The following is a 144179-nucleotide window of genomic DNA, read 5'->3' on the forward strand; positions in this document are numbered from 1 at the left end:
CTTAGAGCAGATGGGGGAAGGGAGGACAGTGGAAATTTCTGCACATTCTGCTGCAAAAAATCGCATCGGTTACTTCATTTTCTGAGCTTCCTTATTCATGAGCATGCTGGCTGTTGCTGCAGCGGCTGTTCAGAGATGACGAGGTTTTGCTGATGGTGCCGGAGTGTCAAAGCAGTTGATAGACATCACAGGCAGTCAGGTTAGAGTTATCACTTCACAGTTCTGCACAACTTCTTGGTGTTTATTGGTGTTATTAACTTGCAATGTTAAACTAAGAACATATCATTCCATTTAAATGCAAAAGTGGTACTTAATAAAGACAGGGCTAAAATCTCTTTTCATGGCAATGTTAAATAAGTGTTGACTAGGCAACACATATTTTTCATTACTTGTACCTAAAGCAGGAGCTTGAGAATTTTATATGCCATAAATGGTGCACACTGCAACACCCGATCATAAGATTTTTAAAAAAGGTAATTTAAACATCAGTTTATCAAACTTGCAGAACAATGTGAAATCAGGGAGTTCTTTATGGTGCCTGATACAAAAAGAATCAGTGGTAACTCCTTTGCCATGCTCCAATAATTAATATTATTTTGAAAAAAAGAAAAAATTGCCCCCCTCAGCACAGACAGGGATTTAAACCTAACTAAGTGGCAGGTTACACCCCAGAAAGACCACAAATTCCCAGGTTCAAACACACTTACTACCATTGTGTCCCTGAGCAGGACACTTAACCCTGAGTGTCTCCATCAGGGACTGTCCCTGCGATACTGATTGTAAGACACTTTATCTGAAGTCTCTTTCTAAAATTCAGTCTTGGTGCAAAATTACAGCCACTTTTACCTTTCCCAGGATGTGCACATTCGGTGTGTGTGTGTGCACTGCACTGCTTAAGTTTGTGGCCTGAACTCCCCTTCAGATTGTGTTAGAGAATAGTGGAAACTTTGATTGGCATCTCATTAATAAAGGATATGTATGGCAATGTTAAATTGCATAGTGCAATCGCAGAGTGCAGAGCTCTGTTAGGAAAAGGTCCTTTTTCTAAAACCATATTTTATCTAAAATTTTTGTAAATTTCCCACATGTGGGACTAATAAAGGATCTTATCTAAAATGTTCTGATGCATTGTTTATGTGATAGATATCTCACAAACAGTGATGTAAGACTGTGTCTAAATCTATGCACCCTCCATCCCCTCTTCACTCTTTCATTATTGTTCCTAGAGGTCACATATGCAGACCTTGTGTTGGGGGCCACTGAGGTGCCATTGAGCAAAGTACCGTCCCCACACACTGCTACCCAGGCACCTTTCATGGCTGCCCATTACTCACCAAGGGTAATGGATTAAATGCATTTCATGTTGTGTTTCTTTATGGTGCCTGATACAAAACGAATCAGTGGTAACTCCTTTGCCATGCTCCAATAATTAATATTATTTAAAAAAAAAAAAAAAAAAATTGCCCCCTCAACACAGACAGGGATTAAAGCCTAACTAAGGGGGTGGTAAAAGCATGGCAGGTTACATCCCAGAAAGACCACAAATTCCCAGGTTCAAACACACTTACTACCATTGTGTCCCTGAGCAGGACACTTAACCCTGAGTGTCTCCATCAGGGACTGTCCCTGCGATAATGATTGTAAGACACTTTGGGTAAGGGTGTCTGATAAATGTCATTAATGTAAATGTAAATGTAAACTAGTCACTTCTACTTTCTAGTAAGACATAACAACACTATAGACATCACTATATGTTCACCAACATGTGAAAGATACTAGCAGAGGTGGAAAAAGTACTGGACAATATTTTTTTTGTAAAAGTATATTTACTTTGCTTAAATATTACTCAAGTAAATATAAAGTACCCATCTAAAAAGTAAAGGTAAAAAATTACTCGATTTAGAATTTACTTTGTGTGAAAGTGACTTAGGGTACCCAAGGGTAATGGGTTAAATTCATCTCATGTTGTGTTTCATAAGCACTTCAGTTTCTCTAATGATTATTACATTTACATTTAAGGCATTTATCAGACACTCTTATCCTGATAGACTTACAATCAGTAGTTACAGGGACAGTCCCCCCCTGGAGCAACTTAGGGTTAAGTGTCTTGCTCAGGGACACAATGGTAGTAAGTGGGATTTGAACCTGGGTCTTCTGGTTCATAGGCGAGTGTGTTATCCACTTATCCACTAGGCTACTACCACCCTTTATAATGATTAAATTGTTAATGAGTCCCTGACTCTTATTAATCAACAGTTTTCTGACAGGAGTGCCTCAGTCAATAAGGTTGAGTTCATCTGATATCCAGATGAGGCCTGTGAAGAGAATGGTCTGGAAAGGGGTGTTTTATCTATAGACAAATGAAGATATTAAAAACAGAGGTCAAGGACAAGTAAGCCATGGAGACTAACCAAACCCAACCTCTATCATGCTATCCAAAATGCTCTCAACATTGGCCTGTGGGAAGAGTTATATTAGACATGTACACTTCATATACACTTCATAAACCAATGTTCTCATTAAGGCATCATTAAGATGACGTACAGTACAGTATGCACTTGTAAAGGACAAGTTGGGTTAAAGCAGGAAAGAATCAGTTGAGACTATACAATCAGTCTTCTTGATGGGTCAAATACACTTTTTGAAAAAACAGCACAATCAGCACCATCAGGAGTCTCAAAGGTTGTTGGCTTGAAGGTCACACCATGTGCCACATTCATACAGGCAGTTTAATTGATCGTGTTTCCTGAATGATGCTCTTCGCTAATGGTCATTATGCCAAACAAGCTGCAGAGGACAGATTTGACTGCCTCATTTAAAATGCTTAAAATCTTGGATGGTAGGGACGCTAATGACTAATTTGTGAAGTGGGCCATCAGCGGAACGACCAAGCAGGAGTAGCAGTCTATTGCAGGATCAGAGCTGTAGTGTTTATCGCCCTCTAAAGGCCCTTCAAGAAATGGCATGAAACCGCTCAGGGCTTATGTAAGAGCATGAGTTGTTGGGGAAGAATACAGTCAAAAGGCTGAGTTGTCGTCGTTTTTTTTTTTTAAAGAGTAGGGGTTGCATAACTGTAAGGCATCGTGTATTTGTTTGGATAAAAGAAATAGAGAGCATGACCTAGAGGGAGAAAAGCACCAGGTCAGAGGCATGACTAAGGCAGTGCCATTATATAAGCATGGTTGCACTAGAAACCTGACAATAGAATCTCCAAACAAATATGTTGCAGAGGTAATCATCAGGTTGAGACCACCATACTCAAAGTGAACAAAGAACGGCAGCAGCATAGACACATACAGTGGATGCGCTGACAATAACATAATGTTAAACATAATAAAAGCTAGCAATAAAGACCAATATCAGTAAAATAAACACTAATAAATCAATAATAGAAGTAGGTGTCTAAGAGCGGCAGAGAGAGAGAGAAAAATGAAGAGGGCTTGTCTAGCCATTCTCTTGGCTGAACATCCCAGCTTGCATCTCTGAGAGCAATCTGCAGTTCTCTCCCCACCAAAAAAGCCTAACAATTCCTTTATAAATAATATTTATTGGTTGCATACAATCAGTAGTCACAGGGACAGTCCCCCTAGAGACACTTTTGTCTTGTTCAGGGACACAATGGTTGGAAGTAGGGTTTGAACTTGTGACTTTGTGGTTATCTAGTTCATCTGAGTGTGTTTCCTTCTTGGCTACTTCTGTCCAAGGCCACTACTTGATAAGATATGATCAGCAACAGCATTAAAACTAAAACTATTTAATATTATTAATAGATATTAATATACAGTCGTTTGAGAAAATTTGGACACCCCATTAAATAATCAGCTCTTTATTAGGAAATGTTCACATATCAATGTCCAATCATGTTTTTATGTATGTTTGGAAAAGAAAGTGACTTAATTACAATTAAACAACAAAAATTAAACATTTTTTACACATCAAAAAAAAAGATATGAACAAAAAATTGTATTTTAATGGAGGAAAAAGTTAGGACACCTACCCCCTTATAACTAGTGTTGCCCCCTTTGGCTACCATTGTGTCCCTGAGCACAACTTAAGCACAACTTAACCCTAAGTTGCTCCAGGAGGACTGTCCCTGTAACTACTGATTGTAAGTCGCTCTGGATAAGGGCGTCTGATAAATGCTGTAAATGTAAATGTAAATGTTTCACATGTTCTTCAAGCACCCTCTGATACACAGTAGAATTCATAATGGATTCTATGATGATGAGCTGGCCAGGTCCTGCTGTAGCAAAGCATCCCCAGACCAAGATACTGCCACTTCCATGCTTCAATTTTTCGGATGGTGGAATGGCTGATGTCAAATTCTTTTGAGATCTTTTTAAATCCTTTACCAGACTCATAAGCAGCCACAATCTTCTTTCTGAGGGCATCAGACAGCTCTTTAGATCTCACCATGGTACTCACTTCAACAGTCAGGAGCACACCAAACTAATCTGAGGTTTAACCAGGGCAATGCTCCTTTACAAGGGGGAACCTATGATGTACTGATAAGCTGTATGTGACTTTAACCATTTTAAGTGGGATAATATGTGAGGGTGTCCTAATTTATTCCTCACCAGAAATTGCATTCTTTTTAAATTACATTTCACAGAAAGTTTTTAAAAGGCTTTTCTTAATTTTTCATTGTTTAGTTATATTATTTGCATCCCTAAATATCATTAAAATTGATATTAAATATCCATATGTCCAAATATATTTAAAATATACAGGCTTTCATGGGATTTCCTCATTTTCTCACATGACTGTATATTAAGTAGGTTCCCCCTATGCTGCTAGAAACAGGCATGTATGTGATCTACTTAGGATTCTGTAGATGGAAGACTTCTGAGGACATTTTATCCACCAGACCAAGAGCTGGGTAATTTGGAAGCCAAGTCAACAACTTGACATGTCGCGAGGCTCCTCAGAGATATCTTGTTTTGTAGTGTGGCATTGTGCATTGCCATTCTGAAAGAGATGTTCATACACACCACACACACACACACACACACACACACATACACACAAGCCGTGTTGTTTGGAGATGCTCTGACATCAAAATCCTGCTGTTGTCACTGTCACTCAGATCTTTTTTTCAGACACATTGACTTCAAGCTATTTCTTTTCTTGCTGTCCAATACATCACAGCCCTTGACAGTTGCCACTGCATCAAAATAATATGTGTAATTAATTTTACCTGTCAGTAATGATTGGTGTATAGGTATTACACTAAAATGTGACAAAAAAAATGTGACTTCTTCAGTCCATTTTAATAAATTCACAGTTTGAGATAAAGTAATACATTAAACATGATCATAAATTGACATAGTATTTCTACAAACTTTCGTGATATTTCAATTACATTTCAATAATGTCAAGCAGAGGGCGCCATTGCTCTTTGAAAGCTGACAAATTGACTGGCATCATACAAATGTTTTTTAAATAATGCATTATTTATCAGTTAATACATTTTATTGTAGTTAATAAATGTACTCACATTTACCTGTTTTTACCTGTCTTCATCCACATAATACATCTGTTAGTAAAGTGGTTTTTACTTTTACATTTGAGGCATTTGGCAGATGTCCTTGTCAGGATTGCCTGCAGCTGGGCTCCACACCGGAACCCAATCCTGACGCCCCATAAATGCCGGAAGTTTCCGCCCGTTCGGGGTCGCTGGCATTTTCGTGAACTTTAGTTGGTAACACTGTTCGTAATTTGAGTTCTGGCAATCGCCACACGCCTACGGGTTAGTTTCAGTTCCTTATTTAAGTTAAATCGTTTTCGGCCACCGCGCCATTGTTTCTTTGTATTTGTTTGTTTATGAATAATAATAAAACCCCCTTCCCAGTATGTCAGACCTCTGCGCTTCCTTCCCCCGTAAGTCCGTAGACGTGACAGAATGCCAGCGACCCACCCAAAAGCGCAGAGGTGGAAAGCAGAGGAGAAGAAACGCCGCGAAAGACGCAGCCCGGCGCGGCGAACGCGGACGCCAGGGGAGAGACGCGCCGCCCGTTCTGGTGGAGCGTTTTCTCCCCGAGAAGCTGTGGTACGCGGCGCCGCGTGATGACGTCACCCCCGGGAAACTCCGCGAAACCCGGAAGCGACAACGTCGGCGGGTGAGTGGGCGGAGCGAGGACGTTGGCGTCGGCAGCAGCGAGGAAGTGACGTGGGCAGCGAGCGCAGTAGATGCGACCCCCACGATCTTCGGCATGTCGAGCCAAGAACTCTGCGCTCTGCTGGCCAGGCTCCCCGTGGACTGGGACGACACGGACGACGACGAGAGCACGGGAGACGAGAGTTGGGCTCCGCCCATCGCACCAGTCTGCGATCGTCGCAAGGTCCGTGGGGACCCACGTCACTTCCAGGGGGGTGAGAAGCGGCAACAACAACGGCGGCGTTCCTCCAGCGAGGAGGTGGGCAGCCTCCAGCCCGAATGGCCAGAGTACTGCCCATGGGAGCTTATCGCGCCATGGGTCCAGGATGTCCGCAGGGTGGACGACCCTCGGAGTCACCGGTGGGAGGACACGGATGACGAAAGCGATGATGACGTGGATTTTCGGTGGGCGGTCGTTGCCGGGATGGCTCCGCCCAGCGTGCGCGTCCGAGATCATCGCGGCGTCCGTGATTACCCATGTGACTTCCGGGGGTACGAGGTGGACACGGACGACGACCAGGGTGACGCCGTTTGGGCAGTCGGTGCCGGGATGGCTCCGCCCATCGCGCCCATCCAGGATCGTCACGAGGTCCGTGGAAACCCACGTCCCTCCCAGCAGTGTGAGGAAAGCTGGTGGAAGAGGGCGACGGGAGGTCGCCAGCCAGCAACTGCGCTGCCGGGACTGCCTCGCAGGGAATCCTCCATTCCTGCTCCAGTCGCCGACCCGCCTTCCCTCTGCCCGGACGTTCCCCAGCGAAATGGCAGCGCAGCACCAGCGCCCACACCTGCTGGAGAAGACGTCCACCCCCCTCCACACCACACACCTACCACCATCTCCAGCGACGTGCCCAGCCCCGTGTGGGACAGCCCAATTGTCCCGGGACCCTTCAGTGGGGCAGCAGACACTGATAAGACCACCACCATCCTATCGTGTCTGCTTGGGTCAGCATGGGGCTGGAGCGCAGCCCTCTGGCAGCAGGGAGAGACAGACAGCAGTTTTCGGGACTTCCAGCAGAGACTGAGGGCGGAGTTTGATCGGCCAGAGCTTGAGCCAGGGATCGAACTCTGCCCCTCCACCACATCCAGCGCCAGTCAGGATCCGGGGCAAGAAGACCAAGCACTGGCGGGCGACGAGAAGGTCGCGCCTCCCGAGATCCTGGCTGTGCCCCCTGAGGAGGTCCCGGAGTGCTCAGAGAGGGAACTAGACGACCCTCTCTTCTGTCTGTCTCTGTCTGTGTGTGTGTGCGTGGCATATGTGTCCGTATGTCGCCCCCACTTCCCCTCTTTGTGTCCACCAGATGGTGACCCAGCAGCAGAGCCGAACCCCAGGGAGGGAGTTCCCAACCTGACTGCACCGGTCCAAGGCGAGGTGGACGAGCCCCAAGGTACCCCTAAGTCCAGCCGGGGGGGGTGCTCCCCCAAAGAATTTTTTGGGGGGGTGCAGTTCGGGTTGGGGACTCCTCCTGAGGGGAGGGGAGGTGGGGAAGCGATGGAGCTGGGTCCTCCGGTAGCCAGTGAGGAGGGCGGGCCAGGCATGGGCCTGCGTCTGCCTCCAGAGGGGTGGAGCGCCATAGAGCCCCCGGGTAGGCATGAGGACCCAGCTGGGACAGACAGGAAGAGGGCCTGCTTGTCCCAACGGACGCAGAAGGGGCTAGCCGGATGGTCTGGCAATGCCCCCCCTTGGCACCAGGGCCGTGCAGCGAGAGGGGCTGCATAGTCCCAGAAGGCACCAGCCTGGGGTGCCTGGAACAGTCGCCGGAGGCTCTGGGACAATCTCCCTGCGCGGTGCAGGGGGTGACACAAGACGTGTCAGAGGGGACATGTGGAGACAGGGCCCACACGTACCCAGATGGATCGGCCCTGATTATTGTGTGCAGGTACAGGAGTCCGGGGCCGCCATGCGGGACCACGCCGGGGAGCCAGGCCGAGGGTCCGGGGCCGCCATGCGGGACCACGCCGGGGAGCCAGGCCGAGGGTCCGGGGCCGCCAAGCGGGACCACGCCGGGGAGCCAGGCCGAGGGTCCGGGGCCGCCAAGCGGGACCACGCCGGGGAGCCAGCCCGAGGGACCGGGGCCGCCACGCCTGACCACGCCGGGGAGCCAGCCCGAGGGACCGGGGCCGCCACGCCTGACCACGCCGGGGAGCCAGCCCGAGGGCACCGGGGCCGCCACGCCTGACCACGCCGGGGAGCCAGCCCGAGGCACCGGGGCCAGCCACGCCTGACCACGCCGGGGAGCCAGCCCGAGGGACCGGGGGCCGCCACGCCTGACCACGCCGGGGAGCCAGCCCGAGGGGACCGGGGCCGCCACGCCTGACCACGCCGGGGAGCCAGCCCGAGGGAACGGGGCCGCCACGCCTGACCACGCCGGGGAGCCAGCCCGAGGGACCGGGGCCGCCACGCCTGACCACGCCGGGGAGCCAGCCCGAGGGACCGGGTCCTCCAAGGGGAGGATACAGCAGGGCAGGAGCCCTGTGGTTGCCGCCGTCCACCCCGCCGCCTCCACTGATGGTACTGTTGGGGCTCCGAGGACGTAGCCCTTGGAGGGGGGGCTCTGTCAGGATTGCCTGCAGCTGGGCTCCACACCGGAACCCAATCCTGACGCCCCATAAATGCCGGAAGTTTCCGCCCGTTCGGGGTCGCTGGCATTTTCGTGAACTTTAGTTGGTAACACTGTTCGTAATTTGAGTTCTGGCAATCGCCACACGCCTACGGGTTAGTTTCAGTTCCTTATTTAAGTTAAATCGTTTTCGGCCACCGCGCCATTGTTTCTTTGTATTTGTTTGTTTATGAATAATAATAAAACCCCCTTCCCAGTATGTCAGACCTCTGCGCTTCCTTCCCCCGTAAGTCCGTAGTCGTGACAGTCCTTATCCTGAGCGAATGTGCTTTCATGTTACATCACTGAAGTTATCAGTTCTGGTTCACTAGGACCCCCAACTATGAATACTTTTATTTTACTAACTCTGTAGTTTTTCTTACCTAAGTCAGACCATAAGAAAGTTACAAGTTAGTCCAAGTATTCCCTAAAAAGGGATAAAAAATATGATCTGGATGATCTCATCTGACATTTAGATTTGACTGTTTCAGTTTATGTTGTTAATGTATATCATGCAAGTACAGAAACACTTGCCCAAACACACACAGATCAAGACGCCTTCAGTGCGTATTGAAAGTGCGTTGAATGGAGATAACCCAGTGTGTTTTGTTGGCTCAGATTAAAATGGGTAAGTCCTTGTGGATCACTGGCGGTTTATCAGAACTACATGCCATCCACTCTGGATGACTGCATCGTCACAGTGATCAAGCGTGAGGGCAGGCCATGTCCAGGCCATGACCTACTTCTTTTGTGTCCTTGCTTTACCGACCTCTACAAAGGCCTTTGTTTTTCACTCATCTTTCATTTCTTCCACTGAATTCACCCTATAATGAACACCCAGTGGCACATTGCTGCAGGGGCCAAACATAAGTGCCAGCACACTCAACCAAACAACAAGAGGATGCCAGTGGATTAGCAGATGTTCGTCCTGATGACACGCATTCCACAGGACTCGGTGAAGTCATTAATCCAAGTGCAGTGTTGCTCAAGGTTCCAGGGAAAGATTAGAAAGCTTTGTGATGAAATTGATGTAATGAGGTGTAAAGTCTTTGCATACTGTAACTGCAAGTATGTTTTTTCAAATTGTATTTTTGAAGGCATCAGGAGATTAGTATGTGTTTATAATCCAATGTATTTTCCGACAACCAAACCAAAGACCCCCACCCAACCCCCAACTGTGCAGTAATAGGGTCAAATCTCCAAACAGTACACATGTGAGCATAGAACAAGTCAACAACATAGCAGCAGATATGTACACATAATATAAACAAGTGATTTAAAATATTGGCAGCTGCAAATACGTAATTTTCTAAGCAGCTTTGTCAATATTTTAGGATTGTAACATCCTCAAAATAACAGTGAGGCTACAATGAGTTTTTGATCTTATATGGATTTACACATTTTATTGAGAAAATTACAAAAGCTTGTGGATAAATGAATAATGTAAATGAATTATTTAAAATATGAAAATCAAATAAAAGCCCATCTTGTACTAAATCTATTTGTAATTCAATGCATTATAAAATATCCCCAAGCAGAGCTCACTCTCACTATCACTCCACTATCAACACTAGTGTCGGGGGTGTCCATCCCACATCAAGTGTGTGAGGCAGGGACTCATCCTGGGTGGGGTGCCAGCCCACCACAGGGCACATTTGTCACCTGGTGTGCATGCTTCTGGATGGGTGTATAAAACTGGAGCACCCCGTGGAAACCAATGTCAACACAGTGAGAGAACGCAGACTCCATACAAATATCCTGATTCAAACCCACAACCTCTGAGTGGTGAGGCCATTGTGCAACCCACGGTTCCACTTTTGCCCAAGCTTGTCTATTTGTATATTTTTGTAAAAGTGTTCCCAACTATATATTTTTTAAAAAATGTTGACGTCCCTGCAGAAACAATTAATTTAATTTACAATGGTAATTTAACTTGGGCAAATGCAGGCTGGCTGAAATATTTATTTATGAGTACTGTCGACTATTGCAAATCCATGTAACTTGCAAACCTAGAAACTAATTCTTAATGTTATCTGCTTCAATGGCATCATGTTACAGTGACAACACATCACATGGTCTTTTCTACAGAGTTACCATTTTTGCTATATTATGCCAAATTATGTTATGGTGTCATTATAATAATGGTAAAATAAAACCGCTAAAGGAATGATTACTACTAAAAACAGATGACAAGCAGCAACTGATGTTGATTGTCTTTTCCTGGAGTATGATTTTGAGCTGCTACATGAGATGCTCATTAACATGGTGAATGATAAGAAAGTGTTCAGAATAAACCTTCAGTACTGTTAGAAACCATCCCAGTTGTGATTTAAGGTGGTGGAGAGAAACCAAGAGTGTGAAATGCTAAAATCACAGCAAAAGCTTGCTGCTTTGGAGAGACTGTCTCATTTGCAATTTTTTTGTTAATGACGTGTTGATTACATGTGTTACCTCATGTGTTACTTCATAGTCCTGCATATTCAGTTTTGATCTATACTATCAAACATGCAAGACACATAAATGAGTAGGTGCCTCCATACTTGGTAGTGGTGTATAGTTTGTTGCCAATGGGACTTAAGATGATGCTGCTATCCAGAGTGACTCTGTATCACTGTGATACAGTGAGATTGTCCCCGTGAAAAAAGTTTATGTGCCTTGGTAAGGGACACAGCGTTTGAATCTGCAATGTTTTTGTTCATTTTGTTCATCTTTTGTATCACAGCTAGTAACCCAGTTGGCTGATATCATCCTCCTTGTACACTGTACTCAGCAGCCATAGCCACAGATCACTTGGGAGCTGTTGCACAGTGATACTTTTTCAGGAAATGAAGTAAATTGTTCCCTTAGAGATTAATTGGATTGTCACTGGGACAGTGACAAGCTTCAGTTTTAAAGTACCATAATGCAACACACAGGACTGAATAAAATAAGCAACCACAGCAATGTCTTCCATTTCACTTACTAGAGTTCAGTCCACAGTGGTTTGATGAAATTTGGTTGTGCTCATCTTCTAATCAGGACTTATCGTGTTCAAGAAGGGTGTTGTTGTTGTTGTTGGGTTTTTTTTTTTTCAGATCTGTATCTTGGTGCTATATAGTCCTTGATGTCCACTAGAGGGTCCAATACTGCTGAGTATTATGTTGAGGATCATAAATAAACACCTTATGCTTTTTGAAAATAAATTTAATTGCTGGAGGTCCCTTTACCTCCAGGGACCTCATTTTTGGGAAACGTTCAGTCCAGTTTTTGCAGACATCTTAAAAACTATCGCCCAGTCCTGGCAACTGTACAATCTCCAGCAAACAAATCTGTAATAAATTAATGAAAACGAGTGGGTAATAAACCTTGCGAGTTGGCGCAGTCGGCGGCGACGTAGAGTCGGTGGCGCAGCACCAACATATGGCGTTACCGGATCTGGCCAATGGGAAGGCGCTTCTGACAGGTAGCTCGCCGACGTCACCCGGCCGAGTGGGTGGGTGGGGCTGGCGAGCTGCGGAGCGCAATCCCGGCGTCTCTGTCTCCGCGGAATGCCTCCGGTGTGAGGGGCACCGGCGATGGGGAACTGGGACCCCGGCGCACCGGGGTGGTCACGCCGACCGCTGAGGAGCGATCGTCGGGGACGCTAGCGGGGAAGAGCTCGCCCGAGGGACGGATTTATCCGCAGATATTAGCCGACGTGTAGGCGATTACCAGCTGCACCGGGATTAGGGGCCAGATTAGGGCGCGGGTTTGATGAAGAGCGGCACCGCGGACGGGTCCTTTCGGGCGGCGCGCGGAATATACTCCACGCCCAGGAAAAAAATCGCGTCACACTTGCTCTCCATGGCGATAAATTGCGCCTCGCCCGGATCCGGTCACGGCGACCCGCGGGTTGCCCGCGGCCAGCTCCTGTAAACCGGCCCTACCCCCCCTTTCTGTCCGCCGGGAGGCGATGTCCGCTTTCCGCTACGCGATTTCAGCACCACCCCAGTCGGACAGCGACCGCATGGAGCAAACGCCGGAGCCTCCGGAGCCCGACGGCGGGCCCGGCGGGCTGGGGGTGGCGCTGGAGGAGGAGCTGGCCATGCTCGCCGGGCAGCGGGAGGAGGACGCGGGCCCATCCGCGGCGGAGAGCGGCGTCGGCGGCCAGGAGGCGGACCTGCTCTCGCTGTTTCGGCAGAAGGAGAAGGACCTGGTTCTCGCCGCTAAACTCGGAAAGGCGCTGCTGGAGCGAAACCAAGACCTCACCAAGCAATACGAAAAAATGAACAAAGACCTTAATGAAAAGTTAGAGGTGAGGTTTACTTATCTTATTATATATTATATATGTTTCTTGTTCATAGTTTATCATGCAACCTGGCAATTAAAATACATGAATATCTCAAGGCACAGAAAGCACTCTTAAATAATATAATGTGTTGTTATATATGTAGAATTCGGATAATGTCTTTACAAACAGTAACACAAAAGCATGTTCACCACAAACTGTGAACATTGATCTCTAGCTCTAGTCTACTCTACAACAAAACTTTCACTTCAAGCCAGTGCCCAACATGAGCGTGGACTCACTCCACTTCAAACAAAGCCTCCTGGATTAAAAGAGCTATTATTGCACTGCAATTAACACAATTTGACTGCCGTTCCGTTTTATGAATTTATCCTGTATAATAGGATCAATTTATAAACCTTGCTGTGATATTGTATCATAGTACCATAGTCTAGTATGACACCTACATGTTCATGGATCTGCAAATCTGAGTGTATGTGTGTGTGTGTGTGTGTGTGTGTGTGGGTGTACAGTTTTTATTTGATTGATATCCTTCACCCTACTGTAGCCCTAAACTAATTGATATAATTGTTGTAAACAACACTCCTTCAGTTCATATCTGAAAGCTACTTCCTGAAATTACCCAGTTTGCCCGAGGCCGGTATCTTGTTCATTTTTATTTTAGATTTTTTTATATCCTAGTTAATAAACAACAGCACGTGCTGTGCACCAGAACAAAGACTAATCTGCCCGATCTGTCCCATGGCCTACTGTACTCTGGCCACATCTGTCGCCGGCCCCTGTCTCACACCGAGGATCAAGCTTTCGGAGTATCCGGCGCCTCAGTCACCCAAAACGCCCATATGCCTTGTAATTCTGTTAGCACAGCGGTCTATAAGCGGAGCTGATGCACTCAGGACCAGACTGATTCCTGGCCACGATCCAGGCGGCTCTCACGCGTCAACTAGGGCTTGGCAGGAATTCGAGCCTGTATTAGATTCACATATTAAACGAACAAAATACTCAGCTATTGGCAAAGAAATTAGCCTGTAAACGCTTTTCAATTTCAATAGATCAAGGGTCAGGTTTCCGGATGTTTCTATTACGTAGAACGGCATTGTTTTAGAGTTTTTGGCAGATTTCAGTAGAGGTCGTCTGTCTGAAGACTACCTGCACTGTCCCCAACAGCACCTGGAGCAGGAGAAGCACGAGCTGCGTCGGCGGCTGGAGAGGCGCGAGGGCGAGTGGGAGGGCCGCGTGGCCGAGCTGGAGACGGATGTGCAGCAGCTGCAGGGAGAGCTGGAGAGGCACCAGGTGCAGCTGCGCGAGGCCGACCGCGACAAGAGCCGCGCCGTCTCCGAGCTCTCCGAACAGAACCAGCGCCTGCTGGAGCAGCTCAGCAGGGTGAGTGGCCACATAAATTAAGTTCAAAGGTCCATCCATGAATAGAAGGATAAAGGCCCCAGAGGTGCCTTTTTAACAACATGCATTGGTTCGGATTGTCATAAAACGTGTAACCAATTAGAATGTCTAAAAATATTGAAGTGGATATCTAAATATCTTATTTTCTGTTCATTTTGAAAACATGTTACTTATTTCATTCTGTCTTTACTATGCTCATGTTTTATGAGACTGCAAAAGAAAATTCAATATCAAATTCATGAGAGAAGTGATTAAATATGCAGGGAAGAATTTTTTACAGCCTGTCTTTAATCTGTCTTTTAATTTAAATGGCTAGACGTTGGCTCTGCGTCTGTCATGAAAAAGCGCTGGTCATTTCCAGACATTTCTGTGCTGCTGTGATTAAGACAAGGGGCCATTATTTTGATGAAGCTTGGACATAAACCTGCATATCCATTTTTTTTTTTACAAATCTGATGGTGCTCCCAAATGTTTGGCCTTTATTGTACATGACACAGCAAGGCTTCTAGCTCAAGATCAGATGGCTGCAGAATGCTGACCACAGTGGCCGGAGCCGTTGGTGACACAGTTGGGTGAGAGAGGCTGTAGGCGCTCTATTTATGTAAAGGTCAGCAGCGTTGACACAATTCAATTATGAATAGCGAAGGATTGACTGTTCCTCTGCAATGGGACACACACACACACACTTACACACACACACACACACAAACACAACTGATACAATTACCAGCATCCTCAAAATCAACAAAAACATCAAAGAACGTTTAACGATGATTCAACATCACCCTGAGTGTGACATTACTTTCGCCAATAGCCGTCATACCCATGCGGTGGATTTACATGTGGAAGACCACACCATCGCTATCATTTAATCTAGTTTTGTTGATTCTGCTCAGTTTGCCTGGTTTCTTATCACTCATCAGACAAAGAAAAACATGACAAACCATGTTGGAAAAATGAATTACATTTCACAGCAAAAAAAGTTGCATTTCTCAATAATTGACACAATTTACTGAAAAAAAATCAATGAACTTATTAGTCAACCAGTCTATCAGCTAAGAAGCCAATCAAATCACTAAACCCAATTGCAGCAGTCAAGGTTTGAAAGGTGGCATTCATGCCCTCCATTTAATGGGATTTTGATTTTGATATGCATCACAATCACAGCCCATTCAATTACATTCATATTTACTCACTGGTGAGTATTACTGGAAGCATCACCTAAATCTATCAGCAGAACATTGTAAAGTAAAGTTTTTGCAGTTTCAATGGTTTTGCTATATGAATGTAGAGCCACATTTTGCTATATGGTAATCTCTAGCCATGGTGGAACAGATTTTTCTAATTCTGGTGAATGCGCATTCATTTTGGGACCAATTGGTCAGAGTGCAAGCTTGTATGAATGTACAAGGTTCTGTTTTCACGGCTCTTTAGGCAGTAGGGGTAGAACGGTTTAACAAGAACATTCTTTGCAAGGCAGTTTATGGGTGAAGGTTTTGGTTTGGTTTGTTAAGAAAAGTGTCATTTCCAGTGTCCTCTTGGTATCTTCTCTGCAGGAACATTGTGTTACATTAAGAAATTTGATAATGAGTGAAGTCAACATTTATTTAGTTACTGTCTGTTCTTCCATTATCAGGTTCTTCTGCAAAATTATACATTTGTCTTGTGTTAGTCATGAAAAAATCCTAATCCCCATGTACATCATATGTTAAAGCGGCAAACAGACCAGTTTAGTTGTTTTTTTACTTATTTGTGAAAAATGTACTTAATTAATATATAAGTATCATAGCTAGTATTCAAATAGTTTGAGTATTTAAATAACAGTCCTGAAGTGTCCTGATTAGAAAAATAAAAGGTTTTATTTAAGGTTTTGTGAGAAGTAGTTGTGGCTCAGTTTGCTGTGTAGAGGCTTTGGTTGGCTGTGTTTGGTGAGAATTTGATGGGTGAAGCGGTGAAGGCTCAGCTGCAGAGAGGTCAGCGCACACTGTCTTTACCTTCCCCCAGAGAGGACATCTTTTCATAGCTTTCATAGAGCAGCTTCAGGCTCCGACACAATCACTGGCTGCATCTGGAGCCCCTCTTTCATGTATACAGCTCATGACACAAAGCACAGAACTGCGGGTATCAAAGATGAGACGGCATGTCTGGAGCAGATGAGTGATCATGTTAGCCCTGAGCTGAGAGGCATGATGTTTGTAGTGCTGGAACAGGTTTCATCAATAAAATGTTACCACCACTAACATTACAAATGACACATGATAATAAATGTAGTACATTTGATTGATTTTCAGGCATCAGCATCCTTTGTCTGTTACACCGGGCCTGTGTTGGCCTCCAAGTCTAAAGCTATTGCCATCGATAGGGAATTTTTTTTCTTATTATGTTCACATTTGCCCATTCATTTAGGACTGGTAGTAGCCTGCTGGGTAACACACTTGCCTATGAACCAGAAGACCACAAATTCACAGGTTAAAATCCCCACTTACTACCATTGTGTCCCTGAGTAAGACACTTAACCCTGAGTGTCTCCAGGGGGACTGTCCCTGTCATTACTGATTGTAAGTTGCTTTGGATAAGGGCGTCTTATAAATGCTGGATGTTGTAAACTTACTGATGTTGGATGTGAAGGCCTCTGTGGCTATCGACGAAGTCAGAAACCAATCAGAACCGGCATGCTTTTGCACTGAACTGAGAGGCAGGCCACAAGCCTAGTTCCATCCAGCATCATCTTTATGCTTACTCCACTTCTCCTGAGGTCACATGGTCTTGGTTCCTGACTTACAAAGTTTCATTGCTAGCTCAAAATCGAGTTCTGTCACACCTGCACCTATGGGTTCCAAATTATGAAGGCCCGGCACAAGTGCAACTGAAAATCGGTATATGTGGATTTTTGTAAACTCTGCAGTAATAATACTTTTAGTTGACTGTTGCGAGGGATGTAACAGTACCTTTGCCCATACGGTGAACATTCTACATACTGTATACATACTTCAGTAAGATCATTATAGTAAATAAACCCATAGATGCACTGAAACTGCCTATCCGATTCCTGAACAGGCCGGAACTGTATGTGCAGTTCACCTCCTTTGCATAACACATTTTGGCCTGGTGATCAAATGCTGTCTTTGATGCATGATTGCAGGCATTGATTTAAATCCCATGATGCAGTGCTGCAGGGGAGCCAGGGCGCCTGTTTTAATAAGGGGGATGGGGTCAGTGCGAGTGCGACAATTCTCTTGGTAGCTCAGCTGTGATTTCCTCCTTAATCCTACAAAAAACAAGCAAACATCTTTAAGATGTAGCTAAAGATGCTACAGCCACCCCACCCCATCCAGAGAAGAGCTATTTTAATCTGCACTCCTTCTCTCAGCGCTTCTGTTCTGGCCCATTAAGATGGAAATAGGTCTCAGTGTGTGTGTGTGTGTATGTCTTCTGTTTTCCCCCATATACTCTCTTACTTCTAAATTGGATCCATTGGAAATCCACTGGATTTGTGCATGAATCTTAGGAATTCCGGATGGAAACCTTAGGAGGTGCAACAGGTTGCAAAAAGGGAAGATGAAAGCAAATGATCCGCCTGCTCAAATCACAGTCCGCCTCCACACTTGTGATCAGCCAATTAAAATGAAGCACACAAGCCAAGGAGGGGCAGAAATAAGACATAATCTGATTGAGGCTAGTGTCCTGAGAAGAGAGATTGCAGGCTCAGATAGCGCTGACATGGCAAAGTGTCTAACCTCGTTTTTAAAGAGCGATTTATACAACTCATTTCAATTAGAGACTAAAAGAAAAAGAATGTCTGCAATAACGATAAGTGCTGGTGAACATACGTCAAACTGGCCGTCTGTTCCCTCACACAGGAAGTGATGTAAAGTGGCCCGTACCAGAACACACGGGAGGGATTAGGCTCTAGTCCATAATAAATGCATTTGCGCACAGACATTTTCAGACAGTGTTCCCACCCATGGGCTATTTCCCTCTCGCACAGGCACCTGAATATATGAAGATATATTTACTAATGCGTTGAATATCCAGTGTTGATGTGATAGTTTATTAATTTACTGCAGGACGCCAGAGAGACACACTCTTGCTTTACTACACACATCATTATTTGTGTGTCTGTGTAAAGGTGTCACACACACTCTACAATTGTGGTGGCATGTCTGCAATGAGCTGGGCTGGGGGGGGTCAATAAAGCAAATCCCCCCCGTACCTAATCTGATCAGAGTGAGTCAGCAGGGAGGAACATTTCTCTAATTACATTACTAGAGAGAGAGAGACAGGGAGAGAGACATTGAGATTTAATCATTTTTTATTGAAGCACAGCAATGTAAGAAAACAAATGAACATGACCTAGTAAAAAAATGCCAAAACTCTTGATAGTTTTAAAATGCAAATATGTCTTCAGACATTATTTGTGATTGTACTTTCCACACGTATTTATATTCATAAAACTCAACCTCACCCAGTGGTGGGGTTTACCGGTGTGATGCTATCAGTTGCCTTGCCTGCAGCCAATATTGTATTCCATGTTTTAATTTTGTTCATGTTGTGTGGAAGATTAATGGATGGTTCTGTTCATTAAAAGCTTCAGTGGTGCTGCACAGTATCAGAAACTGGGTAGAGCAGCTGCTTTCCACAATCCACATTCAACTTCTGGGAGGCACCAACTTGGACTTTATTTCAATAAGTTCAACATACCTCCAGGACCATGGTTTGACACAAAAACAACACAAACTTACATATCATGTTTAATTTACATTTGTGGCATATATCAGATGCCCTTATCCAGAGTGGCTTAGGGACAAAATGGTCGTAAGTGAGGTTTTAACCTGTGACTTTGAGGTCTTCTGGTTCATAGGCGAGTGTGATACCCACTAGTCTACTACCACCCAGCATGAGAGGGAATTTTATCTATTAGCCATGTTTAGTAATGAATTTGACTGCCTTTTGGTGCTGTACATTTTGTACATGCTGTACACTTCAATTTAGAGATGATTGTTATGGTCATGGTGTCATCTGAGGGCAGACAAGTCTAGGTGCAGAGCCCAAATGTCCTAGACCTTTTTGAAATTTTAGTCTAAGAATAGCCTTAATCTAGAAACAGGGAACTGTGTTTACAGTTATTAGCGACAGAAAAACAAGCCTGAAATTACATTAAATATAACGATATTTTTGTGTCCAAAACCCAACTGGAATGTCCTTGAACCTGGGACTACATTTATATAATAATTAAAGGAGCCCCTGCATAATGCATTACCAATATTACAGATCATATGCAGCCATTAACTAATCATTTCTAGGCAGTATTATTGGGTCTGTGATGATGGATTACGTTTTAATTTGACCGTCTTTCATAACTATTGCTGCTGAGCCGACAGGGCCATCGTATGCAAGTGTGATGACTAAGGGATAACACAGACCACACCCACCTCGCTACCACCACCAATCTACATTCCCTCCAGTTGCTATGTCAACACAAGTGTCATGTTCACTTCTGTGTGTTGCCATGGGAATGCATTTGCCACTGTACCAACCGGATCCCGGGTTGTCCAACACACCCCTGATGACAGCGGCGGTGCCTGGCATGAGGGGGGCATCAGAGGCTTGTGCAGGGCCAGTTCTACGCTGGGGCAAGAGGAGGCAACGCTTCCAATGTGTTCATATTACTCATGTAGTGTGAGCAGTCAGGTCGTATCGGAGCATATAATGTGTGCACAAAAAATTGCGAGCTTTCTCCGAGTTTACCCCACAACAGGAAATAACCAGGAAAACCGCACAGTGTAAATGAGCGGGAGGATTAGAGGAAGCAGCAAATCTCTGTCTTAAAAATCTTAGCTACTGGTGAGTTAATTAAGAACTAAAAAATACATCTACATATATTTGTTCAGTCAATGGGGACTAATCCATTGTTTTTCTCACAGTTTCAGTCTCATAGAGAATTGTTTCTTTCTCGATCCCACATGCACCACCGTTAGCCTGTCTGGAGGACCCAGACACAAAGTCAAAGTAAATTCACTTTCCGGCCCAGCAGCTCACAAAGGGAAAGTTAATGTTGTGAAATGCATCCTTTTTTCAAACATACCAACACTTTTTTAGGCAATATTGGCAATAGTAAGAAGTGTTATTGTTGGGTTTCAATTTGTTCTATGTAGGCCCTGGGGGATTGCCATCTCATCATGGTCAGGGGGTTTGTGAGAACCTAAGACCAGCCTTCAGGTGGGACACCCAAGTTGGACAGGTCTTAGGGTCCAGGCCTGGTCTTGGACAGGCCTGATAAAGTGCAATCCAGTTACATGACAAAAACAGTTATCCAGACAGCACATCCCACCTTCCTCTGTTGCCACCATTCACATATCTGTCTGTCCCCTCATATATGCCTGTCTAGAACCGGCCCTGGGCTTGTGTCTGGCCATGAGTTTGTTGTCTGGTGTCTGAATGCATTAGCATTATAGATTAGAATCCTGTATAACACAGACATATCTTTTATCATGTCAAATTAACGACAAGATGAAGATCACACCCTCATAAATCAAAAAAGGTGTTTTTTCCTTTCATGTTCTGCCATGAAAAAACTGTGATCCTTTATATGTATGCATCTGCAAAAACTGTATGTAGCACAGATAATCTCAAAACACCCCCATACAGTGTTTGACATGCAGGGAGATTTAGGTATTATTTCTAGCAATAAAGGCTGCATGCCTTTCTCAGGTTTCAAAATGAAGCGCTAAGTGCAAAAATGCTCTGGACACATTTACACAAACATCTCTATGCTGTAGAACAAACCTAAAGTCTCAAACCTATGAAATTAAACACATGAAATAAAACAAAGCAAAACCATTTAGTGCTTTAGCGAACCTTTGCTGTGATGACAGCATTTCACACACTTGTCTTCTCTCAACCACCTCAAAAGAGACCCCGGTGATGTCAGGAACGTCAGACAGGGAAGGATGGACGCAACACAGGACTCTCAAACAGGGGGGTTTAATAACGTAACAGGGTACAGGTGACCCTTACACAGACACTGGGCAATAAACGCAGGTAAAAGACAAATGACCAAATGAGGACGCCAAGGATACAATTATACCAATAAGAATAAATGAACACAATTGGGGTAATCAAGAACATAAGACAAGGCAAATATGAAAGCCCAGTCAGGAGTACCAGGAAATGTCCGGATCGTGACAGGTGATGGCTTTGCTTTTAACAGACTTGAAAGACTTCCTATGATGAGCACTTGCAAGCACCTCATAAAACTGGTTATGATGACAATATTGACCATAATGTGCAGAGAATCTAATGAAAAATCAGATTAATTAAGTAATATGTTCTTCTATTAGGGGCAGTGGTGGCCTAGTGGTTAAGGATCAGAAGGTAAACAGAAGGTTGCTGTTCGAATCCTGAGCCGCCAAGGTGCCACTGAGGTGGCACTGAGCAAAGCACCGTCCCCACACACTGCTCCCCGGGCGCCTGTCATGGCTGCCCACTGTTCACCAAGGGTGATGGTTAAAAGCAGAGGACACATTTTGTTGTGTCACCGTGTGCTGTGCTGCAGTGCATCACAATGACAATCACGTCACTTTCACTATCACTATCACTATTATTTGTTTTCTTTGTTACCTTCATAAAAATAGCCTCTGTTATAGTCTCCATAGCCCAGGGTTCCTACAGTCATTAAAAACCTGGAAAAGTCATGGAATTTTAAAAGACAATTTTCCAGGCCTTGAAAAGTTTTGAAATGTGAATTAATTAATTAATTAATTAATTAAACCATTCATTAAAAGTTATGGAAAAGTAATTGAAATTTAATTGTTACATGATTATATAACGAAGAACAAAGTTCCCATAAGACCACATGAGAATTTTTTTCTGCATTTACAAGTACAGCTTTAAAACTTTAGAGAACGGCTGGTCATGGGAATTTTTTTCTAAAAACGTGTAAGAACACCGATAGCCTCCGTATTGAAGGTGTGTTCAAATTTTGTGCCTAATTTGATGCTCTCCAAAGGGAGTCCAGCAAGTTCACAGCAGCTTTTGGTAAACATATAGCACACTTGACACAGTAGTGCCACTGGTAGCAGGACATCCTGTTCTGCAGGTGTGTCCCAGGTGCAGCTCTTTCACACCACGGGTCCTGTAACCATGGCGAGAAGGGCGTTTGTGAATGTAAAGCACTTCAGTGATGAATGGGTCACGTAGGTGTGACATGAAGGGAAATCTGACGTATTGATTACAGTAGCTGTATTTATAATGCCCTGACAGAATCTTTAAGGGTTTTATTTTCTATATTTTATGGGTTTATATTTTAATGTTTTTTTTGCAATTTTTATTAATTAGCTTTGTTCCATGGAGGTAAATGTCTGGGTCTGTGCTCTCTTTGAGCAGACAAATATTGGTTTTTATTGGTTGGTTGTGGATGTGTGTGGTGCAGTTGTGTGAATACAGACCCTGTTTATGTGTTTTTTTTTAAGGTGTGTTTGCATAAGGAGCCCATCTGTGATCGGTGTCATGGTGACAAAGATTAGAGTGTGCTGCTCTGATTCTGAGATCTGGCGACCTATCGAGGAAGTGTTTGTGGGGAGAGAAGAGTGATCTGTAGGGATTTTCTTAGCTGCAGCTCTGCGTTCTACTTTTTACCTTCACCTATCTTCATCCCCTCCAATAACACAGAAACACACACACTTCATAACCACTGGGGCTCTGTAGCCGGCTTGGTCTGGCTAACAGGACACTTTTCTAGAACATTGTAATCCATTTCTGAAAGAATGTTTGCTGTGCATTGAGACCATTAAGTAAATATTTATTTATTGATTTTACTCATGTAACTTCTTCCACACAATGCAGCTATGGAATATGCTGCTTGATCATTACCTATGTTGTTAGTGATGTTGTAATAAAGCCCTTGTGTGTCTTCCAGGATGGGTTTATAGATGAAAGTTTTCACAGCACATCACTTTTTCCACATTTTGATATGTTACAGCTTTATTCCAACAGACAACACCCCCTTATGACAATGCAAAAAAGTTTACTTTTTTAAAAAAAAAATTAAAAAGCTGGGAAATTACATGTACATAAGTATTCACAGCATTTGCCATGAAGCTCAAAATTTAGCTCAGGAAGTGGAAGAAGACTCTTCCTAGAGCGGGCCACCTAAATCAGGGGAGAAGTGCCTTAGTCAGGAAGGTGACCAAGAACCAAGAAGGTCCTCTGTGGACAAAGGAGAACCTTCTAGAAGGACAACCATCTCTGCATCAATCCACCAATCAGGCTTGTATGGTAGAGTGGTAAGACGGAAGACTCCGTAAAAGGCACAAGACAGCCTGCCTTTAGTAAATTTGCCAAAATCTCAAGTAAACTTCATGCTGTCACTAAAGGGTGTTGTGTGTAGATATCTGAGGAAAAAATGCCTTTACCCCATCTTGGAATAAGGCTGTAACATAACGAAATGTGGAAAAGGTGAATCGCTGTGAATACTTTCCGGATGCACTGTAAGCGGTATACTGCCCCCTGTGGGTAGAGTGTCGTGCTGCAGCCCCTGGCCAGATGGAGCAGTCCAGCCTCATCTTTCCTGCAGGGCTGGGAAACCAGCACCCAGGCCCTCCAGAAATAGGGCCTGACAGTCCTGCTGTCAGCATTTCAAACACTGAGCTGTGATAATTAGCCTCAAGCGTGTTGCTGTTAGTTCATGTCTGTTTGTTATCGCACCCTTGGCAGGAGGGGAGATGGGCTGAAGCAGAGGGTGTAGGTGGCTTTCTCAGAAGGGATCGCAGATTTTGACATGATTCTGGTTTTGCCGGTGTTCGGTGTGAATGTAAATTAGGGGCGACGTCGCATCACTCGGAATTTTCTCTCTGTGGGAAAGGCTGCAGGTGGGTAGAGTGTGCGGATTTCCTCACAGTGCTAATATCTTTCTTTGGGCCTCATGTCGACCATCAGCGTGTTTAGTTAGGCGGTAGCTTGTTCTGTTAGCATCTAATAGGATCAGCAGCCTCTGACGGGAGTATTATGGCCAAGCGTGATCAGTGTGATGTAAGTCTGTGCTTGTGGGTTGGTGTAAACATGTCTGTGTAAGTGTGTGTGTGTGTGTGTGTGTGTGTGTGTGAGTGTGTGTATAAAAAGGCCGGGTGCCACGGAGCCCTCCATATCGCTTGAAAATGAGGAACTGGTGACTCACAACCCGGTTCTGGAAAGCAGCAGGCTTTGGTTTTTGTTTCATTATCTCTTCCTGATTCACGCTGCAGCGCAATGAGTCAGATCTGTAAAGCTAAAGGTTTTTTTTAACTGGGCCCTTCCAGTGCACGGCTTTACACCTCTCCGCACGTCTGTCCCAAAAGACTGAGACCAAGTACGCGACCTTAAAATACCAGATTATGTCAGCAATGAGCATTGAGTTTTGAGTTATGCACATATTCTTGACAGACGAGAGCCAAGTCCTTTTTGAACGTGGACGATTAGTAATATTGTAATATTTCAGTAATATTGTAGAAGAGTTAGTGCTATTATGCTGAATATTTTCTTTGGGGTGAATTTGCCTTTGGTATGAGGTTGCACAGGATTCTGGGGAGCCTGCACTAAATTAGTTAGAATTCGACAAATTTCTAACAATTCCAAAAAATATATGCAAACACAAAGGTGTTGAAATACCCCAGTCTCAACATTATTCACACGTTTTGACACGCCTACTTTCATGAGATGATCATTCACATGAGTGAAGGAAATGTGCTCAACACAGGAGGAGGACTGTGTCTGGTTTAAGGTGGTTGAGAGAATCCGAAGGTGTGAAATGCTGCAGTCACAGCGCACATTCACATGATTCACTTGAAATGATTCATCAGTTTTGTTGTGAAACTGCCTTTAATGGAAAAAAAGACCCATAGATGAGTAGCTGTATCCAGACTTTTCAACTAGTTGTGTATTATTAAATTAAATTGTTATTATTAAATTGTTTTTATCAACCAAAGCCAACTTTGTCCTTTTTTAATGACAAAGCAGTGTCGGAGCTAACAAGATAAAAAAGTATTACAGTACTATAACAATATGGTCCTAATTTTTAACATAAACCTCTGTAATTAAACTATTTTATAAGTGTTTTAACACTTCCATTGCATAATAAAAAAAATCTGAAGCTTTTGCTTCTGACATTGTCACTTCCATGGCCTGAAGGGGAAAGGAAGCGCAGGCGAAGGACTTTGAGGGATTTATTTAAACAAAAAATTGCACGAGGGCCAAAAACAGAAAGAAAGAAAATAAGAACAAAAACAAAACCGCAGGCGTGTGGCGATTGCCATGAAACCGAAAATACACACAAAAGGTAAGGCTCAGAGTCCACGTCAATGTGCGTCAGAGTGCCACGTTTTCCTGTGGCTTCTCTTTACTTTACTTTACTTTACTTTGCAGACGCTTTTATCCAAAGCGACTTACAAGATGAAGACACCAGCAATTCTCGTTCGGTTTCTATTGAATTTTGAGTTTACAAAACTAAGAGCCCTGATAAGGCTGAACTTGTCAAAAAAAGACCACGCTCGGAAATTGTTGAGTGATAGATGAATTTATTTTTTTTGTGCAGTGTGTGTGCATGTGCGTATGTTAGTGTTAGACTCTTCTGAAATACTTTTTGAACAAGTGGGCTTTCAACTTGCTTCTTAAAGGTGGTGGTAGTCTTGGCTAATCGAATGGAGCAGGCAAGTGGTTCCAACAGCCAGGGACAACAAAGAAGAATAGAGTTGATTGGGATCGGAGACCCCGTGAAGAGGGACTTTTCAGTCTCATTTCATTTGCAGATCTGAAAGGTCGTGCACGAGTGTAGCTAACTAATAGTGTGTTGATATAAGAGGGTGCACTTCCATTTACTGACCTGTAGGCGAGCATGAAGGATTTGAACTAGCTACCGGGAGCCAGTGGGGAGAGGTGCGAAGAGGCGTGACATGGGTGTGTTTTGGCTGGTTGAAGATGAGACAGGCTGCCACATTTTGGATCATCTGGAGTGGTTTTATGGTGACTGCAGAGGCTCCAGCCAGGAGAAAGTTACAATAGTTGAGTTTAGAGATGAACATTGCCTGGACGAGGAGCTGCGTAGCTCGTTGTGCCTAATCTTGCGAATGTTGTAGAGAGTGAACCTGCAGGATCTGGAGATCGCTGCAACGTGATTGTTCAGACTCAGTTTGTCGTCAATCCAAACTCCAAGGCCTTTTCCAGACGCCGTGGGTGTTAACAGTAGCGAGCCAATTTGAATTGAGAGGTTTTGCTGAGGGGAGTTGTTGCCCGGAAAGGTCAGAATCTCAGTTTTGGGTAGGTTCAGTTGGAGGTGTTGCTCAGACATCCATGCCAATATGTCCGAGAGACAGACTGAGATTCTCTTCTGTATATAACAGGGCCTAATCGTTCCCACTCAACGAGCTTCAGCTGAGAACAATCCATTCAACATTTAACCTCTATCCTTTGATATTGGAAAACATTATTGTTGGAGGAAACAACTCAAAATATTGCAGTATTGACCCAACCCCCCAATGATTAACACCATTCCTGAAATTATTTATGCAACCGCATTGAAACCATTAACATGATTGAACATTAACATTATTGCCAGCTAGCTTGTCACTTATAATACCCATATTGATGTTTTCATCCGTGCATATTTCATGTTCACCAGTATAAAAAAAATTGAATTGAGTAAGGAAGCGGACTCGTAATCAGAAGTTTGCGGGTTCAAATTCCAAACTGCCAAGGTGCCAATGAAGTCCCCATGAGCAAGATACCGTCCTCACACACTGCTCCCTGTGTGCCTGTCATGGCTGCCCACTACTCTCCAAGGGTGATGGGTTACAAGCAAAGGACACATCTCATTATGTCACCGTGTGCTGTGCTGCAGAGTTTTACAAAGACATTCACTTCACTTTTGCTTCAATTCATCATGTATAAATCTAAAGTTCTAATACTTTACACCTTGTGTCTATGTGTCTCTAATCACCCGTTAGTAGTCACCTGACGATGAACCGGAGCGATGTAGTTGGATTCTGATGGGGAGTCTGCAATCTGTGTCTCTGTCCTCAGGCTTCAGAGGTAGAGAGGCAACTGTCCACTCAGGTTCACGCGCTTCGGGACGACTTCCGAGAGAAGAGTGTCTCCACCAACCAGCACATGACACGCTTGGAGAGCCTGCAAGCAGAGGTGAGGCATGATGGGAAATGTCTATTATTTGCATCATCTAGTAAAATGGAGTTGGAGTGGCTATTGTAAGTTTGAATACAATCGTGTTTAAAAGTTCTAAGCAGAAAATTAGCCATACCAATGTTATGCATTGGGTGGTTATTTCTTAGCACTAATCTTTTGTACCCTACTCTTTCTCTTGTTGGGAGCAGCAAGGGGTAGAAGTAAGTGCCGACGTGTTGCCAACTTGTCTGCATGCTTCTTGCTAATGCCAGGTTTGCACAGGCCCTCTACTTTAGTCTGAAGAATTCCTCTACATGTTGTCGTTTAACTTCCTTTCAATCAGAAATTCTTATACATGTATTAATTTAATTTATACTGAATGACTTACAATCAGTAGGGGGCAGTGGTGGCCTAGCAGTTAAGGAAGCAGCCCCTGCAATCAGAAGGTTGCTGGTTTGAATCCCGATTCGCCAAGGTGCTACTGAGGTGCCACTGAGCAAAGCACCGTCCCCACACACTTCTCCCCTACCCACTGCTCACTGCCCACTGCTCATTAAGGGTGATGGTTAAAAGCAGAGGACACATTTCGTTGTGTCACCGTGTGCTGTGCTGCAGTGTATCACAATGACAAACACTTCACTTTCACTTCAGTAGTTGGAGACACTCAGGGTTAAGTGTCTTGCTCTTCGACACAATGGTAGTAAGTGGTGGTCCTCTGGTTCATAGTCGAGCATGTTACCCACTAGGTTACTACCACTACTACCTTCTTGTAATTAAGCATCTTAATATTCCTGCATCCTGTATTGGCATGAGTCTCTTTACATAAAGAAAGCAAACAAATCAAAGTACAGGAACATCACAAGAGTTAATCCATGGTGATTTAAGAGTAGTCTGGTCATTTAATACAAGTAGAATCTGTGACACACTTAGAACACATTGGGACAAGCAAGTAGACTCTGTGCAGACCCTGTGCAGGCAGTGCCATCCGTGACCAATCCTCCACTCTCTCTCTGTTTTATGGGGCGGGGCATGACACTCTGCTTGCATTATGCATGGCAGTGCCAGTGTAAGGTCTGTGCTGTCTCAGTGCAGCATGCGTCCATGAAATATACAGGACCCACCCCGGCGTTGCCAGTGTGCAACTGCATGTGTGACAGTGTGGTGGTTGAGGACAGCAATGAAAATGCGAATTTTCTAGTATTCATGAGCAGAAAGTAGTGGGGAACATAAAACACATTTAGATTTTACTTTCTTGTAGTGATCCAAAAAAAAAAAGATTTTTATTTTATCATTTTTGCTTTCATTGTGAATTGGGAGGTGAATTATCTAGATTAGCCCCATGAGTAGTGGGGCCTGCAGTGATATGTTGTCAGCTTGACAACTCGTGGCAGCCGAGCTGATTTGCACAATCAATAGGCTACTGCATGCTGCCATTGAGGCTATGTGTGATTACAGAGGAGCCATCCCACATCCACGCTGTAGGAAAGTGCTGTGGCAGAGAGAAAAGGGCTTGGGGGCTAAAATTAGCAGGAATGCCGCAATGTCTGGGTGTTCCTAAAATCCGCAGTCATGTTATCTCACAAAATCCTTTAGCATTTTCACATGAAATGCATGTGAGCTGAACTGTTTTTGAAGAAGAAACAAAAATGACAGTACTACTAATACTACTACTGATAATAATAATAATTTACATGACATATCACACCATAAAGACCATATCTATGAACTGGTCTGGGAAAATGAATTAATAGAGGATAATATGAATAATAACATAAATAAATATCTGTAATGGACATTGCCATTGTTGCCTTTTCATGATGCACAAACTGACTGGAGAAGCAAACATCAGCTGTTGTTGAACCAAATTCTCAAATGATGTTCAAAAATGTAATAGATACTTATTTACATATTTTTATAATCCTATAAATTGTATGTTTCTTATTTAGATTTATTAATAGGATACACATTTTATTTCTGTAATAAGCCATTTAAGCTGTAAAGTGTCAAATGTGCTATATAAATAATATTATTATAGGTTTATATATTCTCTCGGTCAAATTCTCAAAAAATCCAGATCACTAATGAAAGTATACAAAGAGATCCCTGGTACAGCAATTACATTATAACAATAGTTCTTGTTCTCCATGATCTTGAAAAAACAAAATAGTTTAAATGAATTATTCATATGAAATGAGCTAAGATGAGTATTTGAGTTGATTTGTCTGATAATAAAACAGGGAAACTATAGTGTCTACAACTCCCTGAGGGTTGTGCACTAATATAATATGCAATTTAATATGGACCCCTATAATATGGACATATAAAAGTCATTTTTTGACTTAAGTATTGCATTTGTCTATGATGCATATAACCAATAATCAATAAAATAAATTAAAACTGTTCAAAGGATATGTTACATAGAGAGATTCACAACAATAATTTTCATATGTTGTTTCCTCAAAATAATGTAATTTCCTCTAATATTGAAAATTAAGCTAAATAGCCAGTTCAGGTTTAGCACTTTGCTGATTTAATTAGTCAGGTTAGAGATTAGAGATGTATAGGATTTCTGAGTGCTGTAGAGAAGATAACAAATAAACAGAAGACGCCACAGCAGTGGGGAAAGTGGCAGACTTCCTCTGAAGTAGGTTAGCAAATGTGGGTCAGAACATGAGGGAAGGAGAGTTGCTGATGTTTGTTTAATGGAGAAAACTCTTCAGTGGGTGTCTGAGGTAGTGAGGAACACCGTGACAGCTCTTTTAAATGCCAGCATGAGCAGCACAGGCACCCAGCAATCCTGAAATGGGTTTAGAAAGGTCCCGCTGAGACTGGAAATATCCGAAATGATCAACAATGCATTCCTTCCCCTGAGGGCGTCAGGCAGCTGCCCACGCACACCCTTGGCAACCCACATTCCTCCAGCCGGGGGAGTGTGGTAAGCTGGAATAAGCTGGAGAGTGCAAGGTCAGGGCACCAACCCAAAATCTGGTGGGGAATTTCCACTCACCTGCGAGCTTGGAAACTTCCAGGCCTCCCAACCACAACTGTCGCCAGCACTGTTTCCATGGCAACGCACAACTGCGAGGCCACCGTGGCTAATGGCTTGTTTCTGGGGTGGCGGTAGATAAAGATGCTGTCGGAGCGGAAGAGGGAGCTGGAGCGGCGAGTCAGCGCCATGATGGAGGAGACCGAGCAGCTGCAGAACACGGTGGAGGACCTGCGAGAGAGAACCTTGCTTCTGGAGCGGCAGTGCCATGAAAAGGACCTGCAGGTGAGCAGCAGGAAAAAATCACGCACATTTACTGTGGCCCGGCTATGTACTTCCTCCGGCCACTTTATTAGAAACACCTGTTGCGTGTGCCTGTGGTGTAAAGGCAGTTGGATATTTTGGGTCGAGTAAAACCAGTAACACACCTTCTACCATGTCTGCATCACCTCTGTGAACCAACTCCCCTCCGCACAATTCTCATCTGACCATGGATCCCAGGATGGGGTTACAGTCTGTAATTTATATCCTTAAATCATACCTGTTAGTGGGGGTGAATTTAAGATTGTGGATGTGTATGCATACAAGTCATTGTGTATATGAGGTGGCAGTGTGTGCATATCAAGTAAATATATATACGATTCTTATGGATTTCATACCCTGAAAAATATCATTCATAAAAACCTATTTTCATCTGTGAGCTAAAATAGACTGCACAGCTATAGCAAGTCTTTATTCTGCCAAAGCACAGAACCTGTTACTCTGAGAGTCTCTTTATTTTATTTGTCTTGAATGGTCTCTCAGAAATGTAAAAATAATAATAAAAATAATAAACTGGATAGTCAGACATGGGCAGTTAGGTTTCTCTCTTCTAGAAGGTTTATCCTTGTCTGCCGTCCTGTGTGCTTCACTCTAATTGTAAGTACTTGTTAATGACTTATCCAGATATTTAACATGCTAGGCAAGCTCACGACAAGGTCCTCAAGTGAACCAGAGTCACACATCACATTTTCCTCCAGTCAGGGATTTCTGACCTACATTCAAATAGCCACATTTGGTATTTGTATAAAAATATGTACATTTATATTTTATGGTATTCATTAGTTGTAAAGTAACACCTTTTTTTTTTTTTTTTACTGGTACCCTCAGTTCGCCATCACTAAGCTGCTTACTAGCACAAACAACATCTGCTGGGATCGGAAGTGCTTTTGTTTAGCTGAGTAAAAACATTCATGTGCGTAACACCAGTTCCATCAGGGGAGAATGAAAGTGATGTACTGATGAAATCACTTCTCCTGAGCAGAATTTGAGGAATGAGGGAGGCTTATGTTTAACATTTTCTAGATTGCACCCCTCCACAGCGGCCTCGGAATTTGCTCAATTTTATAACCTTACACACACTTACGGTAAAAGGTATAAACCAGCTCCACCCCCATGTGGCACAGTTAATCTTGTCTTGCACCAGAGGAACAGAGTCAGCGAAATGAATAAAAAGAAACCTGAACTGGTCTTAAAGTATAATATTTTAGGTCTTAAAGATACATTGGTAGAGTGTGGTCTGTTTTTAACCTTGGCCAAGGCTGGCCACAAAGACTTTTAAATCCCATTAAGAGTCTGTGCATTGTTCCTAAATTACTGTCCATAAGCATTTTCCCACCAACCTGGCGCAATCTGTCCAAAAGAATGCGGCAAAATATCAGTTATATGCTGCTGTGCATGTAGTGTGGTAGTACATAATGTGTGTGTGTGTGTGTGTGTGTGTGTGTTATTGTCTCCTCAGCTGCGGCAGAGCCAGTTGGAGCTGCAGGAAGTGCGTCTGTCTCACCGGCAGCTGAGCGCTCGCCTGGAGGAGCTGACGGAGGAGAGGAGCCTGAGCCTCAGCCCACAGTCGGCCAGCCTGCTGACGGAGATAGAGCAGAGCATGGAGCAGGAGGAGCAGGAGCAGGAGAGAGAACAGGTGGGCACGCGCACGTTATACGTACGCGTGTAACTATCACGGAGCAACATCACAGGCCTACAACTAAAAATAAGACGGAAGGAGTATTTCTCTAGAATTTGTGGTCTGGATAAAAAAAAAAAGTAATTTGGTGGTAGATGGCATTATATTATAACAATTTTTAAAATTTTGACATGAAAAAGTTATTATTATGATTATTATGATTCCTCTCTGTGTCCACAGCTGCGTCTCCAGTTATGGGAGGCCTACTGTCAAGTGCGCTCAATCTGCTCCCAGCTCAGAGGAAATGACATCACCGACTCCGCCCTGTCCACAGACTCCTCTATGGATGAGTCCTCGGAGACGTCATCTGCCAAGGATGTGCCCACAGGCAGCCTGCACGCCAGTTTGTTGGAGCTACGCAGGCTGACGCAGAACCTGCTGGACGGCAACGAGTCCACGGTAACCATCCACAGCGCACCGGCCGTATATTTGTGCCTGTACAAGGCCTGTATTGTCATTCATAGTGCCTGGTTGTCATCGCATTTGGTGTACTCCACTCTGCGTATGTGTGTAGGGCTCTCGGCGCAGCGATGAAGAGGCTCTGGAGGATCAGGTACGTAAGCTGGGCGAGGATCTGAGAGCGCTGAGGGATCTGTATGAGTTGGAGCAGGAGCAGGCCCGCAGGAGCCAGGAGGAGGTGCTACAGCTACATAACCAGGTAAAGTCATCCTGGTAAAAATTTCCTGAGTGTCTCACACCTGAGACACTCACATCACCTTTACAGTCATGCCCAATTTTCATTAACCTGCTTAATGTGCTTCATTTTGAAATTACTAACTGAGATTTAAAAATTGGGTGGTAGTAGCCTAGTGGTTAAGACACTGTACCAGAAGACCCAGGTACAAATCCCATTAATACCATTGTGTCCCTGAGCAGGACACTTATGCTAAATTGCTACTGATTGTAACTACTGATGGTAAGTCGCTTTGGATAAGGGCATCTGATAAATGCTGTAAATGTAAAATGTAAATTGGATACGTTCCTGAGAGACTTCACAAAGAAACATTTTGGCAAGTTGATTTTTTTTCACAATTAATCCATTTGCATACACATTATGAAACTGTTAAGAAAATGATATTTTTAAGTTTCATTAAGAAATTGAATCAGAAATGTTGTCTTTATAATGATAATTATATTGCATAAGCAAGAGTACCTGGGGGGATTACCTTGACAGTGTCTTTGCAGCAATGGGCTGAAAGTGCTCCAAGTTTCCTGTATCTAAGTCTCTCATTGGTTTAAAGGAAAAAAAAAACACTCTATATGTTGTTGTGTAGCCTTCTCTACCATTATTTATGTGATTGTTTCATCTTGTACAAGATTAAAACCAATAATTAATTTTTCTAACCATTAAATTATGACTGGATGGATTTGCATTATCCTTTTGGAATGGGAGTGCACAACAGATCTAATGCTTAGATCGACATTCTGAAGATCTGGAGCCCCAGGAAAACAGTGTGGAAAAAATGCTCTGACATAGGGGATTGGTACAAGGCACAGGGATGGAACCATTCTGTCTTTAAAGGCTTGTATTTAACCAGGCTGCCTTCGCTATTGCTGTTGATATTTTTTATCCATTACCATGTTATATTCGAATAAACATCTTTTATTCTCGTTTGCTTTTAATTTGAACAAAACTGCCATTTTGCTTTAGCAGATATGAAAACCTCAGTGAAAGACAGTTATTCATTTTACGGGTACAATATTTTAGAAAAGCAGCATGTCACTCTTGAGCAGTCATTGCAGTGGTTCACCCCGTGCCTCCTGTACCTTCCCTTCCCTTGTGGCTTTGATAACTGGCAAGCTTTCTCTCCCTCGATCACATCACTGTCTCTTTCACACACAGCTAAGCGTTGTCTGCACTCCTTTATCTGAGAGTCCTTGAGTGTTTTTAGGAGTTTCTTTCTACAGATTCTGACAGTGTGTACTGCTGTCTCTACACAGTTCGTTCTGTTTTACAAAGTCTGTCGTGTTGATGTATATCTAAAAAGGTCACTGAGCTGGTCACAAACATTGTCCGTGCTACCTCAGATACTGTAGAACAGTGATAAACATAAGTTCCTTCACATTTAAATAAACGGCACACAAACTTTCACATATTATCTTATCAACATATTAATCTTGCACCTAATTATCTTGTAGTCAAAACCCAGCCCTCAGGGTCCCCTCAGCTCATCTACGTTCCAACTGATGGCACTTTAGACTTATTTAACCTGGGCATGTCTCTCCTACCATCCTGCAGGTGGCGCTGCTGACAGTGGAAGCCCGTTCCTGGCGGGAAGAGTGTGACCACTTACAGGCTATGGCCGAGGTGCATGAGCCCAGCGAACAACTGCAAAGTGCGATTCGAGACCGGGACGAAGCTATTTCCAAGTATGAAGCTATTTCCAAGTACTGCCTTCTGAGTGCCTTCTGGTAGTGTCACAGAGATAAAGTCCCATTTACACTAGGGGTAGAGCTGAAAACAAATACAGTATAAATATTTGTTTAATTAAGTCTAAAGAGCTTGTTTTTCAAAAAAATGGCAGCGTTTAACAGAAATTCATTGTTAAGACATCACCCATCTACAGTCCCAGATGTAGTCCCTGATGTAATCCCTCTTCAGTTAACCTGTGTCTGACATATGTGCTTGTGTCTTGCAGGAAGAAAGCTGTGGAGATGGAACTGGCCAAGTGCAAGATTGACATCATGTCACTGAACAGCCAGCTGCTGGACGCCATTCAGCAGAAACTCAACCTTTCCCAGCAGCTGGAGGCCTGGCAGGTGGGTTGGCATGAGTTTCACACTGCTGTTGTACACACAAATCTATACAGGTTGCAGCACAGGTTCTATACAGGTAAACATATTGCATATGCATGCAAACACGCATCCAAAGAAATAAATGCAAAATCAAATTGTGCTGCATGAGCTCTATTCAGACTGACCTTTCATATATATATGAAAATATTTTCAAATATACTAGAAAAACTAGTTGTTAGCACTCATTCCATCCACCTTTGATTACACATGAAGTCAATGATAATGAAAACAGAGCCGTGCTGAACCAATTTTATGATTGGAAAAGATGCAGCTCAAGTCAGTTAGGTTTAATGACAGAGCAAATCAAAACTTATTTTTTAAGCAAACGATCAAAGTTACCACACACACACACACACACACACACACACACACACACATATATATATATATATATATATATATATATCAATCAATGTCAACTGATATGAAAAAAAAACATTTTTTTTTTCCATATTGTCCACTCCTACTAGGAGTGAGTCATATTTTACTGGTGCTGTATAAGGTGTAGCACATAGGGAATGTTCGCAAATGTCACCTTCACTCCATCATCCACACTAGACGCTAAACACTAGAATTAAAGCATTGATAATCTGTCTGTACATTTGTTTTAGTAGTGGCCATGAAAATGTGTACAAAACTTGTGTATTTGAGAAGAAAAAAAGTCAAATCCATCATGTAAAATCAAATGTAAATGTGAAATCATCCATCATGAGGATGTAGTGTGCATGAGAGCTGTGGGTCCATTTTAAACTACATTAGCCAAAAATTTCTTAAATGTTCATCTTGTTGCCAGAAATAATCAGCAGGAGGGTACCCTTCAGATACAGACAACTATCAAGCAATCCTTGTTTATATTGTATGTGACATTAGTGAAACTTTCCCACTAGGCCCCAGGTACAGCACTGATTTGGGACTGTTTTATACATGATATTAGACACTGTATATATGTCAGGTACAGACTACCATTCAGTTTACCTTGTTTTCCATGAAAAAAAGTTTAATAAAAAATAATAGACCATGAATAACAAACACACATTTGCTGATTTAACTAATTTAACTTTTTTAACCATTGCAGCTATTTTCAAATATACTAAGATCATTGCAAATGGGTTTAGCAATCAGTGACCAACTTAATAGTCAGTGATGTAGATACATTAGAAAACATTCCATTGGAAATAATTGTTGCTGATAATGGGTCTCTACATTTATGCAGATATTCTGTTCATTAACAGCCATTTATAGCTACCACAGTCAGTCACAACAAGATCAATATTTAATCAAAAAACAACCCATAAATTACCATAAACCTTTGAAAGGTAGTGTACATATATTGTATATTCAGATATAACTGTAAATGGACTCAAAGCTGAGCTGTGTATTCGGAGATTCCCTCCTCTGCCTTCCTCTCCCTTCTAATTATTTCAAACCTTACAGTACGTCCTTGTCTCTATGGCTGTGACTCTGTCTGTGTGTTTGGCTTGTGTGATTGTTTAGTTAATAAGATTGTCTAACACATGTGTGGTATGGGTGGTAGTAGGCTAGTGAGAAACACACCAGAAGACCAGAAGGTCCCAGGTTCAAACCCCACTTACTACCATTGTGTCCCTGAGCAAGACACTTAACCCTGAGTGTCTCCTGGGGGACTGTCCCTGTAACTACTGATTGAAAAGGGCGTCTGCTAAAAGTTTTAAATCTACAACGTGTTAGACAATCTTTGTTTAAATTATTAATGTGTATGATTTTTCTGTTGTTGTCTATATAGTGCCGAGATAAAGGATTTACCCTGATTCATGCATTCTTTGCACTTGTCTCTGCACTCCGAACAACCTTATGATATGACAGTTTGACTTTGTCTCAGCACTGTGTTTGTATGAGGTGTGTGTAAACTACTCCAGTTTTCCTCTCCTTGTGTAACTACCAGCTCTTCCCTTTCTCTCTCCCTGCCTGCAGTTTGCCTCCTCAGGGCTCTTTACTGTGTGGCTCTTGTGGTTTCTGATCTAGTGGCCTTTCTCAGCTTCCGTACCATCCTCTCTCCCTTGTGGTACTCCCTTCCTGCCTTCGAGGTGAGCCTAGGTGTGCCATCTCAGCCCACTCTGGTGCCCACTCATGCCATCTGGAATCATTGTACAAGTATTAGCCTGCCATTCAAAGCCATGGCATGCAGGTGCCGTGGAGATGTGCCCACCCATTAAACCATTTCAAGTCATTCCAGACTAGTGGTTCTCAGCATACCATTAGAAGGAGTCCACTGGAATATGTACTCCTGTTTAAGAACCACAGTTCTAGACCATTCCTCATCACAGGATTTAAAATGACTTCCATTGTCCTTCACTCTTCCGATGCATATTATTTATTATTCACTTTACTGGCTACATCTGACACTATTCTCATTACCCCTCTGCCAGGATGATATGCACAGAGTGATTGACCAACAGTTGATGGACAAGCACCAAGATGAGTGGAGGTCTCCCTATTCCTTCTCAGGAGCCAACGGGAGTTCTCGCCGCTCCTCAGGACCATCGTCCCGGAGAGCAGACCGCCTATCCGACAGAGATAAGAGGCTCTTCTCGTTCTTCAAAAAGAACTGAGTCAGAGCTGAGGGTTGAGAATGTTTAAGAGAAAGGTGTGCGCATAAAATACGAGTGAATGGAGGAATACACTGAGTGTACTGAGACAGTGTACACTGAGAGAAAAGCTGAGCACCATGCTGCACTTTATCTGTCCCAAACCACTAAATCTGTCCATCAAGTCATTTCAAACAGGGGTCGAGGAGAAGAAAGAAAACAGTGGAACTGGCAGAAATTTCCCAGATGCTTGTTGTCCACTGCTTTTAGCGTAGCCATAGTTTCAGATCTGAGTGTAGGAGTGCAAAGCCCTGGCCTCACGGCAAAAGGTTCAGGTTGTGGATGTAGCTGTTTTCAGGTTGTGGATGTAACTCATCCACAACCATCCTCATATGCTCTGCCCTGTTACAGCCAGTGGTGTCAGACACCCTTCATGACTTTATTCAGTTCTTCAGTGGAACTCTCTGAGGCCTTTCAGCCAACTCACCACATCAGAATTTGTTAAAGTTGATAAATGAACATAGGTACACCACCAGTGAAACATTTCAAGACACCTGCCCATTAGGGGTCTTTCTGTCTGCTCCGTTTACATTGTAGAACAGAAGAAATTATGAAATTGTGAACGAATTTATGATGACCTGAAATCCTTCACTCGAGTTAATGAGCATCACATGGATCAGGTTATGATGATGACAGTAGTGTGTAAAGAGATCATGAATGTAACAATCACTGATTTATCTGTTTCATGAAACATACTTTAATTCCTTCTGTTAAGAAAAAAAAAACACTTTCTTGAATTAGATTCTTAGATTCTAGAACATAGTCTCCATGGAGTTTTCGTGTCGTCGGTGGTATCTCCAAAAAACGACAGCGCCTACATCTTACAAGAATTCCTTTGAATGTTGAAATCATTGTTCGAATGTTATTGTTATATACTTGGCCTCAGCTGTTCCTCTGAGACATAAGAATAAATGTTATGAACAGGTGAGATTACGAGATTATGTCAGGTCTATAAAACAAACTTTGCTTTTGCTATTATCAATATTTCAGTGGCTAACCACTGAGGTTTATGGCACAGGGATTGTAAAACAAAAATTTTTGCTGATGAACACATTTATGAGCTGCATAGGTTTTGACTAGTTGAATAGCCCGACAATTCAGGTACAGCCATGGGATTGGTTTGGGCAGCGTAGGGTACTGTGCCTGTTTTGGGGTTCGTTAATTAATGATCTACTGCCATTCCCCCAACGTCTGACCCTGTGGAGAAAGATTTTACTTCCAGCCTATGACAGTAAAGGAGGTACTTCAGATGTTGCCTGTGAGCTTCCAGTGATTGGAGGATGTCTCCCGCACTTCAGTATTTTAGTGTTTAGACCAAACTTACGAGTCTGAAACTCTACACCTCCAGGCGTGTGAGACAATGAGCAGTAAGGTTCTAAGACCTCCCTGTGCAAGTGTGTGGGTGTGTGTGTGTGTGTGTGTGTGTGTGTGTGTGTGTGTGTCATCGCTGGTGCTGTTGAACACACAAGAGTAAAAGCTATGCAGAAGTTCCTCTCCTTGTTTTAAACAAAAATATTGGACGCTGTTGGTGTGGATCAACCCAAAGAGTGACTTTTTATATTTGAAGAGACACAAATAGGTTTGGATGAAATTGATATATTTATAAATGTGCAACTTTTTGGATGAAAAAGAGAAATTTTATAGAATGCCTGTCTGTTAATGTCCTTCTGTTTGTGTATACATTGTTTACAGGGAACGTGTGTACTGGAGAGATGAGAACAGGGAGAGGGGTTTGTCTCGTTAACGTTTTGTCTACTCTGTTCATGGCCAAGAAATTAAATAAGGTTTTGGCAGATTAATTTTGAATACATGATTGGTGACTGATGCATGACATTTTAATATTAGATAAAAAAAAAAAACTAAAATGATTGTTTAGACCACAATATTGATGCATTGAAATGAATTAGGTTACAGCACCGTTGTGAAGACATAATTGGAATCTGAGTATGCACCTTAATCAGTGATCCACCAAAAATGGAATATCAATAGAGGGGAAATTTTCATATTGGAGATTTTTATTATATCGATTGTCTGGCCAACCAGACTCTAGTTAAATGTTTGCATCACAACTGAAATAGTACATTTCAAAGTCAAATCAAATTATATGGAATGTTTTTCATGCTTTAATTTACCATTCAAATGTTGTTTTTGAAATATTTCAGTGCTCTGAATGTAACACCCGTGTCTGAAGCACCATTCTATGTTAAATGTCCATAAATTTCACCCATTACACAATTGATTTGACTCACTGTGTGTATGTTTTGTGTGTGCATATTTATGTGTCTGTGCACTTTGTGTTCTCTGCTTAAGTCAAGCTGTGGAGACTTGAAAAGCAAACATGGTCTTTCCAGGTGTGTAAATGTAAGACTGTAGATACCCTGCAGTCTTAAGACACCAGTGAAACGGCAGATGCTTCCTTCATCTTAACCAATACACCTTTGATTGTGCTCAGTGTGCTGTGTTGTGTTAGAAAAAATCTGAAAGCATTATGAGCAGAAGAAGTGAGCAGTGATAATACCTGATTAAAATACACTTAAGTTCAACTAAGCAAATATTACAGTAAGATGCAGATTATGGAAATGAATGAGGGCTTGCACAAGCAAATGTGTACGGATACTGCATATATGTATTTATATGGAACACTAAATACTGTAATCATACACATTCTTGTTTCAAATGGACTGTATATATGCAGTATGAAAGACTTTTTGTATTATGTTTTATTCATGTAATATAAAAAAGACTAAACAAATACTGTTATAGGTATATGGGTTTATATTGGGGAAAAAATGACCTATTTTTTGGTAAAATGCACAGTTATAGATGGTAATGTGGGAATTTTGTATGAGGGGAGATCCCAAAGAGAAGAATTTTGGATCATGCGAGGGCCACTGCAAAATAATAATAAAAAAGACAAAACCAAACAGGCCTCAGGTGTTATTACTGGGTCCTGTCTTTCAACCAGGTAAGACATGTATGGCGGATCTTCAAGAGAACTGGATTCATCAGTGACGCTGCATCCACTTGGCTCTTGGCGGTGGTTCATTTCAGGCACATTTTAAAAAATGCAGCATCTAAGATTTTGTCCCCTGAAAAGTTGAAACTCTATTAAATGGTGTGGTATATCACCAGAAAGCTGTTCACCTCCCCCTGTCTGCACTCGGACATAATATAAAGACACATAAATATTAGTCAGTTTTCACATAGGATCAGTAAAGGGAGAATGTATTCATGGTGGTCAATGACCAAGCAGCTGGGTGAATTATCTGGTGTTTTCTGTTTAATTCGCTTACCTGTTAGTAACCAGAGGCGGTACCTACAACATGACAGAATAAAATCCCAGGGAACCATATTTCTTCTTTGTCCTTTCAGACAGGACAGACACCTCCAAGGAGTTTGCATGCTCTTCCCCTGTTGGACTGGTTTCCTCCAGCCATCCAAAGTCATGTACACTTGGTTAATTGGAGACTCAGAATATGTGTAAGTGAGTGGTGTATGTTTGTGTGTGCACCCTGACCTGGGCGAGTCCCCGTTCAGTGTCCAGAGATGTGCTTTGAGACCCTAAGTAGGACTGCTGGTTACTGTCATGGCCAAAAGTTTTGAGAATGATACAAATACTGGTTTTCACAAAGTTCACTGCTTCCGTTTTTTTTGGCAAATTGCATATACTCCAGATTGTGATGAAGAGTGATCAGATGAATTTAATCCCAAAAACCCATTTCCACTGCGTTTCAGCCCTGCCAAAAAAGGACTTGCCGAGATCATTTCAGAGATACTCTCATTAACAGAAGTTAAAGAGTGTTGATGAGCACAACACTGGAGATCATTCTGTCAGGCTGGTTGAGTTAAAATAGCAGACTGGATGCTTTAAAACGAGGATGATGCTTGTAGTCATTGTTTTTACTCTGTTAACCATGGTTACCAGCAAGGTTAACATGTGCAGTCATCATTACGTTGCATAAAAAGGGCTTCACAGGCAAGGATATTGCTGCTACTAAGATTGCACCTAAATTAACCATTGGATCATTTATCTGTTCTGGTTTAAATTCCTCTGATCCACTGATTCATCTGATCACTGTAAGATATTATAGACCATAAAGGAATTTTCTGATGTAGGTATAATTCGTCAGTCGCAAGTTTTATTATTAAAATCAATCTTGCACATAAAAAAACTTATATACAGACAATTTCATAACAGTGTAAAATTTATATGGTCATTGTGATGAGCTCAAAAAATATTTAAGGTATTTCACCCAGTTCTAAGTAACGGTTACCGTAATATTTTTTTTGTTCAGTCTCTCTGTGCTGATAATATAGCAGCAGAATATAAATTGTGTGCGTGTATGTGTGTGCACTGATGGAGAACTGGGAGCTGAAGTGTGAGCAGTGCTGGTGACAGACTGGTGACCAGGATCTGAGGTGGCAATGGTGATGATTTTCTGACATCTGTTGCCTGACAGAAACTCAGAACCTCAGTCTCAGTCCAAACCCAAACATAAACCCAGTGACCTCCCTTGGGGATATTTCCATGGCAATAACATAGGTTGGAAAGCACTTCCATGGCAATGATATTTTCTATCTAATAGATGGCAATATCACAAAAATTTAACTGAATAAAATAAAAACAACAAGCCTGCAGTGAACGTTCACAAGCAAACCACTAGCATGATTTTAGCTGAGGGTGGAGCTCAGTCTCTTCGCCATGGTAACTAGCAGGCCTGCTCCTTTCTGTCACCAGAAGATCGACGAGAGGAGCGCCTTGGCAACAACAAAAAAAAAAAACCTCTCATTGATAAGTATTACATTAATAACCATCATCCACACTTTCGTTTAAAAAAAAAAAAAAAAAAAAAAAAAAAAATTCTGTAACCAGCTGCAAAAAAAATTGTTACTTGGTCAAAATTATATTTAAAAAAAATATTATTTTTTTTTATTGGTGGTCTTGAATCTTGGAGTGCAATTGAATCATGATGTGTTTTCAACTCTGAGTACTGTGATAGCACCCGTTATTAAATATATTAAATATAACAAAGTGGCCTGAATTTCAAATAAAGTCTACTAACATCTGTACAAGGTCCAAACGGGACCTACTCCTTGTTCCATAATTCATAGTTTCTTTATTAAATCGACCCCCCATCCCATGTTAACAGTCCTGCTTGGAATATGCTCCACTAGCAGCATTTCTTCTTCCGCCTGCTTTTGGTCAGTTTGACCACGTCATTCTGTTGTTGCTGCTGTTGCTTGGCTATTGTCTCCTTTTTGGCTCGGAGTACCAACTCTGTGATGCAGTTAAACATCTGGGGTGGAAAGGGAAAAACAGGCGTTAGAACCAAGGGTCCAGATCAGGCTGAAGCTGGGTGTTGGCTGCTACGATGTGGCATCACACATCAGTACCCCACCATTTACACCAGCTTGTGTAGAATTAGTCATAGAATTATGCATTAGCACCAAGTAACAGCACCTACAAACTAAATCCCACTACACTAGTGTAATAATAAAATCATGGTTTATGGGCCGTTTCTGTGCCGGGCTCCACTCATTAGGAAAATACCCACGATGCCCTGCTCGTGGCATTGTAGGGATATTACCTCCTCCACATTGACGTTTTCCTTTGCGCTGGTTTCAAAAAGGCTGATGCCCATCTGCTCTGCAAACTTCTGAGCGTCGTTTGTCTCGACGACTTTAGAGTTGGGATTGTCGTTTTTATTACCCACTGGGAATAATAACAAAAGAAGAAGTATTTGCTGATCATGTCTGTTTTCTTCAAAGGAGTACAAGAACACTATGACACTTCTTACCTAATATTCGACAGACGTCATCACAATTCTGGTTTATCTCATGTAACCATCTCTTCACATTTACAAAGGATTCAGCACTAGTGACGTCATATACTACTATTACTCCATGTGTTCCTCTGTAGTACCTGCAGAACAGGGGGGACAGTAGAACACTTTATGCAGCTCAAATAATAATGGATTGTAATGTTTAGTCTCTAATAATAAAAAAAATGCCAAATGACATATGACATAAGCAATAGAAACAGGATACATAATTTTTTTATTTAATTACAAATGAACAGAATTCCTACAGAAATTCTACTTTTTGCCATATCATGACTGCCCACAAGGTGGCGGACAAAATTAACAGAGTACCACAACAGGCATAACATCACATTACAGGAAGACTATACCCTTCACCCCCATGTTAAAGTGCTGGAAACCACTCAGAGACCCAGAACTGTCCTAGATCTCTGTAACCAATCATTTTTAGCATAATTTACACTCTGCACAGAAAAAGTATGTACCAGTCGGAGCGAAAGACTATTTACTAAAAATACTTTAAAGAAGCAAAAAAAAAAAAACAACAACATTTTTTATGACTATATCTACTTTAACAATACAGAGCATGCATATACGGTCAGTGTACAGGAAATAAATTGGTAGGAAGAGCGAGTCGAGCAGCTAGGAAGAAGAGAAAACAAAAGCAACAGACTATGTGGCATAAATAGAATAGAAACTATTCCAGAGACAGAGTGTATAAAATCTGTCATAACCTCTACCTATGTCTGTCGGAGCATGAGAAATAAGATTCAATTGATATTCCCAGAACAGGATAAGGATAGGAATAGGATGGCCTTTCCCTGCTTTTCATTATGATACTGTACCAACAGCTTAAGATCATTGATAATTTTATAGTGAAAATTATCTGGCCAGCTCGAATGAATGCACTCTCCATCATTAGTGCTAAACGAAAATGTTCAGCCGCACACAGTAGAGTATCAGACATACTGATGCTTGTATTACAAAAGTCCCTGAAACAAAAGACTCCACTCGCCGAAAAAGAAGAGAAATATACAGCGCTGAAGAGTTCTGCAAAACAAAGTTTACAATAGATGCTCAATGTGCTGGGTAAAAGAGAGAAAACGAATGAATGAATAAGAGAATGAGAGAAAGAAAGAATGCAAGCTCATCCCTGCGCTCCTGACCGCTGCACCACAGTGGTGGTTGTCGAGCCAAAGCCAAAAACACAAAGAACCCCTTTGACAGCACAGCTGAGGGGACACAGTGTTGGCCCAGCCTGTCACAGCACCCCATAAGTGATTTATAAAGGGAGCGAGAAGGGTGCCAGACACACACACACACACACACACACACAAATTCACATTCACATAATGTCACGAACTTCAGTGAAAACATTCAGTTTCGTCAACACAGCCTGGCTACTGACATCTAACGTCAGCATTTCAGGTTGATGCCTAATATAAACCCCAGATCAGAACAAATTTAAATAGATTTCACATGTTCATTCACCAAAGCGTTGCCCTTAAATACTGAAACCGTCTTTAATTGCACGTCTTCACACCGGAGCACCGTAACCATGTTCTGTTCGCATAGGCGAAGCGCGGCAGACCACATGTGCGGCTTCGGCTGAAGACTGTCGACATGCAGCCCTGGTGCTTCACACAGCTGCCGGCACCATGACAGCGGCAAAATCCTTACTGGACCTCAAGATTAAATCTCAACCTGTGCCTGCTGTCACTTTCTTGCTACAGTCAATGCAAGTGCTATGCAAACTCAGGATACCAGATGGTAGCTTAAAAAAAAAAAAACACATTTACTTTGGTGATGTGTAGCCTCATCTTTTAATTTATCTGAGGTATAGACTAGGGTGGAACCCAGATACAAGTGAACACTAACACTACATATTAAATCATGACAATAAAGAAGAGAAGCAAACATCTTTAAGCCTTTATTCATATGTTTAGGAAAACGAAGCCAATGATCATCTCTCAAGGTGTTTCACTCTCTTCCACTGAGCCAGACGCACTATTTTTATTATTAGTAGTATTAAACTAAAAATGCAAATTTAATACAATTGATTAAAGCCATTGACCTATGGCATGGTTACATAAATTGTGTGAAAAAAATTATATTTAAAGAATAAATTACCAGAAACATTACAAGAACAAATGGTACAACATTTAAGTCAAGTATATTATGCTTTGCCCTCAGCATGTCAGACTGTGAGGATTTTTTATTGAAAGTAACTTCATCTTTTGGCCCATCACCACCATCTCATCATTAGAATCAAAGCACTGAAGAGACTGTGCAAGTAAATTCAAATAATTTAAAAGTAAGTTACTGCAAAAGGTTTATAACTTAAAAAAGGAGCTACTAGAAATAAAAAGTGCACATGAACAGTGCACATGAACAGAAGGGCAAAAGGCCAAAGCCTCCGCTGTAGATATTAGCTGCACAAAAGTAATAGTATATTTAATTATACTCTACACCATGTAGGCCGTATGACATTGTCTACTGTTACTCACGTGGACGTGATGGTGCGGAAGCGCTCCTGTCCTGCTGTGTCCCATATCTGCAGCTTCACCTTCTCCCCGTTAATTTCCACCGTCCGGATCTTAAAGTCCACACCGATAGTAGTGATGTAGCTACCTGTGTTCATATAACAGGCCCATATATATATATATATAAAAATAATAATAATACATTTTATTTATACTTTTACATTCTCAAAGTGCATACAAAATATAAAATAACATTTGGACAGGAGACAGCATTTACTAACCTGAGGGGAATACAACATTAGTAGTGATTTTACAACATTAGTAATCAGTCAACATTTGCTGACCTTTCAGTTAGAAAATGAGCTCGTACCTGAAAAGGTGTTGTCAGCAAACCTCAAAAGCAGGCTGCTCTTGCCCACCCCTGCAGCAGAACACAGAGAGAAGAAGATGAGAGAATGAGACGGCACGGCGTAGTCGTATCTGCTATCGGGCGATATCCGCGTCGCCGTGTTGTCTTTCATTGGCTGTTAGGCCCAACACACAGGCGTGTAGTTAAAAGGTGTTCAGACGTCCTCTCAGACGTCAGATCCTGCAGAATTTCCAGGAAACATGGAAAAATAACGGAGAACTAGGTCGAAAACGGTCCCGTAGAAGTGGACAATGTCACCGAGGTGACTATACCACCATGATTCGTTTTTACGATACAGAAAGCTCAACTGTTATCAATTCTATGTGGCCTCTCAGTTTTTCTCTCCTACTTCCACTATACCTGTCGCAAAGTCTATCAAGTCTACACTACCTGCCATGCATCATAATCGCAATATTTCTCGTGAAAATACTTTGGAAAGCGCGGCACACAGATAAATCCTGTACCATCTGCTGGACCTCAAAAAATATTTCAGATAAAATAAACAAGAATAATAACAACAACTCTGATTATAATAAAACTGAGAACAAAGCCGGTACTGAGAAGGAGTCAGTCTGACTGGAAGCAGCATTCCGGATCTATATTCTAATTCTTCGCCCCTAGAATAAACACAGACGGTAGTGTCGCAGCAGGCCGCTCTGCATTGTGGGCAGCCAGCTGCAGGGCAGTGCCAGGGCGGGCGTGGCTTTAATCCCTGCCAGCTGCCGCCACAGAGAACCTTCTTCTCTCACATCTTAACTGGTTTGTGTGGCAGCCGTGTAGTCCTTTCATAAACGATCATCAGTTTTACGACGTTGGCGAACACACGCCGAGCACTAATGCAACCAAGATGTGAACTGCGTTCCTTCAGGTCACGTAATGACTCATAATAGCGGCCCTGCTGCTCCATTAGCACCCTTGTTAAAAGTTTAAAACATGCAGCATCACTGGGAAAGTTGCAATAATAATACTTCTAATGCAATAATTACAATTACAGGGAACCATTCACCTTCCCAGAAATACATCATCTAGAACACACAGCAGCGACATATACGTGGTCAATAGGGGTGTTAGAATATATCATGATATATTGCTGTATCGATATTTTCTGTGGTGATATTGCATCAATATGGGGAAATGAAATATTTTAATATATAAAATATATAAATTTACAAAATTATGTTCTGAGATGTTCTTGGTGTTTTGGCTGTACACAGCATCTTGTATTTAAGTTCTACATTCTCAGCGATGAACAATATCACAATATATCATGATATAATCGTATCATGAACCATGCATCGTGATACGTATCGTATGGTGAGATCCTTGCCAATACACACCCCTAGTGGGCAAGATATTTTTAGACGTTGCTTAATCAAATTTTTTAAACAATCAATTTTCATGTGGAAGACAGTAAAATGTGATGCATTATGAGCTTTATTTCTAAATACAATGCTCAAAGCATTCTATTGTGGAGCTGGAAATGACTTTAATTGAACATCTGCATAAATGTAGCAACAATTAATCCTGAGTTGCAATGGATAGCTGTGTTCATTAACCAAAGTCTGTTCATTTAAATAATTCACTTATAATTGCTAAAGATTTTTTAATAGTCTTAGTACAGATAAAGTCAGAGTGGCAGCACAGGTGGAGGACTGCAAAACAAGGACATTTCTAACTGAAGCTCTGTGTAAGAACATCTCAACGCTGGTTAAAATGATGGAAGGTTCTGTGGTTACCTGGGGTTCTAGCAACAACAACCACAGACGTCTACAACCCACAAAGTGACCCAGCACGGCCTTCCACATGGAAACGACGCTCAGCACAGCAAACTCTCAAACGTACATCTATATGATAATTCAAAACGACTTCCTGTCTAGGGCATCGTGGGTCGTACTTTTCCAACAAGCACCACAACGAGCCAAGAGCCACAGAAGAAAGGAGAACAGATGACAGAATCTGAAGCTTCTGAAGATTTCTACAAGCGGCACGGCGTTAGGCCGCCATCAGTCGGGACTCGTAACGTACGGACCAGGTGAGGTTACTGTGTCCATCAGGAGAAACTGCCCGGTCTGCCCCGGTCTCGTGTACATTACAACTTTACGCAGAACAAGTGGCATCATGGTTGCTTCCCTCCCACCATAAATTCAGCGATACACACAACACGGTGGCATGGCACCACTGGCATCCACATTGTAAAATTACACACATGATGATAAGGAATTTCGATGATGGTGGAACTGACAAAAAAAAAAAAAAACGACTTATTTGTCTTTGTAGAATGAGAACAATAATCATGACAATGCTGTTGATGTAGAAAGCTTTTTAAAAAATAAGATCATGAATTGCTCAATCTTTACAAAACAATGGGAAACATAAAGAACGTGTACGGACAATGCATCACTAGAACCATCACAATATATTGCCACATGGGTTTATTGCCCCTGCCACTCCTTCCTATCTACTCAACGTGGACAGCAAATTAAACTCGTTTTAAATCATCAGAGGCCACATATCACCCACTGGTTCCGTGAAGCTTTAAATCCAATGACAGTCCTGACCTCAACACCTTCACAAGCAAAGTTTTTCCCACCAGGCTCTGGAAACCAGAGCAAGCAAGACACAAGAAGGACCTGATCACAAGATCAAAGCATTTTAAGCAACGTGCCCCCTGACCTGTATGCTGTACACACTTGACCTCTGACCTTTAACAGGGGTCGATATTTGGGGGAAAAACGAAATTCCCAGTTGCAGTACAGGGGCCTTCCCGGCTCACGTTCCCGGTTCCCCGTCGGCGAGGGGGCAGAGCGCGCACCGCCGAGCCCGGTTCCTGCCGCGCGTCCGCGGCATCGGCTTACCGCTGTCACCGATGATGAGCAGCTTGAAGAGGTAGTCGTAGTCCCTGGCCATGCCGCACCCACGCCTTCCGCGACTCGGTCCGAGCCCCCGGGTCCGGAGCCAAGAGAAAAGATCCCCCGGCGACGAGGTCGAGGCACCTCTACAGACCGTGCGACGGCTTCCCCGAAAGCCAAGAGGCTGTATCTCCGGGGCGGTTGGCGGCGTCAGCAGTTCTCTCGGTCGGCAGCGAGCAGCCGGAAACTCGGCTTCCTTCTCCGGTAGTAACTGCACCCCGCTCTCGGGGTTGCCAGATACCGCGGAATAATAAAGCGAGGAACAAATGCGCAATGATTCGGCTGGATGTTGTATGGTGGTGAAGGAATGAGCTTTTTTTTTTTAAATGTTTGTATGAAAAAGTATCGCACATAAAACAAAAAAAACGAAAACAAACAGGAGGAACGGACATTATCCTGGACAAATGGTCCGATCTACGGTTAAGCGTAGATCAGCTTCTCCAGTGGCAGTAGGACATATAGTTGTCTCAACCACATGTCCTTACTTGGTGAATTTGCAGTCGACCATAATAATAAAATACTTTTAGTATACTTTTTTAGTAAGAAAAAACTAAATACAAAGCAGATGTCACCATTGGAATTTGCCTCATCATAACCATTTAGAGAACCTGTTTATTTTTGAATGATTTGTCCATTCATATAATATAAAACGTCCACTGCTGTGTTTGCTGGAAATTATGATTATGAATGGAATTTAAGCATAAATATAGAGACATGTCATCAAGTAGTTTTATTTTCTAATGGAATGCAGTGTTCACTAAGTAAAGTCACTTGAAATTGTTATTTATTATTAGAAAACCATTTAGTGGGTAAGAGAGGCAATAAGTGGCCTTCCTTATACAAATTGAGTATCTGATGAATCAGCAAATAGTTGGTACTACCAGCAACATATAAAGTGAAGTGATTGTCACATGTGATACAGCACAGCACACGGTGCACACAGTGAAATTTGTCCTCTGCATTTAACCTATCACCCTGAGTGAGCAGGCTTTGCTCAGTGGCACCTTGGTGGATCGGAATTCGAACCGCCAACCTTCTGATTACGGGGCCGCTTCCGCTAGGCCACCACTGCCCCACATGTCAGATATGAAAAAAATATTGTAATTATTTATACATCACTGTTTATCTCAACCCTACAGCTGACTTGAAATGTACATTTACTCACTCATTTATATATTAAACCATGTGATCTCATTAATATGTAGATTTAATATTTATATAATACACTCACTACATACATTTCCCTAAATTTCATGTATAAATCTAATACCATAAATTTTGTGTACATTATGTCGTGAATCATATACTATTTGCAGTAGAAGGGGAATCCATTTTGTTCTATTGGCTCCCTTACTGCTTGATTACTTGACAATACAGCCGAATCCAACCTAAGCAATACTAATTTCATTACAAGTCGCTTATTTCAAGATGACCTGGCAACAACGTCTGCGCTGTACGACTCGGACCGACTGCGCAGGCGCGCAGAGCACGTTTGAATTTCTAGTAAAAACCCGAGGCGAGGTTTTGTGCGGGCGCCGCGCACAACCTACATAAGTGATCTCTGCAGTCACGAAGGATCAAAGTTCATTCGGGCTGCCGAGAAGCAGGCCCAGTCAGGCGTTCCTACTGCAAAGACGGACAGAGGCCCACCTCGACAATGCAGCACCTTTACTGTTACACTACAGCTCTTAAATATTATCAGGAGTGTTGAAAGTGGCACTTAAAGACATAATAAATAAATAAACACACTAAACTCTGTGAAAACAATTAAAGCAGGGTTTTTTAATTTAATTGTACTCTTTGTATACAACCGCATTTCAAAGATGTAAAACTGGTAGGTCAGGCAACATCCCAATTTTAAAAGGGAGCTCTGCCATTAACACACACTGAAGAAAGGAAGAAAAATAATGAAACAATTTGAAAGAACTATCAGAATCTGATTAAACTTAATAATACAGACACATTTCTTGGCACAAATCTTCTGATGAAATGTTTCTGATGCTCTGAAGCATTCTAAATTCTCCTGGAGGGCAAATAACATGCTTTCAAAGATCTAGCAGTGTTAGCAGAGAGAGAGGGGAAAAAAACAAATTCACTGATCAAATGTATTATCATCTGATATTTTAAGCCACACTGACATCTGGGAATTGAATCTGGAGCAAGAACAGCACATGTGTGTGGAGATGTGTGTGTGCACAGTATGTGTGTTTGTAAGTCTTCTATATGCACCTCTCAGTGGGTGACTTAACAAGAATGTGCCATTCCCAGCGCAGACAATTCTGAATCAGGCTGAAAATCACGTGAGGATGGTGTCATCAATCTCTTCGCTGGAGTCTGGAAGGCCAGAGATCTTCTTGAGGGATCTACGGTGGCATTCTGATAGCAGGTCATTGCTGGCAGAATCCAAAATGGCACTCATGCTCTGTAAGGAAAAGTGAGCAAGTACAGTGTACATTCAACAAAATTTTATGGTTGAATTCAAGTTACACAGATATAAGTTGTTACAATTTTTGTCAGTTGTTGTAATTGTTTCATAATAGTTAAGTTATTTTATAGTCTATTTTTAATGATCTATGCCATCTGCATGTGAAATGGGAAGTAACCTTTCCCCTTACGAGGACATAGGGGGTCAAATTCCAGATCAGACGATTTGAACTTCTGATCAGCCCTCCTTATCCATATGGCCATTTCTAGCCACTGCATAGCCAGGCAGGGGAACTCATATTAAATGTTAAATAATCTCACAAAGTGACATTTTCATGTCAGGGGACCTTTAATATCAAAATGTGAATTTCAGGTGACCGACCTGCATCAACTCCTCTCCCTGTCGCAGTCGCAGCAGGCTGACTATGGTGTGTTCGCTCTGGGTTCTGACTGTGGTATTCTTGTCCTTGGTGTTGTCCAGCAGGGCCTTGAGAAGGGGCTTCTGAAGGCCAGGTTCCAAGGATGGTGTTTTCGCCTCCCTGAACACCCACCAGAGCACCTGCTCAGCCACCAGCCGGATGTCACTGGACTGGTTCTGGAGACACTGGGAGAGGAGCAAGAGGTAAGTGAACATCATTGAAACACTAACACGTTCTCTTCAGCAATTACCGAGGATTTTCATCGGACCTAGCTGCCATGATGAGACATGACTTCTACAGTGATATAATGGGGCCATAAGCTGCATCCCTCTAATTTTCAATAGTGTAGCTTTTCCACTGGTATGGAAAGTTAATTCCATTTTCATGCTGTAACATAGATAAATGAATGAAGGACTGCATGACCGAACCAAAAGCTGAAATTAAAATTAGCAGGGAAACTAGCTGGGAACCAATGAACCAGATGTATGTGTGACATCACACTGGTGGCTGTGGCTCAGCATTTTTAACCACTGTGCTGCCACCAGGGAAGTGAAGACGCTGAGTCTTCTGGGAAAAAAATTTAAACACTGATTTCGAGGCTGAGTTTCCTGTTCACACCAGAAAGTCACATCAACCAAAATCCATTAGAAGGCTAACCTTGATGAACTGCGTGATAATGCGTGGGGAGACTGCTTCAGACCCTCCTGTCCTCAGCTGGTGTCTCATGAGGAAACCCATGGCTCTGATCCCACTGCATGCTATGGGGATCTGTAGGAGAGCAGAGCAGACAGAGAAAGAGGGGTAGAATTTGTGAAAATCTGGCTGGAAAGTGTGACACGCAGTAGAGCTGCGTGTATGAGAGTGTGTGGATGTGAAAAAGAGTGTGAGCACTCCACACTTACTCTGTCTGCGGTGGCGCTGGACAGAATGGACTCCAACACGGTGGCGTTGTACTCCTCCACACACAGCTGCTCGGGGGCCGACTTCACTGCTATCGCCAGAGCCAGGCTTCGACCGTGACGGACCATCCAGTCCACCCCCGATATGTCCGCTTCACAGAGGGAGAGGGGGAGGGAACCAAGACAAAACAAGACAAAACAGCTGATGAGAAACAGGTCACTGATCAGCAAAATAAATGTGTTTTTATTGATATTAATTCAGGGTTAATATTTAATAACTTAATATACAGTTGTAATATTGCATGCCCCAGTCAATAAATAATTACAATAAAAAAGGCCATGACTGATTAAAAGCACAGCCACACATACACACTTTCATGAATCATCTGACAGGCCAGGGGGAAAATGATAAATTATATGATATAATTCCTATATAATTAATTCCTTATAATTATATTCCGCAGGAACACAGAGGCAGCAAAAGGATTTATGAGAGAAATTGAAATTGTGACTTTGTGGGGGGTCAGTTGAGGTGAGAGCTGAATTTGTTGACTACAAAGTCACAACCAGATGAACAGTTGCTTCAGATAAACTACGCTAATAAACTAATAAAGTTAATAGCTTTCACTTTCCTTCTGAATATGATTAAATTCATAAAAATAAAATAACAAATCAATTAAAGGTGCTGCTGCAAATTTGAGAAGCTCACCCAGCACATGTTGAAGCATTACATTCCTTAATTCCTCTTCAGACAGGAAGGCACACAGCTCCCCAATACAACCTGCAGAAGACATGCGTGTGGCGTCCTGCATAGATGTGCACACACACACACACACACACACACACACACAGTGCGTGACTATATGAATTGAAACTTCTTCAAAGCCACATCCTGTAGAAATGAATACGTGTTAAAGCTGAGTAGGTTGCAACAATAAAATGAAAGAAACATCAGCCAATGACCACAATCACCAAAAAAGGGATAATTAACAGCTCAACCCTGTAACCCTTCCCACTCTTACCTCATCATGGCCAAGCATACTGAGCAGGGTCGTGGTGATATTTTTACGGATCAATGGGTCGACCTTAGAACCTGCTCCCTGGATGACAAACCTCAGGGCCTGCAGCATGGTTTCCCTGAGGACACACACACACACGTGACCCACACAGAGGACAACCGTTTCTACAGTCAAATGAAGGAGAAATGTATGCAGAACTAGTACTATTTAAGACATACCATTACATCCTAAAATCAGAAAAGTTAAGAGATAATTAATACAAAACATTATCAAGAAAAAAAATATATATATACATACATACATACATACATACACAGAGATATTTAACATCCAGCGTGTGGGTACCTGACACCAGAGTCCTCAGCGTTGCGGATGGCAGTGAGCTGCTCGGTGAAGAGCGGGTCCACCTTGCTGTGGATGGAGACCAGCTTGCCCAGAGCCTCAGCTGCCCGCAGTCGGACCGCCCTGCTTGAGTCCTGCAGTGCCTTCAGGAACGTGGTTTGCAGCTGTGGCAGGAAGGGCTTCAGGGCGATGCCCACCTGGGGCAAGTGAGAAAGATAGAAAAGTCCATGTTAAGTTTTATTGGAATGTTAAGGAACATTTTATTTAATTTATTTAAAACAAATTAAAATAAACCTTAGCCAACAGAAGAGTGAGTGTTTCCAGCAGAGCGGTTTTGACAGACGCAGCGAATCGGTCACCAAGGATACGGATGAGGGGTCCAGTGATGTTGATGACTGACAACTTAAGGGCCTCAGGAGAGGTCAGTTTTATGACTCCACCCAGAGTACGAGCCGCCTCCTCCTTCTGCTCTGGACTACCGGTCAACACCCCTTCCCTCAGCACAGGCAGTATACATGTCACACCCTAACAGAGAGAATGGAAATATACTCAAATGTGACTGATGACATATTTAAACATAACTCACATACGCGTTTTGTGAAATTGCAAAACGCATTTCTGTAAACTGAAATGTAAATATTAGTGGTGGGCCGTTATCGGCGTAAACGTGCTGCGTTAACATGAGACTCTTATCGGGTGATAAAAAAAAAAAAAAAAAAAAAATAGCGCCGTTAATCTATTCACAAAGTTGGGTTGGGAGCTGGGTCTATACTATGCAAGCTATTGTGCCGGAGTTAAATGGTTACACTAGATTTATAAGTATATTTCTTCTTTCTTGTGTCTTATTTTCTTATTTTCTAAAGACTTTTATTTTGTTTTTGAGACCCGGTTCAGGTCTCTTGGTCACATGGCGTGAGTTGTGAGAGGTGCTTGGTTTGTGTGCAAAAAGTTATTTCTTTCATTTTAATTTATGTACATATTAGGAATATTTTGCATGTGTGTTATTTTGTGATTTTTTTTTATGTTCTTTTAATACTGTATATTGTAGAGAGAGGTGCAGAAAGACGCGATGTGTGACGCGATGTTCTGACGCGACCTGGCTTTTTGTACAGGAATGCAGTATTGTAAATTGTGAATGCTTTATGTTAATGTTCATTTCTCTTGGACACATGGCATGAGTTGTGAGAGAGAGGTGCAGAAAGGCGCTATGTTCTGCTGCGACCTTGCTTTTTGTACAGAATACACTTTGCAAAGAAAATCTCTTGGGTGTCAGCTCATCATTTGTGGTTCAAGAAACGAAATCAAATCCATCATGACTTTCACCTTGATATTTTAGCGCGGCTGTATACCTAGCCGAATTGCACTGTAGGCGGCGAGAACGAGTCCTCGAACTGTGAAATTACCACATTAATCTAGATTAATGTAAAAACAAGATTAATCTAGATTATTATATTGTATTTATATTAGCAGATCCTTGGAATGGAGAAGATTCAAATACTTGTTTTTATAATTGGCCTACATTTAATGTACTTCTCTTTTACCTTCTTGGGCAGGCAGAAGCCAGGGAGGTGTTCACCTTTGACCTCTGCAGCAGCTGAGCGAATATCCCTGTGCAGGTCATCTATGAGGGCCAGCTGGCTGGCAGCATCCAGTTTCTGTACACAGGGGACAATTACATTTTTTTCATGTTTTTTCATTCTGGGAAAAATCCAATGAGAGAAAATTCTATATGGCTGAAGAGAACACTGCTAAGAGAACAATAATACCATGGACCTTTTATTGGGGGGAAAAAGAAAACCAGAAGAATAACTTGTGCACCCTGCTGTTATAAAAAGCATCACAAATTAAAGTCATTATTAGACAGCCATGTATGGCACATAATCAGCACTTAATTCCAAATGCTGGCATATTGCTGGTAGAAGCTCACCTTGGTCATAGAGCTGATTGTGTCCCAGCTCTGGTGGAGCACCTCAGGGTTGGGGTCGTTGAGAAGGTGCATAAGGCCAGACAGCAGGGTGCGTGTGTGAGTGCTGTGGTCCAGGCGGGTGCGGGCAAAGTATGCATTGAGCATGGTGACCGATGCCAGCCTGAGGCCGGCATCTGCACCCCGCGTGGCCTCAAGCAGGTCTTCAATGATGATGCGCTGGCCGACCTCATCCTCGACCGACAAGATAACCGTTTGACAGCTGCTCAGCTCCTTCAAGGCAAAATAGAGAAGAATATAGAAGTCTTTTTCATAACCAGTAATCAGGGTTTATGTTCAGATTCCCTTTAGTATACGTTTGGTTTATTTTTTTATCATGAAAAAATCTATTTGGGCCTTTCACTAGTTAATATGCCACTCCAACAACACCTAAGGTTTACCTGCTGCCCCTCTTCCGTGCCCAACTTGTTTTTGAGTGAAGACAACAGAGCGGGCAGGATGACTCCCAGGTGACGTGTCAGAGCATCTCCCGCCACAACCGAGAGGAAGGCCAGCACACGCGTGTTTACTGGAGGAGCAGTCAGCTGGAATGAGGTAAAGAATTCATTACATCAAATAAATCCCTTTTCAAATAAAAATAAAAAAAACTCACCACCCACTTTTTTGATTGGTGGAATACATTCTATATTGTTTACAAAAAAAAAAAAGGTAGAGGAGTGTTTAGTTTACCTTGGGAACCAGGTAGGGCAGGACAGAACGACTCTTCACTGCCATGACCTGCCTTAGACCGTCCAGAGCAAACTCAGCTGTATCCTCATCCTCCTGCAGATGAGATCCCAAAGGGATTTTAAAAATGATTTTTGCACAAGAATGCGAAATTGAGTACGGAGTATTCAAATAAAACTACAGCTGTATGATGTGGGTTAGGTTGTTTGCTTCAGAATGACATAAGTAACATCACTGTAGCATTTCAATGAAGAAGATTAAACTGGCTGATGTTGAACTAGTTAAGTGATTAAATGGACCTCAGAACCAATGCCTTGAGCTGGGTTATGGAAAGAAGCAGGGAAAGCGGCTCACCAGCTGTTTGAGCAGTGCGGGAAGGATGTCGTCCAGTGCCTGATGGCCGATGGTAGCGTGCAATTGTTCAAAGGTTTTGGCAGCCGCCTCCCGCACTTCTTCCAGGGGGTCACACAACGCCTTCCTCACAGTGGGTACAAGTGACTCGGAGAAAACCAGCACCTGTGCGTAGGGTTGCAGGGAATAACTGGGTGTGAAATGTTGCGGTTAATCCAAAAACCTCCTCAAACTTGCAAAAATAAATAAATAAAAGAAACAATCTGCCAGAACCAAAGACTAGAATAGCGCGATCTGTAAGGACAACGTGAAACACACAAAAACACCCCAAATAAATCAATGAACACTAGCGCGATCTGCTAAAATTCGCTTCCCATTTGTTTAAAAAAAAAAAAAAAAAAAAAAACTTCTCTTAATTCATAAATTCAAACGTAGCGTGTTTGCATAGGTCCTAAAACAGTAACTCCCATAAAGCATTTGTTTGCAGATCACTAAATTTAGCATCTCATTTTAATAAGTGGGGTGATGTACGCATGAGTGGAATATTGGTATCCTCTCTGGATTGCCACATGAACATGCTCACCTTCAGGTACTTCAACTTGAACTGATTTATGAACTATTAAAGCATTTTCTTTTTCGTTGTCACTGCATTTAAGTATTTTGGCAGCAACAAATGAGCAGCGCTACCTATAGATGTGTACAGAGACTATTTTTATTTTATTCACAAAAGTTATTTCATGTTTGTGTGATTTACAGTTCACGTTAGATAATCGAGATATCATGAAAATCAGGATTATTTCCCTGACTAATCGTACAATCAAAATTTCTAATCGTTGCAACCCTACCTGTGTGTACACAACCACACCAACACCATAAGACCATTGTACTGCTTGCACTTTAAAAACAAATGTCATTAATATTACTCATATTACATATTCATTAGTGATTGAAGGTGAACTTTTAAAATGTGTTTCAGAGCCAGGAGATTATTCACTACTGCTGAGAATTTAAATATATTGTAGGCAATATCCTCAATGCGGCATCATTTTTCTATAATGCGGTCATAACAGTGGTATTTTCCGAGGTGATCCTCTCAATGACACAGAATCACAGACTTATTGCTATGCCTTACATTACAGAACTTTATTGAGTTGACAAATAACATATATTTGGAATAACTGGTTTTTCTAACTCACCGCATCTTTGCTGGTGGACTTCATGATCTCGCTCAGGCCGATACACACACCCTGTCTCTCATCACTCTTCTCAGAGCGAAGCCCCTCCTCCAGGATGGGGATGATTTCTGGAAGGATCTTCTCTCCAAGTTTTCGCACAAGGTCTCCCAAGGTACGGGCAGCAATCTGAAATTAAAAAAAAAGTAGCATGCATGAGTATCTGTTTGTGCTTGTGTACGCTTGTGTAGATGGGTGATTGTGTTTACCGTTCTCTTGTCTGGGCAGGTGGAAGCCAAGAATCCCAGCAGCAAGCTGAAAAGGGTGGGCAGAATCTCCCGTAGGGTACGTGGTGTGTTGGTCACCACGATCTTCCACACATGGAGGGATGCCTGCCGCACCACCAGCTGTGTGTCTGAGCGACCCATATACAGGCCAGAGAGAACCCGGTTACGCCGCTCTGCTCCCAGGGCATGGATGATTGCCTACAGGCCACAGAATAACATCAGCCTCATGTCAATTAAGTGAATAAAATATATTGTAAAGTATATAAAGATATACTTTAAAAGTTCTATAACTGCAAATGATGTTTGTATTTTAATATGGTGTAATATGACGGGGTGAATACTTTGTTGGATTGGGCGGTGCCAAAGTTGTCGTCATCAGATGCTGTCTCCGTGGTCATTTTTCCAGTCACTCCAGAAATGTGGAAGAGCAGGTCTCCTAGCAACTGCACTGAGCTAAACCTGTGAGTGTGAGCACACACACATACAAACAGTTCCAACAATTGGTTCAAGGGCAGCTCTAGAAACAAGATGATCAGACAGCCCTGAAGAAGCACCGCTCTCAGTCCTCCCTCAAATTAAAATTCAAATTTTATGTCACATACACAGTCATACACGGTATGATGTGCAGTGAAATGTTTTTTGCAACTGCTACAGACCACAGTATTGCAAATGCTGCAAGTAAACAATGAACCAATATGCAAATATTGCAAACATAACCAAATATTACACTTTTACATCTTTAACATAAAATATGTAACTGGTAGGGTGAAGGTGTGCAAATGAGTTACAGTTTTTTTTTTTGTTTTTTTTTACAATGTTTAAAGAAAAGAGAGAAAGAGCCATAAAAAAAAAAAAAGAGCAGTAAGGTAAAAAGCGCAGTGTCATTTTGTGCAAAGTGGTTTTGTGCAAAGTGATTTTGTTCTGTCCCTGTTCTGACTCAACTTGATTCAAAGTGCATATGATGTGCTATACTAATTTCATATATTGTGCATGTATTTTGAATTAATTTGTATTTCATCTGCATTTCTTTAGCACTGAATGCACAAGGATCAACAATATATTTGCAGATCCCAAAAACTAATTATAACCATTTCTGGTAAAAGCAGAATGGAGCCCCACCGGATTCTCCAGAGGTCGTCAAACAGGCCCTGCTCCAGCTCCGGCAGCAGCAGCATGATGGCAGTCTCTGCATACATGCTGATAATGCGCTGGCCTGCGCGTAGAGCTGTGTCCCTCACATACTCATTCTCATCAGCCAGAGCCTGCAGGGGTGGGTGGATGGGAATTTGAGGGAGAGGTGGGACGGGAGAGAAAGAGAAGATGAGTAGCCGGACTTGACATCTCACTAAAAAATTCATTATGATGTGAAATGCCGGTGAAACACTGACCTGTCAGCAAGTATAACAAAAAGAGCAAAAAAATCTTAATTTATGTTTAATGATGTGTTTTAGTGAGGGTGGGGCCGACATTTTTTTTCCTACACACTCCCTCATTTGGAAGGCAGAGAATTATATATCAGAATCTATACAGTATTCTTTACTAGACCCTGACAAGAATCTTTCTGTCCTGCACTGGACTTATAGAACCTAGTTATTATTATGATCCAGGAAGTATAATCATAGCATTATGATGCTAAGTGGAAGAATGCAACAAAATATACTAATCGTGAATATGACATGCTGTACTAATAAATAAAACTGTGCAAGGTGCGCCCCCTAGTGAATTCTGGCAAGTCACAAATGACCAGGAGAAAGAAAAAAGGAAGACGCAGTGGTAAATGTGGTGGCACCTTCAGAATGCAAGGGATGATTGGTCCCACGTAGGGAGTGAACTTGTCCCCAAAGGTCAGCGGCAGGTAGATGAACATCATGATGTAGCCATCTCTGACGTGAGAGGCGATGTCCACTTTGCTGGCAGTCTGGACGACATCTGGCATGAGCTTATCCAGCTTCTCAACACCCAAACCAGCCATCACCTCAGCCAGACCTGAGAGAGGAAAAAGATAAAGAGCAGATCAGAGACCAAGCAAACATAGACGAAACACTAATTAATAAAATTTGAAATATGTAAGTTAAAGGGCCATTAATGTTTTTAAAAACCACCCTGTTGGCCACCACCACACAAAACCTCACCCTGTGCTGCTCCTGATCGATCCACAGAGCTCTGCTCTGATGCCAGAGTCTCCATTAGCCATGGGAGCAGGTCATCAAAGCAGGACTCACCCATCCCCTTCACCATGGCCCCAAGAGCCTTGGCAGATACTGTGCGAACCTAAGGAACAACAGTGTCAATGAACGCAGTTCACAAATGTTTTTGATTTGGGAAAATTAATTTTTTAAAAAACACGACTGACCTCAGGCACAGGGTCCAGCAGGGAGGCTTTCAGTCCAGGAATGACACTGGGCAGATATGGCGACAGGTCCTGAACAATAAATAAATAAATACATACATACAACAGACCATGAAGTAGTACCATGCTCAGAATGGCCTCAGAACTCCTTGAAGCTTTGTTTCTTGACTACCTTCTGGTCTGTGAGGGAGTACATGTTCCCAATGATCTGGGCAGCCATCTTGCGTGTGTCTGTGGAGCGGTCCTGGAAAGCCCTTTGTACAATGGGCATGATGAGGGCGAGAGATGGGGCATCAATGAAGTGAACAAACTTGGTCTCCAGCAGTGTCTGCAGACAGTGCTGGGTCTTGTGGGATGGGTCAGTCAGAGCGTCCAGCAGGATGGGGGTAATTGCTACCAGAGCAGAACATTAACAGTAGCTTTAGAGGTTAACAATCACAATGAACGATTGGTCGTGTTTGCAGGGGTTTTTCTCACCGAGGATCTCAGGGTTGCGGATGACGGATCCAATCTGTCGGAGCGCCTGTTGACCGGCCTTTTGCACCTTCACATGAGAGTCGGTGAGCACCTCTGTCAGTTTGGGCACAATGCTGGGTAGGCAGGAAGACAGCTGCTTTGGTGCACAGTAAGCCATTGCACCCAGTAGCTCCACAGACCCTGAAAGGAAACACATAAAAATATACACACAGGTCACTCTGGTGAATTCCAAGGTACCAAACACAATAAAGTGCAATGAAACTGACCTGCTTTGGTCCTCCAGGACTCTTCTTCCAAAGCCACAAGGAGAGAGGGCAACACCAGCTTCACGCCATGGGCACTTAGGTTCCGCATTACAGCCTTGGCACAGTCATCTGCTGCCTAGGAGACACCATGGGTGAAGTAATGGTGAATTACGGTGAGTGAAATTATGAAGATATTTCATTTAAAACAAGATTCTTTTGAAAAGAATAGAGGAGGTACAGAAGCTGATGGTGCGGGAGTTTACCTCTCTCACATACTGGTTCCCATCACCAAAGCAGAGCAGGAGGTGGGGCAGCACATGGACCACATAGGGTTCAAAGAGTTTGCCAAGCATGTTACAGAGCATCTCAAAAGCAAACAGAGCACCTACAAACGGAAGACAAATACAAAGAAACACTTATTCAACCATACTCAGCTCCTTATAGTTGTAGTTAATTCTTTCAGAATGAAATGGGGTTTCTAGACCCATTTCTGAATAAGAATTGTTAGTTTAGGAGCAGGCCACAGATTCTATTCAAGTTTAATTTTGTACCCACGCTTCTCCCAGAATCTACAATATCACCATAAGGTAGTTAGACCCTGGCGATACACACACACACACACACACACACACACAGAATGTTACAGTATTGACCTTCTCTCCGTCGGAAGTTCTTCTTGTCCTGGATGGCATCAGTTAGTGTGGTCATGATGTCCTGCTGTTTCAGAGCCAGGATGCCCAGCCCCTTCACCAAACCCGCCAGGCCATATGCCGCACCCTTCCGCTCCGCGTACTTATCACTCTCCAGCAGTAGCTGCAGTAGCTTGCGTACCATGCTCCCAGCATCATCCTTAATTGCTGGCACCAGAGGCGGCAGGCAGCTGGCCACTGACTCCTGGACCTGTTGAGGAAACACAACAATACAGGTGTCAAGTGGGTTAAATGATTTGGAACTTTAAAAATGTTTTTGTAGAAATTAAGATACCTGCTGTGAGGGTGTGGAGAGGGCAGTTATGAGTTTGGCAACGATGGGTTTCACTTTGGGGTCATTTTTGTCCAGGTGTTTTGCTAGAGAGCCCATGAGGATGACCACGCTCTGCCTCACGGCATCGTAGCTGGCATCCTGTGGGGCATTTTTGAGGAAATCCTCAAAGACGGGCAGCAGCGAGCTCACGTTGTCCTGAAAAACAGAAAATGTATAGCCATGTATACAAACCTGTACATGCAGTTAAGTACTCATGGTACTTTTGATACCATGCCATTAGAATCAAAAGTATAACAGCACAACTTGTCAGTACAGTAAGTCAGTCAAAATAATAAAATGTCCTTAAGGTGGAACTCAGAATGTGCAAGGTTGAACACACCTTGTAAACCACCTGCAGGGTTCATATCTGCCTTATCTGACACCACATTCATAAACCAGTTCTTGAATGGGCAACACATAAAGGCAAAGAGACCATTCCTCACATACACAGAAGGCAGACAATGCTATTGGTTTAACTTTGTGAAACACACCTTTCCATGGGTGTTTAGGGCAGACAGGGCAGCGTCCAGCATGCAGCGCCGGACCTCAGCATGGCGGTCATTCAGTGCATCAGGTACAAAGAACTTGAAAAGTGGAAGGACGTGGGACTCCTCCAGGTACTGGGAGAGCTTGTTCAGAGCCAGGGCCATTCCACATCTGCAGAGGGAGAAATTTTTTAATGAAACACACGTTACAATCAGAACATTTCAGTATCCTGACCCTGGCAAAAACAATTGCTGTTAACGTTCTAGTGATTAAGTGCTCATTACCTTGCTTCCCATTGGTCTGGTGGGGCTTCAGAGATGACTCGTCCCAGAGCATCTAGAACTGGAGGGGGTCTCTGCAAAGACACAAAAAGCAGATAAACACCATAAACCATTATTGATAAGTGTATTTCCATAAACCAAGAGTAGTTAAGATTAAATTAGCATGCTTGTGTTTCACAGATCAGATTTAGCAGTAATTTATGTAAATTACTAGTCATTGCCTTCATATTACTCAGAATAAAAGCATCTGCTTCAACATGCATTTTGTGTGTGTGAAGTCCCTCACATATAGTTTCTTGTGGTAGAGCTCCGTGAGCTGGGCGAGGACAGTGGAGGACTGGTTACGGTACTGGCTGACTGCGCTGGATAGGGCCTCGGCCCCCGCGGCACGCACTGCCTCCTCGTGGTGAGTCACATCGCCAATCAGCAGCGAGCACAGCTCAGGAACCAGCTCCAGACACAGGGCCTGAAACAACCTGAAAAGACCCAGAGCCACAAGGTCACTCTACAATCACAGTCTACTCTCAACATGTCATTTACCTAAAGAAAAAAAAAAAAGACTTGCAGTTACATTAAAAATATAAAAAATGTGGCCAAACTACCACAATCATAAAAGATAACTAGTGTTTTGTTTTTTCTTGCACCAATAATCAGAATTGCATCAAAGTAATCAGACAGAAAAACAAGCTGCCATGAGATCAAGCTAGCTGACTGTCCAAGGCACATAGATTTAACACTGCCCTCTTCTGGCCCCTTAAACCCATTATTACAGACTATATTCCTCAATACAAGGCCAGCAAAAATGAACTAAAATGAAATGTTACAATAACAAATACACATTCAATAAAAAAATTACACTTAACAGAAACATCTATACTTCTTGTCCTGCTTAAAATTGACTATTGCTTATTGTTTGACAATATTGCTAGAAGAGTATAGGTTTATTCATGTGTGTTTCCATGAATAAATACAACATATGTCAATGAAATCTGAAGTCAGTAACAGCACTGTCTGCACTCTTAAAATCACCCACTTCTCAGCCAGCGCCCTGCTTTCCTCCTCAACGTCGAACCTGGCCACCCACAGCCTGCGCACCAGCTTCATGCCATTGACCTCAGTGCCATCTGTGGGCAGAGCCAGCTCCATCTCCAACAATCCCTGCAGGGATGGAAGGAGGGACAGAGACAGAAACAAAGATCATCCAACTTTTCCACTCCTCAACTCCCATGTGAATAATGAATTGTGTAAATACAGGCAGTTTCTTTCAAAATGAACCAATGATGCCAACAAAACAACGTGCATATAGTACAGAATTACAGCCACTTTGAGCACAATGACAGTTCCCCAGGACGTGTTGTTTCCGTAAATGTGGCTTTAAATGCTAATGAGGAGCAGAGAGGTGGGACAACAAGGAAAGTGGCCTATAGAAGTTGAGGGGACATTCGCAGAAATTACATCAACACCATTTCAGCACTTTCAATCACTTCTGGACTCAATCCCCCCCAGAATACTTGCACAAACTTTTTAAGTCTTGCACAATTTTTTTTACTTTTTACTTTCACGTCACTCAATTGCACACCTTTACGCTACCTGTTACATATATTATATGATAAATACATAAGTGTAATATTTGGTTATGTTTGCAATATCTACACATTGGTTCATTGTATACTTGCAATATTGAAGTCTATAGCAGTCGCCAAAGCATTTCACTGCATATCATACAGTGTATGACTGTGCATGTGACAAATAAAATTTGAATTTACCAAGCACAATGTTTGGCGCTTACAGGAATATGTTTTTCCAGAAAAATAAATTGAACCCATTGGTTCTTCAGAGTCGCACACGACTGAACTAAAGAAATACATTTGTGCTCATTTTTACATCTAATCACCAAGCAACTGCCATGACAGTCGGTGGAGTTACTTTTTAGGGGAGGGGTGGGAAAAAAGCAGAGCAGCGGCAGAAAAACCCACTTTTGATGGGACTAAATTCCAGATCAGACCATCTGAGCAGCCGATCTCTGAATGCCAAACTAGAATAGCAAAAGCATTCTTTACACATCACCATTTCTAGCGACTGCAAAGCCATAATTCATATCACTAGATTTAGATCAATGGGCAATTTTCACATTTGAATAATGGAATTTACGTGTTGTCTCATTAATAAAAATAAGGCAAAGAAGTATTTCTTTTTGTTGAAAACGGATGTCACAGAGAGCAGCACACCACCACCAGCAACCCACAAACTCACCCTGAGAGCAGCGTCGCGCACAGAGAAGCAGGGCGACAGCAGAGCTTCCAGCAGCACGTCGATCTCCGCCTGCTCCGCCAAGGTGCATCCCTCCTCACCACCTGCGCTCGCGCACAAGGCCGTTAAACAGCCCGACGCTAGTACCTTACACACAAACACACCTTATACTAGACACTAAACACATATATATACACAGAGCCATAAGTAAACAAATAGTAATTTCTCATTTTGACAAACATAAACTGGATATACAGAACCAAGCAGCTTTCACACATACACTCATGAGACAACACCTAGACATAAAATACCAAATTGTGTGCATTACCACATGCACAGACACAAAGTAAAGCAAGTACATTACACAGACACGCCGTGTTATACAGACATCCTGAAACACACACAGTAGTGAACCCAACAGAGAAACAGCAAACATTTCAATCACCACAAAATGATAAGATGACTGTGGAATGTTCTGAAGGCAGAAGGGAAAAGCATAAAGATGCTTCCCATAATAAACCACCTGCAGATTTCATGTCTGCCTTTTCTGACACTACATTCATCAACCAAACAATGAACGAGCAACACATAAAGGCAAATAATGTGATAGTTATTTCAAGTGGTTTATTAGGTTGTGTTTGTATGAGTGAGACTGTGCTAGATACCTGCAGCCGGGGGGTGGAGGTGCCAATTACTCTGGTCAGGAGCAGCAGCATGGGCACTCTGGGCAGCAACTCTGGTCCATTCTGAAACATAAGATACCCAGGAAAGTAATCACTTCTACAATTTTTTAAATGTTCTTCCCAAGACGAAAGAGTGAGGAAAAAAAGGCATGACCTTAATTAAGCAGAATGTTAATTTGAGTAGCATGATCCTACACTGCACATCTATACACTACTCAAACAAAATAAACAAAATACTTGACAATGTAACGTCAAGTCAATCACACTTCTGTGAAATTAAACTGTCCACTTAGGAGGTAACACTGATTGAAATTTCACATGTTGTTGTGCAAATGGAAAAGACACCAGGTGGAAATTATAGCCAATTAGCAAGACATCCCAATTAAAGGCGCGGTTCTGCAGGTGGTGACCACAGACCACGTCTCAGATCCTATGCTTTCTGGCTAATGTTTTGGTCACTTCTGAATGCTGGCAGTGTTTTTACTCAAGTGGTAGAACGAGTGAGGGTCTACAACCCACACAAGTGGCTCAGGAAGTGCAGCTCATCCAGGATGGCATCTCAATGCGAGCTGTGGCAAGAAGGTTTGCTGTGTGTCAGTGAATCAGGAGACAGGTCAGTACATAATGAGACATGGAGGAGGCCGTAGGAGGGCAACAACCCAGCAGCAGGACCGCTGGCTCCACCATTTGTGCAGGGAGGAAAAGGAGGAGCACTGCCAAAATGACAAATGTTCGTGTGTCAGAAACATACTCCATGAAGGTGGTATGAAGCCCTGATGTCCACTGGCGGGGGGGGGGGTGAGCTTACAGCCCACCACCACGCAGCACACGTTTGGCAAATTCGCCACTGGCGCCCTGTGCTCTTCAAAGATGAAAGTAGTTTCACACTGAGCACATGTGACAGAGTCTGGAGATGCCATGGAGAACGTTCTGCTGCCTGCAACATCCTCCAGCATGACCTGTTTGGCAGTGGGTCAGCAATGGTGTGGGATTTATTTGGGGGGCAGCACAGCCCTCTGACTGCCATTAGGTACCAAGATGAGATCCTCAAACCTTTGAATTTGTTGGTGCGGCTGGAGTGTGTCAGTAGTACCCATTTTGTTGTCCGCACTTTCAACAGTCAAATATTCTTTAATAAGAATATTTCATTAATTCAGTTATAGGATGTTCCCTTTATTTTTTTGAGCAGTGTACTTTATACTAAAATGAGGAAATGAAATTAGGCTAAATTGGAAAGACTGGACTATAGGTTTGACTATAAATCCTTTTTTTTCCCCCTAAATACCATTTTTCCCCTAAATTCCATTCTTTCCAATTTAATTCTTCAGAATTCCATATTTTCCATTATATATATATATATATTCTCATCTAAAAAGTAAATGATTATGGAGTGGGGGGGACCTGCGCTTGAGCATTTACTATTTGCTTTTGTAAACCATGTAAATAATAGATCTTTGTATGAAATGCACATATTTCACACTATTACACATTCTTCCTTTTGTTAAATACAAGTGCTTCATGTTTGGCCTCAACATTAAAAATGCAGCAAATAAATAAACATTGTGGAGACCTGAAATAGAAATGCATAATGAACTGGAACCATGATAATAAAGTCATTTTTGCTTATTTGTTTGCGTGACTGACTCACGCTATTTTGCTTCTTTTCTCTGTTATTCTGATATGAGTTGTTGTGCATTACCACATGCTCAGACACAAAGTAAAACAAGTACATTACATACACACACCATGTTATTCAGACATCCTGAAACACACACAGTAGTGAACCCAAAAGAGATGCCACAAAATGATAAGATGACTGTGGAATGTCCTGAAGGCAGAAGGGAAAAGCATAAAGATGCTTCCCATAATAAACCACCTGCAGATTTCATGTCTGCCTTTTCTGACACTACATTCATCAACCAAACAATGAACGAGCAACACATAAAGGCAAATAATGTGATAGTTATTTCAAGTGGTTTATTAGGTTGTGTTTGTATGAGTGAGACTGCTAGATACCTGCAGCCGGGGGGGGGGGACTCACGCTATTTTGCTTATTTTCTCTGTTATTCTTATATGAGTTATTGACTTAAAGTGGTCATATATGTTCTTACAAAAAAAGTTGTTCTAAATAATTATAAAAAAATGTTTGGGTATTGTACCGCTCTAAACTCCACGAGCCAAAACGTTGCATATGCACACGCATGCAATGAACTGATCAGGCAAGCGGCCCGGATGAGACACTATCAGTCTCTTCGCCATCGCTGACCGCATGTTTACACTGCATTGGTGTGTGAAAGTCCCGCCTCAACCAAAAACACGTGTAGTGGGCTGCACTGGCCAGAACCGCCAATAATACACAATTCCACGTTTAATTTGTTGGATTCCGCCTGTGTTTTCATAGGGCCTTAGGCTTGGTGTGCTCACCTCATCGATGAAGCCATCGGTGCTGTCGCCTGTGGCTCGGAGCTGGGCATGCTGGGCAATGACCTGCAGTGCTCGAGTCATGACTGCCTCAGTTTCTTCACTGCTCCCGCTGCTATGACTCAGCACTGCCTGTAGCAGTGGGAAGCAGAAGGAGAATGCCGGAGCAGAGAGCGGGAGCACCTCTAAAAATGAAAATGAATGTAAGTTCCCACCTCTTAAGTGGTGAATTTTGGCAGCTTTAGCACTCGATAACACAGTCCACTAGATTGCTTCAATGTTTAGATTTGATTGTTCATGCAAAAATGAGAAACAGCATGCAGTGGTCAAAACTGATAAATATCACAAAAAGCTTGCAGGAGGTCTTTACTGAGGGATTATCCTTAATGTTTCACAGCACGGTTAATAGTCAAACTGATTAATCCCTGCAACCCTACTCACCAGTCTTGCTCTCTCGCTGTGGTACAGTATACTGGTACAGTAGTGTGACTGTCCGCTTGGTGGCAGTCCCCAAATCCTCCTGTGCCCATGCCTCGTCCAGATCACATTCTGGTTTCAGCAGACGCAAGGTCACCTGACCAACAAGTACAGCTGAAAACAGAACAGTTGTCAGCAAAACTCATGACTATTGTAAAGAACCACCAACAATGACCATTTTCTACGTTGGGTAGATAGTTTCAGATAACCATTGTTACACAATGAATAACCATTGTTTGAAAAGACAGATGGATGTACCCAAGCTCTGCATCTGTTTGGGCATCAGGTAGATGCCTATATCCAGGAAGGCCTCTCTGATACGGGGCGCAGCTAGTGGGGATTGCAGCAGTGGCAGCAGTGCCTGTAGGACGGGTGGCAGGTGCCAGGAGAACTGGGGAGTCTTCCTTTTCACCATTGTGTTCAGCAGGCCCATCAAACTCTGCAGCTCTGCATCCAGCTGAAGAGATGGAAAGAGAACGATAAATGCTAATAAACAAATCTTGGCAATCTTCCAATTCCGCTTCCTTACCAACTAAGCCCACCACTGCCCTGACACTACAAACCAAAAGGATGGTAAAATGGTATATGTAATGTGAAAGTGCAATGACTTATAACTGCGTTAGCAGGCTGACAAACACAGGTATAATTTTGTATGGTGATATGGGGTATCTGTTCTTCATACCTCCAACAGTCTCTTACGAATGGAGGCTTCTTTCTCTAGCTGGTTTTGCATCATCTCTTTCTGCTTGCTGGTCAGATGGATCTCCTCCTGTATGCCCTTTTTCTTCTTGATTTCCTTTAGTACAGACACAGAGGATCTTTTTAGAAACCAATTTACTTTAAGTTGCCTAAAAGTGATGTTGGCACAATAAACACGGTTCAATTTATGCCATGTCTTCAAAACATAGCAGAAAACAGTTATGTAGGTATGGTACTGACCTCCTGTAGCTCCAGTTCAATGATTTGCTCTTTAAAGGAGTAAGCTTTGTTTTCTCGCTTCAGGTTGCCTTTTTTCATGCTCTCCTGCTGGGCACTGAAAATAGAGAATAGGAAGGTAATCAATGAGGCTATCAGTGATGTTATCAGTTTTACAGACGTAGAGTAGTATCAGAACCTCTGGATGATGCTCCTGTCATAAAGGTCCCCCTCTGGTGTGTTCATGATTGCATACTCAAGGCGGGTAACCTGTAGCAAAGCTGGATTGGACAGCCGCTGGGTCACATGATTCATTACATGGTACAGGAGTTTCCCAGGAGAAAGTGCACACAGAGCCCCAACTGTGTTCCTCACCATCTTTTAACAAATAAAAAAGCAATATAAAATGTTACATGTATACACCTCTCCTCCATTATAGAATTGGTGGAGTGAGAATGCCATTTCTTTTTTGCTTCTGCTCTCCTACCTGGCTGTCAGCATTGACGTCCAGCAGACGGGGGAGGATCTTCTCCAAGTTCCTCTCAATAAAGTCAGCTGCCCTGAGGTTCATGTTGGACAGGAGGAATGGCCAGAGATCCGATCTTGCAGTCACTGAAAAGAATAATAAAGGAAACAAAAAAGTAAATATAAAAGAGAACGAGAGTTTTCTAAGAGATGATAGAACACAATATTTTCAAAGACAGATTTATGAAGCATGTTATCCAATTTCCAAAAATTCTAACATTATTGATCGCTACATCATACAGATAGAATCAAAGGTAAAAAAAAAGGCAAAAGATACAGCATGTCTGCACTTTAACAGGCTGAGGCACAATATAAAAAACAAATAAATCAACAGAGGCACAAACTAACCAATGGAGGGATGGTGAGAAACGAGGAGGAGATCCATAGCCAGCTTCTCCGCCTCTGCTGGGTCATTCCACTGGCCAGCAACAGAGCAGAACACACCCAAAGCCTCCAGCAGAACCCGAGGGGGAGTGTAGGCACGGCCGACTTCAGACAACTCGCCTGATTCATTCTGAAGGGCTTCAGTCGGAAGCACCTGACACCAGGATGAACAAACATAACATTTATTAAAGAAAAAGAAGTACATAAAGTACATATTTCAGCAATACACAATGTCAGCAAGCAACATGACAGCAGTTAGCAAATAACAATCTAGTAAAATTAATTTATAAAGTAAAACATATTTTAAAGTAACTTAGTGATATACAAGTTACAATACAAATGACTAGAAGCAATCCTTTCCTGCAGATATTACTCTCTCACCTTGTGTTTCTTAATAACCACACAAAGCTCTCCCAGAAGGCCACGTGCCAGACTTGTACCACCGAGAGAGGACAGCAGCTTCTTCACAGTCTGCTGTGCACGCTTGCGCACGGGCCAGCTTCGTGCAGTCAGTGCCGCCACCGCTGCCTGATGATACATCCTTCACAAATAATCAGTCAGTTACATTAAATCATATGAACATTACTAGAATTGATATATTGGACTGCAGGGACTATGTAGATGACAGAGATGTGGGCACTTACTGGGACTTGCTGCTGCTGAGTCTCTGAGGATGATCCAGGAACAGTCTCTCACACAGCTGCAGGACTGTGCATAGTGCTACAGAGTGAAACAAAGTCATGGTTACAGCACAATTCATGGGTCTGAGTGTGTGTCATTATGAGGGTGGAGGTGATTGTTCACCTTCATCACTAGTCTGTGACAAAAACTTCTCGGTAGTGAAGAGTGGCTTCTTCTCATCCAGTATCAGGTTCCAAAACGTTGTCAGTTTAGCCTCTACATCCAGATAAAAAAAAAAAATCCATTCAGTAAAACAATTTTTAAATATCAAAGATTCAGTACTTAAATAACAACCTTAGATAAAGTGATAAAGTGATTGTCACATGGTGATACACAGAGCAGCACAGCACACTGTGCACACAGTGAAATATCCTCGGCATTTAACCAATCACCCTGAGCGAGCAGTTGGAAGCCATGACAGGCACCTGGGGAGCAGTGTGTGGGGACAGTGCTTTGCTCAGTGGCACATTGGTGGATTCAGCAACCTTCTGATTACGGGGCCGCTTCCTTAACCACTAGGCCACCACTGCCCCTCTCACTTTTAGTAAATTGAGGCTCTGAGAAGATCCAAAATGCACCACATAGGCAGGAGGCACCAGCATTCAAAATGTAGTTAAAATATTAAAAATACTACTGTGAATTGTCTTGCAGAGATATTCATTACTGTAACAGATTTGCCTTCAGTGAAAACACCTGCCTTGTCAGTGTCATCCAAGGTTTACAAGGTTTGTAGACCTGATACTATAGACCTGCACTAGTTTTAAACATTGTAGACCTGATACTAGACCCGCGCTAGTTTTAAACATTGTAGACCTGATATTATAGACCCGCACTAGTTTTAAACGTTGTAGACCTGATACTATAGACCAACTATACAACGTAGACCTGATACTATAGACCCGTGCTAGTTTTAAACGTTGTAGACCTGATACTATAGACCAACTATACAACGTAGACCTGATACTATAGACCCACACTAGTTTTAAACGTTGTAGACCTGATACTATAGACCAACTATACAACGTAGACCTGATACTATAGACCCGCGCTAGTTTAAAACGTTGTAGACATGATACTATAGACCCATGCTAGTTTTAAACGTTGTAGACCTGATACTATAGACCCGCGCTCGTTTTAAACATTGTAGACCTAAACCTATAGACCTGCGCTAGTTTCAAATGTTTTGTTTGCCGGATTTTGCCGGCAAACAAAAGTAACAAAACTTTAGGACTCATCCTTTCCACTCATTGTGGAATCAACGCTCATTTCAGTTTCACATGATTTTATCATTGACTTTTAGAGTGACAAATGCCTTCCATTTAATCTGAAGGAGGTGATATTGACATCTAGATTTCCACAACAGAAGAGCAGACACTCACCTGCCACATTGTCTATCTGGGACAGTCGGCACAACAGCACAGAGGCTGCCACACCCTCAGCAAGCAAGACACTTTGGGAGTTCTGTGCTGCAGCTTTTTCCACTATCTGTATGAGGAGAGGGATGAAGTCAACAGCCTGTCCCAGAGTGTCACCTGAAGGAGTGAGATAGCAGAAGGAGTAAAATAACACACATGGTGTATGTTTATGGTGTATGAAATACTCTCTACTGTAGGCAGTGGTGGCTGGTTCCAATACAGAACTGATGTCTCTTTGAGCAAGGAACTGTCCCAACACACTGCTTCCCAGATGCCTTTCAATGCTGCCCACTGCTCACTAAGGTGATGAGTTAAATGCAAAGGACACATTTTGTTGTGTGCTCTGTATGCTGTGCTGCACCTTCACATGCCAGCTTGCAGCTAGTAAGGAATCTAAAACTAAAGTCATTTTATTCTTGCAAATGTATAATAAAATAGCAGCACGTTCATTGCAATGTTTCGTACGTCATCCCAAGTTCATTCTATTCAACTGACCTTTGAAGGCACCCAGCATCGCCTGCAGGTAGGCATGGCGCACAGGGGAGGTGGATGTCTTCAAGGTGAAAGCTTTCTTCAGCCAGTCTCTAAGGGCCACGGGCACCTCCAGAGTCAGCTTCCCTGTCCACTGAGCCAACACAGACACTGCGTGGACCAGGGTCCCCTCATGCACTGAAAAAAAGATTTTAAAATGAAGGAAAAAGAACAAAAAGTTGGTGATCATAACAGAGGGACAAGTAGGAACAAAAGATGAATATGAAACAAGGATGGATTAAATGATAGAGGCAAAGAGAGATGGGAGAAATCTCACCTTCTTGCTGCAGGTATGGGATAAAGAGAACAGAAATGCTGGTGCTCAGTGATTGGTTGGACGTGCCTGAGACTGCATGGTGACTGCAGCTCCCAATCCCTGAGATTAAAACAAACAAAACTCATTGTAAGACCACCTCATGGTAAGACCACCTCATGTTAAAAAAAAAAAAAAAAACCTGATGACCACTGACCTGATAAGACACTCATCTTCTGGGCCACGACTGTGAGCTTCCCTTCTGACCCTTCACACACAGAGCACACAAAAATGTCATCAGAAGCCCTCAAAAGCAGAACAAATATCTGATAGCAAAGGAACAGCCAGCTATGCTCTCTAGGTCTAACATGTACCTCCCAGGATGCTAAAGAGATGAGAGGTCAGTTCCTGCAGGGCACTGGGGTCACTGCACTGTTGGGCCAAATTCTGTAGAGCCTTCACCGCTTGGTCCATCAGAACAGGGTTATTGGCCTTCAGCTGGCCTAGAACAAAAAAAAAATAATTATAGGAGCAGAGAGACTAGTAATTACAAGTTAACATATGGTGATACAGGTACAAGCATGGGGTAAATAGGGCCTCACTTACTAGCAATGACTTTTCCGATGTCCATGGCATACTGGCTGAGGTCAAGGGTCACCGATGCCAACAAGTAGGATACAGCTGAATGTAAAAACATGTAACAAGCATTGTAACAAGTCTTACTTAAATCAAGAGAATGACTGAGCTGAAGTTAGCTTCATGAAGGCATGTGTGGAGTTGTATCAAACTCACTCTGCATCGAATTCTCTGGGCTGCGCAGCATGGCCTTCTGCATGGCAGGAAGCAGCTGCTCCTTAAACTCTGTATGAGTAACGTGCTTCAACACAGAACTGCTCCGCTCCTGTAAACAAATACATGCACTCCTTTATGATCTTACATTTGCACCTCGATTCAACAGAGTGGAAAGTGTAATTACAACTGTACTGGGGTTGAACAAGATTAACAAAACAAAGATTCTGCTTTTTATAGTCATGTTCTTTTTAGGTCAAACACTGAAAAGCAATGCATTGTATTGTATTTCTGCATACCATGCACTAAAAAAACTACATGTGTCATTGTTTTCCCTGCATTTCAAGGTGCAACAAAATCTGCTCCATCCTATTAACACTAAGACAATGGCAATTACTGCTAAATGCAGTAAATGCAAAATACAAATCACTGTCCCTCACCAGGATGTGTTGGTGGGGAACACTCTTGCTCATGAGGACCGTCTTTGTGTACAAATCCAGCAGACCTGCCTAAAAATGATAGCATTTACCAAGCCAATAAATACACATCTCATTGCACACTTACACATAGTACAGTGTTAAACTTGTTAGCCCAACCTTGTGCTTGCCTACAGTGGCAATGTCTTTCTGTGTTGTGCAGAAGTCAATGCAGACACCTAGTAGTGCCAGGGAGCTGGGGTTCTGGTCCAGACTCAGGAGGGTGCTCAGGTATTGGTCAACCATACCCGGATTCTGGAGATAAACAAATGAGTGTGTGGCATGGCAAAAATCAATGATGTAGTGTTCTGTATTCATGTTCTCCAGTACAGGCAACAATGAAGTAGGAGTTTCATTTTATGTTATCCTTCATTCATTTATATCCATTAAACAAGTTATTCATTTTACTTTTATCCATTTCAATATTCTGTTCTTTATTCCATATTTCTTTAAGCATTACCAGCAAATAATCATTTTCCATATATGAGTGTCACATTAATCATTTCTGTTTCTGCCAGAACATACCGCTGTGCTGACTTGTCTCCTCTTACAAGAATAGATAATTAAAAAATTCAATAAATACATTCGAATAAACAAACAAAAATATAACACTGGTCCAACAAGTAAATTTGATATATTTTAGTAAGAAGATTTCCATAACATCTATCATGGGAAAACAGGGCTGGGTATCAATGAATACAAACAAAATGAAGGGCTAAATACTGTGTCATAACATTGTGAAAAATTATGACTGCAGTACAGGTGAAAGTTAAAACTTATCAGTGCATCTTTCAAAACTCACCTCTTTCCACAGGAGGTTTAGGTTCTTCAGTACAGATTTAAGGGTGTTGTGGGAGGCTCCACCCACCACCTCAGCCAGAAGTAGGCCCTGAATCTCCACCTAGTGACACAGACAGGTTACAAAACGTAAATAATTTCCTTCATTACCTATTTGCATTATGCAGCTCATCTCAATATAAAGTATTGACTATTCTATTATTGATCATTTTTACATAGGTCAATTAGGTGTAAAAAATAACTATTCTTATTTAAATACACTGGAACACTGAAATTTATTAATAAAGAGCTATTTAAGGATTAAAAAAACCTGCTGACCAGTTTTTTCCAGTTGGGACCCTCCCTCTTCTCTTGGGTGCAGAACACCGCACGCACCAGCAGGCAAGTCCATGCCAAAGCCATGGTTGCTGCAGATGCATTGCTCTTCCTACACATGATGGAGAATAAAAAAAAAAAAAAAAAAGGTTGCCATTAATGATGAATGCAAATATTTCAAGCTCATGACATGAGTTAGAAGAACGTTCCAGAAATATATAAATCAATATGCTGCAGGAGCACTCAAATGGAGCTCAACTCCTACCCTGGTGTTCCTGTCTTGCTGATGATTCCACTGTTGAGCAGACAGTGAGGGAGAGCGGTCACAATGACGTCTGGTTGAGACTGGGCCAAAAGGTTGATGACTGAAACCATGGCTCTGCGAGATGCTGCATCCCTGAGAAAACAGTGTTGATTTGCTTTCCCATTTCAAGTTCACCAAAACATACAATGATGCGTACATGATTCAAAAAACAGATGAAGGAATACATGCATTGTTTTACATCTCGGTAGAGTGGTGGAGGGTCAACTGAACAAACAACATGCCTCACAATCTCATGATTGCACCATTTTATTTGCTCCGGGTCAATATGAAAAATCCATTATAATCAGATACACTAATTATAATCTAATGAGCTTTTTTCTTTTGATTGCAAAAATGCTTAACTTCTCAGATGACTGATTACTTTTTAAAAGGAGACAAAGTCAAAATCAAAACAGAGGATAAAAATTTAAAAGCACATTTACCTGTATCTGTGCAGCGTAAGACAGAAGAGCTTGCACAGTCCTTTGACTGCTGGTTCCGGTAGCTCTGAAAGCAAAAAGAAAACGATCACCAGCCAAATTCTAATAAGGAATCAAAAGTAGCTGTGCAGCACTTACATATTAGCCTCACCTTTTCCATCTATGCACTCTTTCAGCTCCCCGAGGATATCTTTCCGCTCTTTCACGCTGGCAGTAGTCACTTTCACAGCAAATTTCTTTAGTGTGTCTGAAACCTAGAGCACAGGGATACAAAAGCACTAATTTGAAGCAAAGCATTTCTTAGATAACAAGAAACATATAACAGGACTTGACCGTTATCAAAGGCTAATAACATTTAGCATGTAACATAACAAAAGGCTGTTTTGCCATAAAATAAATTAACTGTGGAGCAGGATTGCGCTTCATTGACAGGATGCAGCTTGTGTACACACGTCCAGGAGACCAATTAAACTTCACCGTGAAGATTAAGCTGAATAAATATAATTAATACCATACCATATTTATAATGTTTATGTTTTCAATGGCTATATTGCAGAAGTCACAATGAACCAAATTGTAAGTCAGCTTAACTGAAAAGACAGAAAAAAAGACGATGTTCTAAATTGGAGAAGAACAAAAAAAAGCACATGCTAGGCCACAGAGCAGCCCACGACATGGACCTTGTGAGCGCATTAAAACCCCGACTCTCCCTCTGCAGTATAATTACAGCAGCCGCGGGGGCGCGCTCTGATCACAAACTACACTATAAACTCGCACCGAGCGCCGCCCGCCCATCGGGCCGTGCCCGCGGTGACGGCCCGCAGCGTTAACTTCTCCCGAACGTTCCACACGAGGCATGGCGGGCGGGCGAAGCGCCGTTTTCAACACGAACGACACACCAACCTGCGTGTCCGCCGCCATCTTGCCACCGGTCTTGACCTGGAAAGGACTTCGGTCTTCACTTCCGGGTCATTTAGCTGACACGTGTACTTCGCAGTAGAAGTTTTCAACGGTGTGTCTCGGTGGCTTGACACGAACGTGTCGCATCATGTAGGTTTCACGTATTAAATCTAAAATAAAACACGTTTTGATAATTGAACGCCTTGCCGTAAAATGTCGCAAAATTCTGGTCATAGTTAGCCAGAGGGCAACAATTGGTGTGGAATATATTAGACTCTCATAGTTAGTCGGGGATTTTAGTTCACAACTGGTGAAATTTACTTAGCTAACACGGCTGTGTTCGAATACGAGGAGCTCCGCCAAACGTTCATCAGTCAATAAAACGGCGAGCAAGCGGAGGTTTGAGGTTTTTTTGCAAAAATGACACTCATGGGATGTTGAAGTTGTTTAAATCTGTGTTTTGTTTGCTTTTATGGTTTTAAATAATTAACTTTTGGGGGGTTCTTAGAAAGAGAAGGCAGCCCCTCACATGGCCACCTGGAGGACCCAAAGTTTAGATGAGTGACTCTTTGAAGGTCCCCTAACATGTTATATTTGAGTTTTTCTTTGTTAATAAATCTGCAAAAATGTCGATAATTCTGTGTTTTTTTGGTTGAACTTAAATTATTTTAGCAAATGGCTATAATATAACAAAGAGTGAAACTTTTAAGGGGTTTTGAAAACCCACTTTTGCGTACCCACTGTATAGTAGTCTAGTATTGGATGATGAGGCTGTGATTGGAATACGGGACTGGAGCTGCCCCGGACGGGACAAATCAAAATCACCCATAATTCGGGATGTCCCGGACAATACAGGATGGTTGGCAACCCTACTAGGAACATTCCTGCCCAATATCCTTGCTTTTTCCCCCCTCACACCCAACACATAAATGACAAAAACTGACTAACCACTTCACTTCTCACCATCTTTATACTGATGCAAATACATGTTGTAATCTTTTGTTAATTTTTTTTTGGAAAGACAGAACCCAGTCAACAGTCAAAGTGAATATAAAAAACAGCATTTTAAACATACTGGCATATGTCTTTGGCAGAAGAGAAAAAGGTAATACAAATATTTTTCATACAATTTGTGTTGGATTATGATTGCACATAATATTACAGGCACTTTATGACAGCTGTGTTATAATCATTTGTTTTAATAAAGAAATCATCACATTTGTAACCCTGCAACATGTGACACTTCATCTTCTGATCTGCAATGTGCTCAGTAGTGAAAGTGAAGTCATTGTCATTGTGAAGCACAGCAATTGCATCCTCTGCATTTAACCATCACCCTTGGTGAGCAGTAGGCAGCCATGACAGGAGCCTGGGGAGCAGTGTGTGGGGACGGTGCTTTGCTCAGTGGCACCTTGGTGGCTCGGGATTTGAATTATAGGTCTGGGTCTGTATTCATTACCCACTTGGCCACACTTCCCTGGTAGTGTATAGTGTAGTGGTACTACAGCAGTACATGCATTCACATAGGTGTGTCTGTGGTTGTAAATATCAGTGCTTTTTATTTTAAGCTGCATTAGCATTGTCACAGTCCTAGCCCTACCTTTAGCTGTATGAGAAGTTATTATTTCTAAGAAGAATTTATAAAGAAATGACAAAATCGTCACAGGACAAACTAACCTCTCCTTGCAAGCTATTATTCAAACCATATCACAATCACAATTACCCTCATCCAGTGAGTGGCAACACAGATAATCACAGTGCATACTCTCCTGTGCTTCTACAGTGTTTGGCTCCTTTACCCAAGGCTTTTTAGGACATTAAAAATGTATGGGAAAGTGATTTAGGTTGTATCTGCTCTGCAACACCAAATGCCACCCCACGCATGCAACGGTGTGCTGGAATACTGCACTTTACTGTAAAGAGTTAAATAAAACAGTCTCCTCACACACAAAGAAATGAACAAAGACATCCAGACGTCTTGCCGTTGAGTCCCTAGCTGAAGAGCTTGAGGAAGCAGCCGTGGCAGTAGGGCTTGTCGTTTTGCTCTTTGAAGGTGCCCTTGTTGAGCTGCTTGAGGCAAAAGGCACACACAAAGTGCTCGGGGTGGAACTTCTTGCCCATGGCAGTGATGCAACGACCGGTGATGGGTTTCTGGCAGCCGGAGCAGAGCGAGCCACGGCGCTCGTGGTAATGCATTTCACAGAACGGCTGGCCATCGTGCTCAAAGAAGCTCCCATGCACAAAGGGTGTAAAGCACTCCTGCAGAAAAAAAAAAACATTCCAAACAGAGAACACAAAATAAAAAAAAATACTAAAGCTCATACGCCTTACTTCACCACATACAACTAGCTTTATATCCAAAAAATTGCTAAGTCATGGAAAAGTTGGAAGGAGCCTTGACCAGTTCTATACAACATGCTATACATGTATGCAAAGTTAAAATAAGAAAAGGTGACACAGACCCTGCAGACAAAGCACTCTGGGTGCCAGAGACAGCTGAGGGCAGAGATGTAGTTGTCCAAAATAGCCCGGGCACAGCCTCCACATTTGGGCGCAAACATATCAAAGTAGTCCTTTCGACAGTACGCCTTTCCATCCTTCTCATGGAATCCTGCAACATCGCGGGAACAGTGCCCAGTGTTAATTATGATCCAGGCACTTCATTCTAATATCTGAACACATGCTGGGCATCAGCAATAATAAGACAACTTCCTTCACATCACACCATTACGGCTTGTTGGTCTTATTTGGACACCAACCATAAATGCTGCTTCTACTACTGTGTGTATATAGACGATTAAACAACATACCCTCTTCACCAAAGAACGATCCACACTGGGCACAGAAAAAATGTTCCGGATGCCACGTCCTGTCCAATGCTGTTACCACTCGCTGTGAAACATGACATTCCTTGCTTTAGCGTGTATTTTCAGTATTGGGTAGTACACTGTGTGGTCATAGCTTCTACACTCACGTCCAATATGGGACCATTGCAGTAGTAGCAGCGTGGAGAGAACAGGTGATGGTAGTCCCTCTCACAGTAAGGCAGCCCATCACGCTCAAAGAAGTTTCTAGAACCAATCTCTTCTTGACAATGGGTGCAAACAAAGTGTTCTGGATGCCAAGTGCGTCCCATAGCTGTTACCACCTAAATACCAGAGGGCCGTAACTGGATTAGAAATCAATGGCATAAAACTCTCAGGGATTTCATCTAAAATGGAAATAAAGCCCAATGTGCCTGAGAGTCAGATTTAAGGAGGAATATAACTTTAGGTTTAAAATGAGATTGGCAAATAGAGACATCAGTGCCTCACCTGGCCAACAATGGGCTTGCTGCAAGCCCCACACACACCCTTAGCCACGGTCTGCACACCCAGCCTGTTGAGGTCAGACTGCAGGCTCCCTAGCATGTTGTCCAACTTGTTGGCCTGTGGTTGAGGGCCTTTTCCTTGGGCCATAATCTACAGAGAACAGAAGGATGTCAGAAAACCAGAATGACAAAAAAAAAAAACAGTATTCTTCACACACAGACCAAGCCAAACACAAAGCTAACGCTATGATAAGACCTGGGGGCATGTTCACTAGCATCGCAGCAAGTATATCTTGGATTAGTGTAGTACATACATTCAAACTAGAAAGGACTAGCTATCTCTAAAGAAGAACTGTTATCCAGTCATCACATGTTGTTTGCTTGCTTCCAATTCTGAAAATGTGGAAGACATATTGTGAGAACGTGACACAACATTAGCCACATGCTCCATGCAACACATCTTTTTTTCCAGTGTTAAAACAGATCTCAACACTTACTGTTATAATGAATATAATGCAAATCATCTAATTTTTTCACACTGTCGTCGCACTAATCAAAATGATAATATTATTCGTATCAGCTAAGGCTGTACTTCTTTATTTTTCAATTCTTGGTGAAGTAGTTAAGTTGCCTGGCATTCCGCTCACTCTGAATGCCTCCTCTCTTTCACAGAGTGGGATTAAGCAAAGCATAGACTTCACACAGCAATCCACTCAACACACCACTAGTGTAAAAAACACAGCTAGTGAGAGGTTTGGTGTTTAGTGAAATAGCAAACAGTTCTTAACTGCATTCCATGTCTGCATAGGAGGAAAGAGGGGGTCATATTCAGTTTGGCAGCCCACAGACACCAGCTTTTTGGGCAGAGCAGTTGATGCAAGTGGTGGAGCTGACTGCAGAGGAGGAGGGCGAACAACGGATGGCTTAGGGACTGCTGGTTCTACCACCGGGGCAGGGGGTGAAGGGGGCCTCCTCTGAATGGGTGGAGAAGGAGCCTCCAGCCTCCTAATAGGGTGCTCTGGAGGGGGCACCGGGGGTGGTTCTTGGGGAGGAGGAGGTGATGGAGCTGGTGGTGGAGGTGGGGGTAAAGGAGGAGGGGCTTCTTTGACTGGAGGGGGTTTGTTTGGCTCTTGAACAGGGGGCCGAGGGGCTGGAGGGGAGTGGTGCATAGGGAGCACCTTCCTTGGAGGAAGAGGTGAGTCTGGAGGAATAATTATCTGGATGAGAAAAGGTTTTTGAGGACAGAAAAGAAAGTCAGAGGAGTAAAAGGTGAAACAGAGAAATAACGAAAGGGGGGAAAAATAGTTATCATTGTTGGATGGTTAAAATGAACTTCTATGTCCTTTCTACCTTATCTATTTCTACCCCGGGGCCATCCTCTCGGTTGCGCTTTGGGTTGTTCATGACAATCACGCCCTCTGTAAGCCAGTCATCGGGATGTTTACGTAGCTTTTCTTTGCGACTAATACCCAGCTTCCCTTGCAGTTCCTCGATTAGGCGGTCCTGGGAGCTGCTCTTGTGGAAGATAATAGGCCCCATCTTGCGTCTGGGCTGGTTGTCCCTGTACATTGGGTGCACGTTGGGGATCTCTTTGGTGCGTTTGATCACAGACTTAATCTGAAGAGATGGATAAAAAGAGCTGTCTGGAAGAACAGGAACTCGAAAGCACTCCAGTTTGCACTGATTAATGTATCCCACATATGATGCAGATTAGATGAGTAAGTGAGACACACCAGCTCGCATTTAGAAGCTGCTTCAACCTTACACAGGTTTCACACTCCTGTGAATTTTTTAAGTTCAGATTTGTAGCTAAAATTCCAGTCACCAGTGTGGAAAGAACATGCTCCATGCAATCAGCACAAAAAGAGATGCTGGGATCATGCTGGGATCATGCAATAAAGCCTTGTGGAGGCCATGCAATAAAGCCTAGTGTAGCTCTCAAGGACTTATAACGGCCATGTGTTAAATTGATCTAAAACGCATGTAAAGCAAACTTAAACAGAGTAGATTATATACTCATTAAAAATCCATGCAGGTTGTTAGGATCTTGTAGATAGCTTGACCCAGAGAAGTTCCATACATGTCCTGAAGCCGAAAGATGAGATGTGCCGGACTGTAATAATGGCATATCTAGCATTCCGTCTGGTGTCCCTGGACAAGAGGACGGTGTGAGAGAGTCATCCATCCAGCTGGCCTCTGTCAGAGGGGTCATAGATCCATCTCCTCCATCGTAAGGCAACTTCAGCTCCATGTCAGCCCAATCCAGGAGATCACTGCGACCATCTGACTGATAATCCAGACCTCCATCTCCAAGCTCTGATTCAGTATGAGTGTCAGTGTTTGTGTCTGGGTGGAATTCTCTCCTGTCCATAGCTACAATATGCTCCTCAAAAACTTCCTGTGGAGGTCTTATGATGACCTGTGTGGCATCAAGAGCCGATAGCTTAACTTCACTCTCTGGTTTGGAGAAGCTCATGGCCAGCAGTTTATCCAAGGCTTCATCCAGGGAGGGCTCCATTGGAGGAGTGTTCAGATGCTCAGGTCTCTGGGGCACCATAACTGGTTCTGATGTCCTCACTGTAGGGGCAGAGGTCTTATAAACATTGCTAGTTGGAGGGATGGGCTTTTCTGGGGTAATGGGAGGCAAAGAAGGCTTAGGTGCAGAAAGGGGTAAGATGGAATTTTGAGAAATATGTAGGGCAGGAGATTCTGGAGTGCAAAATTCTTGAGAAGTCTGAAGTTTGGGAAAGTGAGCTTTAGGGGGTTTGGGGTCAAATATAGGTGTAACCCCATTGATTGTAGGGGAGTGTAGTGGAGTAAGCCTCCCTTGAGAGGCTGATGTCTTTCCAACAGTTGAGGAGGGAAGGGGACTGGTGGACTGAAAGTCAAAGGCTGAGTTAAAACTGAGGTCTGGCTTCAAGATTGGGCTGGATGAGGCAGGGGAATGGCTGTTAGGTCTGGGAAATATAGGAGAACTCCTGACTGGAGCTGGAGAGGACTGTGTGGAGGTATTGGTGAAGGTTGTGGTGGTTTGAGATAGAACAACCAGTGACTCGACCGGAGAGCTGAGCATGGACACTGAGACGTCAATAACAGAGTCCACCTCAGGGTCAGACACTTGAGAGTTGCTAGGGCTAGGCAGAGATTGAGGAGAGCACCGTGGGCTGAGAGATGGAATTAAGGACTCAACATTGGGAATAAAAGCTGAAGCACTGGAGGCCATGGCGCCTGATGATTCCCCTCCATCCTCTACTATGTGCAGCTCCAGAGGTGCAGAGCCCAAAGAAGGCAGAGGGATGTCAGTCCCTAGTGGAGGAGGGAAGATAGCAGAGGAGGCGACTTTCTGATCAAACAGAGGGTCTGCAATGAATGAACCCAGAGAGTTGGGCTACAGTCAGAAAAGGAAAGGAAAGGAAAGAGAAAAAGAATGAACACCAAAGCAAGTTAATAAGACAATAATAAGACAATTTGAGGAGAAAAGAGGAAAAAGGACCCGTATTTCCAGAAAAGGTAAATTACACCATGTTGTCTTTGTTTTTCCACTCACAAGCACACACCTTGAAGTCTGACAAGGAAGCCATGAGTTCATCTAGTTCTCTTGTTGCGGAGGTGGCAGAGATTCGAGTTTGGTTCTGATTGGTTGTGTCAGCTTGACTTTCTGTAAACCCACTGGGAAGTGTTAAAGCACCAGGCCTACACAAATACAAAAAGAGTTAGAATTAGAAGACCTGATACTTATCAAGTTGCGAGTCAATGCTAAAATAAAGTGTCAGATCACATGACCAATGCAACTGAGTACATCTGTTGAAGTCTACTATATGTTTGTGTGAAATCGCATGCATGTAGTCTTCAGACCAAATGTCTACAAATGTCTACACTGAAATTTACCTATAAGTAACTGTTCTCACATCATGTCAAGACATTTCATCCTGTCTTGGTCTGGTAATTGTCACCAGGTGGATAATAATAAATTTTACTATTTGATTCTGATGTTTTTTGGGGGTCTCTGAGTGGTGGTTTTGGTGTGCAACTGGACCAAACAAATTGCACCAAGCACGGAAACCAACTTGAGGTTGACTCAAATGGACAACAGCCTTCTTGTGTGAAAGGGCCCAAAGACTCATCAAAGGTCTTGGTAACAAAAGTATTGACTGGCTCATGGGCTGTGATATGTATACAGCTGTCAGCAAGAATTGTGCTTACACGGGCACCGACGTCTCCAGCTCGTCGAGTAGGCTATCTACTTTGGGCCTTCCCTCCCCACCAGCACCAACCCCATTCCGGTGCGGCTTTTCCTGGGCAGCAAGGGACAGAGTGATGCCTACAGGACTTCCATTCTCTTGCCCATACGAGCTACATGCTTGCAGGGGAGGGGCTTCTTCCTCTGTATATCAATAAAAAAAAATGAAGGCTGAGTTATAATTTCCACATACATTACATGTGAGGGAAACCCCCCGGGGAGAAACCAGCCATACTGAAATCTATATTCAGGCTATCCTTTAAGTTGATGACAGAGAGGGCAAATGTTTTGCCAACTTTGTCAGGCAGTGTCACTCACTGAGGACATATAAGAAACCCAGCTTGTTTTCACAATGTGTGTGTTTTTGTGTAACCTGTACCCTCTCTGGGGAAGGCAGAGCTGTTCTGTACAGCATTGAGTTCCAACAGCAGCCGGTCCAGCTCTGAAAGGTTACTGCACAGTGCTGAGGTCATTGCTGCACCTGATGCCTCTGAGGACTTCTGCTTGTTGGGGAAACTGGAGGAAGAGAGGAACCTACAATCTCCAACTGAAACAAACTCAACAATCCATTCATATTCTGTAATTTTAACTTTTCACAAGTTTCCCTCTGTATGTAATATATTACCTATAGATGTGGTCCTCTTCAGTCTGTGAGTGAGGAGTGCCAATACTGTCCCGTGAACAGCCACTGCTTTTCTGGTCTGAGGCCAATGACTGTGAATAAAAGAGATCAGCCTTCATCAGCCTTGTCCACAGAGATAGAGTATGACTAACACCCCTTTCGCCATCCACGAATAGGACTCTAAAGTGGCAATTGCCTGGCACAGTTCCCCTGAGATGACGTATGTAAGCTCAATTCTAGCTGTTCCCTCACTCTGATTTTCAGTACATTTCCTGGAAACACCATTATCAGTGTAGTCTCGCCTTAACTAGCCTTTTGGTACATTATTTAGAGGTGTATGGTTATAAGTCACTTTGGATAAAAGCATCTGCAAGGTAAAGTAAATTAAAGTATGGTTCCTTTGTTCATATATAATTTTTGATGATAAGACAAATATGATCAAGAGTTTACTGAAGAATATAAAGAACGTCTAGCCTATCAATTGAGAAATGAGTGAAAAAGAAAAAGTTGAAGTGGTTTATTATTTTTCTCCACAGCTATATGCATCTAAGCACATGCACACAGGATACTAGATTATTTTTGTTTGGGATATTTGCTTGGGCTCAATGGCTTTCATTGGCTTTTCATATTTGACAGCATCACTGTTGAGTGGACTGGAGGCCCACCACTCAAAAATATTAAGCAGACGATTCTAGAAGATTCAAGGGTACAAATACATCCCTGAGGCTCTTTGTCCAGCTGACCTGGCGTGAAGAGTGGTTTGAGTGCGGATTGTCCGTCTGGCAGAGCAAGGCGCCGTTCAGAGCCTCAGCAGAGGGTGGAGGGGGAAGAGGAGGAGCGGCCGGCTCATCCCGAGAGCTGTGGGCTCTGCTGGGGAAGGAGTAGGGTGTCTCCTCCGGAAGGAACAGGGGGAACTTGGAGACGTGGGCCGCTGAGGATTCCAGATCGGCCAACAAGGCGTCTAAACAGACAGGAAAAAGAAATTTCTCACTCACCAAATCAGTCCTGTCATGTGGCTGTCAGGCTGGGCTTATGAAAAATGACAAGTCAGAAGGGCTCATGCACTTGTATCGTCTAAAATAACCACGCAAAAACAAGATTAAGCTAAACATTTCATCTTTATCCTGGACAGGGAAGCACAGCTACTGTATTGCTCTCCTGCCGCGTGTGTGATTTTTAAACAGAGACAATGCCAACACATATGAGTCAGCCCCTCATTCCAGCCCTGTAACCTAGCCTTCCCCAGGCACCAAAAAAGGGCTGCTGCACAGTGCAAATATCAGCTTCAGAGCCAGAGCTTGCTCTTGTCATCATCACACGGCCAAACAGCAGCACCCCAGTATGTGTCTGGTCGCCCGGACTTCATCAGTATTGGTGTACAGTGACATCCATCAGCTTTGGTTTGTAGACTCAGGGTCTGTAGGCCTGTCTGTCAACATTGTAAATGTTTAACAGCATGCTTTTTCCCTCTGCAGACTCAAGGTTAACAGCCCGCTGCTGAAATACACCGGGCCTGTCAACGCCCCCGGTCTGCCGGTAACCGCAGACTCCCATTTTAACCCGGGACTGCCACCGTTCGCACACCAAACACCTCCGGATGCCCCCAATAGCCACGGGTGTCTCTTTACCCCAACCGCGGCTGTGTGAATATGTGTGTGGTCTACTGTATTTCTCAAATTCTCACTGGCAGACAGACACAGGGGCATTTCCCAGCCTCGAGCCACACACCCGGCTACATGGCCTGCAGCACAGAGCAAAATTGGCTCTTACTTCACCCGCCTCTCTCCAGGACAGGCTGGTCAATAATAGCCTGGAGAGACATGCACCCACACATACCGTGCAAGAGGGGGGTGGCTTCTCGCATGAGAGAGCTGACAAAAAGTGGTTCCTCGGGTCCATTTGATACGGCCACATGGTCTACTACTAGAACTTCATAAGTGGATATTAAAAAGGTAAAGAAGACATTAATTATATCCGCTGAGGATTACTGCTAGGCAACAGTCTAACACAGGCTTGGAGCTCAGTGAAATTTGGGGAATAAAAAAGCACATTAAGTGCACGTAATAAATCCACTGATGCGAGGCTATTACTGCCTGCTCTGCCAGATTGAGAGTGACACTCACTTAGTAAAGTGTCCAGTAAATTACACAGCACTGCACACCGTCAACACGCAACTTCCCAGACCTTTTCAATCAAAAGAAGGAGTCTGTTTTTGTCTTTATAGCCGACACATGTGGCAGAGAGAAGCTGTGCAGAAATTATTTACAGAATACAAACCACACAAACCCCAAAAAGATACTGGTATCTCAGACTGGACTGGATGAAGTACCAGCAAAGCAATACACTGACGTATGAAAATGTTTTTATGACTAATATGTTAAATTGTGAAAATTGAAATTGCCCAACCCTATTATATAAAAAATAAATCTATACTCACAGTAATGTTTGACTTCTGGCTGCAAAGTGTGTGTGTTAATGAGAGAGTGTTCAGATACTAATGTGGCTCAGACCGTGAGAAGAACATGTCCACTGAGGGGTGGGGCTTCAGACAAACCCTTATTAACCCTTTCTGATTCTTTACCTCCCAAACACCCTATAGATAAACTGCCATTTAATAATAATCACTCTCCATCACGTACTACAATGACAGAAAAAGTCATGATCCATATTTAGCATGTTCCACATTTTAGGGCTGTTGCAGGGTGCTTAAAGGCTGCATCATATAGGGTTTCCTTATATAACTCCTTTACCAAAATAACAGTGACACAAGATGGATTTTCCCACCTTCCTGCATGGCATCGACACTGGTAAGTGAAAGATGTACAGATCACCATTCATAAGTCACCTGAAGTTTGTCTCAGTCAGCTCACACATGTTAGAAAAGAAGCTACTATTTAAAGCCTAAAACATTAAATGCACTCAAAATAAACCTGCACCTGGTGCCAACACATGTTGAACTCTCATGTAAAATTACTGCATCTTTGGTCTAGACTATAAACTCTCTGAAAAGCCTCAGTGAATAATTTATGAAAGCACTGGACAGTATGTATATACTTTGTAAAACCTGAATTAGAATAAGAAAAGAAAATAATCCCAACCGGAATGGAATAATGCTTTCAGTCATCTACTTTTTTTTTGTCTAGATTTCCTTATTTCCATTATTACCAGTCAGAAGTACTTCATTATGGATACATGTGTCTCAACCACCTTAGACAACAGGAATGTTTTTTCCAAATAAGAGTCATTAGAGACCCTGAACATCCTCAGATTTATATTATTGGTCCAGAGAGCACATCCTGAGTACTACACTGCACGTCCTGTTAAGGTCATTCTAGAATCACAATGTAAATAGTAAGACAAGAAAAAGTGAAGGGTTCCTTTGTACACAGTCTCATCCTGGGGGGGAAATAAAAAGTGTAAAGTGCATAGACTGTCAATATTTCACAATGAACAAATACTAAAACATGATGATCACATTAAGTTTAAAGGTCCCCTGACATGACTATATAGGTCTTAGTGGTCCCCGAATACTGAATCTGAAGTGTTTGATCGTTCCACCAGCAGATGTCGAATGCGGCCCAGCAGGGGGCAGCACCGAGTTACACACCAGGGGCACAAAAAGTGGGTCGGCTGGGCCAATGGGTGGATTATGAAGGAATTAATAGAGTGGTAGCATGATTACGAATGAAAACATGCAGAGGAGAAACACACTACACTTTGATCTCAGGTTAACCTCTTGGTGGCTGCACAACCCATACTTAAGGGCTACATAAAAAATCATGAAACTTTTATCATTTGTATAAGAGCCAATATACTGCTCTGACTATTGATTTGACATGTTAATTAGTGGGCCACCAAATGATAATAGTGGTTATTATTAGGCCAAGAAGGACTTACATTATATTTATGAAACAATGTCTGGCTTCTGGTTTATTCATAAATAAATACTAGTTAGTTAGAAGACAATAAACTACTTTAACATCACCAAATGTTTGTTTCCTATCATTTCTGAAAATGCCAAGAATGTGATGTAAAAACTTGACATGAATATGACCAACATGCCCAGGTTTTTTTTTTTTTTTTTTATATATATCTAAGCACTGTTAAAATAAAATCAGAAAAATATTCACAAACAGCAATTGTGTTTACTGTAAGTGGAATAAAATTGTGGGGGGCAGTGACATTTTATTTAGACTATTACGTCTACTTCTGTTATTATGAATATTTATGCTGCAGTAACAATTTTTAAATGGTTACTGATGTATTTCTGTTGATTCTGTAACACGTGGGTAAGTATTCGCTATCTTGTTAATGCTTTTAATATTCCACAACCATCGGCCATTCGGGCCTCCTGCTTCATCCACCCTCTCTTATTTTCCGTTTAGAAAGAGATGAAGAGAATTCCAGACATTCCATTACCTTCGGTGGAAGACCAAATGACCAAGACAGACCACAGAAGGGAAAACCGTGTGACTGTGGGCTGCAGTGTGACATGCCGTGGGAGAAAAAAATGACACTTGTGCAGTAGGTGGGGGAAATGGTGGCCCGGTTGACAAACAATGGGCAGCACTCCATTAAGACTCCGCCAGCAAAAAAAAAGGCTCTTTCAGGGGGACCACAGGGGGACCACAGGGGTCCGAGGTGGCAGAGATGACTGATGAAAGAGCAATGGGGAACCTCTACATGGCATTTGCACACTTTCCTTTCCGGCTGTAGGACCTCGGCGTCTGGTAAGAGGTTATTAAATTAAGCTGAACTTGACCTGTCCAGATGAACGGAGGTTTCTCTGTAATACAAACCAAATCAATTCATACCATATTCTAGTATTTGCTTGTGAACGTATGAGGTTACCGATGAACCCATAAGAACCCTGAGCAACAAACCGCGTCCATAATCATTTTTTGTTCATTGTTATTCTCTTTTGAAGAAAGTCCAGCCCTTGACTGAAACATTTATGGCATTTATCAGACACCCTTATCCAGAGGGACTTACAATCAGTAATTACATGGACAGTCCCCCCCTGGAGACACTCTTAAGTGTCTTGCTCAGGGACACAATGGTAGTATGTGGGGTTTGAGTCTGTGAAGTTGTGGTCTTCTGGTTCATAGTGAAAGTGAAGCGATCGTACACAGTGTTTGTTCATTGTCCAGCGTGTTACCTGTTAGGCCACTGCCACCCCATATTGCTATAATTACGTAAGGCACTTGTGTGTCTTTGGACATAGAAACCTCACAGGATGGACTCACACAAGCACAGGATGGGCAGCAGCAGGTTAAGATGGCAACTGTGCTATGGGGCAGTGGTGGCCTAGCGGTTAAGGAAGCGGCCCTGTAATCAGAAGGTTGCCGGTTCGAATCCCGATCCGCCAAGGTACCACTGAGGTGCCACTGAGCAAAGCACCGTCCCCACACACTGCTCCCCGGGCGCCGGTCATGGCTGCCCACTGCTCACTCAGGGTGATGGGTTAAATGCAGAGGACAAATTTCACTGTGTGCACCGTGTGCTGTGCTGCTGTGTATCACATGTGACAATCACTTCACTTTAATATCACTTTAATATGGTCTACTACTTTTAATTTAATACTGTATCTATTTTTTTTTATGACAGATACATAAAACCATAATGCAAGAAGGTACAAACACACACACACACACACACACACACACACACAAAAAAAAACGGTTCAGGAGCCTGATCTCTTGGCCATGTGGTGCTGCAGACGATCCGCAGGGCACCACAGGTGGCGGCGGGTCACTGAGGTCCAGCCAGGACTAACCCGTTTACGACCGTAAACCAGAGGCATAAGCGGGGCTGGCGGCCCACAGAGGAAACCTTATCCGACATACTGGAGATATTTTATATCAACCCCAGTGTCTGTGTGTCAAGTGGGGGTGGCGAGTGTGCGAGATCAAAGAGCCTGTACGAATGCGAGAGGCAGATCCAACCACAGTGAACAGAAGAACAGAAAAAAAAATGGAAGAAGGAAAGAAGAAGTCGAAGGAGAGATGACAGGGCAGAAGCAGCACGGCGCAGGGGAAGGCGGCGTTAACGCTTTAAGGATGAGGGGAAGGGGCAATTCTAAATATACCTTCCACTGCAGCCCCTTCCTCTCAGAAAGACGACACTTCCCTGAAGAGAGCGCAGCGCCCGAAATAAAAGCACATCTGTAACACACACTGGCCCATTCTTTTCAATCCGACTGAAGCATTCATTAGCGAATGCTTTTCTTTATTGCGCAAATCTCTCCAAGAGTGCTGCTGCGTCCTGCTCGGCCCTGTCGAGAGAGAGAGAGAGAGAGAGAGAGAGAGAGAGAGAGACACTCCAGATTAAGTAACGTGGGAGAAGTTCATTGTGACTCAGACTCTTCGCACCATTGCTCAAGTCCTTCACAAAAACAACCCGCAGAGCCGGGACACGGGGAGAAGATTGAGCTTCAGGTTTACAGGTCACAGGACGCCTTGATTGGCTGTACGTGTTTCCCGTCTTTATATCGGCCGCACCCCAATAATGAAATCTCGGAATAAAGCCCGCGTGTTAATCTCAAGCCTCCACGCGCTGCACTGACGGGCGTTTCCCCTGCCGCTTCCTAAGGATACGGAGCCAGGCTGGTGCTGGAACGCCGAGGTCAGCCCGCCTGTTTCCCCCGCTCTGGCCGGGAGAGGGTGTGGAGCGGAGCCTCCGATCAGTACCGCCGCCGCTCCGCGCCCTCGACTCTGAGCGCCTGCCACGCCCAGAGTTCAGGGAGGAATCGCCAGCTGACATGACTCACTGTCACATCTCACATCAGGCGGGTTAAGAAGCGCTCACCAAAACCCGACCCCCTGTGTCATACGCCACCAGATGAGTTGCTAAGCAACCATCTACTCAAACAATCAAGCAAACAAATGAATGAGAAACAGGAAGTCCTGATGGTGTGCTGGTACTCAATAAGCTAGTAAGACAGAGATTTCACTATATGTCAATACAAAATATAAAGTGAAGTGATTGTCACATGTGATACACAGCAGCACAGCACACAGTGCACACAGTGAAATGAGTGAGCAGTGGGCAGCCCGGGGAGCAGTGTGTGGGGACGGTGCTTTTGCTCAGTGGCACCTCAGTGGCACCTTGGCGGATCGGGATTCGAACCGGCAACCTTCTGATTACGGGGCCGCTTCCTTAACCGCTAGGCCACCGCTGCCCCCATACAATCATATAAATATTACAGTACACTAACAATGAAAGAATAATAAAGAAAAAATATTTAAACATTGTTCAAATTTGTTTTATTCTTTTCAGCCCTGCACTCTGAAGTGAATTAGCGCGACACAATGGCTGCATCTGTGCACCTCAGTGGTGTCACAAGACGCCACTTTTTGCCATCTTGACAACGTTAAGCGCGCAGTGGCTGATCAGATTAGCCAGCACGTGTCCGCAACCACAACCGAGTGGTTTCATAAGGCTCCATTACTCCATCTAAATATAAATACAAATTGCCTGGAATTCCACTCCTGGATTCCAAGCAGAGGAAGGGGGGAGCGGTGCGTGACCCCTGTGGTCGTCAGGGTCAAGCCGCCCAGCCGGGGCGACTCGGAGCATTCCACAGCGACCTCGTGTCCTCCGACGGGGCTGACAGTTGAGGGCGGGCCGGCCGCAGGTTTTTACGAACAATCGGCCCTTTCTCTGGCGCGCCTCGGCCCCGTCGCCAGAGACGAGGCTCTGGCATTTAGCACACAGAGGAGGCATTTTCAGGCTTGGCGTCCCCTCCTTCGCACAATTTAAGCTACTTAGCATCCCACCAGGACCTGCCGCTCCCCATCTAGAAAGGGCCACAGCGCTTCAACGCGCTTGATAACCATATTTAGATTTGAAGGAGCATTTACGAGAATCCGACGTGGGCCGGTCCAGTACCAAAAAACGGTGTTTATTCACGAGCCTCCAGCCTAAACAGGGTGTCAGAGTGAAGTGTTCCTGAAGCAACGCAAACAACAAAGCTGGCTGGAGGCCTGTTACCATCCACAACGCGTCTACCTGGGGGGGTAACGTGAGGGCCGAGTTACGACCCCACAGGGGGGGTCAGGCGAGCCAGAAATAAACAGCCGTGAGAAGGGAGTTGATAGGCTGGTCATCGGTGGGGTTTCCTGACCCCGGCCAGCAACAGACCGTGAATGCCAATGTCCTTCAAAAATATTGTATTTTAAATAAATAATAACCACACATACAGTACAAGTGGAACAACGACTCTATATGGCAGTTTCTAACCATGCAAAAAACTAATAAAATCATATTTAAAGCTGCAGCGCATCCAAACCCCACCGATGACCAGCCTGACCTGGCCAGCAACAGACCGTGAATGCCAATGTCCTCCATAAGATAAGATAAGATCAACCTTTATTAGTCCCACAAGCGGGAAATTGCATGTCACGGCAGAAAGTGGATAGAAACAGAGGTAATAGCAGCAAAAAATAAATATGTATATGTATATATCTACAAATGTACAACTGAAATCTACACACGCACAATGGGTACACCTGTACAGTTGGTAATAAATAATGTATTTTAAATAAATAATAACTACACATACTGTACAAGTGGAACAGCAACTCTATATAGCAGTTTCTCACCATGCAAAATCATGTAAAATCCTGCCTGGTACAGTGAGGGGCTTCTTCTTTTCCGGCTCTGCTATATTACCGCGATAATATTGTATGTCGTGATTGCCACCGATACCGACGATATTTAGAAGTCAGTAGACGTCACCATTGCATACATTTTCCATAATAATTCAACTTCGAACTCCAAGCGTTTTTTAAGGAAATAAACTGATCGGACTTCGCCGTTCTGAAATATCTCTATTCCTGCTTATAAAAGCGCTGCAAGTTGTAAGCGTCGCCAAACTTTTACCATGGTTGGCAGGGGCAATAGTAAACACACGCACGCACGCACGCACGCACGCACGCACGCACGCACGCACGCAGCTCTGTGGACCGCTCGGACGCAACAATTGTTCATATGGCTTCGGACATAATAAAGAGCCGAACTCTCACCCAAATCGTCCATTGTCCGCGGGAGGAACGGCCAGGGTCCGACGGGACTGAGATCCGCGTCCGAGCGCCGCGTTACTCCACCGGTCCGAGGCTCAGACCACCGCGGCGCCCCCTAGCGACGAGAGGAGGGAAACGCTGCTGCTGTCTCAACACATGAATAATTATTACAGCTTCTACTGCTGAAACTCTGCGTTTGAGAACTAGAAAAATAAATTGACATTAAAATTACCTCAACGGTCTTTAAATGTAGAAATAAGAACTAAAGAACATATTTCCTTAACCCTGCATTATATATGGTAGACCTCAGCGTATGATGGATGCGTCTGCAACATCAGACTTCTTTGGGTTGGAAGGCTCAGTCGGTGCTCTGTAATCCCACCCTGATAAGCGATCAGGGCCTCCATTACACCACCTCCAGACTCCAGGAGGCTTTTGAAGAAAGCGAGCAAGCACGCCGCGTTTTAATAGCGCTCAGCAACAGTTCAGAAGAGGAAAGGCAGAGACCCTGCCTTCTGACCCCGGCCTCCCGATTTCAGACAGGCTGATATCAAATGAGCGCAGGGGAACTAAATCCATGCGCTCCTGCGAAGAGAACGCCAGTAATTGGTTCGTGCCGGCAGACGCATAAATCAGGACTCTTCTGGTGAGGTTGACAAACCAACGGCAAGTTTATTTTAAAACCTCCTGTATGAGTGTCACTGCATCTCATGCCAAAATTATATATAGGAATAAAAGAAAGGAAACCTACCAATTTCAAAAACACACAATTTAAAACCACACGACCAAAATAAAGCCATCAAGTCATCTTGTGGAGGGTTATAACAATAGCATCTTATAAAAAGCAGCCAGCCAGTTAGTTTTTTTTTTTTTTTTTTTTTTAAAGGTTACGGCACACATTGACATACCGTGCGGCTTCTTTTTGCACCTTAAGATACCACCGCAACACATTACAAAAACAGCCCACACACACTCAGCATGTTACATTCTTCCTCAGCAGTTTACAGGTCACACTATATATCAACACCAGTTTATTAATAGAAGCTCTTGTTCGTGAGCGAGTTTGTGGACCCCGCAACTGTGAAATTAAAAACCCAGTCCAGGATGGTTCCGTCAGAAGTCAGCCGCCTTGAGCCGGCGCTCCTCCTGCTCGCTGAGGGGCTGCTGGGCCAGGATCTTGCCGTGCAGCCGGTGGTGCTTCCCGATGCCCAGCTTGGGCAGACCCCGGTTCAGCCCCTCCAGCAGGACGCACGACTTGCACAGCGTCTGGCTGGAGATGTAGCCGCATCGTGAGCAGCTGCCCGGCATGGGCATCTTCACGCCCTCCCGAAAGGAGAGGTTCTCACCAGAGTGGATGATGTCCATGATGGCGCTAGGCCGGATGGCCTCCAGATCTTTGAGGAAAGCGCGGGCGTGGCCGCGGTATGCGTTGGGGGAGTAGATGCACTCAGTTGAGAAATAATCCAGCTTTTTAAAGTAGGCATAAAGAACGATCTCCTTCTCGTAGGCGTACTTGAGGGGTTTGCATCGTGGCACCAGCCCCTCACCCTCGCTGGTTGTGCTGATGGCTGTGCAGCGGCGCAGTCGAGAAATGTCCCCCCGCAGAAAGTTCATCAGCACAGTCTCCGCCACATCATCCGCATTGTGCCCTGAACAGGAAACAAATAAATCAATCCAACAAAACAGACAACAAACCCAGCATCGTCTTACCAAATAAAGCATCCATTTGTTAAAAACTACCCTACACTTTTTTTTTTTTATGCAAAAGTCAATCAATCACAGTTGCTCAACGTCTTTATTAAATGTACACGAGCTCTATGAATAGTCTGAATCACTAAGCCCACTTTTGGCTCATTTTATTTTAGGATTCCATTACAGTTTCATTTAAGCCAAAAACTGCAATCCCACGTTTGACCAAGAGATGCCACACTTACCCTCTGAGCACAACTACAAGATTTGTGTTAAACAAAAATGACACTTCACATTAAACAAATTTAACGAAGAAAGTACTTTAATCCTGACTGAAATAATACCTGTAATTGTGCATGTACAGCTATTACGTTTTTAAACTTGAACGCAAAAAAAAGTATTCTTTACACTTTTCATAAACTAGTGTGACTGCATAACCAGTATATGTATTAGCTAAATCATTGAACTGCTTATTAAATGTATTATTCAACAATGGTGACCAAACTTGGAATTTAGGAAATCCAGTCAATTACATCCTAAACCCATTTGCAAGGATTAGAAACAGCACCATCTAGTGAGCAATGATGTCAAATAAAGGCTCCAGAGGAAGATGAAGCACAAATATTCAAATGGGAATTCAATATTCAATCGGAGCATGCCATTTAATATTACAATTTGCAATTGGCAATTCAATGTGCTGATGTAATCCTTAGATAATTTCTAAGTGTTTTGGACATTGAATTGTATAGTCGGCAACATCAGTAGTAAAGACACAACCCGGGAAAGGGACTGTGGAAATTCCAGTAAATAATGAATACAATTCCCTAGAAAGTTCACCGTTTTAACTCCTGGTTTACATTATTATTTTATTCGGAACCATGTTCCCAGATTACCTGTGCATATCTTGTCCACCTTCAGCATCATGGCCCCTCTATCCAGCGCTTGACGCCTGAACACGCCACAGAATGTGCAGTTGTTTTTCATGCCCACTTGTTTCACAATGGCATCCATGGTCCAGCCATAAAGCTCTTCGTAAGACACTATCTTCAGCGGCAGTTCATACTGCTGCTGGTTCCTCTTCACAGTCTCCAAAGAGTCGTCCCGGTAACCAGTGATGCCCTCATCTACAGACAGCAGCAGGAGCTTTAGGCCATAATCGTAGCGCTCATTGAGCACTTTCAAAACGTGGGCCAGCACAGTAGAGTCCTTCCCTCCGGACGCGCCGATGGCCACCGTCTCGCCTTGGTTGAACAACTTTGCAGAGACAATGGTCTGATGGACCTCCTCCTCGAAGGTCCTGAAAAAGCACTCTTTGCAGAGCGAATGGCCGGTCTTTGGGCGTTTCAGCACGGCGCGCTTCTCCCCACAGCAGCTACAGGTCACAGGCATGGCGGCGGGGAGCGCATAGGAGTTTACCTGTTAAATAAATAATAATAATAAAAAAAATCCCAGTAGACACAACCCCAGTTTCTCTGGCCCTCACCATCCACATCCCAGGGGTAGAGCGTCCTGGGATCTACTCAAAAATACCACCTCAATGGACTTCCGTGGCACAAAGCAAACCTGGACTCTGCCTGGACGTGGGTCCCACTTCACAAGAAATGTGGGCCGGCAGGGCAGACGGTGGTAGTAGCCTAGTGGGTAACACACTCGCCTATGAACCAGAAGGGTGGGAGTAGCTTAGTGGTTAACACAGTCGCCTATGAACCAGACGACCCAGGTTCAAATCCCACTTACCACCATTGTGTCCCTGAGCAAGACACTTAACCCTAAGTTGCTCCAGGGGGAGACTGTCCCTGTACCTACTGATTGTAAGTCGCTCTGGATAAGGGCGTCTGATAAATGCTGTAAATGTAAATGTAAGACCCAAGTTCAAACCGCATCTACTACCATTGTGTCCCTGAGCAAGACACTTAACCCTAAGTTGCTCCAGGGGGGGACTGTCCCTGTAAATACTGATTGTAAGTCACTCTGGATAAGGGCGTCTGATAAATGCTGTAAATGTAAATGGTGTAGTGCCTCTCAAAGCTGCTCTGTTTTTAACTCAAGTCATAAAGAGTGCGGTACAAATCATTGATTGATTAGCAGTAGGCAGTTTGTACAGCTTCTTTATGCGACAGCTACTTCTGTTCAGGAAGAGCTCGTTTAAATCACATTTAGACGTGATGTTGACATATTTTAACTCCTGTAAACCTGCTCACCTGGTGGAAGAAAGCCGACAATCCAACTCAGCTCGGCTCACGAACGAATACAACGTAGAGCTCACGCAGACTCGTAAAATACTGCGCTGATGTCGACGCGCCGCACAACTACGTTGTTGTGCGCGTTTTAAAAAAAATTAAAAAGAGTTCGGCGAGCTACAGACGCCTTCTTCTGTCGCGTCCCACGACGTGACGTCGCTCGCCACCTAGCGGCGCGGAGGCAGAGTTACAGCCAACTTTATCCGGGGACAACCTGACGACATGGCATACTTATTACGCTTTAATATAAATCTGTCGACGAGCAGATGATTGCTGATTCCCATGATGCACATGCGTCCAACGTCAGAAAATAAATCTGAAGGATTCATAGAATTATTATAACTGTATTATAATTATTAATAAGGTTAATACATTAATTAATGATTATGGTGGTGTACTACTGAAAAATTGTGGTGGTAGTGGGTGGGTAGGTTAGTGGGTAACACACTCACCTATGAAACAGAAGTTTAAACCCAGGACACTTAACCCTGAGTGTCTCCTGGGGGACTGTCCCTCTAACTACTGATTGTAAGTTGCTCTGGATAAGGGTGTCTGATAAATGCTGTTAATGCACATGATAAGCTATGATTATTATTCTAAAATCTGAAATAAATGCTGCCTCTTTTTTTCAGGAAGTGAATTTTACTATTCCCCATCTGTTATAGCATTTTGAAAGCATGACTAAATGTCTGTGTTCTGTGCCTGTACTTGTTTCATCCTTCTGGTCACGTGGCCTTTGTTGGGTTGAGAGGATAGATTAAATGTAGGTTTTACACATTTAATTTCTCCATCCATCCATTCAGTTTTCCAAATGTACTCAAGGGAAGATCCACAATGAACTACTGCCAAACAGTAAATAGTGATGCACTGAGAGAAATGCACAGGACAACGACAACAAACAGAAAAATTGTACTTAGTAACCCACATGTAAATCAAATGCATTTATTAAAAAAACTAAATGTTCCTAAAGTTCAGTGTTTCAGGCGTTTGGTGCAGGATTCTTCCGTGTTTGCCACGCAAAGGACTGGCGACTCTAAACTGAATTAACCGCATTACAGTGGACGTAACTGGTGTGTAGGAATGTGTTTTTACGGCATTACGGTAGTAGATTTATTACATTGGCTAATGACTGACTTTTGGTCCTTGACAAGAAAAGTTTCCTTTATTTATACATGTGTCCGTGTGAGAATGTGTGTGTGTGTGTCTATATATATATATATATATATATGTATGTGTGTGCGTATTTTAAGAATGTATAAATCATCATTATTAAAAAAAAAATTCTTAATGGATCAAAATACTTTGGTGTTTTGCTCGAGGAACCACTTGTTGAGGTCAGGAACTCTTCGAAATACTCGTTTCCGGCCTACGTGTTCGCAGGCAAGGCAGATGTCTGGAAGGAAATGTTTGTTCACTTCAGCCGGGCGCGGCCTAGCAGAGAGGTATCGGCGCCACAAAAAGTAGCGCTGGTAGGCGTCGCCATCGGCGTCCAGCTTTAGGAGAAATTCGGCCAGTTCCTTGGCGCTGGGGAAGTCGTTCACGTGAATGAAGGAATCCCCGGGAACAAAGTCCTCGTAGTTCTTCCTTGGAGGGCCGAGGACGACAGGCAGCGTTCCTGCCACAAGCGGCGCGTTGAGTTTCTCGGTGATGTAATCCTTTGTGGTCTCGCTCTCGAAGGACAGGTAGAACTTGCACCGGGAGATGGTGGAGTAGAGGTTTTTTTTGCGCCAAGGGCTTCGCAAAGGCTTGCCCCAAAACAGTGATGTTCAGGTGTTTCTTCAGCTCGGTGAAATAATCTTCTGCAGCCCCTGTGACTTTTTCATCACTGATCCAGCACACAAGCTCCTCCTTCGTGGGGAGGACAAACTCCTGCGGCTGCTTCTTGGCAAACACTCGCGGATGCACCGAGATGTCGGCGTCCTTCCTGAAGGTCATTGTCAGGTTGAAGAGGTGCTGGATGCCCGGCAGTATCGTCGTTTTGGATGGAGGCTCTGTGCTGAACCAGATCCACCTCTGGAAAGGCGGCCGGTAGTTGGAGGGTAGGTTCGACAGATCTGAATTTATGGCTTTGTTATAGATCAAAACTGCCTCCGCGTCGTAGAACAGATTCTTGTCATCTGTCAAAATGCAGGCGTCCATGTTGTAGTGAGTCCTGCAATCATTAAGGTCGAATTTCTGATCTTCTGGCCAAAACCAGACCAGCAGGATTGGCTTCTTTACATGTTGACTTACAGGACGCGGTGCACAGAACTGGAGTTTAGGGTCCCTTAGGTACATGGTGAACAGAACTATGAGTCCTCCTGCAACCAGCACCCCGACCAGAACATTTTCAACACGGCCACGTGAAAATGTTGGCGTCATTTCGCCTGAAAGAAAGAAAGACAATCAAATCAAACCTCTAGGGATGGGCGGGGTTTCTGTGACGTCACAGAGCAGTAGTTCCACCGGCGCCTGTTCTTTCAAGTGGAACATGGTACAGAAATAAGAAGAGTGGAAATATAAGTGTCGATAGTTTCGATTGGCACATCCCCACAAAACTCTCTGTTTTCATTACATTCGTCATTCCACATTCTTTTTGAAACCAGGAGCAATGACGTAATGCCGATCGAATTCTATGCAAACTAACACCTCACAACATGATCCAAGTACGGAAGCTTCGCTCACCTGTTCATGCCCTCCTGGTGTGGGGGATCAAGGTTGAAACTAAAGAACACGGACGTCGTCTCGGAGGTGTGTCAGGTGAAGGCGATCATTTCTGCTCCGCGTTCACCTTCTGCTCCATCCCGAAAAGTCCACCATCGTCAGAGAAAACCGACGTCTGCCTCAGCCGTGGAATCCCCTGCTGCTCATACCTGTTAACTTGCAGGAAGTCTTGAGGACGTTGTGTTGCCAGGTCGCGCCAAGATGAGCGCAAGACTAACAACACGGCTCCACCCAAAAGAAGGTCAAAATTACAAAAAAAAATGGTATCTAGAGGTATACGCGAACACCACTGTAGTATTTGTGTTAGTGAGACGTCAAGAGAAAAAACTTTCAACATTGGAATTATTCAAGCCGACTTGGCCACCCGGTTAGTGTGACGAAAAGAGCGAAAAGTGGGTGTGACATAAGGTGCTACTTCAGGTAAGCGCCTGACATTAAATGATTTAAGGATCGTTAGTCATTACGACCACTGGAGTCGTGGTGCCACGTACGGTAATGAAGTCTTAAAGTCTTAAAATCTTCCATAAAAGCTCAAGAGAACAGAATAGAATGCCTTTTTATTGTCACTATAAGTTTGTACAATTACATTAAAAGCAACTCCTTCAGTGCAAACATGCATGTAGAAAATAATATAAGAAAAATACAAAGGGTATGCAGGGTGTCAGAAATGGCAGAAATGCCATTACAGCACTATAGCACTATATACGTGGCAGTGGTGGCCTAGCAGTTAAGGAAGCGGCCCCATAATCAGAAGGTTGCCTGTTCGAATCCTGATCCGCCAAGGTGCCACTGAGCAAAGCACCGTCCCCACACACTGCTCCCTGGGCACCAATGGTGTCTCACAATGGCTATCACTTCACTTTCACTTCACTTTTGGAACAAATAAATAACTGAGTAAGGTTTTATATACAGTGTGATATGTAGTGTGGGTTGCACATTATTGCACATTGTTTCAAAAGTATTCACAATAATGATGAACATGTACAGTGATTAGAGGATGTTGGACAGTGAGAAAACTATACTATTACACAGTATACAGATATTGCACAGTATTTCAATGCTAAATACATATTAATATTGCATAGTTGAAGGATAGAAGGAGATTCGATGGTTTGACTGTCAGTGCATGTGTGAGTTTAGAGTGGTTGTGGCTTTTGGGAAAAAAAACTGTTCTGAGTCTGTTTGTCCCTGAGTGATGTACCTGTAGCATCACCCTGAGGGCAACAGGTCAGACAGTTGAAAGCCAGTGTGATGTTTTTGAGGCATCGGGAGCTGGAAATGTCCATCAGGGAGGGGAGAGTGCAACCAATGATCTTCTGTGCTGCCTGAATCCTCTCTCTGTCTGCCATGGTGCACTTGCCGTACCAAACTGTAACACAGTACATCAGCAGGCTCTCAATGGACGAGCGGTAGAAGGTCACTAGCAGGTTGGAGTCCAGGTTGTGCTTCCTGAGGACGTTCATAAAGTGTAGCTGCTCCTGACCCTTCTTGATTACTGCTCCAAGAGATTATGATTATAGACGCTGCACTGACACAGTATGTAGCAGAATGTGAATGTTAAGCAAATGTTTTAATAAAAAAAAAGATTACAGTGTAGAGTTTCCATCTAAAGTGCATTGTGCATTGATCCAGGGTAGCAGTGAAAGATTACAGGTTAGTGATGAGATGAAATGACAACAACAGTGAACATACAGATGGTAGGAGTGTGAGGTGTGGTGACGTGTCCTAGGTAAACATCCTTATGGTCTGAGGATAGAAACTCGTCCTGAGTCTCTCAGTCCTGGCCCTGATACTTCAGAGACTTTTGCCTGGTTTTAGATATTGAAACAGGCTGTTGTTTTGGTGATTAGTCCTTATTAACCTTGATGGCCCTGGTCCTGCATCTCTTAAAGTAATTGTCCTACAGAGATGGAAGAGGTGACCTGCAGTGTTCTGCTGCACTGATCATCCTCTGTAGGGCTTTGCGATCCAGGACACAGCTGTTACCAAACCATGAGGTTGTGTGTTAGGATGCTCTCCACAGCACCTGTGTAGAAAGTCTTTAGGACTCCCAAAGACACTCTGAAGTTTATTCTAAACCTGGATGTGCTCAGACCATGTCAGGTCCTCCCAGTTGTGGAAACCTTCTGCTTATAGTAGCTAAAGGGGCAGTGGTGGACTAGCAGTTAAGGAAGCGGCCCCGTAATCAGAAGGTTGCCGGTTCGAATCCCGATCCGCCAAGGTTGAGGTAGAGGTTGAAGTTTATTGTCATATGTACAAAGTACAGTGTACAGAGCCCAATGAAATTCTTACTTGAAAACCCCTCCCACGTAGACAGAACATAGAACATGGTACATAGAAGACATAGAAGACAAAGCGCAGCAGCAATAAATAAATCACAGAAGGCTAAGTTGCCTAAAGTGAGTGTGCATAATTTAAGTGACAGTGCATACTATGTGTTGTATAGCCTGATGGCACTGGGGTAGAAACTGTTCCTGAATCGTGTTGTGCGTGTGTGAATTGTCCTGAGTCTCTTGCCTGATGGCAGGAAAGTAAAAAGTGACAGTGCAGGGTGGCTGGGGTCCTTCAGGATGCTCTTCATTTTCCTGAGACAGCGCGTGGTGTAAATGTCCATTATTGCTGGGAGTGGTGTGCCTGTGATCCTCTGAGCTGTTTTCACCACCCTCTGCAGAGCTTTCTTGTCCTGAGCAGTACGACTGCCGTACCAGGACGCGATACTGCCCGTGAGGATGGACTCCACAGCGCACCTGTAGAAGCTGGTGAGGACAGAGGTGGATAGCCCAGCCTTCTTTAGGCGTCTGAGGAAGTGGAGTCATTGGTGGGCCGCTGCTGTGTGTTCTGAGGACTTGAGGTTGGCACTGAGGGTGACCCCAATGAGCCTGAAGCTGCTGACCCTCTCCACAGCACCTCCTCTGATGTAGATAGGAAGATGAGCAGTATCCTGCCTCCTGAAATCCAAAACCATCTCCTTGGTTTTGCTGACGTTGAGAGAGAGGTTGTTCTCCTGACACCACTCTTCCAAGAGTCTCACCTCCTCTCTGTAGGCCGTCTCGTTGGAGCTGTGTCTGGACACACAGTCGTGTGTAAACCGGGAGTACAGCATTGGGCTCAGAACACTTCCCTGCGGCGTGCCAGAGTTGGATCATTGTGGTGGAGGTGTTTTTGCCGATCCTCAAATGCTGCGGTCTGTTGGTGAGAAAGTCCAGAACCCAGTTGCACAGTGCCCGCAGCTTCTGGATCAGCTTGGAGGGGATAACTGTGTTGAATGCAGAGCTGAAATCTACAAACAACAGTCTGGCGTAGCAGTTCTTGTTGTCCAGGTGAGCCAGGGTAGTGTGGATGGTGTGTGAAAGGTGCCACTGAGCAAAGCACCGTCCCCACACACTGCTCCCGGGCGCCTGTCATGGCTGCCCACTGCTCACCAAGGGTGATGGTTAAAAACAGAGGACACATTTCGTTGTGTCAGCATGTGCTGTGATGCAGTGTTTCACAATAACAATCAATTCCCTTTTTATTTAATTTTTTTAAACAACAAGATTCATAGGTTTAGATTAGGTTTAGATAAAGGGCACACCATAGGTGTGCAACCGCACCCACCCATCAACACCAAAAAGTCACCTGACCTGTCACACAATGTTATTCTTTAATTCAGTATAGCAAACTGAGGAACAAAGGCTCAGCAGAGACGTCATCAAAGCTGCTTCCAGATGACATTTGCAATTGAAAACAAATGTTATGGGCAGGAAAAGATTAGACAGACAAGCTACACAGATTCATGATATTATATTTATATGTTGGGTCTGATAACAGTGAGATCATGTTTGTCTACGGCACAATATTAAATTTGAGACTAAAGGATGAAATATCCACATTTCAAACTTCAATTTTATATGTACAATATAGCTGACAGCTATCTAGCATTAATCGCTAAATGCAATATATCACTAGCAGTGTATTCTTAATGCAGCATCTCAATACGCTGCCATATAGGTTCTTCTAAGTAATAGTTTCAAAATGCGGAGGTTTATTGGATTAAAGAATATCCCAAACAAACCAGACATGTAAAAGAGCAGAACTAAACGCCCCCCACTGTACAGCTGCCTTCTCTCCCTCCTCATTTTCCATGTCTGTGATTTGAATGTAACGCTGGTGTAACACACAACCCCACCTATTGTTGAGCTTCCCAAACCTGCAGGCAACAGAACAGGAACTTTGTATTCAGTTGCGGTAATTCTGAGAACACCTATCATTTGATACCAAGGAGCCCTGAATACTGTTTGCTCGGTTTGTTCCTGGACAAACAATCATGCCTTATTATGGACTGTTTTTTACACTCTAAAATTAAAAGTAAAATCCAGGACTATGTAATAATGCATGTGTTAATTAGGTTGGTATGTAGTACACAAACAAAATACTAATTTGTATCTTAGCATTCTTTTGATGTGATTTTTATTTCATATTCTTGGCTTCTCTCAACCATCTGGGATTTCCCATAGTCCAGAAAGCATTTAGAAAGTATTATGATGATGAAACTAGTGCGACCACAAAGATAAACAGAGGCAACCCAGACCAGTGTGATTTATGAAACATGCTTTTTTTTCTTTTATTAAAATATCTAAAAGATAAATCTTATATTATATTCTTCATCACAGTCTCCACAGAGGAGGTGTGTTGAAAATGTTTACGGGTAGTTCATGCCAACTGATCTGCATGTGTAATATCATTTTCCCGCGAATGACTGATCATCACATGATTTGTATCTTGTGTCTCATGAAAAAATAGAAATTCTGATGAGATATATTTACACCAATGGTTGTGTAACATTTTTGGACAATTGTAAATTAATGTTTGAAAATGAGAAGAACAGAACATGAATAGATTTAACAGACCGTGAATAGATAGAGAACAAACACTCGCACACTGAAAAAAAAACGAACACTGGCTAAACAGGTTACAGCAGGTTTGATGGGTTTATTTACACAATGTTAAAATATCATCTGCGACAGATTACGTAATTTTTTACAGTGTATGAATGCACCGAAAAAAGTAAACAGTAGCTGTTCTTTGTTTAATGTGTTTTTCTCCTTACAGAAGTTAAGAAAATATTAGGTTGCTCTTTTAAACTAAGCTGTCTAATTTATGCTTATGAATAAATAGTTTTTTTTTTTTTACTTTACTATAATGCTTCTGACACCAGGTTTGTTTGGTTTATTTACATTACGACAATGCTAAAATATTATGTATGACAGATTCATAAAAAACATTTTAGGTGTAGCCAGTGTTCACTTTTATTTTGTACACATGTAAGGCCGGGGATATGGGGAGGGAGACAGGATCCAAAACAGGCAGTGAATTGGTGTAGGTTGTATCACCGGAGTTACCCCACCCATGCTGTTTTTCTGTTCCATTTTCTACTTTTCACCATGTAGAGGAATGTTGTTGCTCAGAAGTTCATAAACATCATATATATTTTTTTTATTTGTCAAAACTGAAAATGAGACATGGCAGATATCATCATGGCCTCACAGCTCTATGGTTGTGAATTTGAATACCCAGCTTGGACCTCCGGGTTCTCTGGTTTCTGTACAGTAGGTGGGTTGGTGACTGGAAATAGTTTTAAAAAGGACAAGCGCAGTTAGTGCTCCTGATCCTGACAGACAAGCAATAGAAAAAGCTGAGAGGACAGCAGAGGTCGGTTACACACCGTAACACACCGTGAACACTGGCAAAACTGTCACACGTAATATTTTAGCATCGACGTAATGTAAATGAACCAGGTTACAGCAGGTGATATTGCTTACATTACGTAAATGCTAAAATATTAGGCGTGACAGATTTTTATAGTTTAGCCCGTGTTCAAAAATCATCATCAAAAAAACATGATCCTTTCAGCTGTCAAATTAACTTTTGTTTTTTAAAACCTTTCTTGCTTTTTGGAATCTAATTTTGGTTACTGGTCATTCCTGCCTGGTTGTACGAAGATGTTTCCATTGTAACTAATTTCACAGCAGTGGACAACATGGACGAGGCTTACGGTATACACTGTCCCTACCTGTCTGTCAGCATTAAATGTAATAATAAAGAGACTTCTTCAGTTTCTTTTTGAAGGCGGAAAGTACAGTCAAACCTCCAGCCACAGCTACTGTGACCTTGTACAAGGCTTCTTTTTTTTTTGTGCCGAATTAAATCTCTAGCATGAAGGCCCAGAAAACACGCAGGAATAGTTGGCCATTCCTTCTGCACCTAAATTAACTTCTTCTAAAATTAGGACAGGATGGCGCTCAGTTGTTTTTCCATTTTCACTTGGAATTGTGTCTTTCTGTGGATGTAAAATTCTAACTGGTAAGGATAATCAAGCAGCCCCACTTGTATCACCGCACTCTGATTTTATTAGCGTACTGTAAGTCAATATCCAACCGGCTCCTCTAATTCATACTAATGAGTTCCCCAGGGTGCTGCTCAGTCCCAAAAACACCACCCCCTCCCCACGACGTGTCATTCCCGCTGCATAGATTTCTGGAAATGCTTATTGAAACTTGTGTTAATCCGCCTGAGATCAAATGATCCGCCACTTCTCGTGTTCGCCAAGCGTCTCATGTTGTCATGCGCAAAAGTTTCCAGGTGCACGGAGTGGCTGTCAGTGCGAGGCGCTAAAAACCCTCTCCTTTTATTCGAGCGACCGGGGGAGTCGATGTGCTCCCCGTTTGATACTTCCTACCATTGATTTGCAGCAGCTGAGCCAACGTGGCCCTTGACACGGCACGTACCGAACCACGGCAGATGGGAAGCTAGCGTGCGAGAGGGGATGAGCGCCGGGCCTACTAGCCAGAGCGGCGTAGGGAATCGACTACCAGATCCGGCCAGTACAGATGGACCTTTAAGCGGCTCTACTACACAGTTCGGCAAAAAAAAACCAGGCGGCAAATCCCAAATCTATGTTAATCTTGTTTACAGAAGAGCAACGTTCTCGGGCAGCTCCGAGGGTCGGGGGGGTATTAAGCAGCCTGTATTATGAATTCCAGCCTGGGTGAGATTCAATGGGAATCAATAACCGCGCACAGTCACTCTGCGTGCGAGCAGACGGCACGCCGGTGAACTCTGACAGCTCCTAAAACCTGCCGCTAACGATCAGCGCACGCTAGAGAATATGAGGTGAGGGTTAAAGAATTACACCAATCAAATGCTCGGTGTCAAAACAAGGTCAGGGTGGGGTAGGAAGCTAACCAAAGCGATTTCGGAAGGCGGAATCCTACAAGGGGCCGTGAAATTGAGCTTCCGCGTTGCCACGGGGCCCACAAATGAGCACATGGGCCGTAATAAGATGGCACAGCACCCCCTGCTGCTTCCTGTTTTGAAATAATGCATCGGTGCAGGATGGGTAATGACCCTGAAACTGCTCACCGTCCGTCCTGTCAGGCAGGTTATCATCATTGATTTGTGTATGGCTTTTAAAATGGCCCGCTTCCCACCACATATGTCCTTAATTGGATCTGGCTTAAATCAATCTCTTGGACTGAGAGGGTAAATCAGAAAATGTCCATGTACACACACACACACACACACACACTCATGAGCCACAGAGCCTCCCTCCTCACTGTTTCATTAGAAATTCCGACTGGCTTACTAAAGCCACAGGCCACCCCATTCGGCAGAGCCCTGAATCTGTGATCCAGCACCCCCGTCCCACAAATCACGCTGAGTGGAGCATCTTGTCTCTCTGAAGACCAGTTATGGAAACCGAAAATGACATGAAGAGGCCCGTAAAAATGCAATGAAGGCTTAGAAACTCCCTTAATTGGCTGGAAAAATGGGGGCCCATATTCATATTTGCTTATTTGCAGCCAAAAACGAGTCGCGTGAAATGGCCCATTAGAAGCATGTCTCATCTCTCCGCCCTCTGCCAGCTTCCTTTTCTGGGTTGTTTTTGCTCATAAATGGATTCAAAGGGGGTTAAGTGCTCTACTTGTCATTGCCTTGTGTCCTTTCCAACAGTGGACGCCGTCCAGAATGTCTTCAGACATGCCACCATCTCAGGGACATCCCAGGGCTTACAGAGACGTTTCTACCGACGCACATTTTTAAGACTCTTGTGGCATCAGCTTCAAAGTACAAGATGAAAGCTGCTGATCATATAACGCCCTACGCCTTGTTATTCTATATTCTAATGAAAATCATTTAATCACTGACAAGCTGTTTCTACTACAAAAAAATACACAGATATTACAGTTAGTATGATGCTGCACAGTACAATATTGTAAGTTCACTAACTCCCATTCAGACAATATCTATACCCGGGCTGGGACTCACCCAAGTTTTGTAAAATCATTGTTTTTCTGTAAACTGTGTTGAAATGTCACTTATATATGTCAGATGTACCATGGTAGTGCCGGTAGTTTTACCCATGTGGTCATTTTCTGTGGAGAGATAATGAAGGTGTTGTGTATTCTACGGGCTGCAAGCACTACTGTAGCTATTATCACATGTTACCATGTATCATATCATAAGGATACACGCTTATGTAAATGGATGTAAAAGTAATTTCTAAAATGTTAAGTATATGGATTCATATCATTCAGAATGCTTCAGAATTTCAGGATGTACAGTGGTCTATACAATAGCGGTCAGTGACACTTTTAAAGTGAGTCTTCAAAATAGGCATACCTAATAAAGTGGTCAAGAAGTGCTGGTGTTGTCTTTTTGTCCCTGATAGCGCCCATTGGGTCAGGATAGAGGATAAATGAAGGGTGGTCCAACTTTCTGGAATTCATTCTCGCAGTTTTTAAATGAACATCTACAGCATCAAACACCTCAATCCATTTGTGATGATGCTATCGAAAGTGTGCACACAAACCTATCCGTATACTCTGCGCTGAGTGTGTTCTATACGGAGGTGCCTTAACTCCAAGTTTGCCCTGAAGTGGTCATAAAACATGTAGACCCTCAGCTGGACATGGTCTCCCTTTAGACCGATGAATAATAGCACAAAGTGGGGGTGTTAAATCATTGAAATGACTGCAGCAGTCTGTCCAGTTAGTGCTGCCCCATGATAACAGAGACGCTTGATCAATGCGAAAGACGCGAGAATACTGAATGCTTTCAGGCCAAGATGAGGCTGCATGCCCGTCTCGGCGGAATCGGGCTCACCCCGGTGCCCTGAGAAAAGTGCTGTCTTATTAGTGGAGAGTTCCACCCACCCCTCCGACTGCACTTCAGTCTCAATGAGTAATCACGACAGGGCTTTTGTTTTTGTGCAGCATACAAAAGCTGCTTTTATGACCTCTTTTTTTTGTGTTTGGGTCACGTGTAGTAAAAAACTAACTGAGACCACAAGTGGAAATACTTCTCCATCACTACAAGCGATCTAATCTGCAGAACAACGTACAGTGTTTTAATGAGTGGTCTTTTTGCTCAAATTGTCCATGATGATCCCAGGATGAAGTTGTGTGATTTGTCACATTACAGAAAATTTAGAAACCTTAGAAAGTCACAATATACACAATATATACACACATATATACAGACACACACACAGATGTGTTGGTTAATATAAATGCATTCTATTGTTTGTCATTTTACATGTACTGCACCTGTGTTTTAGGGACAAGAGATGTGACAAGTCATTATATAATAAATAATTCAACAATTCAGTAATTGCAATCCTACTGAATGTAAAATCAGCGCACAAAGAGAGACAAAACCGAACACATACAGGTGAAGTATACACATGTTAAGTGTTTTAATTTTTAATAATGTTTTAATAAAAAAACTAAATAAATAAATAAATAAAAATATAAATATATATATATACACACACACACACACACACACACACACACACAGACACACACACAGACACATACCCCTGGACCCCCTGTATTGCTAGTCCACTGGTCCATTTAGGACAGAAGGCTTCACGGAGTCCTGCAAAGAGAGGGAAATAAAGGTCACCCAAATGCACAACCGGGTCATTTATTAAACCCTGCTAGTGTATTTGGAGAAATGCTCATAGTGCTGATAGGGGAAGGGGTGTGGGGCTTTGGGGGTCTCAGTTTAACCCTCAAGAATGTGATGATTTATTTAAGCATGGAGACAGAATGAATAATGTATCTGTGAAGTAGAACCTGAATCTCTTTAGTACTAATTGTCAAGAAGGCCCTGGCGTATGTGCATCCGGGGGGGTGGGTGTGAGCGCGAAAGACCCCCAAGATCACAGGGGTGGGCCTCAAAGACGCCCGTCCTGCAGCCACAGCCATCGACTTGCAAATCAGCGCAAGGAAGCTTAATTAACACCAAGCTAATGAAACCAGCATTTGGGGCAGTGTTGAAAAGAAAGAAAGCGAGAGTGGAGGGAAGAGAGGGTGAGAGGGAGGGGGGGAGAGGCAGAAAAAAAAAAGAGAGAGAGGATCGGGGAGCCCTCCACTCACGCTGCATTGCGCGCGCCATTTGAAGTTGATTTCAGAGCGCATCAATATGTGAACAAAGTTGCAGAAAGAGGGTGGAAAAAAATTAGCATTCATTTGAAGAATGGAGTCTGTTATTTATTGGCTCGCTTTTGGCACATTTCAGGCTCAGGGGAGACCTCGCCACCGCAGCATCTCAGCCCCGGCATTCAGAATGTAAGGGGGTTCGGAGGGAGACGGGATATAATGGCAAGTTCTAGAAGAATCCTCAACCTCCGTCTCCCTTTTCCCCCCCATTTTATTTAGGGAGTGTGTGTGTGTTAGAGGGATTGTGTGTGTGTGAGGGGAGAAACAGACAAGTCGACCCCAGCTGTGGTGCCTCGCAGTTCTCTTTCCTGGCTTTGAAGATGCTACGCTGCACTCAAACCAGAGCCCGGGGGCAGCGTCGCATTCTGCAGGGTCACTCCCTCCAGCCCCGGTTCGCCGCTGTTTGAAGATGACTCGCCCTGCTGCTGTTGCTGCCTCGGGTGCACACACACACACACACACACAGACATATACACACCCATACATGCTTTCCTCTCAGATTTGGGGCCGGGAGTAGGGCACAGTACGAGCATCTCCCCCTTCCTGGTGCTCTTCTCCAGGGCTCCTGTGGGACTGCTGGCTGGAGATGGATGACGGTGGTGGACGGGGACGGTGAAGGTGTTAGCCGCACAGCCGCTCAGACGGGCTGATTTATGGGAGTCCATTTCGGCGGCGGGCCTCCAGAGGGTCGCTCTGAGAAAGGCCCACAGACGGGGGGCGCATCAGAGCCGAGCGCGGAGCCACCCCAGCGCCGCGGCAACGCCGGCTACCAAACGGCCACTTCGGAATCATCTCCATTTGTCACTGTGGCGGCGGCTGGGGAGCGGCCTTAAACAGGCGGATGGGCGAGCAAGGGGGATAGGAGGGGAAAAAATAGACCTGTCTCTCTCCTCCTCCACATGCATTGATCTGCTTTGAAGCTTTTTGTTTCCATACACTGCTTAGCTCCATTGTCAAAGGGAAAGTGAGTGAACGTTACAGGCCACAACCAGGGCCGGTGCAAGTAAGTAAGTAAGTAAGTAAGTAAGTAACTAAATAAATAAATAAATAAATAGAAACTGTAGTGACTTTCCCAGTCTGAGTTGCATTAAAACCCACTGGAATCAAATTCATAAATTACCAACAGTGTGACTTATTAAGATCCAGTATCTTGCATATGTAACAATAACTACAAAGTTTATTGCGCTGCATGTATAACCTTGTATAACCTCACACTATTCATAATCACATGAACATCAACATTCAACAGTATTAAACTATTGTGCCCATATTTGTCTTTATTAAAACGTGTAATGGATGTGGACTAATATCAAAACATAGATTAGGCCCTCAGGTTAAGGAAATATTGATTCCTATGATGGCATAACACATGTATGTTATTGCAAAGTCCATCATTAATTTGCAATGCTTTTGTGAAATATATCCATTCATTTGTCCTGATTATTAAATCATCATTTCATGTACAACTAATACCTTCACAAACATAAATTGAGCTGACCCAGGTTTGTGTATAGATGAGAAATTCACTCCCAGACATACACACACATACGTATATATACGAGCCTTTTAATCTGAACAATAAAAACACAATAAACATGAAATATTGTCATTCATTCTCTGCTGCTATGATGTCTTCCTCTTATTCTCCGAGGATGCGTATTGCATACAAATGAAACCTGACGATGCAAGCCTTAATGGCGCCAATGTGCAATACGTAAGTGTCATTTTAAAGAACGGTTATTTCAATTAAAATTCAGACAAAGCGCTTATTAATTCAGCTCTGTGTCCTACTCTGGATCAGACATGTCTCTTGGGGAAGGCTGTACCCTACAGACAGCAGATGCCAAACATAAACTCAGACATATTTAATGGGCGTATGAAATATTTAGATGGCTCATTGGACTCCTTGGCATGGCATTTTGGTGTCTTTGTACTGGAGCAAAACACAGCTTTAAAAATCACAACGCCTTTAGACACAGCAGCAGCGAGGGCCTAATAATGGGGATGCACAAAAAGGACTTTTTTTGCTGACTAGACAACAAATATATTATATATTTTATGCCACTGGAAGGCGGGATATGTTACAAAAAAGGGTGCACTGCAATAATGACGCATATCCATACAACCACACCTCTGGAATCTGTGATTCAGTATTACATGTTATTTAAGGTAAAGACCAAGTGTGCCATTCGGGTTTGCAAAAGGAAATAGATACAAACAAGACATAACAGAGAGATGCAGAGAGATAATTCAGGAATTTTGAAAGACTGGATAACTGGTCATGAACATGAACATGAACTACAGGTCATGGTCTTAGTACCTCCTATATCCATTCCAGGAGGTTCTAGCTGTATGAATGTTGCTAAAGAAAGTCAATTAGTCAACAGTTAGGTCAGTATAATTTATACTATATTTCATGACGAATTTAAAGATGAGGTGAATGATAAAAATATCCCAGCCTATCAGAGTGCAAAAATGGAGATTACTGTTGCATACTTGTGTGTGTGGTGGGGTGTACAGTGTACAGGACATGTTCTATGTTCATCACAGAAAATGGGGAAAAACAGAGAACCTCCGTTTTAAATGGAAATCATTTTCCTTTTGGTAAACATTGAAATGGGTCCCACAGACCAGAACACCGCACAAGGGTTTCAGGCGTTAAATCCTGATGAGAATTAAAAGTCAAAGTCATTAGTCAAATCATTTCGATAATGAAACTGAATGGAATGGCAACGAAACCCTGCACATACGCCTCATTATATTACTGTTATCTTCATTTAATCAGCACTGCTCCCAGGACAGTGTCCTGTTTCATCTGGTCTCAGTGTCAACTTGAACATGATCCCAGTCATTGTCATCCCTGACGTTTCCTGCTGTGCAGCGCAGGGAAGAAACGTGTTTTGTTTCACTATGTACTATCCAGCCTGTATGTAACTGAAATGACAATGAAGCTCACTTGATCAGAAGCACCCAAATAACTGCTTTCCCTGCAGTAGTCTCTGGTTCACTCAACTATTTCTGACATGCATTTCGTGGTTTCTTCATCTTCCCTGATTATTTTTTAATTCATGGCTTTCCCTTGATCATTTATGTTAATAATAAATGAGATTAGAAACAATATAGCACAATATATATGATATCATTTGACGGCCGTGTTTTGCTGTTCGCACTGGAATATCTATACTGGAACGTCAACACGGAGCTATACATAAATATGGACATTTTTGCAGTTTTGCAAAACACATAAACTAATTAAACTACAGAACGCCGATGCAGCTTCTTACAGGAAACGCTGCCGGAGAACTGAAGCTGGCCTTTGCCATGTTTACCTGAGACTGCAGCCGTTTATAACCACCACTTTGTGTCTCCCCAGACCCCAAAAGGCACAAGCTCAATTGCACTGAAATTTAATGTGGCCATAACTCATAAATCATCTTTTACATGTGGTGACGGGCAGGTAGGATATTGAGAGCGTCTCTGTGGCTCTCCTGGCGATATAAATTATTTATGGGTGTTTATTTTGTCCCACACAGAGTGTATTCCTCAGATGGCGTTTTACAGGAGGGCCTGTCGCTTGCAGTAATGAACCCCCCAGTGAGAACACAGGAGGCCATGGTCATCGCTCTCTGACCAACATACACACACACACACACACACACACACACACACAGAAACACACACAGACACATTTACACTTTTTAAAGTCACATGTACAGCACATAGGGAGTATACTTTAGGCACCTTATACCCACAAACAAACAAAGACATAGGCCAACATAAACACATGGGACACTGCAGGCGCTGACATTTAACTGGAAATGTCACTCCTCAACTGCACGACACACCAAGACACCTGAAAGGAACGTGCACATTGTTACAGTATCAAAGGTTCTGGTTTGAGCTCCAGTTTTTTTTTATAAAATACCCTGCCAACTCTGACAGTAAATAAACTGGAAATTGAAGTTCTTAAGCTTTATTTGTACTTTATTTGTCAGTACTTTCAGGCTGACATTTTCTTTTCTCTACATTTTCCACCTGAAGGCTAATTCTGACTTTGAATTCTGACTTTTAAAACCTGACTTTGTGGGGTGCTCCGGGTGCATGTTCGTCCAATGTTGTCCTGATTACCTGATGGTTTGCATCTGTGTCTGTGTGTATAAATGTGTTCTGCCGTGTCATGTCTGTGTCTGGTCATTAATGTTTTAGCATTGCGCTGTCCCTGGTTCACTAAACGTTTGTGTTTAGTAAATCGCCTGTTTCGCCAACTATCTTAATTAAAATGTATTTTAGCAGTTTGGACGTTCATACTTGTTGATGGGTCTTGCATTTTTACATTATAGAACAAAACTGAAAACACAGGACTATGAAACACGTGAGGTCAAAAAAAAAAATTAACTTTTGAGTGTGTCCAAAACAGTAAGCTTTTGCTGTGATGGCAGCATTTCACAAACTGAATTACAAGAATATTTCTCAAAACTCTCGTGTAAAAGCAGCTTAAAGAATGGAGGGTCCCTGGATCCTGCACTGCCTGGAGGTTCAACACCTGCCCCACCCAGTGGAAAACATTCCACTTCGGAACAGAGTAAAGTTTTTATGAGCTACTGCCGTGATCATCCTTTTCCAGATAGATGCACACACACCGTCTTCGCCTTCCACCTGACAGGGTTTACTGCTTCTTTTATCTAAAGATGCTTCTCACCAAGTCCAGGATTAAACAAAAGATCAAGCGATGAGCAGGGGGTTTTTGACTTATCAGCCTAGGTGATCTTGTAGTTAAAGATCAATCCTGCTTGTGCGATTTGAAACATTAAACTGATTTTTGCCACGTTGTTCTTTCATTGCTTCTGTTCTCTGCTCTCTGTGACTCTCCATGCTCGCAACATCTGATCAGTGCCAAAGGCCATAACACCCTGCTTCATCAGAGGTGTGAGATTAACTAAGACACAAAACCTTTAAAGAGGTGTCCTTTTTCTCACATATTGTACTGAATGATGTCTAGACCAGAGTTTGGACAAATGGTGCCTCGATTCCTTTTTTATTTCTTCTGTCATTTTTTGTACTGGGCTAATTTGTCTTGCACTTACATGCATATGCGTATATGCTACCAACTTCACACTGTATAACCGTGACAACCATGTCGTATTCTGTCTATAAGTATCAGGCCTGCACCGGGTGGTCACTCTTTTGGATCACAGAGGTGGCCGGCCATGCTCCCACGACAGTTTGGACCCCTGCAAACCCCAGGTTCCTGTCTCATAGTCACTGATGGTGTCCGGCTGTTTTTCCCTTCATATAAACCTTCATGTGTCTTGTCCTTGCTCTGTCTTTTGTCTGGAACCGTCAGCCGTTCCCTGAGGCCTGCATGAGTGTTGACAGTTTGATGTATATTGGTTTTTTTTTTTTAGAAAACAACACTGTCATGCAATTGTATCTGCTTGCTCTCTCTCTCGACAATATCATATTTCTGCAACCTTGGACATTCACAATGGAAGATGCGACATTGGGCAAATCTGGACATTGGTCATCATTAGTATCTAGAAATTTAGCGCAAGGCAGACAGAGAGGAGTTTAAAGTACCCACAATACACATCATACATTTTTTGGGTTTCGTCAGAGGCCAGACCCGCATTTGTTGTTTTTTCTACATCGTTATATGCTCTCTCTTTTGCAGGGGCAGTGGTGGCCTAGCGGTTAAGGAAGCGGCCCCGTAATCAGAAGGTTGCCGGTTCGAATCCCGATCCGCCAAGGTACCACTGTGGTGCCACTGAGCAAAGCACCGTCCCCACACACTGCTCCCCGGGCGCCTGTCATGGCTGCCCACTGCTCACTCAGGGTGATGGGATAAATGCAGAGGACAAATTTCACTGTGTGCACCGTGTGCTGTTGTGTATCACATGTGACAATCACTTCACTTTCAATAGAACTCACTGTTGAGTAACCTGTTAGTTGAGTTTTTTACTCTCCAATTGTGGAAGCACAGCCAATTAAGTAAAAGGAATTTCAATTCAATTGTTTCTTTCTCGAGAGTGACAAGACCCGCTGGCTGAGAGTGAACTGATGTCCTTTTTACTTGGCGTGACTCACTTTAGAACATAATATTAGCATGGAGTACTATAGTATTACATAGCATACATCACACCATTGACTTTCTCATGCTGATCATACACCGAGACCATAATTATATCATATTATATTTTATCATTATATTTCATTAAAATCATGCATATTTTATGCATCAGTCACAACTGTATCTTTGGGTCAATGTTCTTTTAATGGATTGAGGAAGATGTTTATACAACAACACAGGATCCAGGGTGATGTGGCAGATGGTGTAGTGGTTGGAGTATCGCCTCACTACAGTCACCATTAACCCTACAGTAAATCTAAGAAATGCGGTCAACAGCCAAGACACACAAATACAGGCACTGCTGATTTTTTCAGAACCAATAAACAAGCCAACATCACATCCGGGGAAAAATGACTGAATGCATACATAGTGATAGATAAGTGAATTTACTAGTCTGTGACTAATCTGTGTCAATAATGGTCCTTTCAGGAGAAGAGTTAAACCAGACAGACCAGTTTATCACGTGAGGTCTTTCCATATTATGCAAATCTGTTGTTCACCATGCCCCAGTAATGACAGCATGCAGAGTCGTAAAGTGAAGTATCTGGATTTTATTCAATCATGATCACCAGAATCAACAATCATGGCCACATAACCGTCTGGACACTTTATTAGGTGTCCCTAATAATAAAGTTGTGCTGTTGAAGGCAGCAGAAGACCTAATCTAGTTTTGATGTGAATTTACAAGCTGTTTAAAGATCGCTAAATAGGAAGGGGTCAGGAGGTCAAGGGATGAAATGCATGCATTTCCACCGCATGCTACATATGCAGAAGCAAGAAGGTCAGCAAAGGTCTTAAAACAGCGGCCCGGACACTTCTGAAACACACTCGCAGAGCAAAGGTGGCTCTTGCCGCCATCTGCCCCGGCCCCCCCTCACCACCTCCCTGGCCCATTGGGAGTTTGTGTCTTCGCTACCGTGGCGACGGAGGACTGAGATTGTCAGGACTGGGTCTATCCCCTTCAGGCGTTTTGTTGTTCTCCACCGGCGTACCTCAGGGACCATTAAGCTGAAAATAATTGGCTCCAGATCTCTGCCGGGCATCGATCCTTTGAGCCGGCGAACTCTCTGAAACACACTGCGTGTACACACACACGGCTACACGCGCAAACGCACACACACGTCAGTTCCACGCAAGGCAGGAGACTTGTCGAAGAGCTTGTCAGCCACTGGCTCTCAACCCCGGGGGGAGGGGGGCTTTTGGTCAGGTGATAGCAACCTCCACTCCTCCACCACTTCTCCTCACAACCGTCCCAACCTCCTCCCCCTCAGTCAACCTCTGCTGAACGTCCACATCTGATGTAGCCGACTTTCACAGAAACCACCGTGCCGATCTTTCCAACCCTTTTCTCTGAGATTAGTGTCAGGGCTCTAGTGTAAGGCTCCTCAAAGCTCCGCCTGCTGCTGTTCCTTCAGGCGGTCCAAGCGTGTTGACCAGTAGAGGGAGCCCTTCCTCTTTCATAGAGGCTGGATGGACCACGTGTCCAAGGGAGTGTTTAAAGCAGACGGATCGGCCTTGCCTAAAGTGCATTTATCTGCAGCTGCCTCTCTCAATCTTCATCAAGTCACCGCTGGTTTTAATTAAATTTCACTCCATTTGTCATCATCATAATTTCCTCTGCTGTTCCATAAGACGGCGCAGCAGTGAAGGGACTCCCACGATCACAAGCATTAAAATTAAAGTCCCAGAAAGGGTGCACTTGGCAATATTGCGTGGAAGCAACTTTATGAAAATACGCTCAGCATATTTGTCAAAATCCAAACGTCAGGTCTTCACATTATTAAACTGATAATTCTTTCTTCAGGGTTGAATTTGCATGTTGCCCGTTCTGTAAAGATTTTGTCTGTTGTCAGTGTACCTGACAAAGGGTTTTCATATTAAATTTAGGTGAGTCAATGTTGGCACAGGTCACGCACAAAAACACAAATGAAGCTGACACAACCGTCCTCAACCCGAAGCAAAGCGTTCACCAATTCCTGAAACACAGCAACCAGACTGTCCACTGTGTAGTAGCAAGGGTTAACATGGCCAACTCAACAACCTTTTGAGGGGAATTTTAGAAAATCATCTCAGCCACCTTTTCTCTTTTACCAAGTACAACTGAAAATGAACACGCTCAGTAGTTTTGCTTCGCTGCGCCTCTCCCAGGCCCCACCAGTGGATGTATTCAGCCGCAAAGTCAGCATCGAACACAGACACCTTGATGAGCCTGGTTAAATGCCTGATATGATGCATCCACCGGTCCGGCACTGATAATAACACCGTCGGCTTTGAGCTAAAAATAGAGCAAGCCCATTCGCATCTGCTAATCCCGCCGATATTGAACTTAGTGGTGACTGAACTACTGTCAGGTTAAAGAGTGTAGTTCCGTGTAATGTGAGTGATGTAAGTCAGCTGTCTGCACTGGGGGAGGAGTGTGTGAGGACGGTACATTGCTCAGTGGCACCTCTGTGGCACCGGCAACCGGTTCCGATTACAGGTCTGTTTCCTAACCCAATAAGAGTTTCTGAAATAACCTAACTTAATAAGTGTATAACAAACGCATTTTACAAGACCTCATTAGGTGCATATTTTCCAGTTCGATGCTTTATCTTTTACAGTGAGAGGAAATGCTGCTGAGATCCCACTAAAGGAATTTCATTTTGTACAATTTCTTACTTTTACTCATTATTCTTAATTTAATTTTGACAGGAAAAATATGTGGACACTCTTTGGAACTTGGAGCGTTTAGGTTATATTTTATTTATCGGTTTTCATCATGAAGCTACGCAGCAGTCTTTTATGGAGTTGCGAAAATATATATAAATACCTATTTCTTCTCTCGTCAAAAATGTCATAGGAGAGGTAACTGAGCATGGCTGTCTAGGTGACACACTCCTGTTTTTAATGAGGGAGATGCCAGATAATGGCTCTGTTCTTTGACCCCTTGCGGTGACTAAAGCTCATTAATATGGTCCGTGAATGTTAGAGAGAGGTTAGGTCGGCAACCCGACCTTCTTGGGGTGAAGCTGCGCTGTAGAAATCAAACCAATGAGTTTTTCCTACAAACAAACACACACACAAACACACACATACCCACACACATCATGTAACAGGCATTTCCCATTTTTGGTTGTGTTACAAAAATATAATAATAATGTTTATATTCTAACCCCAGATGTATTTAGCCTTTATTGAACCAATTGCTCTTCGTTTTTTAAAACAACTGTCCTGTTGCAAGCCAGAATTTTCCCAAATGAGGATTTGAAAAATTTCATTAATAGTCCCCACATGTACACACATAGAGAGACACACCATATCACCTCTGTGACATTGTCTTTTCTCATGATGACAGCGAGAGTGTACCAGGACTCGTTTCGGCCTCATGCCACGCGAGTGTGAAGAAGCCCAGGCCGCAGAAGGACCCGGTCAAGACGTGTGAGCGAGAGCAACAAAATCCTCCTGATCCCCCCACCTCCCCCCGAGGCTGCAGGGACCTCGCATCTGCACCCCACCTTCCAGCCTCCCTCTCCCTCTTTCTCCTGTCCTCCCTCCCTCTCCCCCCGCCTCTGCCCCCGCTCCACCCCGCAGAGTGACCCTGGTCCCCCACAGTGGGCTGCTAATTAGCAGATGCGCTCTGCCGTCTCTCCTGCACCCGCCGCTGCTGCTGAGCTGTGTGGTAAAACACTGGCTAAAACCAAGCAGCTTTAGTCAGGTGGCTTACACACTATTTATTTAATAAAAAAACTCATTTTTATTTTCAGTGATTATACATATTCCACTCTTTATTTCTTGTCATTTATACACAATACATGAGTAATAAAAAAAGAAAAATTATATAAATAATAGCCCACCTCACTGCATGCAACATCTGAATTTTGCAACATCTGAAGATCACTGCTGAGTGCACGGCACCGCTCAAAAAAATTCCAAAGGAAGGGAAATCCTCCCAAATATCAAAACAGCTCTTTAAAAGAGGTCATGAGCCTTTTTCAACATCCGTCTGTTCGGCGGATGCCCCCTTCCTGTACGCCCACAGTCATCGAGACCTGAGAGGTAACTCCGTGTGAGACGCCCCGTGTGCCAAAAAGATTTCATTTGTGCGAAAAGGAAGTCATCAGGAGCTATAATCTCCGCCTTTGATCAAGCTCATGGCACCTTAACTTCCTTGTTTTTGCCTGACAAGGAGGTTTGGGTGGGAGAAAGCATTCGTATAAGCTGCAATTTTTACAACTCATGCAGATGATTAACTTTTTTTTCTTTAATACATTATGAGTTTTGGGGTAGAATTAAATAATTGGGTACACACACAAATCTGCTAATTACAGGACTAAGAAAGGGTTATGATATTAGTAGTGGTAAGTACTATATCCATTATTACATATACATTTGACAAATGCAAGAAATAAATGACATGAAGATGCTGAATTCAGTGCAATGTAACCTAATGAATTACATGATAATTTACATTTCAATAATTTGCATGTGATTTTTCTATGGCCAATTATGGCTTAACTTATGTTATGATTACTATGCAGCAAATTGACTGTAACCTAAATGGAATTATAAAGCACATGGTGAAGATGAGTTTTTCATATATAGGTTACCTATATAATGAAGGTAAGCATTGATTTCCAGGTAATTTACAAGAAATCTCCAGGTTCACCTACTTTCCTCACACAGTTACCCTCAGCTAGTTAAAATTTGCATTAGCTAGTATAAACCCAAATGTTTCTGGTGTATTAAATTCACTGACGTCACTTTCCACTTAATTACAAAGATTTGTATATGCATTATCCCCATTTATGGTATACCTTTCTGCTTCATGTCTTCTCCGGGAAGCAGTTTTTAAAGGAAGTGCTGTTCCTAGCACTTGCTGAGCCAGCATGAATCCGACTGGCAGAAACACACTCTCTTTCTTCTGAAGCTACTCTCTGTGCCCCAACCCCTTGCTGCTCATTCACTGACACATTAATGACAGAAAGAGGCCTTAAAAAGAGGATCTTAAAACATATTTACTCCCTGAAGTTTGAAGGCTGAAGTGAGTTTGCATTGTGAGTGCAGCTCGAAATAAGGTCAGAGGGCATTATTGGAGGCCAAGAAACTAGGCTGTTAACAAGGCATCCTCTAAATGGAAAGTATCTGAATGATTATCTGAAAGCTGAGGTAGAGTTGAAGTTCACACCCAGCCGGGTGACACTGATAATGAGTTACTAGAACTTGGTTGAGGTGACTGGACCTGTAATTCAAAGCCCTGGTCAGGATGCTCACTGCCAGCTTAGGCAGTCATTTGAAAGACAGTAGGCTGGCCTGCACGAACCGCGGAGTCGAGCCGATCAGGCCAATAGCTCTTCTAATGGCTTCGACGAGCCAATAATGAGACCAGAGGGATGAACAGTAGTGCTGCTCTTTACTTCTGTAACAGTGGGCAGTTCCTTCAACACAACATTTCAAACCTTTACATCATTTCATCAGTTCATCATACTATGAACAGAAATAAAAGCCCCAAAACCTGCCAGAGAGAAGTGTTTTTGAATGCAATTTTGAATGGATTAAAACACTATTACCGTATTTAGTGCATATGTTAGTGTCAATTTTTTGCCCATTAGCCTGATAAATTGGTGAACTAGAGATTACAACAGTATGTTAAACCTGACCAATAAGCATTGTGAGTTTCACCAATCGTAGGTGAAAGTAGCTCATTACCGCAGATTCGAAGGAAGGGCAAAAACAGCAAAAAGCTATTTAGTTCAACAGAATATGAGTGTGCAGTCATCATGCAGTCACCATTTTTATCCATGCAGTCACCTATCAGACAAAACCCACCAGATATCAGCGGCCACTGAAACTGCTGTAACAGTGCAGCTTTTTTTCTGGTTTATATTAGCGCTGTTTTGTAAAAATATCTTATATTTTAATATTTATACAAAGAGTAAAACTAACCTTTTTTCACCCTTTCTCCTTTTTTCCATTAAAAAAAATTAAATGCATTACCATTGTAAAAAGGTTCTTAGAATCCTGGCTTTTCAGACTGCAACAGCTAGAAATTGTGCTGGACGTTCGTGTTAAAGTACAATTTAGTATGGGGCAGGACGAGAGGAGGGAGTGGAGAAGAGAGGATAGGTTTTGGGATGAAGGAGAGGAGTCGAGTCTAGTTGATGGGTGTCAATCAATGACTGAGCGGCTGGCAGTGGCCATCTTGCCAATTTATAGGAGTCACGTTACCTCGTTTCCGTGTTGCTCCCAGTCACATGGATGGAATCATGTGACAGTACCACAGTTATCAAAGATCAACACGCTCAGCTCCGACAACAAAATAAGTGGGAAGTACTTTCAGGCAAGTCTTTTACTGCGTACTTGAATACAATTACTCTGCTACTAAATACTAAGGTGTAGAAAGAAGGTTTTTAATAAAAGGGAGGCAAACAGACCCTATAAAGAAACTACAGACTTGAATTTTTGATTATGTGTTGATTCTTTTGGCACCACAGCAGGGCTGTCTGAATCAGGCTGACGATGATAATGATACAGCATGTTAGCATCTTGGCAACACCCAGTCTTCAGCTGCAGACCCTGTCCAGGGTGTATCAGCCCAGTGCAGCATACTCTGAAAAATGCATTCTGTACATGTAAAACATAAATGAGAAACTCAGACTGAAAAAGGTTACAATATTATTTCCAAATCTCTGGGACCGCACCAGACTTGCTACAGTCTAATTATACAAATTGAGAGGGTTTGGGCCCACGGTGCATTATCCCAAGAGTGGCTATGGTGCCAAGACCAAACTGGGAAAATCATCCAAGATACCAGGGGATCTGCAGACGTTGCTACTTCAGCTGATGTTTATCAGTGAACCTCAGAATGACGTGGAGTAAAAAAGGGGTTGAAGACAAAAAATTAAAAAATGACCAGAGCCCAAAAAATAGAACCATTGACAGTTCCTATTTTTAACCAAACCACTGGCGAATAGTCTCTTGTCCAAGACATTATGTTTTTGTATGCATATGCCTTGTACATGTAGGTTTTAGTTCAAATTAGAACTGATTTCGATGACCATGGCAAAGTAATGTTGTCTGAACAATATAAATTACACTATTGTGTTTCACATGCATTCTCCACAAAGCTGATCCGTTAGACGCTGCACTCTCAATTACCACTGAAACTGAACCTCTACATGACAGCCTGCCCAATCCGAAAGCAACTATTTCAGGCATGGCTTTGCAGGACGCTGCCTATTGCAAGCGTACCCTCAGCTTTCTTATGCACACTGACAGCAGTCTATCTTCTTTCCTTTTGTTTGGCAAGCATGATGGCACAGTGGGCAGCAAAATTGGCCACTGCGAGTTGCCAGAATAGCTCCAGGGCACCATGGCACATCAAGATTCTTCTTAGAGACACAAATAAATGACCTCAGCATTGGACAAGCCTTGTGTGAATATGAGATGATGACACTACTCTTCTTTCCATCCATCTGCCTATCCATTTATCTATTACTGGGGGATGATTGTGACTCTGGTCAATTACATTTTCTTCCCCCGTCTGAATGCTTGAATTAAATGCTGATATCTGCCATCTCTATGGTGTCTGCTGTGGGCATGGTCTTGGTCCCAAAATTACTTATTTGTATCACTGTATGGCCCAGTACACGAGTGTAGATAACTGATGGGGCAGTGGTGACCTAGTGCCTAGTGGTTAAGGAAGCGGCCCCGTAATCAGAAGGTTCGAATCCCAATCCGCCAAGGTGCCTCTGAGCAAAGCACTGTCCCCACACACTGCTCCCCTGGTGCCTGAAATGGCTGGCCACTGCTCACTCAGGGTGATGGGTTAAATGAAGAGGACAAATTTCACTGTGTGCACCGTGTGCTGTGCTGACAATCACTTCACTTTAACTTTGATGGAAAAGAAGTAAGGAAAGAAGGAGATGAATCCTGCGCTGCACTCGTGTGATCTAGAATGAGGAAGAGGGTGGATGAGGGCGAGAAAAGAAGGAAGGAGATGGTCCTGCGCTGCACTCATGTATTGTAGAATGAGGAAGATGATGGATGAGGGTGAGGGTATGTGAGAGCTGTGAGAGTTTCTCAGATTTTCAACTTTCTTGAGGAAAAACATAATTAAGGTTCAGCTTCTGGAATTCAGACATAATTACACACCAGCAAAAAAATCTGTTCACTCCTCTTTTGCAAGATACAGGAAATTAGCAAAGAAATCTACTGGATGTGACATTAGTGAGCACTCCTTGTGCACCACATAGTTTGATTTCACCACACAGTGAAAAATTTAGGATTTTAATGCTTCTATTATGCTGTCGGTCAGTTTGACTCATTTTCACATTGAAGTTGAATAAAATAGTTCTCACTGGTTTTGCGCGCTATTGCTTGATGTTTCCTTATATGTGGACTTGGATAAACAGATACTTACATTTACATTTAAGGCATTTGGCAGATGCTCTTATCCAAAACAACTTACATTGAACTTCTCATTCAATTCGCACGTAGACAATGTCACTAGGATAGCATTCTTTCACCTTAGAAATATTGCAAAAATAAGAAATATCATTTCAATGCATGATGCAGAAAAGTTGGTCCATGCATTTATTACATCAAGGTTAGATTACTGCAATGCATTACTGTCTGGATGCTCTAGTAGGTGCATGAGTAAACTCCAGCTAGTACAGAATGCTGCAGCCAGAGTTCTAACTAGAACTAGGAAATTTGACCACATCACCCCAGTCTTACAATCACTGCACTGGTTACCCATCAAATTTAGGATTGACTACAAAATCCTACTTTTGACATATAAAGCTCTAAATGGTCTCGCCCCGCAATACCTGAGTGAACTTTTGGTTCTTTACGAACCGCCACGCCCCCTTCGATCAATGGGTGCGGGGTCACTACTGGTACCAAAGGTGCAGAAGGTCACAGCTGGGAGCAGATCCTTCTCCTATAGAGCTCCGCAGTTGTGGAACAGCTTGCCTGTCAGTGTCCGGGACTCAGACACAGTCTCAGTATTTAAATCCAATCTCAAAACCTATCTGTTTTCTCTGGCTTTTTGTTAAAATCCTAGACCCTCATTTCACTTCACTTTGACGCAGTGTCAATTATAAAGTCCAGTTTATCAGAGAGTCCCCCTGTTAGACACAGACAAAGTTAAATTCATCCTAGTTAGGCTGTCCTAGTTAGGGTACCGGGCCACTGTAGCACCAATATACCACCCTAACCATGTATTTCAGTATCGGTCGTACTGTTTGTTTTTCTCCGAGAAACGGAACCCAGACTACTGGCAGACCCCAGTGAAGAGACCAGCAAATAAATCCTGGTTCCTGACAACTGCTAAACAAGGACATACCATGAAACAAACCAGAGGGTCACCACAGCCACCACCACAGATACAACTACAGCTTCAGGGATCTTCAAATGGACCAGTAACATCATTGTGGACACATAATCTAGACCATGACACTGACTACATCCTGGACTCCTCCAACCCTACAACTGTAGGACTTATTATTATATCCTCCCCAACCCTGCACTGACACCATTTGCAGGCTCACTCTACCCTGGAAGGGGGTCCCTCTCTGTATGACTCCTTCCCAAGGTTTCTTCCTTTCTTTTTTTTCTCTCTCCTAGAGTTTTTTTTGTGTGGAGTTTTTCCTTGTGTGCAGAAGGGTCAATTATTATAAGAAATAAATGTTGTCGTTGTTGTTCCATGGTACCATCAATGAAGTGATCAATTCTGGTTCACTAGGACCCCCAACTATGAATACAATCTTTTTATTCACTATGTTGTAATTTCTATACAATAAGAAGTTTACAAGTTAATCTAAATATTCTCTAAAGAGGTAAATGTTGAGCTGCTGGTTGAAAATGATACTTGAAGTCTTCTGTGGGTGGACAAGGAGCTTTTCCACCTCTTCTTAGGTTCTGCACAAGACATTTTACATTTACAGCATTTATCAGACGTCCTTATCCAGAGCAACTTACAATCAGTTGTTAATTTGAACCTGGGTCTTCTGGTTCATAGGCGAGTGTGTTACCCACTAGGCTACTACCACCCTATGACACAGAAAGACACAGCGTTAGATGCATGAAAAAGATGCCAGGTGTGCCCAACTCAACAAGTTCGTAGTACTTGTGCTAAGTGCAGAAAAAAACATATGCAGAAAGCACAATCTTTCATGTGGAGAGAAGAGAAGTAAATGTAAAAACTAGGGTCTTCAGAAGCTGCAATACAGCTATGTCTAGTCAGTGAGTGACAATTTGAGATCATGCAAATATGTTCAGTTAATAAAGACTTTGTGTTCTATTTCATATGTCAGTTTTGAGGAAACTAAAAATAATGTAGTGTCTTTACCTGGTTCTTGTCTAATGTTAAAAGTGCAGCCAAAAGTAGTCAACTATTAACCGCACTATGTACTGTCTAACACGTATGTAGCTGAAATGACAATAAAGTCAACTTCACTTCAATACATATATATGTGTGTGTGTGTGTGTGTGTACTATTATTTGTAATAAATACAGTGAATGGGTCTACATAGTGGAATCGACAAAGCCTGTACAAGAGTACAGGCTTGTGGTTCTGAAGTAATAAACTTGAAAATCAGGTTACACTCATTTTCAAACTTTCCATCATCTTTCCGAAAACAAGGCGGTAGACAGCAGCACAGATAACACGCTGGAGTGTGTGGAGACCTGAACAGCCTGAGCAGTGCTGAGGCAGCGACTGCACCCCCGGACCGCTCTCCCCACAGTGCATTATTGATCTGAGGGGAGGTTTAATAAAACATGGAGCAGCACCTTTTGTCAGCCACGCTGAACGCTGTGAGCTCAGCGAGCAGGGAAGAGAGGCTGGGGTCGAAATCGGCTGTTTAAGGTTGGAAGTGCGAGGTGCAGGAGGCTGCCGGCTCTCAGAGACCCGTTCAGAGCGAACATCTGTGTGTACGGGGCTGAGGCAGCCAGCCGTTGCCACTCACGCGTACACAAACACCACCTGCATTCAGGCTCGCCAGAACTGATATTTATTGGAAAAGAAAAGGGGTGTGGTGGGGGAATGGGAAAATCAATTGTGGTTTCCCTGGCTCTGGTCTTGAGAGAGTTTTAAAAAAATAAAATAAAAAAATGCTATTAAACTCCACCCTAAGCAGCTAGCCTCCTCCCCATCGATTTTTTATTTAGCTCCCAGCAGCTATGTTTTTTTTTTCTTTTCTTCCATGTGCCTCTGTAGTATGTCAGCACATAAATCTAGCCCAACAGAGAGCACGATGAGAACAGGCTGTTAACAGAATTAAACTCTTATTTAGTTTCCATGGCTGGGAATACAAGATCTCTAGACAAGACCTGACAGCGAATCTGATTCATCTGCGCTGCAGATGAATGTACTTGTACATGCTGCCAAAACCAGCGTGCATACTATGGCTGTTATTCCATAATGTACACCGTTCTCATTCTCATTATCACTTATGATCACATTATCACTTATGATCACATCAGTTTTATTTAACCTTTCACCTTTCTCTATAATGGGCGCTCAGTTATTTACTCCAAAACAATTTTTATACATCAAATGTAAAAGTCATGACATGACATGTTTGACAGCTTGATGAGTTAGAGGATCTTTGTTAAGGTTCTACCTACACTGTACTGTTGTTCAGTGGTGGCCTAGCGGTTAACGAAGCAGGCACCGTAATCAGAAGGTTGCCGGTTCGAATCCTGATCTGCCACTGAGCAAAGCACCATCCCCATGCCCTAGGCACCTGCTCACTAAGGGTGATGATTAAAAGCAGAGGTCACATTTCGTTGTACTTCATTTTAAAATCACATGAAATCACAACCAAGCATGGTGAGTTCAGCAATCTATGCAGCAAACACAAATAAAGTCTTACACTCACATGCTCAGGGATTCCAACCAATGTATGAAGGACATTGCATTGTACTTAAAATCTGATTTGACTTTGTACCCCTGCTGGCTGGCTAAAATACAGTTTTTAGCAATACGCCCCCCAATGTTAACCCATGTCACCTTTTTGGGGTCTGTCTTTTCATCAATTGTAACAGTTATTTTTTCCTACTACGCTATATTGCATGAAGATAAAATGTGTTCTGCACCCCCATCATGAGCTATGAAAAGTGTGGGTGATCCTGACGCTGATAATCTACTGTGTGTGTAGACTGAAGTTTTAGTTTGTTAAGTTAGTTTGAGTGAAAAGCAAAGGAGCCATTGAGTCCAAAGGAGCCATTACAGTGCATGTTGATACAGCTAAATAGTGCAGCTACACACAAACAAATAAAAAAATTCTGAGCCATTCTGAGCTTCAATGCAGGGCCATTACACCGGCATGCAATGTCATACACTCTCCTAGCTGCCACTTCTCCTCACTATACAGCCACTGGGCACAGTTACAGGTTGTTGAGGTACAGGAGAACTCCATTTGGCAAAAGGCTGGTATCCACAGCAACCACAGCAGCCATAAACATGTTGACTCGATGAGCCCTGTTTTCATTTCAGAATTGCTTTTGGGCTTCTGTTCTACTCTCCATGGTCACTGGGTGATCCATGCATAAATGCAATGTTGTTTCCTCTTGTGGCGTACAGTGTTGTCAAAAAGGAATGTGCCCTTGGGGACAATAAAGCCTAACTAACCAACAAAACAATGCTGCTGGCAAAACGCACTGGTATTTATGGCTATGATTGTGCTGAACCATCAGTATGTGTTGGCAGATTGCAATGTCTGGTCTGGATAGAAGCTCCATACATCAAAATGAATACATTGCATTGCCCTTTTTCATTTTTTTTTTAAGACCAAAAAAAATTTAAGATGGGAATAAAAACAAAACTCATAATCGTAAGGTTGCCGGTTCGAATCCTGAGCCGCCAAGGTGCCACTGAGGTGCCACTGAGGTGCCACTGAGCAAAGCACCGTCCCCACACACTGCTTCCCGGGCACCTGTCATTGCTGCCCACTGCTCACCAAGGTGATGGGTTAAAAGCAGAGGACACATTTCATTGTGTGCACCATGCTGCATTGTATCACAATGACAATCACTTCACTTTCACATTTGTGGCGGGAACTTCTTTACTTGTCTGGACATATTAATCGTGTGAAGGTACACAACTGGTTGTGTGTATTTTTTGCATAATCCTGCACACAGACAATCACACTGAACACATCCTGAGAGAGAGAAACGACTTCTGAGAGAAACGACCTTACATTACATTACATTTACAGCATTTATCAGACGCCCTTATCCAGAGCGACTTACAATCAGTAGTTACAGGGACAGTCTCCCTGGAGCAACTTAGGGTTAAGTGTCTTGCTCAGGGACACAATGGTAGTAAGTGGGATTCGAACCCGGGACTTCTGGTTCATAGGCGAGTGTGTTACCCACTAGGCTACTACCACCCTGTAGTAGACCTCATTAGAATATTGAAGTTCTACCCCCAGCAAACCAGCTGGACCTTCATGTGAATACAAGAAGAAGAAGAAGAAATTCTTTTTTTTGGATGTTCTGAAAAACCAGTGAAGTGTTGTGTGTGTCTGTGTCCGTGTGTGAGGTGGAGTGTCCTCCTCCATAAAGAAAAGGAGAATGGAGCAGAGCAGCCTAATCCAGTGAGGAAACTGGCCTGGCCATCTAATCCCCACAGCGCAGCTCTGGCCTGGGGCATGCAGAGGGTAATACAGCCCCCAGAGACCTCATCCAGCAGCCGGTTCTCTCCAAAGACACACACACACACACACACACACACACACACACACTCTCGGCCCTGCAACAACACACCACACAATTAATCACAATTACATCCGACTGAGGAACAAAGGACATTTGTAAAATAAGAAAATGTTTATGCATATAATAATTTTTTTTTTTTTCCCCAGGAAAGAGGACTGCTATCGATCGACACGACTTTTCTCCAGCGGCGCCCGGCCTCGGCAGCGCAAGCGAGTGAGCAGATGACTGCTTGTACAGATTTGTCAGACGTGTGTATCCGTGGTCCATGGAGGGGAGAGGGGAAGCCGCTGCTGACATGTGTCCGACCGTGAGGCCCCGATCCTGGCCCCGATTGAACACTCCACTGCACACGCTCCCCGGTGCCACATACATAATGGAGCAGGGCCACAGGCACCACCTGGTATAATAGCCTCACCAATGTGTGTGCGTGAGTGTGTTTGTGTGTCTCCTCCTCCTACTCCTCAGAAACAATACTGCCAACCATGGAAAAAGAGAAGAACCCCCCCCCAAAAAAAAAGATGAGAACGCTTGGTGTCCGTGTTCTTTCACCAGCAGAAGGGCCACTAATCCTTCATCGTCAGCGACTCCATGACATAGTCATTAGATTGTTTCTATATATACATATAAATTTGCTGCCTTCCGTCCTCAGCCACAAGTTAATTTAGCTGCTGAGTTCTCCACGGTGCCCTTTCCGATTTGGCAAGAAGGTGCCCAATGAGTGAGGACATGGCCAATAATGAAGGTCTTCAGTTGGGTCTCAGGAAAAGCTTCCCCTGCTAATAATACACACAGGACGTTTTCTTCTGATCTGAAGCAATGGGGAAAAAAAAACAAAAACAACTGGGACGGATACTTGGAAAATGCTAGAAAGCATTGAAAGCTGCAGCTATGGTGATGGGTGCTCCACAAACAGGGCACATGGGACTGGAAGCGAGTTCAGAGACCCTTGCCCAGTGTGGGCTCTTACGGCCAAGGGCAATGCCCCTGGCCACCCCGACACCCTAGGGGTTTGTGCCGCTGCACCAGTAGATCCAGAATCAGTTCTGTATGTTTGCTTGAGGTAATTAGCCAGCGTTCGGGTGACGAGTTACCTGGACCTAGAACTGCAGTGAAGTGTGCAGCCACACAAATCCTGTCCTGTCAGAGCAAATCCGGCAGACAGTCTGAAGTACGTTCAGCCACTTGACTACCTATTACCTGAAGTAAAGAAGGCAGTTTCACACAAGAAAATCATTCTTGTCTAACGAAATATATATGAAAATGTCTCACTTCCATCTAAGCCTTTTATATACACAAATATGAAAGTCCAACAAGCTAAACTTTACAGATGGAGAACAATATTGTATTTCTGCTCAGAGATCAACAGTAAATAGAACAAAAATAAAGATCATTTTTGACAAAGGGTTTTTACTGCCGGTTCCACTCAAGCTGTTTAACCAATATTGTTCTCTACCATCTGCAGATGTCTTCTAGTAATTTGTCCTACAAGTGTTTACAGCTTCTCTCACAATTCAATGTTTCTGAAAATAGAAACGTGGTTTTGCAATGTACTGTTCATTGAATTGAAGTGAAGTGATTGTCACATGTGATACACAGCAGCACAGCACACGGTGCACACAGTGAAATTTGTCCTCTGCATTTAACCCATCACCCTGAGTGAGCAGTGGGCAGCCCTGACAGGCGGCCGGGGAGCAGTGTGTGGGGACGGTGCTTTGCTCAGTGGCACCTCAGTGGCACCTTGGCAGATCGGGATTCGAACCGGCAACCTACTGATTACAGGGCCGCTTCCTTAACCGCTAGGCCACCACTGCCCCATAGTAGCAGTAGCAGTAGCAGTAACCAACACCCACCAAAAATGAACACCCAAAAAACAAAGAGTTCAGCTAATATATAAATGTATTCATCCTTCACCCATTAATGTAGAAATGTTGCCAGGGAAAAGATCTCGAAGAATGACACTCTTAATGACAAGCAAGTCGAGGTCTGATTCACACAGCATTTGAGAGAAGCATGAGGAATGATATTGACTCCTCTTCCTCCACAGGGAAATTCACTCTGGGAGCAAGGAACACAAAACATGTTCAGTCAGCCATAAAAGAGCAAGAGTCTTATCTGCAATTACAGCGTGCATGTTAATGGAAATCGGAAATGGTTGGAATGTTTGTGATTTTTGACATGGCTTTGATGATAAGCAGTAGACTGGCCACCATCCAAAACCAAAAGCTTCATAAAATGAACAGACTTCAATAGCCCAGGCCTGCAGAGACCAGGAGTGGAAGACCCTGCGAACAGAAAAGAGGCTCATAGAGGGAAAGGGGCTGGTGGCCGGCAGCTGACGCCCCTATCCCATCCTACCCCACCCCAACCCCCCTTTAGCTCGGCGTGGCACCTCTGCAGCTGCATAGCGCCCAGTCAGAGGGCAAACCCCGTCCAGCCGGCTGCAGCGAAACTTCACTCCAACTCCCTGATACCCAGCCAACGCCTGCCAGGGTGAGTTCATTGATTTTGTGTTTGGGTTTTGCCTGAATTGATTTTCTCCCAGGTTCACGGATCACACTCGCTGCCTACATTTTCGGCATCTCGTTCTGTAATGAATGTGGGTGGCAGAAAAAAAGGAAAGAGAGGGAGCGAGAGGGGGGCAATGCATGGAAATCGTTTTTGACAGCTCTGGCATGTAAATGGGATGAAACCTTCACCTCTGTACATGCTCCTGTTCACATCTGATCTCAGCCCATGGGCACTCAAAACCCTCTTGCTGTACACTTAATGAGTTCAGCTAATTAAATATTTTCATAATGTTAAATAATCATAGCAACAAACCACAGGCAAACTAGTTTAGAATGTGTTAAAGCAATGGTTCAGTCGTATTTTAATGAATACGAGATGAAAATGTTGATTCATTTTTCAAAAATAATTTGTTGCAAACCAATACCAATAGCTGTGATTCTGAGGACTTTGTGGTCTGGGTTATCTTGTGTCCATTTATGCTGTTTAGAGTGATAAAAAAAAAAAAAACACGTGTAAATGTGGAAAAAAAACAGGTAATGACTCTCAAATATTATGGCCAGACAGAATCAGTTGGTAGGCATTGGTATCCTGGCTGATTACGGAGCCGCTCCCTTAAACGCTAGACCACCACTGTCCCATTACTTGCCCCTTCTGGTAGTGACATAAAAATTCTCATTAAAAAGTTGTGCCGTCAGTGACTATGACTGCCTGACTTGTGTACAGCGTCGCTCCTGGTAGTAATCAAATCGAATCGTGAGACCAGTGAAACAGAGTTGAAACAGAGTTTCTAATGACTTCTACTGAGAGGGATTGCACACCATTTTGTCCAACATATGGACAGCAGTTTTCAAAATGACATGATTTCGACGGTTTGAAGACAGCATCAAGTAGATATTCAAAAGGACTGTGCTATGAAAATGTTTTTAGCAGTTCACAGCTTAGTTTTGTCACTGGTGCTATTTTCCCATGATGTGCATTCAGTTCGCTGTGGCGGCGGCTGCAGGGTGAATGCGGCGAGGACATGACAGCGTATAAACTCACAGCCGCCATGGGAGTCATTGGCGAGCACAGGCCAGACAGGCAGCAGATGCAACCACTCCTCTTTTGACAAGTCATTAAAGAGCAACAGAGGAGAGAACAAAGATCAAGGGTCTGACACAGAGGCCAGGCCTTCTGTTTCATCTCTCACTCTCTATCTATCTCTTTAGGTGACGAGGAGCTTGTCTATGGACAAGGTGAATGGTAGACCAGGGAGTGCTACTAGGTAAATGGATTTGAAGAAGCAGTTGACAATAGTCAGGATGGGGTTGAAACGTAAGTCCTGATGTCAGTCACCATGGTCGGCAGAGACCCGTGACCCATTTGAAGGTTGGCTGGACAACAGACTTCGGCGTCTACAGACAGACAGAGCCTGGGTTCAGTGGCCTGGGGTGTGCGGACCCGGTTCTCTAAGTCCCAGTGGATGGAACCAAGAATTTTCTGAGGTGAGAGGCTCGGTGCTGGATCAGGTGCTGGTGTGTCCGTGGCATGCTGTCTGGAGAGGACATCAGCCTTGCCATTCAGATGGCCCAGTAGGACAAATGGAAGTTCTACTGCTCACCAGTAGCAGTGGGTTTAGATGTTTGGTTTGTTCTGGTGATAAGTCTATGCCAAAAACAGCTCATCCCCACCCTTCAGAGCCCATTTAAGAAAAAGCCACAGTGTCAGGATCCGGTCCGAAATGGGGGTTACTCCGGTCCGGATCAGGATCAGGATCCGGACCGGAGTTTAATTGTTGTCCTGTGTAATGTTCCCTAATCGTTTTCACCTGTGTGAAACTTAATTGTATAACGCTGCCCTGTTCGTTTCTGTCCGCTGTCAGGTCTTTGAAGTTATGTTCCATGTTCACAAGTGTCTACGTCTCGGATGTCTCCCCTGTCTTGTGCTTCACCATTAAACCCCTGTTCCGTGATGTCAGGTGAAAGCGTCCTTCATTCCTCGTCACTCTTCGTCCTCCTCTCCGTTCACCCGCCGCGTCATGCCCGCATGGACGTGACACACAGGGATGAAACTTCTAAAACTTAAAAAGTGAAGTGATTATCACAGCACACACAGTCAAATTTGTCCTCTGCATTTAACCCATCACCCTGAGTGAGCAATGGGCAGCCATGACAGGAGCCCGGGGAGCAGTGTGTGGCTACGGTGCTTTGCTCAGTGGCAGTGAATAAGGGTGTGTGCAGGTCTTAGATGGAGTTTGGTGTAGATCCAGTTTTGGTGTAGCATCTCCCATCTGACCATCTTGTTGCGTATGCGTGGAGTCAGACCCTCATAAAACAGAATCTTCAGGGCCGCAGCATCCAGGGTGGTCTTTGCTGCCAGTGTTCTGAACTGGGCGGTGTATTGAGTAGATGGTAAAGCTGGGTGGCCACGTCGGGTGACAGAAGGTGCATTTTAATTCTGAGGGGTATCGTTGTTGCTGGAGCTAAAAATTAAATTCAAAGTGGTTAATAATGCTTCATAATTCCCCTCTACTCCATTCCAGCTCTCTGGCAGTGCCAGACTAGGTTCCGCCACTGCAAGCAGAGGGGTGGGGCCTGTTGCCATATCCTGCGCATACCTCTCTAAAGTCAAAGTCACAAACGTCACCCATATGACCAGAGTCTTGTGACTAACAGCTCTGTTTTATTGTGGCATAGATGTAATGATCTAACCATTTTCTAACCTCTTATCCATCCTGTTGAGGGTAGCACAGCTCTCTTATTAACAGGTAGTCAATTAATGTAAAACACATAATGATGTATCAGTGCAGCTCGCACGTATTGGGCACAAGAGCTTTTCCACCTCCAAAATGCTCTGACTCATTTCTCAGCCTCCACTGCATCCGCTACTTTATCTGGTTAGTCAGATTAACAATACCTGAATAAATGCCAATTACATAACCAGTGTGGAAAATGCCAGCGTGAGCAAAGCTAAATTAATAGCTGCCAGGTTTTGGCTTGTGACAGCGTTTTGCCACATCACATAAAAAAAGAACACGTTGTAATGAGTGCTCAAGGTCGAGGGCCATGGCCAATATTTCTCAGTGCATTCAAAGATATATCCCATGGGATATTTTCATCAATAAATCAAGTTTAGTACCAAGTGTGTACCAAAAAACCTTATCAAATCATGCAATTTCATATCAAGGAGGTCTTCTGAATTTTCAAACTTTGCAAGATAGCAATGATCTTCCCAGCAATATTTTTTGTTTGCTTCAATTAACTCTCTTGATCTCTGTGCCCTGCATTAAAATACAGACCTTGAAACTTAAAGAAATGTATACTTTTTTTGGCACATTAAAAAATGCAGTTCTGCCTGTCCCCTCCCAGTCATCTGCGTGAGGATCTGGGGAGAACCAGCCGGATGGACGGATGGTTTATATGATTGATGCTGACCTTTGCTCACAGCTGGCGTTCTGCCACAGGGCTGTTGCACTGTAATGTGGTATCAGTGGAAAAGGTCAATCAGTCCTGAGTTCTGATCACTGTCCTGTCTGGTTTGGTTCTCCCAAGGTTCTTCTGATGAGAACACATCAGAGTTGACAGCACACACATGGCAATGTGTACAAACATACATATAAACATGCCCACATATGTTGGTGAATTTCACAAACAAAACAAAGAGATCAGTACCATGACTCATGCCCAGAAGTAATTTTTTTCTATTTTGGGGGAAATTATTAGAAATTTGAAACACAAATGTACTGATCTCAAGAGGGGAAATTTCAATTGTTTCATAACTGCGGATTAACTAATCCTAGACTTTAATAGAACTTCAATAAAACTTTAAATTGCTTTTAGTCTAGGACTAGACATTATCCATCAGCATGAGTTAATGGTTTCATAAAGGTTTGAATAGGTTAAGGTGTTGCAATTGAGGATTGTGTTATAATTGTATTGCTTTTAATGTTATTTTTGCCTTCATTAACTACCACGGTGCCATGTGTTCTTTCCTCAGCTCGAGCTGTGAATCCTCCTGCCCTTCAAACCTTTTACCCTGCAGCGCATTTCCCCCACACAGCTACTCTCACCGCACATGGGAGCACGGATGGTGACGGAGCCCGAACTTGACACCGTTTGTGATTGCTCTAATCCTTCCCGCGGTGAGCCGGGAAGACCGCGGGGGGCGCTTGACGCGGCGGGTCTGCCTGGCGTGTCGGAGCTAATGTTGGGTGACAGTCAGACACCCTGGCTGATGTGTTTTGGCACTGCGAAGATCCCAGCTGTGCATTTACATATGCAATGACCTGGATTAGCACCCCCCCATCCCATCAGCACTGATTAGAGAAGGGCCGTTAGAGCAGCACTTCACAGCCATGGCGACACAGTCACCAGCGCTGTGAGGTCAGGTGTGTAACCAGAAAATATGTTTTTGGTGGTGTTCAGTAAAGAAAAATGCTCTTTTAACACTAAAACCAGAGTTAGTTACAGTGTAGTAGAGTATAACTAACATATAGAGTATGTTGGTTACAGTAAACATGTTTTACTGTACTGGGATTAACTGGGAGAAGTTGTGGGATTGACAACAACTCTTTTAAAGAAGATAAAGCTAAATTGAACTGTTTATGCTGTCATAAATGGTTGTGTCCCTCTCATCACGTCTGATGTACTATTGTTCAGACTGACCCAAATCCTGTCAAATCCAAGTACAAGTTCAAGTTTAGTTCCATATATCCATCTATTTATAATAATTTGAACCCCTGTATTTGATCCCCTATCAATCAGCAACATTTCTGGCTCCTAGTTGTATTTTATACAGGCAAGAAGCTGACCTTGGGAGCTTCTTAACTCCTTACCTGAATAAAAAAACATAAGTCCATAGAAGCATTCACATTCACAGACCTACACAAGGTGTCATGTGATTCCACTCACATGAACAGGAGCAATGCCGAAGTGACACGACTCCTAAAAAAGTACAAGATGGCTGCATCCTGTTGCTCAGTCGTTGAATGATTATTCCCTCTTGAAAGCACATTGTATGTCGCTCTGGATAAGGGCATCTGCCAAATGCCATAAATGTAAATGTCTTTATAATCTTTTGTCTGCTCTCCTGACCTGCCGTCCTGCCTTCCTGTTTCTAGTCTAGTCCCTTTTTTTGCAAACGTCAACATCCATGGATGTTGCAGCTCACACTGGTAATTCAGTGGAAATTCACCTGCCTCCTTGCGCTTCTCCGCAACTGGGTTTTTGTTTCCACTTACACATTCTCCTGTCTCACCTTGATTTCGTGGCACAAGGCTGGAATGGACTACAAGACTATTGCAAAGCACCTGGGTGAGAAGGTGACAATGGTTGGTGTGATTATTAGCAAATGGAAGAACAAATATATAAAAAAAAAGCCAATTTTCCTCTGTATGGAGCTCCACAGAAGCTCTCACCTTATGAAGTTTCAATGATAATGAGAACGGAGTGGAACCAGCCCAAAATTGCTCAGGATGAACATATCAGTTTGGACCAAGACAGCTGGGACCATATTCACTACGAAAACATTTGGTAACACACTACGCTGTGAAGAACTAAAATCCCACATCCCATAAGGTCCCCCTGCTGAAGAAAGCACACGTACAAGTTTGCCACCGAACATCTACATGATTCAGTTGAGGACTGGGTGAAGACCAAAGACCAAAATCGAGCTCTTTTTGTCATAAGCTCAACTCACTGTGGAGGAGGAGGGATGTTGCCTATTACTCCAAGAACACCGTCCTCACCATCAAATATGGAGGTGGAAACATTATGCTTAGGGGGGTGTTTTTTTCCCAAGGGGACAGGACAACTACACCACATCAAAGGGAGGATGGATGAGGCCATGCACCGTCAAATCTTGGGTGAAGAGCTGCTTCCCTCAGCCAGGGCATTGAAATTGGGTCGTGGGTGAGTATTCCAGCATGACAATGATCCAAAACACACTGTCAAGGCAACAAAGGATTGGTTCAAGAAGAAGCATTAGAAGGCCTTGTCAGTCTCCAGGCCTTAACCTCATAGACAATCTGTGGAAGGAACTGAGGGTTTGAGCTGCCAAACATCAGCCACAAAACATGAATCACTTGGAGGGGATCTGCAAAGAGGAGTAGGACAAATTCCCAACTGATGTGCAAACCTTGAGGCCAGCTACAAGCATATTTTGCAAAATGATCAAATTCTTATTACATTTATGAAAATTCTAATTAATTTGTAACTGTTTTTGTTATTGTCTCTCACTGTTCAAATAAGCATAGACTGATCATTTCTTTGTTAGAACTTACAAAATTAGTAAGGGTTCAAATAATCTTTCCCTCACTGTACATTTATTGCAGTTAGATGATTGTGTTCTTTCTGCACTGTTTTAACACAAAGTGACAGCATCCTAGAATTAATGCAAGACCATAGCACTATATACCCAGTAGATCTGTACATTTATATTTATAATATTTATACACATATACACATAAAATTACAATACAATTATTAAATTAAACACACTGAAACAAACCAAACTATAAGTTCAAAACTGAGGGACATACCAAACCATGATTTCTGTGAACAGTTACACCCCTACTGGTGAATTCGGAACTAACCCATTTGACCCCTACTCTTGAGTTTGGTTAAATCCTCCAAATGTGTGCTTTATTTTTTCCAGAACCTTTCAGTATGAAAGTTGCCATAATGTACAGTTAAAGCCCAGTCTGGAGTACGACAGCAACAACACCCACACTCACAGCTCATCTGTAAACACAGAACCTTCTCAGAACAAAATAAAAGGTAATATTTTGCAGAGAAAGCCACTGATTGCATAAAAACGACTGGAGAGGGTTATGCTCACTGCCTACTAGTCCTTAATTGAGTGTGTATTACCATGTAATTACACACTCAACGCACTACGAGGACAATAATGACCATACACTCACAGAAGTGGTAACATCTCTGCACAGTAATTGCTCTCAGAGCTTGAGAAAAGAGTGGCTGTAATTAGCGGTAATACTTGGGCAGCGCAGAGGCATTAAAAACTAAGTAAATTGAGCTAAATTAATGGCCTGTTTTAAGGGGCATCACCAGTGTATGAGTGGCTCAGCATTCTGAAAAACACAATGGAAACCCAATGCATTGTACTGCCCCACCTCCCCCATCCCACATACTTCAAACACACACACCGACATGTGATGATACATGCAGAGTTGGATTTAAAAAGGCATTCACTTCCTGCTGACTTGGTAACATACTTTATTCATGCTCGAGGAAATCATTCGGCATGGACACGCTACCAGAAACACTGTCATTGACAAATTTCTGTCCATATATCTGTCAAATGAGCAAAACGCTGTTTTGGTGCAGCGTAACCACCTTCGGCCCTTTCAAGGCACTCAAGAAAGTGAGGCATGTTTCAAGCATATAAGCAAGATTTAGTTTGTGTGAACAAAAGCTTCCTTGCATGGCAGTAAATGTGATGACTTTGCAAGCTTGTCGTCGGCTTCTGCTCGATAGTTTAGCTTTTCTACTTCACATTATTTATTTATTTTCTTCTTAGAATGAAATATAGTCCAGCCCACAGTGACAGTCTTTGCTTATGCAGCATCCCACTCACACAAGAGTTTGCTGCTCATTTGACTTAATTTGCTTTAATTTCTATGAAATAAGTTTAGATTTCAGAAGTGCGTTGCTACAGTGCAGACCAGATGTTTGGACCAAGCCGGGAAAACGTTGAAACATAATAAACGTTTTTCTATCATAAGAAATAAATGTTTAAAGCAAACAAAACTGTTTTTATCGTGTTTTGTGTCCAATCCATGTGTGAAACTATTGTAATGCAAACTGACATCGTTCTCAGGACCTGACTTTAAAAAGAGGACTGTTTAAAAAATTAGAAGGTATTCAGTTCATCACTTAAAGTTACATAACAATTTGCAAGCCGAATCATATTAATCACAGCAGTAATTAACCAATCAAATGCTCTTAGAAACAGATGGGGACATATTTTTTGGAAGGGTAGAACATTTGGTATTACACTACTACAAGCACACATAGGCAACATAACTTCCCATTATCTGTGGTGCCAGTGATATGATATAGTACATATTAGCGCTACTCCTCCCCAGCCATGGGTATATAGATGAGCTTTATTTTAATGCTGAGCAAACATCTCAACTCCTATTGCTATTGTTCGTATTGTTGTGCATGCAGCACATTTTGTTCGATACCACGAAGAATGCAATCAGGGTATGGTGCAAATGTCTGCATCACATGCAGAATGTATGACTGAAAGTACAATTGTAGGCTGCAAACACAGAGACACAAAGCCAGGCACAAAGCTGCGGAGAAGCACTTTTCTGCAGGAAATTGCTGCAGTCCAGCAGCAAAGCTGCTTCACCCTCTCGCCGAGGTATTAGGAGACAATGATGAGTGACGTAAATTGTCCAGAAGGGAAGCGAATGAGGAGAAGGTCAGAAGGTAAATCATGTTGGACAGCATGCCCAGCATAACCCACCCATGCCTCCCCTGAACAAAGGCCCAGCATATTTCAAACAGGGGAGAGAAGGGGGTCTAAGAAAAAAAAAAAAACGCATGAAATAAACATCACATATACATATGGAGTGGATATGGAGGGTGGGGAGACAGGGGGACAGGGGGACAGGGGGTGCTTGGTATTCCAGACAGCAAGGGGTGAGGGAGGGCGGTGGATTGAGGCTGGACTCCCAGGACCCAGGGCAGCTTAGAGGGGATGTGCCGGAGCCCAGCGACTGGGCTTAGAGCAGCTCACTTCGGCCTTAACTCATCACACAGCCTGTCAGACATCCACCCGCCACGGCGCAGGACCACAGGGGGAACACACACACACACACACCAACACAAAGAGAAGGAAGTACGGAAATAGAAAGAAAGAGAGCCGGAGACTCTATTTTTTTATTTAAGACAGGAGCCTGAGAGAGAATGACATTCAGTGGGGTAGAACGAGGAAAG

General features: G+C 43.2%; 5 protein-coding genes, 3 non-coding genes and 1 pseudogene across 18 annotated transcripts; 1 reads left to right on the forward strand and 8 right to left on the reverse strand.

The window, feature by feature from the left end:
- Window positions 1–12203: 12203 nt before the first annotated feature.
- On the forward strand, window positions 12204–40213 carry bicdl1 (BICD family like cargo adaptor 1). 5 transcript variants are annotated; one of them, XM_028996696.1, is made up of 12 exons: window positions 12204–13027; window positions 14189–14404; window positions 27473–27589; window positions 27781–27792; window positions 30696–30842; window positions 32338–32514; window positions 32737–32955; window positions 33071–33214; window positions 34796–34926; window positions 35196–35316; window positions 37115–37227; window positions 37758–37887. In XM_028996696.1, the coding sequence occupies exons 1-11, from the start codon at window positions 12686–12688 to the stop codon at window positions 37184–37186; spliced, it is 1698 nt and encodes a 565-aa protein (XP_028852529.1). In that variant the 5' UTR covers window positions 12204–12685; the 3' UTR covers window positions 37187–37227; window positions 37758–37887. The 5 variants fall into 5 exon arrangements, 4 of the variants coding, with proteins under 4 accessions (XP_028852529.1, XP_028852528.1, XP_028852526.1 ...); XR_003751279.1 differs by lacking the exon at window positions 37115–37227 and adding an exon at window positions 37303–37415 and having other exon boundaries at window positions 12205–13027; window positions 37758–37899; XM_028996695.1 differs by lacking the exon at window positions 37758–37887 and having other exon boundaries at window positions 37115–37415.
- Window positions 40214–42853: 2640 nt separating this feature from the next.
- rab35b (RAB35, member RAS oncogene family b) lies at window positions 42854–49808 on the reverse strand. Its single transcript, XM_028995392.1, has 6 exons — window positions 49543–49808; window positions 46649–46699; window positions 46303–46426; window positions 43775–43899; window positions 43565–43689; window positions 42854–43273 (listed from the first exon to the last, which is right to left on the reverse strand). Exons 1-6 carry the CDS (start codon window positions 49592–49594, stop codon window positions 43148–43150), a joined length of 603 nt encoding a protein of 200 aa, XP_028851225.1. The 5' UTR covers window positions 49595–49808; the 3' UTR covers window positions 42854–43147.
- A 1550-nt stretch (window positions 49809–51358) lies between these two features.
- On the reverse strand, window positions 51359–78617 carry gcn1 (GCN1 activator of EIF2AK4). Its single transcript, XM_028996238.1, has 58 exons — window positions 78582–78617; window positions 77830–77932; window positions 77682–77745; window positions 77200–77331; window positions 76938–77046; window positions 76624–76722; window positions 75942–76076; window positions 75786–75854; window positions 75349–75457; window positions 75163–75237; window positions 74931–75059; window positions 74774–74824; window positions 74581–74679; window positions 74268–74441; window positions 73737–73889; window positions 72481–72573; window positions 72321–72396; window positions 72058–72217; window positions 71641–71830; window positions 71255–71379; window positions 70967–71145; window positions 70792–70885; window positions 70535–70648; window positions 70111–70309; window positions 69817–69966; window positions 69379–69560; window positions 66937–67017; window positions 66275–66418; window positions 65055–65179; window positions 64308–64497; window positions 64025–64095; window positions 63746–63911; window positions 63216–63410; window positions 62885–63131; window positions 62495–62616; window positions 62253–62367; window positions 61987–62166; window positions 61682–61902; window positions 61513–61581; window positions 61292–61430; window positions 60949–61145; window positions 60279–60421; window positions 59501–59618; window positions 59142–59357; window positions 58897–59061; window positions 57704–57865; window positions 57353–57445; window positions 57064–57207; window positions 56627–56896; window positions 56241–56354; window positions 54994–55224; window positions 54703–54896; window positions 54361–54475; window positions 54048–54144; window positions 53342–53490; window positions 53097–53207; window positions 52403–52624; window positions 51359–52018 (listed from the first exon to the last, which is right to left on the reverse strand). Exons 1-58 carry the CDS (start codon window positions 78597–78599, stop codon window positions 51893–51895), a joined length of 8013 nt encoding a protein of 2670 aa, XP_028852071.1. The 5' UTR covers window positions 78600–78617; the 3' UTR covers window positions 51359–51892.
- LOC114800209 (small nucleolar RNA SNORA13) lies at window positions 63550–63680 on the reverse strand. The gene has a single exon (XR_003751359.1). It is a non-coding gene; the product is annotated as a small nucleolar RNA SNORA13 (small nucleolar RNA).
- LOC114800207 (small nucleolar RNA SNORA13) lies at window positions 66740–66868 on the reverse strand. The gene has a single exon (XR_003751357.1). It is a non-coding gene; the product is annotated as a small nucleolar RNA SNORA13 (small nucleolar RNA).
- LOC114800208 (small nucleolar RNA SNORA13) lies at window positions 68776–68904 on the reverse strand. Its single transcript, XR_003751358.1, has one exon. It is a non-coding gene; the product is annotated as a small nucleolar RNA SNORA13 (small nucleolar RNA).
- A 1055-nt stretch (window positions 78618–79672) lies between the features above and the next one.
- On the reverse strand, window positions 79673–95941 carry pxnb (paxillin b). Of its 7 annotated transcripts, none has more exons than XM_028996913.1 (14): window positions 95777–95941; window positions 87494–87711; window positions 86754–86842; window positions 86508–86644; window positions 86092–86272; window positions 85446–85581; window positions 83969–85276; window positions 83239–83505; window positions 82677–83105; window positions 81893–82039; window positions 81553–81726; window positions 81389–81470; window positions 81041–81189; window positions 79673–80837 (listed from the first exon to the last, which is right to left on the reverse strand). In XM_028996913.1, exons 1-14 carry the CDS (start codon window positions 95787–95789, stop codon window positions 80571–80573), a joined length of 3597 nt encoding a protein of 1198 aa, XP_028852746.1. In that variant the 5' UTR covers window positions 95790–95941; the 3' UTR covers window positions 79673–80570. The 7 variants fall into 7 exon arrangements, with proteins under 7 accessions (XP_028852746.1, XP_028852745.1, XP_028852747.1 ...); XM_028996912.1 differs by having other exon boundaries at window positions 86502–86644; XM_028996914.1 differs by lacking the exon at window positions 95777–95941 and adding an exon at window positions 89188–89241 and having other exon boundaries at window positions 86502–86644.
- Window positions 95942–96419: 478 nt separating this feature from the next.
- ctu1 (cytosolic thiouridylase subunit 1 homolog (S. pombe)) lies at window positions 96420–99849 on the reverse strand. Its single transcript, XM_028996644.1, has 3 exons — window positions 99664–99849; window positions 98356–98878; window positions 96420–97422 (listed from the first exon to the last, which is right to left on the reverse strand). The coding sequence occupies exons 2-3, from the start codon at window positions 98849–98851 to the stop codon at window positions 96887–96889; spliced, it is 1032 nt and encodes a 343-aa protein (XP_028852477.1). The 5' UTR covers window positions 98852–98878; window positions 99664–99849; the 3' UTR covers window positions 96420–96886.
- Window positions 99850–100596: 747 nt separating this feature from the next.
- LOC114799515 (alpha-(1,3)-fucosyltransferase 9-like) lies at window positions 100597–102571 on the reverse strand (annotated as a pseudogene).
- Between the last annotated feature and the right edge of the window lie 41608 nt (window positions 102572–144179).

Source organism: Denticeps clupeoides, chromosome 11 (assembly GCF_900700375.1).
Source record: "Denticeps clupeoides chromosome 11, fDenClu1.1, whole genome shotgun sequence".
Taxonomy (NCBI): domain Eukaryota; kingdom Metazoa; phylum Chordata; class Actinopteri; order Clupeiformes; family Denticipitidae; genus Denticeps; species Denticeps clupeoides.

Coding starts and splice junctions, on each gene's coding strand:
- bicdl1 (XM_028996693.1), top strand. CDS start 12,686: ATGTCCGCTTTCCGCTACGCGATTTCAGCACCACCCCAGTCGGACAGC. Junction 34,927..35,195: donor CGGGACGAAGCTATTTCCAA/GTATGAAGCTAT, acceptor TGTGTCTTGCAG/GAAGAAAGCTGTGGAGATGG. Junction 35,317..37,757: donor AGCAGCTGGAGGCCTGGCAG/GTGGGTTGGCAT, acceptor CCCCTCTGCCAG/GATGATATGCACAGAGTGAT.
- rab35b (XM_028995392.1), bottom strand. CDS start 49,594: ATGGCCAGGGACTACGACTACCTCTTCAAGCTGCTCATCATCGGTGAC. Junction 46,427..46,648: donor TGCTGACAACACCTTTTCAG/GTACGAGCTCAT, acceptor ATATGAACACAG/GTAGCTACATCACTACTATC. Junction 43,690..43,774: donor TGACGTCTGTCGAATATTAG/GTAAGAAGTGTC, acceptor TATTATTCCCAG/TGGGTAATAAAAACGACAAT.
- gcn1 (XM_028996238.1), bottom strand. Junction 75,060..75,162: donor CATCGGAAAAGTCATTGCTA/GTAAGTGAGGCC, acceptor TTTTTGTTCTAG/GCCAGCTGAAGGCCAATAAC. Junction 59,062..59,141: donor CCTGCCCAGACAAGAGAACG/GTAAACACAATC, acceptor TTTTAATTTCAG/ATTGCTGCCCGTACCTTGGG.
- pxnb (XM_028996912.1), bottom strand. Junction 86,843..87,493: donor CAAACCACTCTTCACGCCAG/GTCAGCTGGACA, acceptor TTTTATTCACAG/TCATTGGCCTCAGACCAGAA. Junction 81,471..81,552: donor GCAATGGTCCCATATTGGAC/GTGAGTGTAGAA, acceptor CATGTTTCACAG/CGAGTGGTAACAGCATTGGA.
- ctu1 (XM_028996644.1), bottom strand. CDS start 98,851: ATGCCTGTGACCTGTAGCTGCTGTGGGGAGAAGCGCGCCGTGCTGAAA. Junction 97,423..98,355: donor GGTGGACAAGATATGCACAG/GTAATCTGGGAA, acceptor TTTCCTGTTCAG/GGCACAATGCGGATGATGTG.